Source organism: Myxine glutinosa, chromosome 1 (genome assembly GCF_964187855.1).
Source record: "Myxine glutinosa chromosome 1, kmMyxGlut1.1, whole genome shotgun sequence".
Taxonomy (NCBI): Eukaryota; Metazoa; Chordata; class Myxini; order Myxiniformes; family Myxinidae; genus Myxine; species Myxine glutinosa.
This window is the reverse complement of record NC_136261.1, coordinates 142245942-142390120: the sequence shown is the minus strand read 5'-3', so window position 1 is coordinate 142390120 and position 144179 is coordinate 142245942. Positions and strand designations below refer to the sequence as shown.

The 144179-nt window shown below is 42.5% G+C and overlaps 1 protein-coding gene across 5 annotated transcripts; it reads left to right on the top strand.

Moving 5' to 3' along the window:
- The first annotated feature begins 27166 nt into the window (after window positions 1–27166).
- Window positions 27167–140353, top strand: CREB3L1 (cAMP responsive element binding protein 3 like 1). Of its 5 annotated transcripts, none has more exons than XM_068119117.2 (12): window positions 27167–27324; window positions 58645–58834; window positions 85295–85536; window positions 85641–85734; window positions 87709–87890; window positions 90535–90684; window positions 96790–96848; window positions 97102–97170; window positions 98565–98664; window positions 103356–103494; window positions 126467–126704; window positions 139324–140353. In XM_068119117.2, the coding sequence occupies exons 1-12, from the start codon at window positions 27232–27234 to the stop codon at window positions 139376–139378; spliced, it is 1611 nt and encodes a 536-aa protein (XP_067975218.1). In that variant the 5' UTR covers window positions 27167–27231; the 3' UTR covers window positions 139379–140353. The 5 variants fall into 5 exon arrangements, with proteins under 5 accessions (XP_067975218.1, XP_067975213.1, XP_067975207.1 ...); XM_068119112.2 differs by having other exon boundaries at window positions 90532–90684; XM_068119106.2 differs by having other exon boundaries at window positions 90487–90684.
- The last annotated feature ends 3826 nt before the right edge of the window (window positions 140354–144179 follow it).

Sequence of the window (144179 nt, the reverse complement as noted above, 5' to 3'; positions counted from 1 at the left end):
ATGACGACTTCTTTTGAATAAGTATTAAATCCAGATTTGGCAAACACTGTCTACATTTCCTGATGCTGTACCCCACCACACGACAGCCCGTCCCACCCTGACTCATAATATGATTGGAAGCTAGGGTGCTGATGTATTCATTTTGAATTTAATGATGGTGTTTTTTTATTGAATTATATATATTGTTGCGGATCCCGGGTTCGTCGACGTACTAAGGGGGGGTTTATGCCCCGTTCCCCCTCAAACTTCGGGTCCACTGAGGCCGCTGACCACGACCAAGCTCTTGATTGATGGATTGCTAAGCAATTCCGATCGCCAACCTCCCAGCCACGCGCCGAAGAGTTTGTTGGTCAATCAATCCCAAATACCTTCAAGACACGCGACCGAAGAAACCGGGGATCGAACCCTCGTTTTCACACACCTTATTGCCTGCCGAGCAGATTTGCACGGTGTGGCAAGCGGCGTTACCTCACGTGATTTACGGAACTGATTCAAGCCAAATTCGGTCTCGGATGATGCTAGGCCAATGGAGAAAAGACGTATCCGAACAGGTTTGAAGTAACACAAAATGTACAGCCTTTTATTTTGAAGGCACAGAGAAAAAGACGAAGATGCACCTTATCAATTCTTATGTAATAATAAACCCCACTGGCGCCTTCACACTCACACAGGGAATAACACGCTGGTTATTATCATACCGATGTACGTGCTGGGATTGACTCCGAAGGTGGCCACGTGGCCTGGTGTGCGCAGCTCGATCCTCAATCCGGACGTGCAGCCTGGACGAGGTCAGATCTGAAGGATGAACCGCCGCCTTGAAGTCAGCACGGATGAACGTCAGCACAGGTTGGACAAGCAAGAGGCGTCGGCGAAGCACAAATGCAAGCGGAGTGTCGAAGCAAAAATGCAAGAGTCCAGAGTCCAGAGTCCAGAGTCCAGAGTCCACAGCCAGAGTCCAGAGCAAGAGGAAGAGGAAGACGCCAGAGATCGGCGATGGGTGTCGGGCGTCGACGCAAAAAGCAAGAGAGATCTCGTGGCGCAGCAAAATCCCAAAAGCAAGAGCAGGAGTCCTCGGCGATGCAAAATCCACGAGCAAGAGCAAGAGAGGTCTCGTCGGCAAGGCGCAATGCAAGACTGGAAATGCGATCGGCGGGGGTTTATCAGATCTGCCAACGCCTCCAAAATGTTCAACAGCCTCCCATTGGCTGAGGTTTGTCGCATCCTGGCGACGTGTTCCCGACTCGTCATTGGTCACGTGGGCCTGTGCTTCTGGCCATGCCTTCCTGCTCATCAAAATGTCCTCCTTTAACCACACGAAGGTTTGAAATCCTGCCTAAATCTCAACGCATATTGGTCTTGATTACTACACAATGGGAAAGGGCTAATCTTTACATTCAATAAGAAATAACTAACTACTGCAGGCCACATGTTGTCGTACAATTAACTATAGGGGGTTTGCCTTTATGGCAAAACCGCAACAATTTTTTAGTGTTGCAAAATAAGTTTCAAATTTTTAAAATTCCAAAATACTATTTGAACATATTGTTGCGTTTTTAGGGGGTAGGCAGTGATTACCTTAGTCCAGGTAGAATTGCATAGGTAGTGTGCTCCATCTGTCATGAAGAAGAAACCCCATGTAATAAGTGGGAAATTTGTGTGGACCGTATGTCGTGGAAGAACGTGTCTTCGTCCCCATGAAAGGGGTGGGGTATGTCATTTAGCGAGGGATTATGGGTAAATTAATCCACTATGTAATGGCCTCTGCTATTTTTTTCCTCTGGTCCTTATGACACCAGCAGCACACACACGTAGTAAGAAATCGCCCATTAACTACACTAAATAAAAATCAACCAGAAACAGGACATTGAACACTACCGTGGATAACATCGACCTGGTGAGCACAGAGGCACAAAAGGTCTGTGAAGCCACGCCCAGAGGAGCAGTGATTGGTCCGGGATTGATTGGCAAAAATACTGCTAAGATGGGACTCGCTGATAGGAGCGGACACGGAGACATCGGGAGATGACGTCATTGCCTTGACTATAAAGGAACGCTCAGCTGACATTTTCTCCTCTTGCGCAAGGGAGATTCATCACGAACAGTCGTGTCCCAACATTTTGTCTCTTTCTTATTCCCTCACTCTCCTCGTGGCTTTCTCTCTCATGTTGGGGTGCTCCGGAGTGAGAGACATTATTTTAAAATGGGGACATATACGGTGCGCTCTTGAGCGAGGGACATTCATTGGGAGCAGCCACGATTTTGTATCTCTCGGTTGCTGGATCCGGTGGTGAATGGTCGTGTTCCAACATCTTCATCATGATCGTGAGGAGGAGGAGGAGGAACTGCCGATCGAGAACTGTGGTTTCCCGTGCAAGGACGACGAAGACGAGCACGGCTGGGCGAGCGAGGGTGCACGAGGCCTAGTTTTGACAATTGGTGGACTGCCCACGGCAGTGCAGCCTGCGGTTTTGCCGCCAAGGACGTGAGTGGGTTTTAACGATTCCTGACGAGATTCAAGAGCAGCTCGGAGATAAGTCCCCACAATAAACAGCACACCTTTATTTTCGTTCTTTTATATTTCCCTTTGTTTTTAATCGAGTCTGTGTGGGAAGGCTCCATTTATAGACAGTGGGCCCAGAAATCAATATCCTTTCAGATTTGTGATTCCATGACCTACATCTGGGGTGGGAGGGAAAATGGTGGCAAATCATAGCCTATAGGGCCTAGAACAACATACTCTTTTTCACACGCGCAAATCCTGCGCATGGGCGAAAACCGACCGCTCAAATTATTCGTAGATACATACATGTATTAATGCATACGATATGTACGTTATATCCATGTACATGTACATTATCTAACAAAATAACACTTAGAACTTAAAATAGAATGAGGTAACATAAAATCATGCAATAGACCAGTTTACAAACACATTCAAATTTCTCGCCAATGACTGCAAAGATTGCTAGAAGTTTGCCTGACATGGCGGCAACTAATGTCTTCAAACTGAGATGTGTGCAAAATTTTAGAATTTTCGTATTTTTTCTTTTGAAACTAAATTGCTTGTAGACTGGTCTATTGGGTTGAAAAGAGGATTGGGTTGGAAAGAGTAGTAACTAACCCACCTGTAAGTGGAAATGCGGGGCATGGGGTGGGGGAGGGGGGGAGGGTACACGCCACAGGTTACACCAGTGCTACTGCTAACTCCAGTTCATTGTCGCTATCAGTTATCATCATCATTGTCTCATCGATGCTACAACAGTTATTTCTGGCACACTTGCACAGTTCCGGGGGTGTACTCACACATGACAGGTTACTCCAAAGCTACTGGTAACTACTGGATGCGCAGTGGGGACTAGGTTTATGTGTCTCATCATCAAATTATCATGGAGCGATTCATTATCATGAATTATCATAGCTACTATGCTATGTCTGCACACATAGGTCCAAGGATGTTACGTCCAAAATTAAAAGTAAACCAGACTTCAATAAAAAAAAAAAATTTGGATTGCGTGATATAAATTATTCCAAAGAACATTGATGCAAAAAATCCGAACAAAAAACTCACATTGAGCTTCATTTCTTGGAGGGAACATTGCCATTTCATTTTAGATCTTCCATCATTTTTCTGTTGTGCACCTATTTCTGTGCACCCATATTCATTTACACGCATTTTGCAATATATTTGGGGAAACTGTGAGCTTTTCTGGTCACATCTTTTAAAAATGATAAATCCTCATTGCATTGCAATTTTCTCGCCAATTTTAAAATGAATCAGAATGACAAAATTGTTACAAAAATAATCATGTATGTTGTGCCTTCTCTTCTATCGTATTCGTGCATTTACGCAGAATCGCGGATGCACAGACATAGTTCTAGGTGCCTGCAGATAGATCTACATCAACCATGTAAGAAAATTGACAACCACTACTAGTATACTATTATTATATACTAGTATACTAGCATACTATAGTATATAGTATACTAGTATACTACTATAGTATATAGTATTCTAGTATACTACTAGTATACTAGTATACACCCAACTAGTATACTATTAGTAACACTAGGCAATCTAACTGGTTAGAACTACATCTAGATCTAGTCGACTGCATCATGATCTACAGCCTTAAATTTAACTTTGGAAACTGCTACATCAGCTTTCTTTTTCATGCTCTTCATAGCTCTTTCAATTCGCTGAGAATCCGTAAAGCGTGCGTAACAGGTCTGATGAAATCCACCATGATCAGGTAGCGGGGATACACTGTCACTGTAGTCTGCACCGCCGCTGCCACTGGCGGAACCGCTGCTGGAAGTAGTGTCGAGCAACGTAGTCTCTCAAGTTTTTTGCCTGCGGACCATCCAAAGTCTTCCATTTCGTCACATATTCTTAAAAGCGTGCCCATGTCTTGGCTGAAAATGCTGAAACTTTGCACGTTTTGGACGGAAATATGCACATAAAACACTTTTTCATGCGTATTTTCTTCGTTCGAAGACGTTCCGTCTTCCTCACTGGAGGCCGCCATGTTGTATCACGCGCTAAGCTACGGCGACTGTCATTGGCTAATTATCAATGATCGATCAAACGCGTCTTCTGATTGGATATTTTTTTGTTCCAGGCTACGTGAATATTTCCACACAAATATAGTGAATTAAAACCTCACTTACTAATTACAGCACCAAAATCTCACCTGTGAAAAGTTACTGAACATTTCTTGTAATATTATCTATATTATCATGCAAAAATCATGCCCACCCCATTTATAGGTCATTCAAGGAAGCTTTCTCTAGAAGAGCTATCTGTCTATTAGGAATCATTGTTTTATCGTGCATTATTTTGTGTCCGGCATTTTCTTTAATAAAGCCGATTGGTAATTTTTGTACATTTTAATCCTGCGTAATTTAGTTAATTTATCCAGGTGTGGAGAAGTCAGATGGAAGCTGACCAGGTAAGTTCGTCATCCTCCTTTCCCTCAGGTGTAACGAATACCGTCATTTTTGGATTGAACGCCTGGGAGTAAAGCTCGTTTGGTCATCCATGTCGCCCTGCGGTGTTCACCAGAGGGCAGGTCCACGACAATATGCTATTCCTCAAATATACGGGTGAGGCTGACTGGTACTGAGCTGCTGCTCTACTCTCCACAATACTCTTCCACCACCGTCTTTCACCAGCCATCTTTTCTCCACTTTCCATCCACCTCCACCTTCCTGACATCCCTCTTTACACAATTCTCCCATATTAGCTGTGGTGTACCGGGCTTTTTCACTTGCCTCTCTCTTTCAACAGAAGTCTATTCTGCTCTATCCACACTAGGTGCGCTGCCCATTTCAGCCAGCCCTTTACCAATCCCTCTGTCAAGCGCATCTGCACACAGATGTCCTCGATCAGTTTGTCGATCCTCGATCCTCTTCACTCCCCCAATCCTCAGACCCATTTGTTCTCATTGAACTGCAGCCTCTGTTTTTCTGCTATCTCAGTGCCACCATCTCCAGACCATATTGGTGTGCCAGCCTTACACAAGACCTCAGGAGTTTCCCTTTCAACTCCCTAGATGTCTTCCTGTCCACCAGCAAACCCTCCACTTTCCTCCATGCATTCACACCCATAACTATCCTCCTCCGTACCAATGCCTCCGCACTACCATCAGTGGACATCGTTCCACCTCGATACATAAATCTATTGCCATGCCTTATCTCCTTAAACTCTAATCTGTTGTTCATTTTCTCTTTCTGCTGTCCACCCCACATTAACTTCATCTTGTCCAAACTCATCTTCACTCTGTGCTTCTCATACGCCACCTTCTACTCCACTATTTGAATGTTACAACGTATTTTAATGAATGTATGCTGGCAGTTGGGAGCATTATTCCACAGCTGCAAGCTCTTCTCAATAGTTAATGCAACTCATGAATTAAGTGTTTTTGTGGAAATGGCTATTTTGGTTTAATGTAGGGAATGCTGGTGATTATAATGAAATTGTTTGGTTCCAGGTCATTTAAAGACTGTGCTTTATGTGGCTTCGTCCTTTTTCTTTTCTTCCTCCAGTTTCCTCTTTCTCCTTTGAATTTTTTGTAAACTATTGCTTTCTCATGTTTTGTTCTCGATGAGGCAGAATATTTCAAAATCTCTAACAACTATATGTTGCTGAAAAAATAAAATGGCGTGCCTATTTCGGTCCACTGCAGGACGAAAGCATCCCTATCGCGTGTTAAGTCAGGGGAATGTTGTTGAATGGAAGTCGACATGTAACACTGACCCTGATGACCTGTCAGATAGACCCTTGAAAGATCAACCCAGAGGGAAGAAAATCCCAAAAAGCATTGCTATATGGAACAGACATGATTATTTTGCCAAATCAAAGCTCCATGATTTAAGGAATTTATTTAGGTGGGTTGTCAGTGAAACTCCCGAAGAATCCGTTGAGCCATATATTCCATGGAAAACATGGAAGAGCATCTAGTATCGCCATGCATGTGTTAAACATCGTAGTCGATGCACAGCACCATGCAACAAAAAATGGTATCGGTGGCTTTATTTAAAGCTTTCTTAGATGAAGCTCTGAGATAGAAGTTCTTAGACAAAGCGCTCTTTGATAAAATAGAGAGTTTGAAGTGTGCCAGAATTTCTTAGGAATTACTCCGACAAAGCTCTCCTTTTCCTTCAAATATACATTGGGGAAGAAGTTAAGTACACGACTAAATAGTACTGCTTGTGAAAATAATATTGAATCAAAATCAAATTTTCTTTGAAACTTAAATGAAAGAACCCTCCAGACACAGGGTTTATTATCCATTCATCATGAACAAGGCAATTTTGCACGCACACAATATGTACAAAACTTGAAAACATTTTCACCTGGTCGAGGTTTGGAGAAGGTAACGATATTGTTATGTACTTCCTTTGGCAGACTTTGTTACTCGTGTCCGAATAAGACTTGGTGAATCCCAAAGTTGGTGGTTGAATTCTCAAAAATAATTGGTGGTTTAATTCAGTGACCTGATATGCAAATCTTCTTCAAGTTTTAAGTTTATCGGATGAAAATTGACAATGTTAGATATTTGGCCTATGTTGACCTTTTGGCCTATGTTGATCTCAAAAATAGTTGGTGCTTGAATTCAGTTTGCTGATATGAAAATCCTATTCAGATTTCAAGTCAATCGGATGAAAATTGAGGATTTTAGAAATTTGAAAAGATTGTTGACCTTTGACCTATATTGATCTTTTGCCCAAAGCTGATCTCAAAAATAGTTGGTGGGTTGATTTCAGTTAGCTGATATGCAAATCCTATTCAAATTTCAAGTCAATCAGATTAAACTTGAGTTTAGAAATTTGGAAAAAGTGGTTGACCTTTGGTCTATGTTGACATTGTGACCCATGTTGACCTCAAAAATAGTTGGTGGTTGAATTCAGTTCGCTGATATATAAATCCTATTCAAATTTCAAGTCAATCAGATGAAAGAAAGAAAACGTGATTGACCTTTGGCCTAAGTTGACCTTTTGATCTCAAAAATAAATTTTGTCAGACCACCAACCCTACCATTTGGTGAAGTTTCATGATGACCAGATTAAAATTGTGATCTGTAGGCAAGTATAAGTGAGTGGACAGACAAACACACAAACACAAATCGGAACGATCAACATATCAATTTTTTTTTTTTTTTGCCAAGTAACAAACAGACAGTGGTGAAAAACATAACCTCCACCCACCAAACAAGTTTTCGCCAAAAAGGAATTGCCATGTGCAGTATTTTATTCACCAACTTGAGTTAACAGTGGAAACAGACAGTGGAACAAGCATCAAGGGAATGCACGAACAGGACAAAAGGAAAATGAGTTGGGGAAGAAATAGGAAAATGAGAAAGAAAGATGATTGGGTTAAGAAAGGTTAATGGGGATAATAAATATTGTGGGACAGAATTGGGGATAGCAATAGTTGGTGGTGCACTTCTTCCTTGACAAGCCCTGGAGGGAATAGTGAGACAGAACATCCTCTGGAAGATGGTTCCATAGAAGGAAGAGCGCCTGCATCCTGGAGCAGATATTAAGGGTTGGAGAACAAAGAGAAAAGGTATCAATGTTGGAGAATAGATGGTGGAAAACAGAGACCACCGACATGCCTGCGATGTGAGAGCACCAGACTTTGTGCCTCATGATGAGAAATTCCACAATCGAGAAGTGACAGATGTGATGCTGGACAAACCCAACTCCATTGAGCTATGGACAAATGTCTTGTGCACTGTAACTCTGATTTTCCAAGGAAAGACTTGTATCGACAGAGGATGCCCAGTTTGTGACTGGCTTTGGAGGCCAGCTTTAACATGCAGTCGGCCTATGAAAGACCATGGCCGAGTGTTGGGCAGCTGGTATGATAGAGATGGAGATAGAGATAGAGATAGAGATAGAGATAGAGATAGAGATAGAGAGAGAGAGAGAGAGAGAGAGAGAAAGAGAAAGAGAAAGAGAAAGAGAAAGAGAAAGAGAAAGAGAAAGAGAAAGAGAAAGAGAAAGAGAAAGAGAAAGAGAAAGAAAGAGAAAGACGGAAGCCAAACAGTTCAATCTTGGTTTCCTCAGACCACAGAATCTTGTTTCTCACAGTCTGAGAATCCTTCAGGTGCTTTTTTGCAAACTCGAAGCAGGCTTTCATGTGTCTTTCACTGAGGAGAGGCTTCCGTCTGGCCACTCTGCCATAAAGCCCAGATCGGTGGAGTGTTGCAGTGATGGTTGTCCTTCTGGAAGTTTCTCCCATCTCCACACAAGATCTCTGGAGCTCAGCCAGAGTGACCATCGGGTTCTTGGTCACCTCTCTTACCAAGGCCCTTCTCCCCCGATTTCTCAGTTTGCCCGGGCGACCAGCTCTAGGAAGAGTCCTGGTTGTTCCAAACTTCCTCCGTTTAAGAATTATGGAGGCCACTGTGCTCTTGGGAACCTTCAATGCAACAGAAATTTATTTTTGTAGGCTTCCCCCGATCTGTGCCTCGACACAATCCTGTCTCTGAGCTCTGCAGGCAGTTCCTTCGCCCTCATGGCCTGGTGTTTTCTCTGATATGCATTGTCAGCTGTGAGACATGAAATAGACAGGTGTGTGCCTTTCCAAATCATGTCCAATCAATTGAATTTACCACAGGTGGACTCCAATCAAGGTGCAGAAACATCTCAAAGATGATCAAGAGAAATGGGAGGCACCTGACCTAAATATCAAGTGTCATAGCAAAGGGTATGAATACTTAGTCACGTGAAAAAGTAAGTACACCCCATGTAAAGTTTTGACTTTTTCAACATATTTCAACATACAGCTATTTGATCTTCATTTCAACAATATTGATAGATAAAGGTGATATAATATAACAAATATCATGAAACATTTACATTTTGTAGTCCATTGTATAATTTAAATAAACATACATGCAAATTTCGCATGTGGAAAAAGTAAGTACACGCTTGGCTCTAATTGGTGGTATTGCCCCCTTTGGCAGAAACAACCTCAAGTAGGCGTTTCTTAAAACTGTCTACCAGTCTCTGACATCGACTGGGAGAAAAGTTTGGTCACTCCTCCATGCAGAATTCTTTCAGCTGTGCGATGTTTGAAGGGTTTCTTGCATGCACAGCTCGTTTCAAATCCCCCCACAACATCTCGATGGGATTTAGATCCAGGCTTTGACTTGGCCATTCCAGAACCCTCCATTTCTTTCTTTTCAGCCATTCCTTGGTGGATTTACTGGTATGTTTAGGGTCATTGTCATGTTGCAAGGTCCAACTTCGGTTGAGATTGAACTTTCCAACAGATGGCCTCACATTATCCTCAAGCACCCTCTGGTACAATGAAGATTTCATAGTGGATTATATGATGGTGAGCTGCCCAGGCCCTGATTCAGCAAAGCTGCCCCAAACCGTAATATTTCCACCACCATGCTTTACAGTTGGTATCACGTTCTTGTGGTCAAATGCTGTCTTTGGTTTTTGCCAAACATGTCTTCTGGCACTGTGGCCAAATAGCTCTACCTTTGACTCATCTGTCCAGAGCACATTGATCCAGAAGTGCTGGTCTTTGCCTCGGTGTTCATTGGCAAACTTTAGTCTTGCCCTGATGTTCTTTCTGGACAGCAAAGGTTTCCTCCTGGCACACCTCCCATGTAGTTCAAATTTGTGCAGCCTCTTTCCAATGGTAGACTCTTGCACTTTGACATCAACAGTGGCAAGAGCTACCTGTAGGTCCCGTGATGACATTCTGGGGTTCTTAGAGACTTCTATCAGCATCTTGCGGTCTGCTTTCGGGCTGAACTTGCTGGGGCGGCCTGGCCTGAACAAGTTGGCAGTTGTTTGGAATCTTCTCCACTTGTAGATGATCTTCCGGACAGTCGAATGATTGATTTCAAATTGTTTGGAGATCTTTTTAAATCCCTTTCCAGACTCATAGGCATCGATAACCTTCTTTCTGAAGGCCTCAGAGAGCTCTTTTGATCCTGGCATGGTGATGCCGCACACTTCAACAACAAAGGGCAAACCAAACTAAATGTCTGAGGTTTAAATAAGACAGGTTCCTCCAAGATCCTCTCTTATGATGTTCTAATCATTTGCACCTGAGCTGGTGCACCTGATTCTAATTTTAGGTATTTGAAGTAGTGATAAATGTAGGGGTGTACTTACTTTTTCCACATGCCAAATTTGCATTTATGTTTATTTAAATTATACAATGGACTACAAAATGTAAATGTTTCATGATATTTGTTATGTTGTATCACCTTTATCTATCAATATTGTTGAAATATGTTGAAAAAGTCAAAACTTTACATGGGGTGTACCTACTTTTTCACGTGACTGTATGTCAATGTGATTTTTCAGTTTTTTCTTTTTAATAAATTTGCAAAACTTTCTAAAATCCTGTTTTCTCTTTGTCATTATGGGGTATTGAGTGAAGATTGATGAGTGCAAAAATGAATTTAAACGATTTCCGCATAAGGCTGCAACATAACAAAATGTGAAAAAAGTGAATGGGGTCTGAATACTTTCTGAATGCACTGAATGTCACTTTATCTCTCCGACTCTCTGGAAAATCCTCTCTATCTCTTTGCTGATGACTCCACTCTCTGCTGCTCCATACCTGCACCCTCAGATCGGCAGTCTGCAGCCTCCTCACTCTCTGCAGACCTGGATAAAATCATAGACTCGTCAAACATGTGGAACATGTCTTTCAATCCTGACAAATCTCACACTCTTACGATGTCTCTCCGAAAAGACCGACTGGACAACCCTCCCATCTACTTTCTCAACAATGCTCTCGAAGAAGTTCTGTCACTCAGGCTTTGGGGTCTCACTATCTGCCATGATCTTTCCTGGGAAAACCACATTTTCAAGCTGGCCTCCAAAGCCAGTCGCCGGCTGGGAATCCCCTGTCGTGCGAAGTCCTTCCTTGGCACACCTGAGCTCCTCACCACATACAAAGCTTTCATCCGCAGCTCAATGGAATACTGCTCTCACCTCTGGGCTGGTGCTCCTGCCTCACAGCTAGCTCGGCATCACGCGGTTGAAACCAAAGCATTCAGAATCATTGGTATCTCCTGCCATTAGCTGATTCTGAGGGCCTTTCTCTCTCTCACTGCAGGCAGGTTGGTGGTCTTTCTGGCTTCTACCTCCTCTCCGGCCTAGCTCCCCCTGCTCTTCTGTGCTGTGTCCCCCAAATATTCCTTCAGGATGCACAAGATCTGCCAGCAACTCTCTTCTAGTGAAACTGCCAAAATCAAGACTCTCTGCTCACGTTCACTCTTTCATTCCTCTTTTCTCCCGCCTCTGGAACAAACTCCCTCACTCTCTTCAATCCCACTCCTCCCTCCAGGTCTTTAAAACAGCTGTTTACCACCATCTCTTATCTTCCCCCATCCAATATAATACCCATATGTTACCTTAATCTTTTCTACCCCCGTTAATACACCTCCTATCCACCTTTTTCAAACTTCGTTTTTCTGTGCTGAAACTCCTAGTAGTGTCCATTTGTTTTCATCCCATCCACCCACCCCACCTATCACCCACAAACTATCACCTCAATCCTCTACATTCCACAGATATACCACTGTCCCTGTTCTCTACTGTTGATGTGCTTCCCTCTCTCTCCCTCTCTTGTTTCCCGCTCCCTTTATCATATATTTTATGCGTTTTCTGTTTAAGTCTGTGTTTTATGTGCCAATCGGTCCCCATGGACAGGCCCATTCTTTCCCTCTTGTCTCTCTTTTTTTTCTCTCTCTGTCTATTGCTCCCTGTCTCTCTCTATCTCTCTCTCTCTTTCTCTTTCTCTTTCTCTTTCTCTTTCTCTTTCCCTTTCTCTTTCTCTTTCTCTCTCTCTCCCTGTCTGTCGACCCCTGCTGGCTGTTGCATTTTGGGTGCGGCGTCATGGCGGCTGTGTGTGAGGAGCTGTGAGTACTGTGCTGTGTTGTTCTCTTTCCTATCCCCATTTCACTCCCTTTGTGTCTTGTATGTGTTTTTGGGGTTTTCCCCATGTTTTCCTCTCTTTTTTGAGACAAGAGGGAGAGAGAGCAGCCATTTGGAGGCATTGGCGGTAGGCCTTGCTTCACGTTTGTGGTGCAATTGGCAAAAGAGCAAAGCTCTGTGGGTCTCCTCGGCTCACGGTTCCCATCAGTAGGCTTCCCGTCACCCCCCCCCCCCCCTCAGTCTCTTCCAAAAGACATAAGTTGGACAAGAGAAGGGGTTAAATACCTAGGTGTTTATCTTGGACCCAGTCAGTACTCCCATATTAACTGGGAAGGAGTGGTAGAACAGGCAACCAAGCAGCTCAACAAATGGAAAAGGTTCCTTCCACAAATGTCCTTTAGAGGCCGAATACTGATTATTAACACCTTGGTCGACTCTGTCCTGTGGCATAAATTTATTTGTTTGCAACCACCAGAGGGCTTGCTTAAAGCTATTCAACAGACACTAGTAAATTTATTTTGGGGAGGTTACCACTGGTTGCGGATGGACGTACTTTGCCGCCCCGTGTCTCTTGGTGGCCAAGGGCTCATTGACCTAAAGTGTCGGCTGATGGCGTTTCGGCTGAAGTCAATACAACCTCTGCTCAATGCTGAAAAACTGCCATGGCGCCCTGTGGCACAACGAATACTGAGGCAAGCTGGAATGCTCGGCTACGGCCTTAAGACTTTTTTGATCGAATCCCAAAAAGTTGATGTGTCCCACCTTCCTCTGTTCTACCAGAGCTTGTTGAATGCTTGGCAAGCCGTCGTGGTAAGCCGCCAAAAGGAGTCCTATGAGGTTAAAATGTTTGTGGGAGAACCTCTATACCTCAACCCACTCTTTCCCCAGGTTCCCAAGAGCCGGTGTTTTGCCAAAAACTTCATTTCAGGTGGCATCAGAAATGTCTGGCATCTTCGTGACTCAGCAAATTGTGGTTGCAGATCTGCCAAGGAAGTCGCTGAGATTACTGGTACCCGATCAATGAGAGCTGCAGGTCAGGTACTTGTAGAAGTCAATCGTACACCCTTCAGACCTGGGTTGCAGTGGAGTACTGGGGTTAAATGGGCATCCCATTATCCTTCGCTTCCAAACTTACTTGTTGCTTTCATGGGTTCTACTTCTTTCCCAGTCAGTACTGGCTCTTGTTTATTTAGTGGTCTTGAGAGTACATCTATTTACCAGTTCTGTCTTTGTTTGATTAATGTAAACACCTCTGCAGCAGGAGTTATGAGATGGAAAGCTCTTTTACCTAATGGCCCCCCTTCTGAACCTGAATGGAAATCAATGTATGGTACATCCGTATCAAAAAGGTCGGGTGATTTGCAATGGAGACTGGCTCACGGGGTATTGCCAACAAACACTTTTGTAAACCGTCTGGATGCTATGGTATCGGTGACCTGTCCCTTTTGTAATAATTTTGAAGATTTGTTTCATGGGTATGTTGATTGCATATGATTGTGTCCTCTTTTTCTTTCACTGAAAAATGTGTTTGGTCAAGTTAATGTTCCTTTTTCTCTCCGGTTGTTTATTCTTGGCCTTGGGGTCACTTCAGCAAAGGGAAAATTGTTAATGTTTTAAAATTATTTCTTGACAGAGGCTAAACTGGCCATATATTTGTCGCGAAAAGCGAAAATCAAGGGCAAGCCACCCGAGCAATGCAATGTGATTATGCACTTCCAATCCCTGGTCACAACTCGGTTAAAACTGGAATTTCAGTATTATAGCAAAAATGCAAACATTAAGGATTTTGTTGAAACATGGTGTGTGGGAAAAATATGCGGGGTAAATGAAAATGTATTAGAGATTTACATGTAGGGGTTTTCCTAGTCCTTGCAATCTCTTGTTTTGGAATTAAGTACATTTCATTGATTGTTTCTCCTTTTATTTGTTTTTCTATGAATTTGGTTGTATTTTCTTGAAAACTGTTTTTTGGTTTATTCTTGTTGATGCTTGTTTTTGTAGTTTTATAATAAAAGGACTTAAAAGTCAAAAGTCTCTCTAACTCTCTCTCTCTAACTCTCTCTCTCTCTCTCCCTCTAACTCTCTCTCTAACTCTCTCTCTGTAACTCTGTCTATCTCTAACTCTCCCTCTTTCTCTCTCTCTCTCTCTCTCTCTCTCTCTCTCTCTCTCTCTCTCGCCCCCTGCTGGCCGTTGGTGAGTTGGGTGTGATGTCATGGCTGCCGTGTGCAGCTGCTCTGTGTTGTGGTGAGTCGTCCGAGTATTCCTGTCTCCCATCTGCCCCTCTCCCTCTTTCCTTTTCCACCCTACGTGGTTTGTGCGCTGGCTTTTTCCATTTTTCCTCTCCTTTATCCACAAGAGAGAGACTGAGAGCAGGCCCATTTTGGGTGCAGCCTACCCGCTTTGACGACGCGTTGTGGGCGTTTCTTTTTTCTTATTGCTCATAATGCGTGTTTTGTTTTTCATTTTTGTGTGATTTTTTCGGTTTGATACCTTCTTGGCCGGTTCGGGCAAGAAGGAGAAGGTAATATCGCCGGTATGGCGAATGCACGCTCTCGTTGCGATGGCTTTGAAGGCTTAAACAGGAAGCATGCGTTTGTGTGCGTGCCTCCGGATGGAGTCCCTGTCGAGGACATCATTCTCGCTGTAAGGAGCATTGTTGGGGATGAAAAAATACGTGCAGCTTCGCGTATGAACCAGAAAGTGGTGGTGTTCGTTTCGGACGAGGAACTCGTCCATGACGTGGTAAGTGCGGGAATAACCACGGAAAGTGGTCACTTTATGATGGCGTCGCCGCTATTAACTCCCGCGACGAGAGTGGTTATTTCCAACGTACCACCATTTATCCCAAATGACAAGTTAATGACCGTGTTATCACGGTATGGTAAAATAGTATCAAGGATTTCAACAATCCCTCTTGGTTGTCGGAATGTGCGTGTTAAGCACGTAATGAGCTTCCGCAGACAGGTGTATATGGTCCTTCCAGACCGCGGGGACGACACAGGCCTCAACATCACTTTCAAAATTAATTTTGAAGAGGCAAATTTCCAGCTATACGCATCGTTCACCACCTTAACATGTTTTCAGTGTGGAGCGTATGGACATTTAAAACGATTTTGTCCCAAAGCCTTGGGTGTCAGGTGTGGCAAGACGGGTCACACCGTCATAGTTTGTAAGGAGGAGGTTGCTCCGCTAATTAATACTCCCAGTGGGAGGGAGGTTAACGTTGCTCCACGAATTAATATTCCCAGTGGGGGGGAGGTTAACGCTATTCCACCGCTTAAAATTCCTAATGAGGCTGAATCCAGTGTTTCAACCACGAATGTATTTATTCCTCCTCAGCAAAATGTTGAAATTGACACTGATATTACATTGGGGACGAGTAAACGAAGGGCTCCGGATGATAATGACTCATCTGGAGCAGGTAAAAAGGTCGTGCTCGATTTGCAGACTGTTGGTGGAAAAACTCTTCAGGATGCACCTGGAATCTTCAGGATGCACCTCTGAAAAGCATGGACCAAATAAATAAAGAGGAAAACCCAGAAAAGAGTGTCAGGATTCAGCCTCTAAAACAACGCGCTTCCATTACTCACACAGACGTCAATGATGTAAATAAATCAGGCCATGAGTCTGTGAATGGTGCATCATTGATCCAAACGAATGTCGTCGAACAGGCTGACATCCATAATAAATTTGCCAATATATCAGATAAGGGTGGAAACATAAATCCACAGGAATGTGGGAATAATGATTTCATGCCATTTGAGGAAATCAGCAATCAATGTGCTGATGTGTCCCAAACCCAACACTGTGCGGACCCCCCAGACAAGGGAAGACTAGTTTGCATAGCAGGAGAAGAAAACGGTATTGACCCAGACCCCATTGGACCATTTTCTGATTTATCAGAATCGGAAGAGGAGGTGGAGGTAACGGCGTTATCACAATTAATGGCAGATCAACCCCCAATCCCTCCCGATCTTGTTCTCTCATTTCTCAATGAAACGTATAGACAGCGAAATGTCATCATTGGAGATCATTTCCCTGATTTGGCTCCCTTTATTCAGGCTGCAAAACTAGTCATAAAAAAATCTGAGGAACTAAACCTTACAAAATCACAGTTTCATCGACTAAAGAAAATCATAACAAAGGAAAAGAATGAGTACTCACAGCGACAGACAAAATTTTCTCATGAGTGACGAAGACGCTTAATCTTGCAACACTCAATATAAATGGTGGTGGGGCTGGTCACGTCCGCCAGATCCAAGTGAATAGTTTATTCAAACGGAAACAAGTTGATGTAATATTACTGCAAGAAACTCATATTATTGAGAAGGTTGAACATGACTGGTGCAGCATGTTCAAAAGTAAATGTTTATTCAGTAATATGTCATCTGTATCTGCTGGAGTTGGGTTTTTGTTAAAACCAGGGCTTGTACCTGAATCTTGCCTCTTTCAGGAGGTGATTCGGGGACGTTTTGCCTCCCTAGAATTGGTGATCAATAGCCTGAAGCTTATTATTTTTAATCTATATACACCAAGTGAGAATACTGACTGTAAAGTCTTCTTTACTGAAGTGATAAACCATTTAAATTTGTTTGACCTCAATCAGTGCATATGCATGGGGGGAGATTTCAATTGAACGCTAGAGCCCAAAATGGACAGAAATTCACCGGAACCACATCCCGAGGCCCATGGTGACCTCTCCCAGTTTCTTTCAGGTGGGGCTTTTCTTGATGTATGGCGATTGATGCACCCTAATGACCGGCAGTTCACATGGTGTCGATGCTCAAATGGCCAAGTATCCTTAGCGAGGCTTGACCGATGGTACATCACCCCACGATTACGGAATACTGTAACCTCCTCAATTATTACCCCCTCCATCTTCTCTGACCACCACATGGTCACGATGGGCCTATCTTTCCCTCAATTCAAACGGAGGAGCGCCTATTGGAAATTCAATACAAGTCTTTTGGATGATACCCTGTTTAAGGAAGCCTTTCGCATTCTATGGACAGCTATAGTTAGCAAAAAGCCCCTTTTTGCTTCCACAAACCTTTGGTGGGATAATATGAAAACTCATATACGACTGTTTTGTCAACAGTTTAATTCGCATATCACTCATTAAAGTCAAATCACATTGGCTCGGTTGGAAACCGAAATTCTAAAACTGCTAAACAAAATGGCAGAACAAGAAAATGAGACAAATTATAAATTGCTCCTTGAAAAAAGGACCCAACTCTGGGAACTATTACAGGAGAAGGCTGCAGGACTATTAGTTAGACTGAGAGTAAAAATCATTAAAGTATCAGATAGTCCTAGCAAATCCTTCTTTCACTTAGAATCTTAAACGAAGCCTCCTCGGCTTATTTTATCAGTTAAGGACCCCAGTGGGAATGAAATTACAAATTCTGATGGGGTAAAAATCACTATTAGAAAGTATTATTCTGAACTATTTGCAAAAAAAGATATATATGAGGATAAAATAAAATGTTTTACCTCCCATCTCCCATCCCTAACTGAGACTCAGCGCCTGCAGCTGGATGTGCCTTTAAGCCTTGATGAGTTACAGCATGCCCTGGTTGAAATGGAATCTGGAAAGGCTCCGGGAATTGATGGCCTACCAGCTGAGTTTTATTTGGAATTTTGGGACATTTTGAGCCCGGAACTTTTGAATGTATTCCAAGAATCCTTGCGAAAAGGTGTAATGCCACTAAGTCTAAGGAGAGCAGTGGTGAGTCTTCTCCCAAAGTCAGATCTCCGGCGGATGGAGAATTGGAGACCGGTTTCAATAATGTGCACTGACTATAAATTGTTTTCGAAAGCAATGGCAAATCGTTTGAAGAAAGTCATTGGCGATCTGGTTTTACCTGATCAGACTTTCTGCATCCCCAGTCGTTCGATTTACGACAACATTTTTTTCGTGTGGGATTTAATGTATGCTTACCATGACCAAAACGATTTTGGAATATTTTTTCTAGACTTTGAAAAAGCCTTTGACAGCATTGACCATGTTTTCTTGTGGCATGTTCTTGAAGCATGTGGTTTTGGGGTAAATTTCAGGGCCTTTATAACTCTATTGTACACTGACATCTCCAGTATAATTAAGGTGAACAATGAACTGGTTCCCCCCATAATGGTTCAGAGGGGGGTACGGTAGGGTTGCCCAGTCTCAGGTTTGCTTTTTGCGTTAGCAATGGAACCATTACTTTGTACACCGAGAAAGAATATCTCTGGCCTGACCTGTTTTCCTGGAAGCCCACCATTGACTATATCGGCCTATCCAGATGATGTTTGCATCATTATAAAAAACCACCAAGATATTGTTGCTCTTGTAAAGTCCTTAAGAACCTTTTTCAAGGCTTTGTCTCTGAAGGTTAATTGGATGAAAAGCAAAGCTCTTTGGGTGCCATACCTTAATAGTTGCCTACCTGTCTCAACACATCTACCTGCTCTTCCAGAAAACTTAGAGTGGAAAGCAGATGGTGTTGATTACCTTGGTGTGTCCCTGGGCTCTACACAATTTGAGAAAAGGAATTGGGAAGGTATGACTGGAGAAATAGAGAGGAGGCTGAAGCTGTGGAAAAGAACCCTACCGCACCTCTCATTTAAGGGCCGTGTCTTAGTGGCCAATAACTTGGTTGCTACAACGTTGTGGTATCGCTTCATTTGCCTGCAACCACCAGAAGTGCTGCTGGACAGGATACAGGCCAAACTTGTGGACTTTTTTTGGGGAGGCCATCATTGGCTGCGGCCAAACGTAATATGCCATACTTCATCTGAAGGTGGTCAGAGCCTTGTTCACGTGAAATCCCATCTCATGGCCTTTCGCCTGTGCTCCATTCAACGCCTCCTATTTGTTGAAAACCTGCCAAACCATGCCTTGGCTTGTCATATTTTACAGCAGGCGGGTAGACTCGGCTATGGTCTCGAAGTATTCCTGACTCACCTTAAGTATGTGAATACATCAACGCTCCCCATATTTTACCAGAGCCTTCTCAGTGCCTGGGAAAGACTTTCCGTGAGCCGTAAAGCAGGCACTTACTCCCCAGGGATGTTCGAGGTTGAACCTCTGTTCTTCAATCCTCTCTTCCCTGATGTACTCAAGAGTCGTCATCTGTGCCAACGCTTCATTGACGCAGGCATAAACAAAGTATGGCACATTAGGCCAAACTCCGGTGTCGGGTAGAGCAATGTGGAGGAAATTTCAACCATGACGGCGATTCGGTCCAAGAGGACAATTGGAATGATTTTGAGGAAAGTTGTTTAAAAACGTCATGAGTTACAGAAACTTTGGACTCGGAATACTTTTGGACACCCCAGCGAGTCCCCTTTCCCGAAACTGACTTTTGACTGCTTTCCCAAGGAACTTCCACCTGTTAGCACAGGGACAAGTGAATTGCATGCTGAGAGCAGCAAGAGCCTGTATAAGTGGTGTTTATCTCAAGTTCTTGGTATTTCTCCATTAAATGGAGTAGCACGTTGGAAGAGGCTACTCCCTGCCGGGCCCCCCAATGAACCTGTATGGGAATCAATGTATTGTAAGCTGATTAACAAAAGAACAGGAGATCTTCAGTGGCGCCTTGCCCACTGGATCATCCCATGCAATACATGTATGGAATTTTGCCCCGATATCTGCATGTTGCCCCTTTTGTTCTGTAAATGAGGATGTTTTTCATTTTTTTATTGGTTGTGAAAGACTTTTTCCATTATTTAAATGGTTAGACTTTGTGTCGATCAAAATGATTTTCAGATTTACTTTTCGATCCTTTATTTTTGGGATAAAAAAGAGACAGCAACACAACAAAGAATACGAACTGTTGTGCTTTTTTGTAGCTACAGCAAAGCTTGCTACTTACTTGTCCAGAAAGGAGAAGCGTAATGGTAAGCCCCTGCATCAATGCAATGTCATGACGTTTTCAATGCACTTTGTGCTGCAAGGTTAAAACATGAGTTTGAGTTTTCCAAGATCATGGGTGAAATTGATGGATTTGTAGAAAAATGGTGTTTGGAAAGTGTCTGTGAAGTCTGCCAAAATGAGTTGGTATTTTTTTCTTTTCTTAATTGATCATAATTTCTACACTTAGTAGTATTGCTGCAGAAGATTTCTTTTGATTTTTTGTAAAATTTGAACTGATTAACGCTTGTATCTGTATTGTTTCCTCGCTTTCATCGGTTTCTCTTGATTTTGGCTTTTTTGATTTTTATACACTGTACATCCATGCACTTTATATTTTTGGAATAAAAGGACGTCAAAAGTCTCTCTCTCTCTCTCTCTCTCTCTCTCTCTCTCTCTCTCTCTCTCTCTCTCTCTCTCTCTCTCTCTCTCTCTCTCTCTCTCTCTCTCTCTCTCTCTCTTCTCTTTCTCTTTCTCTTTCTCTTTCTCTTTCTCTTTCTCTTTCTCTCTGTCATGGCCCTGACTTTGTGCAGGTGGGGGTACATCATCCTGGATGTGGGGGATCTCTGGGTCGCTTCTGGGAGACCGATCGGCAGTCTCCATGCTTGTTCAATAAAACTGGGGCCGTACTACTACAACAACAACAACGACAACAGCACACCTGCCTACCAAACTCGTACTCCCAATTCCCTCTATCTGTAAATATTGTTGCGGATATGGGATTTGCATCCATCCATATCCGCTTGTAAATATTCCCCTATTTCCTCAATACTTCCCAACTATCCCCAATCCCCCATTCCCTAGTCCCATTTTCTGTAAACAACACTCTGTAGACCCGACCTCCCCCTATTTCCCCCATTAAATGTCGCATCCAGGTCCACCGCATCTCACGTAGACAACTATAGGACATCTTGCTAGTTATTCTTAGTCTATGTCAGTTAAGGATTCGTTTCCATTAATTCTGACTCTTCGTTGCACCAGAATGTGATTGTATGGCACCGTTAGGAATTTTAGGACCTCCCAATACCTCCCCGCAGCTCTTCCTCACGGTTCAACAACAACAACAACAACGGCGGCGGCGCGGGGAGTGCGCGTCCTCACTCCGGCTTGGTTGGTAGGGGGTGTTGGGAGGGCACCAGGCCTTTCCAACGAGCCGCCATCGAACATGTGCTCGACGGGGTTACCACGTAGGGGCTCGCTGTCAGCTCCTCATCAAGGGCGGAGCCCGGTAACCCCCGCACCCAATAGAAGCGGCGGACCGGTCCCATCTGGGGCGGAGCCAACCAGCCGAGGGCGTGTGACTCCCCGCTGAGCATGCGCAGGAAGAGGGAGGTGACGTCAGATGCGCGCTGAGCTTGGAGCAAGAAGGACGCCACCTCCGAGCGCTGTGAGGCCTCCCTGCATCTTTTGGACCGTGCTTGATCCTGTCCCCGAGCCAAGGTGCACCTTGTGCTATCGACTGCCTGTCCTTCCCTGCCATCAATCCCTGTGTAAGTCAGCCTTGTTCCGTTTGTCTGTGGTCTGTCTGGGATAGATAAGATTGTATCTAAGTGCCTATCTCTTCTGTGTCTTTTACCTCACTCTACCTTGTAATCTACCCCTTTTCTCCACCACTAATTATATCCTCCTCCGGAGGTCTTGAGAACTGTACCCCTTGCGTCGTTTCATTTATCCCAGTCGTTGTGTCCTTTCCATCATTGATTTAGCGTAGCGCGATTTGGCCAACGTTCGAGTGGAATCGGGTGAGTTGGGGGTAATCGGGTAAACTGTACGAACACGGCGGCCATTCCGCTCGGTCAAGCAACATCTTTAGCCGTGTCCGTAACAATATATTTTTCACAATATTGCAAAAGTTTTAGTTACAAATGGGGAAGCTGCTCTTTCTAAGTTTATAACTATATTTGTATCAAAAGTACAATTTTTTTTTTTTTTAATCAAAAGTGTGTATCCGTTTCTAGGTGGACTTTTGTGTATACAATGTCACTTTAAGCACAAAAAAAGTATACCTGAAGTGCCATCTATTTGTTCCATTTGGAAATACGTTCGGAACCCACTGGTAGTCATTGGTGCGAACCCATTACCTTACCCCATCCGTTCCACCCCTTTGTTTCCATGTAAGTATTGGCCAGGGTATGTTCAATTACCAAGCAGCTTGCTACCGCTTGCCAAGGCAGCCGTTCCTTCTCAACAGCTTCGAATGGACTCCTTGTTTGAGAGCTTAAGCCACTTGGCGAGCACTCCACAAGAAACCTGGTAACCGAACACACCCTGGGTCTGCACCTTACCGCCGTGTACGTAATAAATAGAATATCCCTCATGGAAGGGTACGGTAGTTAAGGGGAGAAGCGAAAATAGCAGAGTTTAAAAAACAAAACAATCTGATGTGACGCACATTACAAAAGGGTTGCAGATGGCTTCAATCACATTGTAAATAAGGCAAAGGGAAACGAAGGGGGAAGGGGACACTCCCTGGTGATGATGCTGTTAAACACGTCAGTTGGAGCTGGATCACAACCTCAGGGCAAAGAGTCATTTGCATTACAGGCGGCCGTTTGTTGGGAGTTCTTTCAAACATTGATCTAAACTAAGGCTCAGAGTGGAGCTTGTATTTATCCGGCATATGATTTTATACATGTATGAGTTCATAAACACCTTTCGACTTTGAAATGAATCCCAAGGACATAAGTACACACTGGGGACAAATACATATGGTATGTGGGATTTGAGCCCAGGTTGCTATAAGTATGACATGCCAACCCTAAATTGAAAGGAAAACCCGTTTATTCGGTTTTACAAGATTGCTGTCACACAATGAGCACAAAAGGAAGCGTCTGACGTATCGTTTAATTTCAGATGAAATAAAATATATCGATGAAATACAATTGATTGATGCTGCCTGGATTTGAATCCCAACACAGCTGACATATTGGGATGTGCACGACTGTTCATTGATGATGTGATGAAGATGCTGCTTTCGGAAATTCCAACTTCTGTGGCCATATCAGGGATCTGAATGTCGCCATGAAGTCGCAACTTCTGGCCATATCAGGGATCTGAATGTCGCCATGAAGTCGCAACTTCTGGCCATATCAGGGATCTGAATGTCGCCATGAAGTCGCAACTTCTGGCAATATCAGGGATCTGAATGTCGCCATGAAGTCGCAACTTCTGGCCATATCAGGGATCTGAATGTCGCCATGAAGTCGCAACTTCTGGCCATATCAGGGATCTGAATGTCGCCATGAAGTCGCAACTTCTGGCCATATCAGGGATCTGAATGTCGCCATGAAGTCGCAACTTCTGGCCATATCAGGGATCTGAATGTCGCCATGAAGTCGCAACTTCTGGCCATATCAGGGATCTGAATGTCGCTATGAAGTCGCAACTTCTGGCCATATCAGGGATCTGAATGTCGCCATGAAGTCGCAACTTCTGGCCATATCAGGGATCTGAATGTCGCCATGAAGTCGCAACTTCTGGCCATATCAGGGATCTGAATGTCGCCATGAAGTCGCAACTTCTGGCCATCCTGACCCGAGGTCATTTTCATTTATTCCATTTCATATTTCCTTTATCACCTCCGCGATATTAACATTTTCACCGCTGTCTGTCTGTCTGTCTGTCTGTCTGTCTGTCTGTGAGCTGGATATGTCAAGAAGCTGTGGGCTGATTCAGACGAAACATGGTGGATGAGTTGGGTAGGTGACAGGAACGAGCTGATTCGATTTTGGTTCAGGTGCACATCCAAATGTGGCCCATCAGTGGGTTACAAAATGTAAACTATTGAGCCTGGCGGAGGTATGCTCTTTACCAAGTACCGTTCGAGTTGTCCATGTCAAAAGCAGGAAAACGTTCCATCCAACCATCCAAAATGTTACATCCGCATGTTACATCCGAATTTAAAATCAAACTTTGGGAATGATGATGGTGGAAAGGGAGTGTTTGCATCGCATCAAACCCTTTTTGCATTAACATTGAACATTATGAATTGAATATGGCATCACTGATTTGTGTACGGACAGTATAGAGTGAGTGTAACCCAAAGGCCAATGAATGCCTGGAGGATTACAACGAAAACGATGATGAAGTGGGTGTGATGGGTCCTGAATTACCTTGTCAACTTTTAATACAATGCGTTTCTCATACAAGATACAAATTGAAGGAAGGTCATGTCTACCTTACAACCTACGAGGCCTTCAATCACAGCTTGATGGAGTATTGCTTTCCCCTTTGGGCTGGCACTCCTGCCTTGCACTTTGCCCTTCTTGATGTTGTGGAAACGAGGGCCCTCAAAATCATTTGGAGTATCGAGAACTGTTACTTTCATGTCTCAGTCAGGTCAGTGGCATCTCTGCATTCACCACCTCCATTTTGTTCTTGCACCCTCTACCCTCTCTCTTTGCTCTGTCCCTCTCAGGTTTCTGCATGGAGCACGTGGTCTGCCAATAACCATCTTCTTATTGAACTCCCAAAATCCAGGCTCATTGCTCATCTCCACTCATTTGTTCCTCTTCTCTGTTCCCTGTGGAACCAACTCCCCCAGTTTGTTCAGTCCCCTCCAGGGCTTCGAGACAGCTGTTCACCACTACCTCAAGCTTGGTGTTGGCTTCACAGTTAAGATGGCTGCCTTAAGATTTTAAGGACTTCAGTTTGAGCCCCTGTCGTGCTGTTAAATAACACCAGGTGGGTTGAGTTGGCCTGTCATCCTTCCGAGGTCGGCAAAACTAGTACCAGCTTGCTGGTATCAAGGGCACTGCATCTGCAGCACAGCCGTGTTTCCAGCAATGATGTGATCAGCAGCAACACAGAATACCAAACACGATCTCAGGTCATCCACCATCCATACTCGTGATATCTCCCACCCCAAATGTAACATTATACCTTTGAAGATGCTTCAAGTCCCCCAAGACCCTGAAGACTACCAAGAGCCCTAACAACCAAAAAGGCCATTAAAGACCCCAAAGACCCTTAAAGACCCAGAGGACCCAAAATAACCCGATGACCCAAAAGACCCATTAAAGAGCCAAAATAACCAAAAGACCACGAAGACCCAAAATACCTTGAAGACCCAAATACCCCGAAGATCCAAAATCCCTAAAAGACTTCAAAGACCCAAACGGCTCAAAATACCCCAAATACCCTGAATAGCCAAAAGACCCAAAATACCCAAAGACCCTGAAGATCTAAAAGACCCCAAGGACCCGAGATACCAAAAAGACCCATTAAAGAGCCAAAATAACCAAAAGATCATGAAGACCAGCTTGGACCCTTGACCATTTAGAGCTTTACACCACTTGGACCTTTTTTGATGACAAAAAAAATTACAAATAAATAATATCACCGATATTACAAATAAATTTGTACAAAAGAAATGTTTGTATTATGATTGATATACATCATGACAACACAGAAACTGAAATTCAGTCAGGTCATTACCCTCAGTTAAAACAAGTCTGTGCCTCTGTAGCGACGTGTGGCGAGCGGATCCTAGTGAGCAGATCCACACTAGTGTATCCCCAAAAAATTACATTCATCTGCTCTTTTGGCTGCCTTATAATATGAGGGTGCACCTTCACCACACACAATAATCTTGGATTGGATTTCTTTGGAACTATCACCTTCCTAATTTGCATTTCCAAGAATGCACCCCAACACATGTTGCTCAACTAAGGTGGACTTGAGGCTACACCTGCCCTCCCTCTGGCCTCCGGACATGAGCGCCCTCTAATAAAACTCATGGCATGAACAACAGTCATCTCTTGAGGTTGTAGTTCAGACATCTGCTGATTTGGGGGAACCGCCCTGGGATTCCTCTGATCCGAAATCTAAACATTGAAGCCTGAGCGATTGTGTGAGATACTGCCTTGTTTTCATTTGTCAAGTTTCATAACAACCAGCCAGGTGATAAGGAAGCAGTAGCAAATACAGAAAAAAGTTAATGGACGGACGGTGAGAAATCCGGACATCACGACCCATTTTGTAAGGTCATCTCTTCGAGAATCCAACTGCCAAGGAATATCTCATTCCAAGAACCTTTTGAACAATTTTCAAGGAACTTAATTTGGCAAAGGTGACCAATCGTTGCAAACACTTGGGTGGGGTGAGGACAGTAGGGCAAGTTGTGACCACAAAACGAGCAACATTGCATTTGATGCATCCTGGGAATCACAGACTTGCAACACCTGCACAAATCATGGAAATGTTTGAGTACAATGCTGGATTGAACATCAAAAGGTATCCACAGTAACACATCATTGCAGAGGCCAGCCCATGATTATCTTCAGGTACACGTACGTGTACACACACACACACACACACACACACACACACACACACACACACACACACACACACACACACACACACACCTTCTAATCTGATGCCCTCTTCTGAAGTTACATGAGATCGGTCAGAAGAGACATGATGTAGTAGTTAGTATGATGTGCAATTGCTTTTGAAAGATAAAAATTCTGAGGAAACTTTTTCCTTGCAGCTGCAGGAGACTCGCCATTGGTTATTTAAGTCGACGTGGCTTTACGAGCGCCATTGTGGGGAGGAACCGACCTGGTCATGAGAAAACCGAAATAAACACCGAGCATCTCTGCACTTGTGTATCGTGTAGCGGAATGAGCTCTCCATCCCGAACATGCGATGACGATCATTCGAAACTTCACGAGCTCGGGCCATTACGAAGCGGCCATTCCCTTTTAAGCTGCATTCGCCGAGCCATCGCCCCGCCCACCTGGGAACGAGCCAGGCAGCTTCGGCCCAATCACCGGAATCCTCTTCTTCTAATTAGCATATCCTAGGCTCCACCCCCTTCTGCTTCCATTCCTGATTTTTAAATCCCGTCTTTCCCCCTCCCACTTTGTCGGATCGTGTCTCGCGGACGGGCTCGTGTCTCTCCTGGCCGCACGCGATGGAGCTGTTGGAACCCTGCGGGATCGACAAGATGCTCTGGGATCCAACAGTGGTGGATTTCACAGACGAGGGTGACTTAATGGGACAAATGGTGCGTACGCCGTATATTAATATAGATCGATCCTGGTACTCACCTTTACCTTGAGGTTTTGATATTATTTGTAGGTGTTGCTGGGTTGTCGTGACGTACTCGGTCCCTAAATGAACTGTGCGATGATGGGACCTTTAAACCAGATCTGCCAGCTTATGGTCCTGCTTTTGGTCTTTGGGTGTGCGTGTTGAGGGATTTCTATAATGACGACCTTTGGTCTTCACATTGTAGATCTATTACCACATGATGAGCATGTGCTTCTGGGGATTTGAATTTGCGACTTGCCAGCTGTTAAACAACGTGCGTTTGGAAGTCTCACCTTGTGTACACAGCCAGGTGACAGCTTTGTGTTTTGTTAAAACAAAATCAGGTATTTAAAGTATCGTCTACCACGAACATTTTGCTCTTGTCTTGGAATTTGTTTCACTTTGTACTTTTCCACGGAACACAGCGAGACATGATGGTAAGAGGTTTGGGGGCAACAATTTGTCCTGAACCAAATGATGAGTCACCTGACCCTGTCGTGTCCATCATGTCGAGCCTCTTCACCTGTAGAACCAAAATTAGTTCACTATTAATTCCAATCACACTTAAGTGAATCATCTTCCAGATTGACTCATCCGCTCAACTTTCTCCTTTTCCTTCCTGGCGAGACCTAAGTTTCACCCTCCAGAGGTGAAACCTAAGTTCAACCTAAGTTCCACATTACCTTCCTTGTGGGGTCAGCCGTGGGGGCAAGAAGGTTGTCCATCTATCACCAACCGGTTGGCAAGACCTCACGATCGATTGCAGCTGATTTGGGCAGGAATTCGGAATCCAGGGTGCTTGCGATGTCGAAGGACACCATTGGATATTTGACGTCCCCCAACTAATGCCAGCAGACGGGATGTCCGGTCTAACATCCATCCGAGGGACGTCACGCACGTTCATGATTCAACCTGTCTGCGAAACACCTGGATCATAGTTTATAGCTGGAAAGGGATTCAAATCCAGGCTACACAGCTTAGAGGTGAGTGTGCGTACCTCTTGGCCATCCTGCCCTGCCGAACTACCTGCAATGACAATTTAAAACTAATTTTCTTTTTCAAAAAAATTTACTTTTGCAACATTAGGTGAAACTTTAAAGTGTCGTCAGTAAACAAAGTTGTTCTTCACTCACACACTCTCATTGTTGGTAGGAGGAGAGGGAGTTGACCATAATGACCATTGACCACTCAAAATGGGAGTAAACGTTCGCCAACAGTTAACAAATTCAGGTTATTTCAATGCATGGACCACCACCCAAACGGGCTTCCTTACAGGGTTCCTTGAAGTAGAGTTGACAGCAACTTTCCCAGTCATAGATTGACTCGGGTGTCGAATCGTCTCCTTAGCGCAGACTATTCTCATTGCAGTGACGAGTTCCCTTTCCATCCCATCATCCATTTGGGTATCCTGTGACATCATTAGCATGAGAACAGATGGAAGGAGTAAACATCCTGATATATAAAATTCCATTTCTACACTGCAACCATCCGAATTCTGAGTGTAAAGTATGTGAATGCTTGTGTGGTGGAAAATGTTGTAGCGATAATTGTTTTTCTTTTGATACTTCCTAAGTGAAGGTTCACTGCTCCTAGCCACCAGCTCTACCCTGCACACCGAGCTCAAAATGTAAACTTTCCAAGCTTTGGCCTCCAGATGGCTAGAAACTTTCTAGCCAATCGATGGCAAAGGCTGTGACGAGTTTCCGTCTACGCATTCCTGAAAGCTTTCCAGATGTCTCCAGAACCGATTCCATAGACCTCGGTCCTCTTATACCCCCTTCTTTTGTTATATTTCATGACATTACTGATGGGGGAGAGGAACGGGGGCGGTCGGCTACAGGTTTGGGTGAAGTTGTAGCGGGATCTCTTCGTTATTCAGGATCAGGATATCTCAATAGAGTCCAGTGAGGTTTTAATTGTACTTTAGGTTTGAGTGTACTTGTTCACATGTTGAAACTGTTTTGCCTCTCACAATCCAATTTTTTTTTCTTCCACACTAGAAAGCAGTTTCATTCAACAGCCCCTACCTCCTTCCTCCCCATCCTCCTCACTTTTGCGTGACACTTAGCTGCAATGTCTGGGAGGAAAAAAATGGTTTCACTGTGCGAGATCGATGGGAAGGAATGTGGCTGAGTGAGAGCCAAAGCCTGTGCGTTAACACACCAGCCCACAGTTTAGTTAGTGAACTTTGAACACACACTCGCTCTCTTCATTTGGAGTTTGTTATTGAACTAACAGAACACGAGGTACCGTAAATGTAAGCATGTGAATGCTGTCATTCATACATTCACTCTTCTGTTATGTGAAACAAAGTTCGACGTCTAGGATAGTTTTGTCCAAAGTCTAGCTTTCGTTAGCCTCGCCCGCCATTCCCGAAGGGTTGGGAGAGGCTATTGCAATTGACTGTCGTAACCCACATGCAGATCTACTTGAATGTAGACAATTCATTCCCAGATCTACTGTAATCTGTTTACCATGGCGAGGCTCTGTATTTTATAATTATCCATCTTGTTAGCCTCACCAGGGGTGTGTTCCATTACCAATAAGCTTGCTATCGCTCGCCAAGACAGCCGTTCCTTATCAACCATTTCAAATGGAGTGCATGCTTGAGTGCTTGGGCCACTCGGCAAGTGCTCTACAAGCTGATTGGTAATGGAACACACCCTTGTTCTCAAAGTGACGGGAGAGGCTATTGTATAAATTTCTCTGCGTATCAATGAATAAGTGAGTATGTGTCTGCATGCAGATATATTTTCATGTCAATTGTTCATTCTCAGATCTACCCTAATCTATATACTGTGGTTAAATGTTCTGTTAAATGCTGTCTTGTTTTTATATTTGATCACTTTAGAAGGTGGGTCGATTGGCTTGTTGGACATTTCCATTTGAACACATGGCTTGTGATGTTTGAATTCCAGATTCAAATCCCCTTTACTGTATTTATTTATCAATTGTCTCCTGGTGCCCTTTGAATCACTTTAAAGTGTGCTGATGTTTTATGACCTCCTTGTCATGCAAGCAATATGTTCCAAAGATCCTTTATGGGATAAAGATGAACTAAAAAGATAGGTTTCTGATGGTTTCCTTGAAATAATTATTGTTAATTTGTGTTTTGAATTGTTTTCTGGTATGTAAAAATAATGGTTCCTGGTAGATATTTTGAAAATTGGTTACTTTCTTTTACGTCAAGGAGATATGCTAAACCTGGCACTTTACCCTCATCATCACAATTATCTTCAGCTGCACTGCACGTTTGACAGGCAAAACCAGTTTATCTAATCTGGGGGTGTGCGTCACCACCTGTGCAGTGGATATCGGCAAATGATTACGTTTGGCAATTTCAGTGGAGCTCTTGGGTTGTGGTTGAAGTAATTTTGCAAGTAAATTGTTGTGGTTTCATACTTGACATTGTGATGAACGTCGCAATGTGCAGTTGTGGTGAAGTGGTGCAGAATTTTGAGCAACTTGATTGGGGAAGGATCGGCAAGCAAGCTTGAAAACCCTAACTGCTGCTACAATGTTTCTTTATTTCTTTTTTTGAATGAAGGATAATTGCTCTTGGGTGATGTTATTTCATTATTTTGGCAAACCTCTCTTGTACTTTGATCTGTTGTGAACAACTGCAACAGCAGCACAACTTAATGCTGATCTTAAAACTAAAGCTTGATGTCATTCGATTAATGCAAACATGAGCTTGAAACAATTTGCTATTATAACGCTGATTTTATGATACTTTGTTCCTTTGTGCATCTGCCTTTCACTGACACTGCACCTTTGCTCAGATGTCAGTTGCTGATGGAAGTCTGAATGCTTGAAGATGCCAAATACTGCTGGGTTTGTTTAATGTGGCCTATGGTGCTTGTTTTCTAAAGCAGAAGTTACTCTTTATGAGCTGGCTGACAAAGCATACCGTGATCCTCACCTACAACCAGTTATACGATAGGTCATAGTGTAGAGTTGTCGGCACAAAAACATTAGATTATTGACCTTTTGGCCCAGTTCCTTCCAGGAAAGCGAGCCCGAAATGTTAAGAATGTCTTGTTCTTGGACCTACAACACTCAGTTTCAACCTTTTTTTGGCATCAATGGTGCAGTGGTAGAATTTGGGAATAGAATAATGTCACCAACATCAAAAATGTAATTATTGACGATAAAAATGAAAAAATTGTATGAATAAGTATGAGGCAGCCCATATACTTTGCACCAGGAAAGGTCCACTAAAGCAACAAAAAGAATTCAAAGGTTTTGCTTTCATAAATTTCAAAGGGAATAAATACACATATACAGTGCATTTTTTGTTTATTGTGAGGCTTTACATATACAGCGCTTTTTATTGTGAGGCAGTTGCAGGAGAAGTACATGGAGAAGAGGAAGAAGTTGTTTCTTGGGTTTGTTGATCTGGAGAAAGCATTCGATAGGGTTCCACGTGAAGTAGTGACATGGGCATTGAGGAAGTTAGGAGTGGATGAATGGTTGATCAGAGTAGTGATGGCAATGTACAAAAGAGCGTGCACAGCTGTAAGGACGAAGGACGGGAACAGTGGTGAGTTTGAGGTGAAGGTGGGAGTGCATCAGGGGTCGGTACTAAGTCCACTACTATTTGTAGCTGTGATGGAGGTGCTGGCTCGGAACATAAAGGAGGGTTTACCGTGGGAGTTGTTGTATGCAGATGATCTGGTGTTGATTGCAGAAAGTATGGATGGACTTAAGGAGAAGATGAACAAGTGGAAGAAATGTATGGAGACAAAAGGTCTGAAGGTGAATATCGGAAAAACGAAGGTGATGGCAAGTGGTAAAGCATGTGGTGAGGTGGAAAGAACTGGGAAGTGGCCGTGTGCTGTGTGCAGGAAGGGTGTTGGAGTGAATTCCATTCAATGTACAATGTGTGCTGAGTGGGTTCATCAAAAATGTAGTGGTCTGAGAGGGTCATTAACCAGTGTGGCAGCTACATTCAAATGTAAGGTGTGCACAGAGGGAGCTACAGATGGAGGAAATGTTGAGTTGGATATTGAAGACGGCATGAAGCTGGAAGGTGTGAAAACGTTTTGTTACCTAGGAGACGTGCTGAATGGAGAAGGTGGATCAGACTCGGCAACGGTTGCTGGAGTGAGATGTGCATGGAAGAAGTTTCGGGAACTGAGTGGCGTGCTGATGAGGAGGGGAGTCGTTGATGCTGAAGGGAAAGGTGTATGCTGCATGTGTGAGAAGTGTTATGATTTATGGGAGCGAGACATGGGTAATGAACGTCGAGCAGCAACGAAGGCTGGAAAGGGTGGAAATGCGAATGGTTCGGTGGATGTGCGGAGCATCATTGAGAGAGAGGAAGACAAATGATGAATTGCGAAAGATGATGGGAATAGAGCCGGTGATTTATGCTGTGAAGAGGAACAGGTTGAGATGGTTTGGTCATGTGTTGAGGAAGGATGAAAGTGACTGGTTGAGAAGAGTGATGGAAATGAATGTAGAAGGAAGTAGAGGACGGCGAAGACTGAGAAAGACCTGGCTAAAGATGGTCGAAGAAGAAATGCGGGCAAGGGGGTTAACAAGGGGAGATGCAGAAAATAGGGCAAAATGGAGAAGATTGCCATGGGGACCGCAAGGCTAACCCCCGCTCTTGCAGGGAAAATGGCCTTAAAATGCCTGTTGTTGTTTACACATATACCTATACAGTGCCTATATAAAGTCTACACCCCCTTTCACCAATTTTTTTACCTTTTGTTACCTTATAGCCTGGAATTAAATAACATTAAATCAGGTTTTTTTTTTCCCTACATTTATTTGCACATCGTAACCCACAACTTCCAAGTGAAAAACAAATTTGACAAATTTCAGAAAATCAATTAAAAATACAAAACTAGGATATATTTGTTGGATAAGTGTCAACCCCCCTTAGTTTTTATTTGGTGGAAGCATCTTTGACAGCAATTCCAGCTGTGAATTTGTTGAGAAAGGTCTCTATCAACTTTGCACACCTTGATTGGGCAATATTTGCCCATTCTTCTGGATAAAACTGTTCAAGCTCAGTCAAGTTGCGTGGGGAGCATTGATGGACAGCAATCTGCATGTCATGCCACAGATTTTCAATTGGATTTAGGTCGGGGCTCTGACTGGGCCACTCAAGGACATTTATCTTTTTGATCCTTAGCCACTCCAGTGTAGCTTTGGCTGTGTGCTTCGGATAATTGTCATGCTGAATGGTGAACTTCTGTCCCAATTGCAGCTTTCTTGCAGAGGGCAGCAGGTTTTTCTAGGATTTTAATGTATTTTGCTCCATCCATTTTCCCTTCTGTCCTGACAAGTGCCCGAGTCCCTGCTGATGAGAAACATCCCCATAACATGATGCTGCCACCACCATGCTTTACAGTAGGGATGGTGCTCTTTTGGGTGAAGTGCTATGTTGGGTTTGTGCCAAATGTAACATTTTGTACTTGGGCCAAAAAGTTTCATCTTGGTTTTGTCAGACCACAAAACATTTTGCTTGGCAAAAAACATTTTGCCATATGGATTCAGAATCTCCGGAGTGTTTTTTTGCATACTTCAAATGGGACTCCGGTAGGTTTTTTTTTGTTGAGTAATTGCTTCCTTTTTGCCGTCCCACTGTACAGGCCAGACTTGTGGAGTGCTTGGGATATTGTCCACATGCCCACAGTGACCAGTCTTTGCCATAAAGGCCTATAGCTCTTTCAAAGTTGTCATTGGCCTCTTGGTGGCCTCTCTGATCAGTCTCCACATTGCTTGGTCATCCAATTTGGAGGGACGGCCTGATCTAGGCAGGGTCTTGGTGGAAGTATACACCCTCCATTTCTTAATGATTGTCTTGACTTTGCTCCAAAGGATATTTAAGTCCTTTGAAATATTTTTATACCCATCCCTTTGTCTGTGCCTTACCACAACTTTATCTCGGAGGTCTTTTGAAAGATTGTTTGAGTCATTGCTGTGAAATACACTACCCAGCAGAGGAAACCTACAGGAACAGCTGATTTTATTCTGAAATGATCAGAATCACTACAATTTAATACAGGTGGAGGCCGATTAACTTGGTGTGATTTTGAAGATGATTGATTACACCTGAGCTAATTTCCAATTACATCGATGAAAATGTTTATAAATAATTACATAGACAAGTCGGGAGATGACGATTGTGCACGAGCGAGCGGTATTCAATGACAAAGGTCAAAACCGACATTGAAAATATATAAATAGGAATGTAGTATCTGTTATGAGACTAGTTAGCTACACAATACTGAAAATTCGGTTCGATTCTGACAACTTTGAAAATTTGACCTTTGTGACCTTGAAATGTCAAAACGAAGGTGACTGACCTTGAAATGAGCGTGGCTACGCCATTTTTCGGGCGTGGTTCCACCCACAATGGGCGAAATGCTTTTTCGCATTATACTTTGCACCAGGAAACTCTATTAAACTCTATCAGAATAAAATCAGCTGTTCCTGTAGGTTTCCTCTGCTGGGTAGTGTATTTCACAGCAATGACTCAAAATGCTTTTTCGCTCTTTCACGAGCCTCGATCTTGTATACAAAAAAAAAAAAATACGCCCACTTCGCAGGACACAACTAGATCATGATATCAACCTCCCACGAAGTTTCATCAAGATCGGATGATATCATTGGGTAGTTGTGCTGCGGACAGACAGACAGACACACACACACACAGACAGATGCACACACATGACGAATATAGTGGTCACTTGATAACTCGTGAACCAATATATGTGGGAAAATGACACTCCCAGACCAGGAATTGAACCCAGGTCCTCTGGTTAATCGTACCAGTGCTCTGCCATCTGAGCTATTTGGGCAACCCTGACCAAGCATGCAATTTTCCCACACATATAATTGCCACTCTTTCCATCAATGCTTCTGGGGCATTCGCTATTGTAAAGAGGGTGGACACTTATCCAACCAAGATATTCAATTTTTGTATTTTTTATTAATAAATTCTGAAATTTGTAAAAGTCGTTTTTCACTTGGAAGTTTTGGGTTACGATGTGTAAATAAAGAGGTAGAAAAAGTCTGATTTAATGCATTTTAATTCCAGACTACAAGGCAACAAAAAGTGAAAATTTTGAAAGGGGTGTAGACTTTCTATGGGCCTTTATTTACAGAAAGACTATGCAGAGAAAAGTGATATAACAACCCTGTGAAGTTGCATCACTCCCTCCAAGGTCAGCAGCTGTTTCACTGAGGCCGTCTAGTGTTGTCGTGTGTGAGAGACTTGTGTTGCAGCTCATCCACCAGACATTAAACTCTATTAGTAAAAGTTTTAAAAATCGAATGCTAATTCTTAGCTTCTATTTGAATCACTAATTAAGAGAAATCAGGTTCAAATGACTGACAAAGCTAAATTCTCAGGTGATGCTTCCAGTTCCATATCAGCCATTATATTCCGTAGTTTTGTATTCACCCGATGATTAAATGCAGAAAATATCTCATTCAAGCAAGATTAAGTAAACACTGAAAATAAGGGGTGTCAAGCCTGTGCCTGGATATTCAAATGTGAAACTAGAACGGCATTCGGTAGAGAGCATACCTCCGCCAGGCTGTACAGTTTTATATACCACGGATCTGGATTTGGACCTGACCCAAAAATTGAACAAAATTGGCCTAATGGTTAGGGCGGCGGGCTTGGGATCCTAAGGTCCTGAGTTCGAATCCCGTTGAATTAACGCCAGATAGGGTTGACTTAGCCTGTCATCCTTCCGAGGTCGGCAAAATGAGTACCAGATAACTGGTTATAGACATTGCATCAGCGGCAGACGTGCCCACAGAAAAATGATGCAACCAGCAGCCAGGTGGCTGCACACAAACCCACCCACTCAATGGTGAAGATTCACTTGAAAAATTAATAAATGATTGTATCCGGATCCGGATTCGGATCTTCACCAAAATCTAATTGATTCGTTCTCGTCACACACCCAACCTCTCCTCCAAGTTTCATCCAAATCCGTCCATAACTTTTTGAGATGTCCCGCTATATATCGGTTTTAGGCCATACTCTCAATGGTGAAGAATCACTTAAAAATTCTCGATCCGAATCTTCACCAAAATGTAATCACTTCTTCCTTGTCACATAACAAAACTGTCCACCATATTTAATCTGAATCCATCCGCAACTTTTTGAGATATCTGGTTCACAAACAGACAGGGTTGAAAGCATAACATCCGTGTACACCTTAGTGGTCAGGCAGCTTAGCAGCATATTTATCGAAAATGGGGAACGGCTTGACAAAAGCGCCATTTTTATTTTGGTGGTCCATTAGACCATATACAATAGATTTAGGACCGGAGGCAAGAAATATACAGTGTTCTTCACCTTTTTATTGGACAAAAACCAAGGACAAAAACCAATTATGTATATATTTTCAACAAGGAGGCTAACTTTTATTTCATCACATGCAGTGTTATTTGTAAAAGTTATGCATGCCTGCATAATAAATCTTACGCTTCCATGTAATAACAAGTGAATCCTCTTGGATTGCGCTGAGGTTTGGGCATGGAATTTCTAGGAGGAAGTATAATTTGTATGCAATGAAAGTACATGTAATATGGGATCGAGTAAGATTGGGCCGAATCTCGCGCTTCACCAGTGCGCGTGCGCGAATTTACGTCACGTCGGCAGCGAGAAGGGGTTCCCCAACACGAACCAATCAGGAACTGCCACGTCACACTTATATGATCTCAGAATTCCTGTGACAGGAATTCGCGTTACACTGGCTGGAAGTCATTCGCTAGAGGCGCTTCCTCAGCGCTAATAATTAGTAATATAATACCGAGTGTTTATACAATACAAATGTATTATACTTGTGACTCGCGCACCTCTCATATATCTAACATGTACGCAACTACAAGGATGTAATTGTAATGACAATATACCTTTAGAACAGACAACATGTTGTTCAAGGTAATTTGTCCAGCAATTTATGTATTTACGATTTTGATGATTTATTTGCATAAATGTATTGCTCGATATTATGCTGTGCGAGTCGTATTTGCGCAAAAGTCAAACACTCTATATGTCTTGCCTCCGGTCCTAATTCTATTGCATATGGTCCAATGAACCACTAAAATAAAAATGGTACTTTTGTAAAGTCGTTCCCCCAAAAATTGCGAAGCTGCCGAACTATCGGTGGCAAAGGCAAAGATGTTCTACCGCAATTATTTTGGCTATTCACTCCTACCATCGCACGAATAGCTTTTCTTGAACATGTGGAACTATACTCGCTACAACTACACATATTGGTAGGGTGTTGTGAAATTATGACCACATAAAAATGGTGGGTGTTATGTTTTTCAATAAAAAAACTATAAAGAAAGATTAAAATTCAGTAAAAAAAAAACAAAAAAACATTTAGTTAATTAAAGATGATTTTTCCAGACCAGATCCAACATGACTTTCTATTATTATCGTTTCATCCCTGTGTTTTGTTCTTTCATCCAAATTTTCATGGTTATCCATACCATGCTGTTTGTGTTGCCAAATTTGTGTTCCTCTGTGTGTCTGGCCTTCTCCACAAGGCCTCAGCTCAAGGACGCACCATTTCTCTCTCTGCTTTGACGCGTGTGCTTCATTCGACTTTCTTTATCCTATATGTTCTCCTTTCATGCAGCATTTCCTTTTCTCTTGTGATTGAGAGTTTGCGGCTGTATCCAGGCATGAGCATACATACATACATACATACATACATACATTATCTCAAAATAAATTTTATACATACATACATACATACACACAGACATAGTCATGCATATAGTATAATATGGATACACATATAGACATGCGATGTACTACACTCTTTACAATGTATCATTTCTCCCAAAGCAGTTACAATCCTGGATGGGTCCCTATTCCGATATCGACCTCACAACAGTGAATGAGTTTATTGTTTGAAATGTTCTTTGGTGTCAAAATGTCCTTTGTTGCTCATGTATGAATGAAATGAATGAATGATCGTTTTAAGGCCATTTTCCCCGCTAGAGCGGGGGTTAGCCTTGCGGGCCCCATGACAATCATGGTTCCCTGTTTGAGGCAATGTTTTTATGGCCGGATGCCCTTCCTGACGCCAACCCTCGGTCGCCTCTTACGATGCGCAGGGATACGGTGTACCTATTCTAAATCGGGGTACACACCGTGGTCATTCATCCCAGCAAGCTGGTACTCAATTTGCCGACCTCGGAAGGATGACAGGCTGAGTCAACCCCCCTGGCGTTAATTCAGCGATCGACCGGGATTCGAACCCAGGATCCTAGGATCCCAAGCCGGCACCCTAACCGCTAAGCCAACGCCAGGCTACATGTATGTTTGTACATATAAAGGTGTGCATGTATGCAGCATAATGCTCATGGATTACATTGATAAATTTATACAGCAAAAATCCAAGTGACATTACTCTACATTTTACATTAATTTTAGACATAGCTGATGGAAAACAAATTCAATATGAAACTTTAACCCAAGGTCCCAGAATTATCATTTTCAAAACGATCTCATGAGGAATGTAAAACAAACCAAATCAACAGAGGCAAAAAGTTAATTTCGCTATTTTAATTGTAATTCTTATTTTTGCTTCAACAATGTTTTATCCATAGAATAGGCTTTTATCAAATGACTTGGCCAAAATGTGGAATGCTCCGAAATCAGAGCTGTGGTTTTTGAGATAATGTTTTTCTCAGACTGCAAGGTTAGACAAATGCTCTTGTGGATGCCTTTTTTGGTGTTTATGAAAAAATATCACACGAATACCAAGTTAAACTATGATGATTAGGCTTAAAAGGATTTTTGAACTGCTAATTTTGCTCAGCCTGTGATTATTGGCAAGGTAATCGGCACAAATTGTACAGTTAGCACCGACTCCCCCCCCCCCCCCCCCTCTGTTGCAATCTTGTGTGCAACGAGTATCATTTTATCTGACACACACACACACACCTACTCTATTTCCTGCCTGCCCCTTTCTTTCACATGCTCTACTGCTATGAACTGGCAGGATAACCAAGATGTACCTATGTGCACTCACCTATGTGATGTTTAGCCTGGGTTTGAATCTCAACCCAGCTATAAACTCTCGCCCTCCTGTTTTGCAGGCAGGATGAGGTATCGGTGTGTGTCATCCATCAGCAGGATGTTACACTAGTTGGCACTAATCAGTGGACTTTAAAGATCCAACGTTGTCTTTCCTGAATGAGATGGTGTGTTATCTCTGGCATCCTGAGCAAATGCAAAACTATTGCCTGAATTGCCAGGGGTGCTGCATCAGCGACACAGCTGCAGTAATGATGCAGCTAGCATACTTCAGAATTGAATCTCAGTCCAATATGCATTTGGTAGTGTCAACTACATCTGTTCTGCTCTGTCCTTCTGCAAATCTGGTGAACCACCGCATTGTCCACCCAACAGGTGACCCACTAATATCAAAAAATGGATCTATAATTATCTTTGAGAAGCCTATTCTGTTATTTATTTATTTATTTTTTTGGAAACAAAATCAGGTCTCGAGGAAGGGCAATTTGTTTGAGATTTAAAACCGATTCCCAGAAAATCAGAAATTAAGTTGAGTCCTAATATCCACAGCAAGCTTGGGGAAAAACAGTTGAATATTAACATCGTATACACAAAGATGTGCTGAGGCTACTGAACTTTTTTATCAGTTACCCTATTGTTAATTTGTTGCCAATTCAAGAAATTAATGCTACCCAATGACTTGCTGAGAGTTAAACTGACAATAGAAATGTTTTAATTCGCTTTACCGGATCATATTGTATGAGTCACGTATTTATCTCATATTTACAATTGGTAGCCTTTTTGTTTTTTATTTTGCTTGATTGGTTGTGTTGTTTGCATTTTGTTTGGGGTGGTAGTTCATGGACGCATCAGCTGATTTGTTCGTGGATATTTTTGTTTGCAGACATTTTCCGACTGCTTTGTGACATTTCCTGGGATTTTGGCTTCAATTTGCAGCACAATGTGTATTTTCAGCTACCTAGCGTACCAAGAATGTACTAAACATTTATGTGAGTCAGTCGTTAGAAAGAGCTTTATCATACTAAAATATGCAATTTGTTATCTGTCTGTGTGTCTGACGATTTTTGACCGATACATTCGGTCATTACTTATCAAATCTCATCCAAACTTGACGGAGACCAAAGGTCACACAATGAAGGGGGAAAAATTAATTTGCCCCCTGCCCAAGGGGGTTTTCCCTGCCAATGGGGTTGCATGTTGAGGTGTATATCCGTGATAAGATAGCTTTAGCATGGCGTTTTGTCAAGGACACCAAATAACAAAACTAATGATAATTAATAGCATAATATTGATGTTATTACAAAACAATATTAACACTAATAATATCCTGTCTACCCAAGGGGTTTTTCCTCCTTGAACAAATATCTTGTTAAACGTGTGTAAACATGTTATCGTGCTGTTTTTGTGGGGCACACCTACAAGAAGTAAAAACATTTTATAAACCACAAACGCATTTGACTACCTTTTGAAACAGTCGCTATTGCTGTTTAACACTAAACTGAAAGGGAGGAAACTCGGGGTATGTTTAGTTACCAAGCAGCTAGCTAGTGCCAATGCTCACGTGGCTCATGGCCCCATGATGCTGCCCCACAACATGTTTTCAGATCCCCTGACCTTTCACATCCAGGTTTTTATATTGGGGACCAATGGAAGGCATTGTTGATGAAGATACACCCAAAGTTGTCAATAAAATTCCAAGCATCCATCAACAATTTCATCAACAATATTTCCTCAGGCTGAGTTGCTGCGTGTCTTTGCTGTTGGCATGCAATATGCAAGGATGTGTGGATGCTTGTCTATGTGCACTCGGATTCGATTTTCAGCACTTATTGTAAAAGTAAAATTTCTTAACTCTTCATGATTTAGTTAGTATGTTCTACGACTGCATAGTGACATTTTGGACACATTGTACAATCACCCATCGATACCTAAGTTACAATCCCTGCAAATGTCCATGTAGTCCTCTATCCACAATGCTTCTAGATTATATTATCTAATTCTAGTTGAAGTCAAACAGGAGACCAAATAATGCATTGGAGTCATCATAATGAACCTGAAGAAGTAAAGAGCAAATATGGAGTCATCAGGAGGAATCTGGATAGGATTTGGGTTTCACCCGCTACTCCACAACCCTCAAAATCATCCAGGTGCAGCCACGTGAGTCTTACAGAAACATTTCTGCAAGAATTCACTTCGTAGACAGATAGATAAAGAAAGAGTGAAATAAAGAGTAAAAGAGATAAAAGAAAAAGCAAGAATTCGAATGAATAAAGAGAAATGTGAAAAAGTAGAAATAAGTGTGGAAGGAACAAAAAACGAAGATGTCGGGAAGAACCCGGATAGATCGATAGATTTCAGCAGTTGCTCCCCAAGTTCAAATGCAGCAACAGGTACAAGCTACCAGAGGTTTAAACCTATCTCTTGTTTTTGCTACCATTCCAAGTCTTCTTTATTCTAAGGCCGTGGCCCCTGTTCCTGTCACTGTCCATTCTGTTTGAAGAAAAAAAAAGAAAAAAAACTTTTCTGTAATTATTTTGTCTATACACATCACTAGCAGAAGTACCTGGCGTTGCCTGGTGGTGGGGAAGGGGAGAAGGGGATGGAGGGGGTGGGGGGGCAGGGGGAATGGGAGGAGGGGAGGGGGGAGGAAGGGGGTTCATCACTTTTACGTTAACTATATGCTGGTGAATGTGGCGTTCATCCCGTTTCTGAGTTAACTGTGATGCCGAACAGGAAGAAGAAGAAGCCGTACAAACAACTTCATACACTTCCGGAATTGTTTGATTTATTTGTGTTCAAATGTCTGGTGATTGTTTTGTATTTATTTATGCGAATGTGTACTTGTATATAACTGTCATTAATTTTAAAAAGCTTAGGCACGATCGAGCGTTTTTTTTTGTTTGTTTTTTTTTTAACTCCAAAAAACCGATCTTTTTTTTTTCATAATGCCCCCCCCCCCCCCCCCCCCGAAAACACTCCCAGGCACTCACTGATGAACCTCTGAAAGTTTGACGAAGATCCATTCTGCCATTTCTGAGAAAAATGGCGACACAGACAGACATCTCTCCTATATCTATATAATAATACCGTAAGGACTCGACTTTATTATCCCTTTTACGCCACACCCAGTGACCCGATGCCCACGGCACTAATGGATTTACGATCTACGAACCGCGCTCTTTATCACGTACAGACATACTCGAAAAATCTGAATTAGCCGACGTTGGAGCCCAAAAGCATCCGATTAACTGCCGATATGACGCCATCTTACGACGCCATCGTATTGGCGTCTGCTGGGCGAAGGCGAAGCGAGCCGTCCGCTGATTGGACAGTCGAGTGGTGTGAACATGGGTGGTGTGAACCAAATGGTCTTTTTATTCCCTTGAACATTTTAAATTAGGATATATAAGGAAACGTCTTTATCGTCATTTTAATAAAGTTAAATGGAGTGACGTTGCGATACTCGGGGTGCGTTGCATAAATCCTCGTAACTCAGAGAGGTGTAGCAGGTGGCGAGACGTAAGGAAGCTTAAAGATAACGAGCTGAAAACAGACGAACGATATATCAATCTCTTTCTACACCGAACGGAAATAAAAGTATGAGAGCGGGAAGGCATGGCCTGAGCACTTCGAGCAGAGAGGACTGATTGGACTTAACTTAAAGAGAAAAAATTGGAGCTTAACGGAAGAAGAAGATCCCATGAGCGCTCCCCTATGCCATCCATAATGGTACACTCTATCCATACACCACATCCTCCCTTCCGTGGATGTTCCACGGGTTTCGGCTAGTAGTAGATTAATCTTCAACATCAATATATCAAATCTCCTTATGGCCACCTTCTTTCTAATATACGGGCCCGCTTCCTTCACCCGCTTCTCAACCCTTAGTCTAGCAAGCCCTATAATTGATGTAGCTGATCTACGCTGCTTTTGGATGTTTTATTCATTTAGTTTCTTTTTACTGGTTGAAAAGTCGTTTTAACTGCAGATAAATAGCCTTGTCGTGCCACATCATTTGGTCACAGGATATTTTGGTTTGTAAATTGATGAGGAAGAGGGAATGGGGTAGGGGGTGGGGCGTGGACAAAGGGAGCCTTGACGATGATACCAAACTGCAAGCTTTTTGTTTTCATTTGAAGGTTAAATTTCCAGTTTCCTTTTTCTTTTTTCCCTGCATCATTATTTTTCCATGTGCATTAATGGGGCAGATATTGTTACAGTATTATTATTTATTATTGCATAACATGCATTCACTCACCTTTTGTTTTCTGTTTTAATAGGAGGATTATAGTGTGGTACATCCTTTTCAGAGGTAGTATTTGAATATCCCAAGTTGTCCTGAGGGTATGAAGAGTCGACCACAATCTATGATCCAGCATCATATAGAGATTGGAGTAGGTGTGGCAGGTGGATTATCCCCTACCGAAGGTCATTGATGCATCATCTGGGTTTTTATTGACAGTCCGATAGTTGCATACTGATGTCCCTGGAACTTCTGATGAAAATCCTTGACGTTCTTGCCTTCCGCCAGATTTGAATCCATAGTATCTCGGATTCCAGATCAATGTCCTCACCTCGATAATAGGCCACCATCGTACTTGATGCGTAAACTATTTTCAATTATTGAGAGGTTATTAAACAAGGTGATATGCATCCTGGAATAGCACTTTTACCACCCGGTTTATTCAAATGGATCTCTCAAAGCTATATTCTTGAAATTTTCTTTGTAGCTCCTCTTTTGTTCGGTGAACAGGTTTGGTTCGGTGAACATCTGGTTCCATTCCAGGAATCGGTGACTCTTTGTCGGGTTTTTTTCTTTGTTAAGCATGACGTGTTGTGTGACCAGCTCGAACGTAATGTAACATTATCTCCTGCTTGTTGTTTTTGTGATGCTTTATTTACCCCATTGTAAAACATCATTTATCTGACCGTGTAACATGGAGCAGAGCAAAATAATTTGTCGGGATAGATTTGGGATACTTAGCCACAAAGTTGGTCGTTTGCTCTTTAGGCATGGCTCAGATTGTCCACAATGGGTGCTGTATTGGTATAAACTTGTATTGGATGCTGTTAGCTATGCTTTCACAAAGTGCAACGGCTGCCAGGGTAAATGTTTCGGCAGGCATTTGTTATTGGTTCACTGTCTGGACATGGAACTGGGAAAATGAGTGTTCAGCTTTCTGTGGTTAACATGGAGCAACTGCAGAGTAGACGTCCAGTGTTGTCCAGTTTGAATTCTATCCCTTTGGTTTTTACGAAGTGAGACTTGTTGGTTTTCTGGCCCGTTTTTCTTTCTCCTTTTGATGTTTTATTTTAACTCGTTGCTTAAGCCCCTCTCCCTACCCTCCACGCCTTCCCCACTCGCTGCCAGTTTCAACCAGCTGTTTTGGTTTGTCAGATTTTCCAAGGATTCTTTTTCGCAGCTTTCACCGTCTCGTTTTCCAGCCGCTCTTTTATAACTGTGCAAGGCCCAAAAGGAAAATAAACCCCTGTTTACTTTCAGAGGTGCGACCGTGGTTCTCGCCATAGTGTTGCCGCTTTCTCGAAGGAATGCATTGCCGTGAGCCAATGGTCTGAGCAGCCACAGTCACCCTGCACATGCAACAGGCACACTGAACAAGTGACGCTTCAACTGAGGAATACATAGTTGTACTATTTGAAGTGGCAAAAGATAGTTTTTTAAACATTGGTTTTCATTCAGTATTTTTTATTTCACAATGCAAGGCCTTGTGCAAGGTTTGTGTCGTTGGTTGTTATCACCATTTGTGGGTTTCAGGAGGTGAAAAGCCTTCCATGACCCAAAGTATCCATGTCCTCTTCGATAAGGGATCATGGTTCACGGTCCTAAGTTGTTCAGCTTTTTCAGAGTTTTGTTCCAAGGCTCTTTTGAGGATCGTCACCGAACCCCTGATTGCCTCCAGTTGTAGTTCATTTGTGGTAATATTCCCAGGGATGGTTTTTAAAATCTCAGTGGGGTTCTTCTTCATCATTCCTGTTGCTCCAATTAATCATTGGTACAATTTTGATGCTCTTCAGCTTCCAAGATCTCTGGACCTCATTTTTGAGATACTGGTATTTGGTCATTATTTTTTTTTTTCTGCATCCTGGCGGACCGTGTGTGTGTGTGTGTGGTTGTGCGCACGCAGATGTTTTACTAAATAGTACTCTGAATGATTCATTTACTTCATTGAGGAGGGTGTGTGGCTAAATGTTTTGTTCACAATCTGAAGGTTTTGGGTTTTTTTGGTACCTGTAAAACAGAATTTTATTATTTTTATAACTTTTCTTTTTGCTGCATTGACTTTTTTTTTTTTTTTTGAGGCACATCACATTTAGCAAAAGTAAAAATAAGCGAAACGGAAATGGGGAGTTGAAATTATAATTTTGGAAATATTTTGAATTTTTGACCTTGTGAAAATTTTACATTGAAAAATATTGATTCTTCTTTTAAATATAATCTGATATTGATAACCAGTCATTTGATAGACATGCCCTTCTATGTATGGGTTCAACACAGAGTTGGTCACTCGAGTTGCAACATTTTACGACTTGCGACTTGACCGATTTGACAAAATCGACTTGAGACTCGGACTTTGGACTTTGCGTCTGGGAACTTGCGACTCGCTCGCGTCTTGAGTTTATGACTTGTTCATAATGTTGGGAAAATGACAATTGAATAAACATAAAATTAAAATGGGGTTTAAAAGAAATGGTGAATTATTTTCAGTTGTGGTCGTGCATGGGCCATTGGGCCAATGTTGTTGCATTGTTGCATTTCGGCCAATGACAACATACACCTTGTACGTGAACATGTGCAATGCACGTGTGCTCACGACCACCGGATCGCAGGTTAAAGGGGTTGTTCACTCTCCAGACAGCACACCACATCCAAGCAGCAAGCACCGGTCTTACCAACGTGGGAAACGACTTTATTCAAACCATCAACATTCGTGCTTGAGTCAGGGAAACTTGGCTCCTGATCGGTAACCCGTGCACGTCCCGATCCGATGAAAAATATTTTGTGATAATTGAAATATGTCAGTTGACCTGGATTGTTTTGACATTGTCAATAATTGTAAGTTATATCACAACCTATCTTTATAAAAGGAAAATGTAATAAAAAGTACGGTATCATAAAAGACAACAATTGAAGTGAAAACATGTAGGTTTTACTTTTCATTTTTACGTACGTAATAAATATACAAGTACATTTATTAAAATATCCTTGCATGTTCCATGCATATGCTGACGGCCGATCACGAGGCTTCCTTATAGGCTGCACGTGTCTGGATTAAATGTATTCATGATGATGGCAAACGTTCCCAAAGTGGCCTCATTTGGATATTACAATTTCAAGGATTCAGCCATAAAAGGCTCGGTTGGGTGGCATAAAAATTTGAGGTTACTCGTGTACACATGTTCAAGTAGGTACACTAGATATGTGAGGTAAATTTAACACAAATTTAGTTTTGATGGGAACAAAGCAAAAAAATGTCCACTGCGTGAAGTTGAGAAATAAAAACTTGAGTCAAACAGCTTTTCAAAACATACATTGCAATAAATGAAGGCCTGTGTTGATTATTTGATAACTTGTCCTCCAATTTTATTAGTAAATGTGGGACTTGACACAAGTTGAAGTTGTACTTCAGTGACTTGAGACTTGACTTGAGACTTACTCTCAAAGGCTTGAGACTTGACATGAGACTTGCTCTCAAAGGCTTGCGACTTGACATGAGACTTGCTCTCAAAGGCTTGAGACTTTACATGAGACTTGCTCTCAAAGGCTTGAGACTTGACATGAGACTTGCTCTCAAAGGCTTGAGACTTGACATGAGACTTGCTCTCAAAGGCTTGAGACTTGACATGAGACTTGCTCTCAAAGGCTTGAGACTTGACATGAGACTTGCTCTCAAAGGCTTGAGACTTGACATGAGACTTGCTCTCAAAGGCTTGCGAATTGACATGAGACTTGCTCTCAAATGCTTGCGACTCGACATGAGACTTGCTCTCAAAGGCTTGCGACTCGACATGAGACTTGCTCTCAAATGCTTGAGACTTGCTTCAAGTGATTTATGGACAACTTTGGTCCAATATATTTGATAAATACAACAAACATGGTTTGCTTAATTGTGACAAAAGCTCCCAATTTGCTCTGTATTGTATTGATAATAATCTTTTGCATGACTCAAATTTGTCATCTTGCATTTATTGTACAGGTAATCTCTCTCTACTCTCTCTCAATCTCTACTCTCTCTCTACTCTCTCTCAATCTCTACTCTCTCAATCTCTACTCTCTCAATCTCTAATCTCTCAATCTCTGCTCTCTCAATCTCTAATCTCTCAATCTCTACTCTCTCAATCTCTGCTCTCTCAATCTCTAATCTCTCAATCTCTACTCTCTCAATCTCTACTCTCAATTTCTAATCTCTCAATCTCTGCTCTCTTAATCTCTAATCTCTCAATCTCTACTCTCTCAATCTCTACTCTCTCAATCTCTAATCTCTCAATCTCTACTCTCTCAATCTCTACTCTCTCAATCTCTAATCTCTCAATCTCTACTCTCTCAATCTCTAATCTCTCAATCTCTAATCTCTCAATCTCTAATCTCTCAATCTCTACTCTCTCAATCTCTACTCTCTCAATCTCTACTCTCTCAATCTCTACTCTCTCAATCTCTAATCTCTCATTCTCTACTCTCTCAATCTCTACTCTCTCAATCGCTACTCTCTCAATCTCTACTCTCTCAATCTCTACTCTCTCAATCTCTACTCTCTCAATCTCTACTCTCTCAATCTCTAATCTCTCAATCTCTGCTCTCTCAATCTCTAATCTCTCAATCTCTAATCTCTCAATCTCTAATCTCTCAATCTCTACTCTCTCAATCTCTACTCTCTCAATCTCTACTCTCTCAATCTCTACTCTCTCAATCTCTACTCTCTCAATCTCTAATCTCTCAATCTCTGCTCTCTCAATCTCTAATCTCTCAATCTCTACTCTCTCAATCTCTACTCTCTCAATCTCTACTCTCTCAATCTCTACTCTCTCAATCTCTACTCTCTCAATCTCTACTCTCTCAATCTCTGCTCTCTCTCAATCTCTGCTCTCTCAATCTCTGCTCTCTCAATCTCTGCTCTCTCAATCTCTGCTCTCTCAATCTCTAATCTCTCAATCTCTAATCTCTCAGTTGCTCGCTACTCTCTCAATCTCTGCTCTCTCAATCTCTACTCTCTCAATCTCTGCTCTCTCAATCTCTGCTCTCTCAATCTCTAATCTCTCAATCTCTAATCTCTCAATCTCTGCTCTCTCAATCTCTACTCTCTCAATCTCTGCTCTCTCAATCTCTAATCTCTCAATCTCTGCTCTCTCAATCTCTAATCTCTCAATCTCTACTCTCTCAATCTCTACTCTCTCAATCTCTACTCTCTCAATCTCTAATCTCTCAATCTCTGCTCTCTCAATCTCTAATCTCTCAATCTCTACTCTCTCAATCTCTACTCAATCAATCTCTACTCGCTCAATCTCTGCTCGCTCAATCTCTAATCTCTCAAACTCTACTCTCTCAATCTCTACTCTCTCAATCTCTACTCTCTCAATCGCTACTCTCTCAATCTCTGCTCGCTCAATCTCTAATCTCTCAATCTCTGCTCTCTCAATCGCTACTCTCTCAATCGCTACTCTCTCAATCTCTCCTCTCTCAATCTCTACTCTCTCAATCTCTAATCTCTCAATCTCTAATCTCTCAATCTCTGCTCTCTCAATCTCTACTATCTCAATCTCTACTCTCTCAATCTCTGCTCTCTCAATCTCTACTCTCTCAATCTCTACTCTCTCAATCTCTACTCTCTCAATCTCTAATCTCTCAATCTCTAATCTCTCAATCTCTCAAACTCTACTCTCTCAATCTCTACTCTCTCAATCTCTACTCTCTCAATCTCTGCTCTCTCAATCTCTAATCTCTCAATCTCTACTCTCTCAATCTCTGCTCGCTCAATCTCTAATCTCTCAAACTCTACTCTCTCAATCTCTACTCTCTCAATCTCTACTCTCTCAATCGCTACTCTCTCAATCTCTACTCTCTCAATCTCTGCTCGCTCAATCTCTACTCTCTCAATCTCTACTCTCTCAATCTCTACTCTCTCAATCTCTAATCTCTCAATCTCTAATCTCTCAATCTCTGCTCTCTCAATCTCTGCTCTCTCAATCTCTAATCTCTCAATCTCTACTCTCTCAATCTCTACTCTCTCAATCTCTACTCTCTCAATCGCTACTCTCTCAATCTCTACTCTCTCAATCTCTACTCTCTCAATCTCTACTCTCTCAATCTCTACTCTCTCAATCTCTACTCTCTCAATCTCTACTCTCTCAATCGCTACTCTCTCAATCTCTACTCTCTCAATCTCTCCTCTCTCAATCTCTACTCTCTCAATCTCTAATCTCTCAATCTCTAATCTCTCAATCTCTGCTCTCTCAATCTCTACTATCTCAATCTCTACTCTCTCAATCTCTGCTCTCTCAATCTCTACTCTCTCAATCTCTACTCTCTCAATCTCTACTCTCTCAATCTCTAATCTCTCAATCTCTAATCTCTCAATCTCTCAAACTCTACTCTCTCAATCTCTACTCTCTCAATCTCTACTCTCTCAATCTCTGCTCTCTCAATCTCTAATCTCTCAATCTCTACTCTCTCAATCTCTACTCTCTCGATCTCTAATCTCTCAATCTCTGCTCTCTCAAACTCTGCTCTCTCAATCTCTACTCTCTCAATCTCTAATCTCTCAATCTCTAATCTCTCAATCTCTAATCTCTCAATCTCTGCTCTCTCAATCTCTGCTCTCTCAATCTCTAATCTCTCAATCTCTACTCTCTCAATCTCTACTCTCTCAAACTCTGCTCTCTCGATCTCTAATCTCTCAGTTGCTCTCTACTCAATCTCTACTCTCTCAATTGCTCGCTACTCAATCTCTACTCTCTCAATCTCTGCTCTCTCTCTCTCACTCTCTCTCACACACTCTAAGGAGAGAGTGTCAGTGTTTTCAAAGCAGTCGCATGGCGAGGATTATATGCTGGGTGGTTTTCTGTTGCCTTCCCAGTGGCCAAGGCAGCAATTTCAAATTTGTTCAGAGTGCCGGCAATAACTTGCCTCCTTCATTGAAAGACACTTTTACTTGCGTCTTTAACACCCACCAACAAAATAAATGCAGACTGGTCCCCTGCTTAACGTTCATCTGAGGGATGGCACACTTGTTGATTCAACACCCAGCCTGTGAAAACTTTATGGTCTGGGTCGCGAATGGAAGCCAGATCAAAGCGCTCATCGGCCTCTGTGCTCCCCCGTCAGACTGTTAAGCTTGTGCATCACTCAAAGTTGTTATCTAAATTTATACAATGTATTACATAGTTTTGTAGTTACCCCAAAATATGCCAGCAAGTTTAGGTTCCTCCAAAATGGCTTTTTGACCCACCAGTGAGGGCTGCAGTACAGATGTCTACCCCAGTGGTGCCTGGGTATCCTAATAACACCTTGTCGCAGCCCAGCTGTGTAAATGGATGGATGACCGTCCACAATGTGACCAGCTTTTCGAGTTTTGCCGATGTTTTCTTTTTTGGTGGCGTTTTGCAGTTTTTTTTTGTTTTTTTTTAACCTACCAGACTTGGTGGTGTAAATGGTTATATTGTTAGTTCTGCGTCTGGAATGTTGGTGGTTGGAACCCTGGCTGAGTCGTACCAAAAACTCGAACAGTGTTGCTTGCTGCTTCCTTGCTTGATGCTAAGCATTTGCCAGTGATAGAACAAACAACCATAAGTTGGCAACTATTGCGCAGGCTTGATTGGCCTAATGGCCTCCTCCTGCACTTTATTTAGTTCCTTCTAAGGGAACTCGTGATACATTATTGTGCAGTTTGTTGGAACCAAAATTATTTCGGAATACGTTTCTGCCGGGACATTATAGATTTGTATTTACTTTTTGTCAGGAAGAGATACATTGACGACAATTAATTGATCTAGAATGCACCGTAATCTGTTTATATTGATCCAGAATATTGTGAACAGTTGTGGTCTTAGGATATAGCTGCCATGGAGATGGTACAACATCGAGCTACTAGATTGATTCCGGGGATAGCTGGACTCAGCTATGGAGAACGTCTGAAGGAGACGAGACTTTATTTATTGGAAAGGAGGCGATTACGAGGATATCTGATTGAGATGTGCAAGATAATGAAGGGTGTGGTACGGACAAGATCGGTGCAGTGCATTTCTTTTCAGCAGATTGGACAAAGGTAGGACCAGTGGTCATAGCTTGAGGGTAAAGATGAGAGTTTAGAGAGGTTTATGGCAGGGGCCTTTCAGTCACAGAATGGTTAATGCATGGAATGGTCTCCCCAGAAAGGGTAGTGGCATTGGAGAGGGTGGATAAGTTTAAATGAGATTTAGATATGTATCTGGATGCATTGGAGATAGGTGGATATTGGCTTGTATGGCTGGTAGGTAGCTTGTGTGTGGATGGATGACAATACTCTGGTAGGTGTAGAGCAGACATTAAGGGCTGCATGGCCTCCTCCTGCACCTAAGTTCCTTGATTTTGTGGAAATATTGGTGTCTGCATACGTATTTTGTGAACAGCAAATGTGTATGAAATGTAACGAAGTGGTTAGTTAAGCCCAGTTAGCAGGATATATATCGTAGTGGTTAAGCATAGTTAGCAGGATAGAAAAAGTACTTAGACAGATATAAAACATAAGTTCCTATCTGGTGTCAAATACAATTGAAATCTGTGTGCCGACCAGTTTATGTGTGACAATGGTATAATTTGCATGTCAGATTAATTTTCAGCATTGAGAAGATGTCACATCTGCTTTTAATTGATGCAGCCGAGCCCTTGAAGGGGAATGTGTCTTCCACATGTTTCATATGTTGTACGTTTTAAGTTTTGGAATTTCTTTTTTCATGGCATTTCAAGCATGATTTTCCCAGTTTTCAAAATCGCCTTTTAAATTGGTTCAATTAGCCATTCGTTTTTTTTTTTACGCCACCAAAGGTGGGCTAAGGTTATGTTTTTATCCATGTTTATTTGTTTGTTTGTTTGTGAGCAGGATATCTCGAAGTTGAGGACGGATTCGGCCAAAACTTGAAGAGTTTGGAAGGAGAAATTGATTCGATTTTGGTGAAAATGCGCATGAGGATCCGATACGAGAACATTTTAATATAACAAGTGATTCTTTTCACCATTGACAGATGGGGCCAAAAACGATATACAGTATAGTGTAGCGGTTACCGCTGGGTGTACACAATCGCCTTGCACCTACCAAGGACGCGGCCAGGGAGCAATCACCATGCCGGGCTCGTCCAGGCCGCCCGGACAGGCCCAGACGCGCCTCTCCCGGGCATGCCCGGACTCGCTGTTCCCGGGCTCGCCCGAGCCTCCCGGGCACGCCCGGTCTCGTCTTTCCCGGGCATGCCCAGACTCGTCTTTCCAGGGCTCGACCAGGACACCCGGGCATGCCCACTCTCGCCTTTCCAGGGCTCGCCCAGGATGCCCGGGCAGGTCCAGACTCGCCTTTCCAGGACTCGCCCTTGACGCCCGGGCATGCCCGGTCTCGCTTTTCCCGGGCAAACGCTCCGGCATAATGTGTATATATATTGCTGCCCGATAAACGGGCTTTTCAGAGTACCCGAGTTTGATACGTGCAATAAAGCAGCTCGGACGAATTTCCGTCTTTGGTCGCGTCAATCCTTCCGACTCGCGTTGGAACATAGCTCCTTCAATAGCACAATATCTCAAAAAACTGTGGGCAGGTTATGACAAAACTTGGTGGATGAGTTGGTTAGGTCCGGCCTATTGGTGGGATACAAAACAAACTGTTCAGCTTGGTGGAGGTGCATGCTCTACCGAGTGCCGTTCTAGTTACCCTCTCCTCTGGAGAGGGTATTGCATTTGAGTCAGTTTGTTTGTCTGTTTGTCTGTCTGTTTGTTTGTCCGCACAGAATAAATATGATTTTCTCTGCATCCGATTGATTGGTCCGATTGACATGAAATTTTCACCATAGGTGCAACTCCACCCGTATAATTTTTTTAAATGATAATTATGACGTCATAGGTTACGTGGTTCGGCCGCCATCTTGGAAAAACCGAAAAACTTTGCACCTCTATATCTCGGAAAGCGCTGAATAGAAAAAATTGAGACATGGCTCATTGTAAAGAACTCTCCATGGGGAATAAAATATGTTAATGATGATGTCATAGGTGCCTCCATTATGACGTCTTAATTCGACAAGTACAAAACTTCATCCGATCAAGATGAAATTTATTGAGTGTCAGGTAGGCATAAATTGGTGGAGAAGGAAAAAATAATGATGTCATCGGTCACATGGTTCGGCCGCCATATGGGAAAACCTGAAAAAATTTGCACCTCTATATCTCCGAAAATGCTGCATCGAAAAAATTGAGACATGGCTCATTGTAAAGAACTCTCCATGTGGAATAACATCTTAATGATGATGTCATAGGTGCCTCCATTATGACGTCTTAATTCGACAAGTACAAAACTTCACCCGATCAAGATGAAATTTCTTGAGCATAATCTCGGGATAAATTGGCGGAGAAAAAAAAATGATGATGGCGTCATCTGTCACGTGGTTCGGCCGCCATATTTGTTTAAACACAAAAGCCTTAATAACCACTGAAAACGCATCCTGGCGAGGGTCTGCAATCCCTGATTGCTCTTTCTTGTTTTTTTGTGCAATGTAGTCGTGTGTGTTTTTCAAATTGTGTTGCAATCATCTGCACAATGCAGCTTAAAAAAGTATCTGGTTGCATTTAGGTTTGGATAGAAATATATATTTGGTCACAGCATACAGGTCTTTTATATCGCTGTTATTTTGCATTGTCTCTGCTACCCTTTCCTTTTTCTTAAGATTACAGGTGAGGTCCTCTCCCATTCTTAGCCATTATGACTGTTCTTTCAGATGTTTTTTGTAGTCATTGTCATTTATATAACTCACATTCCATTCTAACATATATCACAGGCCCTACTGCCAGACCTGAACATTCTGTACATGTGTTCATTCCTCCAAAAATATATGCTGACTCGTTTACAAAATGCTGACGCACTGAATAAATTATATTAGTGCTTGACTTGCATCTCAACGACTCTTAAAACTTTGTCACATCAAAGAGGTTAAATGCAAACAAGTGTCAGACCTGTCCCATCAAACAATCTGTTGCGGGGGTTCTCTATACTCTTGATGTGATGACTGATTGTCCTTTGAGATTGGCCAGGTTTTGTAAAATCTGAGAACCAATCTAGGAGAGGCCCCTGGATTCCTTTGGCGCACAGTTTGCAAAGTAAAGCTGAGCACCAGGCAGTATTGAAAGCTTGAGAGATGGCCAGAGAGATATCCCTGATTTGTCGTGTGACAGAACATCCATTTCAGTTGTTAAGTTAAAGGCAACATTTCAAGGTAAAATATGGTCATAGATTAGAGCTTATGAATAGATAACATATGAGGTTTCCAGCAATTTTCGATTCTTTCACTTTACTTGTGATGGAGGCAATGCTGACCACCCTGGAGTTGTGGGTCAGATGTGGAACCCTTTTCTGCATAGGCATGACATTTACAACTTTCCAAGACCTGGAGAATGATTGAAAAAAAGAGGAGAGGGTTGGGTCAATGCTCTTGAGGATTTCAGTGCCAATGCCGTCAGGTGCAGTTGCACCTGGGACGTGTTAATATTGACTAGGAAATATTAACTCTCAGTTAGTGGATGATAAGTCCCCGTTCTTTAGACATAAATCTGTTGTGGTGAGAATTGTGGGGAGGGGAGGGATAGGGGGCATCGGCCTTTTAAGTAAAGACACTATACAGTAGATCAAGATATGCAGCTTTTTTTTTGAGAGCAGTGTCCAACCTTACTCAATCATATTTGAGTTGAGCTACAGAGGCAGAATGTGTACTGGAGTCAGACTGGCTGGCACCAGGATTTGAGAGGTTTTGTTGACCACAGATGAGCTTGCTGTTGGGCTCTGGGTCGCCAAAGGACTGATACACACTCGTTACGGGTTATGTGAAGGGGCTTTAGGTTCCCATCAGTTGGGTCTGCCTCCCTGGTGGAAAATGCAAGCTGTTTTATTTGTTATTGCCTCACCACTTGCCTCAGCGTGCTCGTGTCAGGATGATGAATAGGGCAGTTGGAGGTGTAAATGATTGGACAAACTGCTGAGGGAAAGAAAGCATGTTGAGGAAGGAATTTCAGGAAATGTTGATGCCAGGAGCGGATGTATTATTGGGCCGGCTTGTAAGGGAGATAGATGGTTGATTTCAGACCCGAACGATCCTCCATGGTGAAGTGTGCACGTCAGTGGTTTGGTGGCTCTTTGAAGGCACCAAGGAGACCAATGCTTTCACAACAACCATTGCATGAGCCTACACCTTGTCTGTCGTGTTTGTTAAAAATTGAGGTGTGTGTGTGTGTGTGTGTGTGTGTGTGTGTGTGTGTGTGTGTGTGTGTGTGTGTGTGTGTGTGTGTGTGTGTGTGTGTGTGTGTGTGTGTGTGTGTGTCCGTCCTGACAATTACTGAGAAGGTAAAGGCAACCCACCCAGTTTAGTCCGTATACTGGGGATGCTTTTGCACTTTTGGTGCTGCTCTCAGGCAGAACAACACAGAGATACAAATGTATGCATAGTCTATAATAAATAGTGATCGTGTGGCTGTAGCTATGTCAATGATATTCACTGTTCAATTGGACGCATCACTCGCCAATCAGGTGTGCCCATTTTTCCTTTCACTCATCAATTGGTTGCACCACTGAGGTAATTACAATATTGATGATCACGGCGTCTTTATTCCTCTTTCCATTCCTCGTGTTACCTCACCTCATGTTACCTCGCCTCTCACAGCAGTGATTACAGTATTGGTGATTACGGTGCATCATTATCACATGCTTTCCTAACCTCATGACAATCCTTGTGATTATTATGATCATGGTGCTATTCTTGACAACATACATTTCTTTGACTCCCGTACACTAAGTGGTCATCTGTGTTCAGGCGGGGGTGCCCAATAGTGTATGTAATTATGTATGGATATATATATATATATATATATATATATATATATATATATATATATATATATATATATATATACACACACACACACACACACACACACACACACACACACACACACACACACACACACACACACACACACACACACACACACACACACAGTCACGTGAAAAAGTAAGTACACCCCATGTAAAGTTTTGAATTTTTCAACATATTTCAACATCCAGCTATTTGATCTTCATTTCAACAATATTGATAAAGGTGATATAATATAACAAATATCATGAAACATTTACATTTTGTAGTCCATTGTATAATTTAAATAAACATAAAAGCAAATTTCGCATGTGGAAAAAGTAAGTACACCCCTACATTTATCACTACTTCAAATACCTCAAATTAGAATCGGGTGCACCAGCTCAGGTGCAAATGATTAGAACATCGTTAGAGAGGATCTTGGAGGAACCTGTCTTATTTAAACCTCGAAACCACAGACATTTAGTTTGGTTTTCTCTTTGTTGTTGAAGTGTGCGGCGTCACCATGCCTAGATCAAAATAGCTCTCTGGGGCCTTCAGAAAGAAGGTTATAGATGCCTACGAGTCTGGGAAGGGATTTAAAAAGATCTCCAAACAAATTGAAATCAATCATTCGACTGTCCGGAAGATCATCTACAAGTGGATAAGATTCCAAACAACTGCCAACTTGTTCAGGCCAGGCCGCCCCAGCAAGTTCAGCCCGAGAGCAGACCGCAAGATGCTGAAAGAAGTCTCTAAGAACCCCAGAATGTCATCACGGGACCTACAGGTAGCTCTTGCCACTGTTGATGTCAAAGTGCACGAGTCTACCATTAGAAAGAGGCTGCACAAATTTGATCCACATGGGAGGTGTGCCAGGAGGAAACCTTTGCTGTCCAGAAAGAACATCAGGGCAAGACTAAAGTTTGCCAATGAACACCTTGGCAAAGACCAGCACTTCTGGAACAATGTGCTCTGGACAGATGAGTCAAAGGTAGAGCTATTTGGCCACAGTACCAGAAGACATGTTTGGCGAAAACCAAAGACAACATTTGACCACAAGAACCTGATACCAACTGTAAAGCATGGTGGTGGAAATATTATGGTTTGGGGCAGCTTTGCTGCATCAGGGCCTGGGCAGCTCACCATCATAGAATCCACTATGAATTCTTCATTGTACGAGAGGGTGCTTGAGGATAATGTGAGGCCATCTGTCGGAAAGTTGAAGCTCAACCGAAGGTGGACCTTGCAACATGACAATGACCCTAAACATACCAGTAAATCCACCAAGGAATGGCTGAAAAGAAAGAAATGGAGGGTTCTGGAATGGCCAAGTCAAAGCCCAGATCTAAATCCCATCGAGATGTTGTGGGGGGATTTGAAACGAGCTGTGCATGCAAGAAACCCCTCAAACATCGCACAGCTGAAATAATTCTGCATGGAGGAGTGGGCAAAAATTTCTCCCAGTCGATGTCAGAGACTGGTAGACAGTTATAAGAAACGCCTACTTGAGGTTGTTTCTGCCAAAGGGGGCAATACCACCTATTAGAGCCATGGGTGTACTTACTTTTTCCACATGCGAAATTTGCATTAAGTTTATTTATATTATACAATTGACTACAAAATGTAAATGTTTCATGGCATTTGTTATATTATATCACCTTTATCTATCAATATTGTTGAAATGAAGATCAAATAGCTGGATGTTGAAATATGTTGAAAAAGTCAAAACTTTACTTGGGGTGTACTTACTTTTTCATGTGACTGTATATATAAATTATTATTGCTGGACATGGTGCAAACATGGAAAAAGTCCATGTGCAGTCTTGTGCATGTTTTGCAATTGCCTGTGTACACAAAATGTTTAGTCATTAAACACCTGTTTCAGAAAAATATTTAATAAATGTTATCTGTAAAATCTTTTTCTCGATTGCAGAAATTGTTCTGTAGCCAAACTACAGACCTGCATTCACGATAAAACTGGAAAGATTTAAAATTACCACTCCCTCTAAAGCTGTAATTTAAAATTGTGCAAGTGAACATTTTGAAGAACATATGGTGAGAACAAACTGAACATAACATATGTTGATCTTCTGTAAACACCGCTGATGCTGAGCACTGATTTTATTTTCCTGACATTGCCTGATTTGAGTTTTTCTTCTTTACCCCAAACAGCACCTGTCCGATTGTCTGGATGAGCTCTCTCATGATCTTTTCAAGTCTCTTTTTGAAGATCCCCTGCTTGTCGACAAGAGCATTCTTATGGAAGTGGACCTCTGTCCAGGTCCAGACATCCAAGCAGAGCACAGTTATTCGACACCGCAGTCCCCTCTCGCTCCTCTTAAACTGGACGATTTTGGAAACGGTAAGGTTGTAGCAAGGTGAAAGTGATAGTTGTTTGAAACGTGATGCAGGAATGGGAAAAGTACATCAACATGTTATGTGCAAATTGTGGAAGAAGAATAAGGACAGGGAAAATCATTTCTTGTTTTTAAGAGGACAAAGGCGCATTTGCTAGGCCATAGTGATACACGGCGTTCACCTCTGGCCTATCTAACTTGGGTTTGAATCTTGACCCAGCTATAAATTTCCACCCTGGTGTTTCACATGCAGGGCAGTGCATACATATGTGTGCTGATGGATATGTGGATGTTAAACCAGGTGTCCCATTTGCCAGATGGCGTTAAAGATCCCAAGATGACTTTCATGGAGAGGACCGTGAATTATCACCGGCACGCTGAACAAATTACAAATTCCTGCCCTGGATTGTTGGTACCAAGGTCTTCTTGGAGATTCCTTGTCACTCGATTACACTGCTTGCTAACCTAGATTGGGGTGGTTGTCTGGTCAGCAGCCTCTGCACTGTAAATAAGTTGACTAGGTAGTTAATGTTTTATGTGAACAGCCTTTTCAGATACAAAGGGTAACGATACACCATGTAATCCAGAATATTTAATTAGTTTTTGGATGTATCCTTTATGGATATTTTGGGATGCTTGATAATTGCATGCTCAAATGAGGCCACAAAGGATTATTACAAACCCGTTAATTAATTTGAATATCAAATTTACTCCTCGTCTTTCCACATGTACATAATTGCATCAAAAACCACAATTGTTACATGTTTAGACAAATTACGTGGTGCTTATGGTGGGATCACACATGCTGTTTCCTTCAATTTGGCTGAAATGTTCCATCACTTGAGTTAAAACACAATTATCCTCCAGGACCTGTACGGATGACTGGTATTTCACAAAATGTCGACGACACTTTCACTGTAGTTTTCCTGATAGTCCCCATTCAGTCACTCTGCCGCGAGGTTCACTTGTCCCACAATGCAGCTGGCTCGCCTCTGGAATTTGATGTTTGCCTCATAATGGGTGATTTTAACAAACCAAAACGGCAAAATTACATTCAATCTGATGTATCTCCACGATCATTTTCAAGGATCAGGTCACGATCCTTTCCACACAGTTATGTGGATATGCTAGTGGCGATCCTGGAAAAACCTTATCTTCTTCTGGTGTAGTTCTATGGTAATTCATATCTGAAGAAGAAGAACCAACTTTAGAGGCCATTTCCCCCCGCAGAGCAGGGGTTGGCCTTTTTTGGGCACCGTGGTCCCCTTTTTGAAGCAATGTTTTACGGCCGGATGCCCTTCCTGCCGCCAACCCTATTAGTCGCCTTTTGCGACACGCAGGGAATTACCATTGAGCTGGGACTCAATTTGCCGACATCGGAAGGATGACAGGCTGAGTCAACCCCCCTGGCGTTAATTCAGCGTTAGACCGGGATTTGAACCCAGGATCCTAGGATCCCAAGCCGGCACCCTAACCGCTAACCCAACACCAAGCCGAATTCAGATATCTGGGTTTTCAATAAACTGCAGTTCTATGGGATTACATTATGAAGAGTGGAAGTTTGGGCTGAGCTTCTGGCGCAACATGACTGTGGCCTGCAACCTTTTTGTAGCTATTAATAGAACATTTATGAATGCAAAGTAAGAAAAATATTCTGGAGCATACTTTTTCAAAGAATATGAATGACCTGTTTTGCAATGCTGTGTAAATATTTTAAAAGCATAAAATGATTAGGTTAATGTCAGACCACCGGCTTTAGGAATTTAAATTGTACAGAGTTTATGTTCCAGGGATCTATATCGGTATGTCTGTGATTGTACCAGCCTTAAGCACATGAGTTACGGAAGGTAACGTTGTAACAAGCTTCACCATACCCCTTTTAGTCACATGAATACTTTTCGTACTGGTTTGAAGATGGTCAATAATTCACATTAGCATGAGTTGGACTGGTTCAACGATATTTAACCTAAACCACTTCTGATGTGTACAATTTTGTACCAGATCAAATGCACCTAAGTGTAAACACAGTCGGATCGAAACTGGTTTAAATTGTAGCTCGTGTGTCATTTCACTACTGGTGATGCGATTTACATTTCATGTTGTTAGCATGTTCCCATTTAGAGGCAGCCTGGGTGTTTGCACACTCTTATTGAGCAATGGATATCAATATTATTTTTCCATTACAATTTGAAGTGTGACACTTGAAACTTAAGTTGCAAGATTCATTGATAGATTTATAGCCAGGGTCTGCTTCTGATCCTGCTTTTTTTCCCTTGCAAGATCGAGGCTCATGGAAGAGCGACGTGATGGAGAGTATGAACTTACAGTGGGACAACAGTTGGACATTGAGCAAGGGAACAAAGGGAGGAAACACGGTAATCTCAAAGTAATAGGGTTGGGCTGGATAGGGTAAGTGGTCGTAAAAATGGTTGTGGGTTGGGGTGAGGGATGACACGAGATGGTCGTGCACTCTCTGCTTGAAGCCCTGGTGGGAAGAGTAAGATTAAACACCCTCTGGAATGCTGTTCTGTAAACAGAAGTGAAGAAAAAAAGTAAGAAAGAGTTGAGGTATGCAGTAAACCAGGATTTTGGAAGTAGTTAAAACAATTGGGAGGGAGTTACTGGAATAAGAACACCTACATCCTGGATGGCATCTTGATGGAGCAGAGGAGAGGTGGTATAAATCAAAGGCTATCGACCTGCCTGTGATGTGAGAGCAACAGGCCTTGTGATTTGGCCTTGTTCCAGGAGATGTAAATAATGTTGAGAGCTTTAGATCCAACATCTTCCAAAAGAGATAGATGTGATGCTTTATTAAAATTGATAAAATAATACTTTTTGTAAAACCCTCCATTTAAATATTGTTAGGTGGAAAGGGGATGGGTAGTTAGCTAAAATGATCCTCGTACCTCTGCCAGGCTGAACAGTTTCCATTTTGTATCCCACTGAGAGGCCGGATCTACATCCGGACCTGAACCAAAATCGAATTGGCTTGTTCTTGTCACCTAACCAACTCGTCCACCTAGTTTCATCATAACTCATCCACAACTTTTAAAAATATGTTCCTATGTATTAGTTTTCACTTCATCACTCAATGGTAAAGAATCACTGAGAAAATTCAAAAAGTTATCGGATTCGGATCTTCACCAAATCGACTCAATTCGGCGTTCTCGCATGCTCAACCTGTCCCCAGGTTTTTTCCGGATTCGTCCATAACCTTTTGAGATATCCTGCTCGCACTCGCTTTTCGCTTCTTGTGCGTTGGGTAAAAATGTCCTTTTCACGCATTTCACTTCATTTTACATCCTGAGAATCAGGTAGACTTGCAAAATGATTATGAAGTTCAATGTGCCACCGTTTGACTAAACCCGTCAGCAAAGCGACAGGTAGACACAGCTGGTATCGCAGAAACTTGGGAGGCTTCACAGAAATCACATTAATTAATTCACATCTATCTATAATTCCAGTAATCTCTGTTTGTACGTTTGTTTGTCTGTGACCGCTGTTTCTCGACAACCACGGGTCCGATATACTTTTAACTTGCCAGGTATATTGCTGGGGACCCGAGGATGTGCCTTTTCAAGGTTTCATATTAATCGGACAATTACTTACCGAGCTATGTCCAAAAAACGATTCAACCAATCAGAGAGCAGCGAACTATCGCGTGTGCCGAACGTGGCGGACACACTCTGCCTCGGATGGCACATTTGAGAGCGTATTCATTTATTTCACGTTTGCAAACTATGTTGGCGCTATGTTGGCGTTAAACGATGTTTTAAAACTAATTAAAACCCCGGGGGGATTGTCACTGTACTCGCAAGCCGTTCGCCGTTCGCTTTGGCGTTGCGAATGGACCAAAACATTTCATGCGCCAAACCATTTCATGTAAATAGAGGGGGGGATATAATTTTAGATATAGATATAGTACGGGCATGCCCTAGTTAATCTTAATTCACATTAATCACATTAATAACTTCACATTAATCACAGAAAATGTGGAATTGTATAGGATTTGTGCTGTTCTCAGTCACCTTGCTGATTGATGGCACAGCATTATATAACTTTATGCCGGTGTAGCATGACAGGTGCCAGGCCTTGCTCATTCGCTTCTCCTTGCAGCTGGCTTAATGGCAGCAGGATTGCTTCATTTTGTCTTGAATTGAGTGAAGCAGGAATTAATTTTCCCTGCAATGGTTTGACTGTCCATCTTAATTATTTCTTTGCTGTGTTGTTTTTTTTGGTTTAAGTGCAATTTGCTTGCTATGATGAGAATGGCTGCAACAATTGTTCATTTGGCCAAATTCATTATACTGGGTTTCGTCTCTGTTTTACTAAAATTTGGCTCAGAGTTTTAATGAGGGTAGCCTCGTATTAAATCTTATAAATAACGTCAAGAGTTTGTGCATTTATACGTTATTCTTTCACGGCTGAACCGCAGCACCGACCAAATTTTGGGTGTAGAAACTTCAGAATCTGGGCAAGGTCTTAAGCTATCCCAGGTTGGCCTTGAAGGCTGGTCTGAGGCCAAAAGGGCTGTGATAAACTGTATATAGGGATGTTGGGGTCGGGCTGTGCTTCCCGCAGGCAAAATGAGGCCAATAACTCCATAGCTTTTCAATGTCCAATACGTCCCGGAACCATCGCCAGGAAACGCTCATCCGGCCGGGCAGCACCTGGTTAACAGCCCTCTATATTACCTTCATCACAAAACTTTGGGTAATATAGAATATACCAAAATTTCTCCATTTTCAGCAGTAAATTAACTCAAAAGACTGATGGAATGGATTAATGAAGCGCAGGCATGATGGGGGCAAATGGCTTCCTGTTACATTCAATTTCCTTGTATATCCTTGTTTATGCACTGCAACTCCTTCAGTATTTCAATCTTGATCTTCTCTCTTCCCCAAAACAACCCTAAAAACTTGTACCAAGTATCCTTTAACCATGTGTGCTATTTCTATGTAATGATTCCTCTTTATTTTTGTTCTGCCATTGTCTTTGTATTGGAAATTTGTTGAAAGACCATCTCTATAAATAGCTTTGTCTTTCTTAGCTTCGTCTTTGTAACTCTGCTTTTTTAAAAATCCTGCTGTTTCTTTCTCTCGGTGGTTTATGGTGCTTTGTGAATGGCTCATAAAAAGTGCCTTACAAATAGGTTTGTTTGCCTGTCCACCGTACAGTGGGAGACAGGGTTGTGTGTGTGCACGCACGCATGTGTGTGTTCATGTGTCGGTGTGTTTGTCCAAGCCATAACTTTTGTACGAGATGAGCATTTGTCATCAAATTTTCAACAAACATTCATTATGAGAATATAGAGAACACTACTTTCGTTTTAGTTGTTTTCTTCAAGTTTAGTTTGAGTACAAAGTGGGCATTGGGCGAGCTTTGCATTTTGAGATGCTTTCTAGTTGTTTTTTGTTTGTTTGTTGTTATTGATGATATAACCTAGTGAGACTCATTGAAGGTGAAACCAGGGCTGTAAGTGTAATATAACACGATTGCTGTCTCTTCCATTTTAATCATAGATTATTGTGCATTACTGTACATTCCCTTCCTTTTTCCTTTGGGGCTCCATGTTTACATACCACACGATCATTCGTCAGTGTCTCTTGGTCAGCCTTAACATTTCCATACTGTGTTCTAGTTAAAGAACTATACTCTATGTGTTGAGGCATCTTTGATTATGCTCTTATCTGCATATTCTCCATCGAATATGTAGGCCCAAAATTCACAACACTAATTCCCTGCAGCTATCTTAGTACGGCAGATAGGTGAAATATTTGGGAGAAATTGTGCCTTTGATGATGCAAGCACGAGAGTTGGCACACAGTTAGAGTATGCCCTAAGGAAGATATTTGGCTATAGGACCATCACATGTTTGTCCTGTGACAACAATGGCGGCTATTTTTCAAAAAAAGGACAAATCTGCGATGGCCCTAGAGCCAAATATCTTTCTTAGGACATGCTCTGACTGTGTGCCAAATGCCATGCTTGTATAATCAAAGGGACAATTCCAGCACCTATCTGCCATACTATCTTGTCAGTGTTTTATTTTTCAATTTGAGTAAATATCAACCTCATTTTTCGCCTGACTTCTGGGCCACTCCACCTGCCCTTTTTTCCCTTCATCCACTGACAGCCCACCTCAGGGTCTCACATACATTCTTCCAGAAACCCACACCTGAGGACTGTCCCCAATTTTAAGCTGAACTTTCACCTCCATTTATATTCATCCCTGTCTTCTCTCATTTGTGGAACTGATTCCCTGTGTCTATTCTCTTGTGATCTCTGCTTTCAAATGTGCTGTCTATTCCCATTCCAACTTCCTATATATTCTACCCTCAGGAACCCCATTTCCCCCCTTTTCTTCTTTCACCCTCTTCCTTTTTTCACCCTCTTCCATTCTTGCTACTCAACTACTCGTTTATGATGTGTCTATGTGTTTTTGTCTGCCTCTTCTCATTTTTCCCTCTTGGCAGCCTGTAAAGCTGTTGTCCTCTGCAATTCTATTCCTCCATGAGACTAAGCCTGTATTAAAGAGGCATCACCTCATTGGATTATGTTCCGATTCTCAAATTTTGGGCAAATATTTGTAGGTACATATTAATGTTGCACATTTTAATATACGAAGGGAGCCTGGTGTTGGGCTAGCGGCTAGGGTGCCAGCTTAGGATCCTAGGATCCTGGGTTCGAATCCCGGTCGATCGCTGAATTAACACCAGGGGGGTTGACTCAGCCTGTCATCCTTCCGAGGTCGGCAAATTGAGTACCAGTTCACTGGTAATTCCCTGCTTGTCGTAAAAAGGTGACAAAAAGGGTTGGCGGCAGGAAGGGCAACCGGCCGTAAAACATTGCTTCAAAAAGTGGACCAAAAAAAACAACAACAACCACGGTCCCCGAAAAAGGCCAACCCCTGCTTGCGGGGAAAAATGGCCTCTAAAGGTGGTTGTTATTTTAATATACGAAGGAGTTTTTATAAACACTGCCTGTTTTTATCTAGTATCCCCATGCTAAAAAAGAAAGAAAACTGGATCAGTTTGTAAAAATAAAAATTGTAATCGGCTCTGTCTGTCTCTGTCTGTTCACTGCCCTTTAGGCCCTTAAGACCTGATCCAGTTTTTTTAAAGCCGATTACAATTGACGATGTTTAGATAATGGCAGAAAAGGAAAAAAAAAAGTTAAAATAAATAAACCATGTCTGTCCGTCCATCCATCACGCTATCTCCACCTAATCGGTTGTGTAGAAATTCACCAAACTTGGTAGTTATGATCACCACATAGCAAGAAAGTGCGAGAGCAGTATCATTTTGGCCCCGTCCCCTGGAATACCAAAAAGGTCAAATACCAAAAAAATGAAATTACGGGCACATTTTAAAATGTAACTTTGCATATATTAATCAGCATTAGGGGACGCATGAAATTTGTAATCATTTATTTGGATTTGACCCCCGGTTCATGCCCCAGAATTTGACCCCAGGTTCATCCAATGATATTGGATCGTTCTTGGTGGAACTGTTTGCCATCTTTCAACTTTGCTTTCAGTGGGAAGCATGGGGATTCTGCAATGGGGCATCGACTTCAATCTAGTTTTTTTTTGTTGTTTTTTCGGTTTGGGATATTATAAATTTTGAACTTTTTGAAAATATCAACTCTTTTCTTCAGTTTTGCCTTTTTATTGATGGAGCTGCAAATTATTGTTGACATAATTGCCAAGGTTACGCATTTTGTTTGATAATCTTTTGGCCTTTTGGTGCAAATTTAACATTTTTTGGGAGAGGCCACAAGACGTAAATGACATCAGAAAAGGGTTTAGCTCTGAGAATGTGCATATATTTATTGGATATATAGGGCATGCTCAAAGATTAAAAGCATCGAGTGTGACGTCAAACTCACACTTTCACCAGATAGGCTAAATGCAGAATGGTAAACCACCCAAACGAGTCGTATTGCTTTATGGCTAAGCCTCAAGTAAAGGGCACAAATATTTGCTTGTGTATTGTAAACTGTATATCAGATTCAATGTTTCCTTAGTTTTTCCCTTTTCTTTCAAAAGGTGCAATATAATATAGAATTGGAATTAACCTTAATTTTTACTTTCTCTTCTTAGACAAGAGTTTCCTTGGCTACTTTTTCCACCATATTAGACGATGCATCCATACCACTAAAATGTATACAAAATATGTCATGAGGAACACATTAGCCAATCACAGACATTTTGTTACAAAGGATTATCAATCGGATGAAACTTGGTGGACAGGTTGGTGTGTATCAAGGAAGAATTGATTCAGTTTTGGTGAATATCCCAATCCAGATCTGAATAGGATAATTACCTCTGCCATAAAAGGTGGGCAGAGGTTATGTTTTCACCCCTGTCTTTGCCTGTTTGTCTGTTTGTGAACGAACAGGTTATCTCAAAAAGTTGTGGACAGATTTAGATGAAATTTGGTGGAGAGGTTGGGTATGTGAAAAGGACAAAATGGTTAGATTTTGGTGAAGATCTGGATCTGGATCCCAATCAGGATACTAGAATTGTTTGTGATTCTTCACCATTGAGAGATGGGGCCAAAATCAATAAATAGTGGGATATCTCAAAAAGCTGTGGACGGATTTGGATGAAACTTGGTTGAGAGGTTGGTTGTTTGACAAGGAAGAATTGGTTCGAGTTTGGTGAAGATCCGAACACGGATCCGGATATGAGAATTATTTAATATTTTTATGTGATTCTTCACAATTGAGTGATAGGGCTAAAACGAGAAATAGCACGCTATCTCAAATACTTGTGGACGAGTTATGATAAAACTAGGTGGATGAATTAGTTACGTGACAAGAACAAGCTGATTAGATTTTGGTTCAGGTCTGAATCCATATCTGGTCTATTAGTGGGATACAAAGTGTAAACTGTTGAGCCTGGTGGAGGTTTGCACTCTACCGAGTGCAATTCTAGTTTAATATATAACTGCTTCCATTATTGAAGTTTTATTTGCTTTTCTTACGAGTTCTTAGGTTTTAAATTGAAAGAAAAAACGATCTATCAGCTTTGCACACAGCCTGTATATTCGCTGAGAAAGGACCAATTTGTTTGTGGAACATTGGACTTTGTGACCCGTGGTTATATTTTTGGAGGGAGTTGACTCAGGCAAAATGTCAAGTTTGTTGTGCTTATGTGTTTTATGCACTGCAGTTCTCATATTCATTGTGAATATGAATTCTCCTAGGTACAATATGTTTTTCAATTCAATGAAAAAAAAAAAAGAGAGACCCTAGTGCTTCAGGTGTAAAAGATGTTGAGAACAGTGATTAATGGCAGTTTGTGGTTAAAATACTGACAGTGGCGTATCACAGTGTTTCTTTCAAATGATTAATTAATCCATTTTGCTTAAACTACATGATACGCCTCACACAGGAACAGATAATTCTGCAATAACCATATATGTTCCTGTTTTATGATCTATCATTTACCTAAACTGCCAACATTGAAGTATGTTGCTTCTATGAAGGAGAAAGACGATTGGTAAATACTGATGATCATTACACTCCATTCCAGTTCACTTATCTTACTTTGAGGAGATTTCATCCAATATATACACAAAGAATTAAGTTAAGCACCCCTACACAACGAATTAAGGTAAGCACCCCCTAATATATATTCTTTGTGTATATGTATACATTGGCATATATTCTAAGGTATGTGAGATCAAATAATGATTGGTATGACATTAGCAATTATCCATTGATGAAATTGAGTGATCAAAGTGAAAAAAAGTGATTGGTTGAGTCAGTGATCCGATCACGTGGGTCCTACACACGTTATTGACGCAAAGATCGCTAGAGGTCTTCTCAGAACAATGACTGTACGTTAGAAAACATAAACGTCATCCACACTGTCCGTGATGGACCTATAGCTCCATACTTAAATTGAGGTGAAAATATGCCTAAAATTCCCAAAAAATTTCACCTTAAATTATTCAGAATAAAATATTGAAAACGGCATGATTGTTATGTTTTTATGTGACCATAATATCACTTCTCCAGAAAATATAGCAATATCATGGGTATATTACACTGTTTCGACGACAACAAACTTGTAATGTGCGAGGTTGTAAAAAAACGGGGGGGGTGCTTAACTTAATTCTTTGTGTATAGCTCGAGCAAGTTGCATATATAAACTGGCAATTACCTTTTCTGGTTTAGAATATATCTATAAATATTTGTGCTAAATGTTACATCAACAGTGTGGTTAAAACTACAAGGATGGTGCCGAGGGGAGGAGGGTAGCGAAGATGTTAACGGTTAGGTGAATTTGAGAAGTGCCTCCAGAAGTTTCTACATTGCATTGAACATTGGTATTCAAATGGTAACAACTGAGCTGAGCCCACAAAGAAACAGCCAGGATTATAAATGTCACGAGGGAAGAGAGAATGGGAAAGAATGAGAGAGAGTCATAAGTGGAGTGAGAGGGCCAACCTGAAAAATTGACCGCTGATTACAAATATCATCAAGGAAGAGATATTGGGAAACTATCAGAGGATGTCATTATTGGTGAGGGCCTAGTGGGAGGTAAGGAATTGTGTTTGAGTAGCATTTGCAAGAGCTGGCAGAAATGCATAGATGAGGTATGCGCACTCACCTACGTATAAGCTGTCTAGCCTGGGTTCATATCCCGACCCAGCTATGAAATGTCATCCCGGTGTTTCACAGGCAAGGTGATTCATCAATGTGTGTACCATCCCTCCCATGGACGTTAAACTGGGCGTACCCTCTGCCGCATTAGTTGGTGGATGTTAAAGATCCCATGGTGTCATTCACGAAGAGTAGGCAAGCTATTGCTGGCACAATGGCCAAATTACAAATCCCTGCCGTGACTGCTGCTGGGAAGGCAACGGCAAACCACCAGGCATAAACCTTGCTCAAGCAGGTGCTTCAGTAGCACTGACACTCTATAACAGAGTATGGTACATCAGAATCAGAGTAGTGATGGCAATGTACAAAAGAGCGTGCACAGCTGTAAGGACGAAGGACGGGAACAGTGGTGAGTTTGAGGTGAAGGTGGGAGTGCATCAGGGGTCTGTACTAACTCCACTACTATTTGTAGCTGTGATGGAGGTGCTGGCTCAGAACGTAAAGGAGGGTTTACCATTGGAGTTGTTGTATGCAGATGACCTGGTGTTGATTGCGGAAAATATGGATAGACTGAAGGAAAAGATGAACAAGTGGAAGGAATGTATGGAGACAAAAGGTCTGAAGGTGAATATGGGAAAGACGAAGGTGATGGCAAGTGGTAAAGCATGTGGTGAGGTGGAAAGAACTGGGAAGTGGCCATGTGCTGTGTGCAGGAAGGGTGTCGGAGTGAACTCCATTCAATGTACAATGTGTGCTGAGTGGGTTCATAAAAAATGTAGTGGTCTGAGAGGGTCATTAACCAGTGTGGCAGCTACATTCAAATGTAAGGTGTGCACAGAGGGAGCTGCAGATGGAGGAAATGTTGAGTTGGATCTTGGAGATGGCGTGAAGCTGGAAGGTGTGAAAACATTTTGCTACCTCGGAGACACGCTGAATGGAGAAGGTGGATCAGACTCGGCAATGGTTGCGAGAGTGAGATGCGCATGGAAGAAGTTTCGGGAACTGAGTGGCGGGCTGATGAGGAGGGGAGTGTCGTTGAAGCTGAAGGGAAATGTGTATGCTGCATGTGTGAGAAGTGTTATGATTTATGGGAGCGAGACACGGGTAATGAACGTAGAGCAGCAACGAAGGCTGGAAAGGGTGGAAATGCGAATGGTTCGGTGGATGTGCGGAGTGTGGTTGAGAGAGAGAGGAAGACAAATGATGAATTGCGAAAGATGATGGGAATAGAGCCTGTGATTGCTGTGAAGAGGAACAGGTTGAGATGGTTTGGTCATGTGTTGAGGAAGGATGAAAGTGACTGGTTGAGAAGAGTGATGGAAATGAATGTAGAAGGAAGTAGAGGACGGGGAAGACCGAGAAAGACTTGGCTAAAGATGGTGGAAGAAGAAATGCGGGCAAGGGGGTTATCAAGGAGAGATGCAGAAAATAGGGCAAAATGGAGAAGATTGTCATGGGGACTGCAAGACTAACCCCTGCTCTAGCAGGGAAAATGGCCTTAAAATGCATGTTGTTGTTGTTGTTGTTGGTACATCAGAATCAGTATTTACAAAAGTGCTCGTTTTGCTACAAAAAAAATCTCTGCCTACTTTGAATACACATTCATATCTAAGGTTGCCAAATACAAGTTTATACATAGTTCAGTAAGCTGTGTCTGTCAATTTCATATATCTGATGAATCTCGGATTGGTTGTTATCACAATCTCGGATATAGACCTCCAATCTCGGATTGGTTGTTATCACAATCAAACGAAGAAAATCTCGGATCTATGAATTTTCCCTTCCTTCCAATACTTCAAGGTATAGCCTGGTGTTGGCTTAGTGGTTAGGGTGCCGGCTCGGGATCCGAGGATCCTGGGTTTGAATCCCGGTCGATCGCTGAATTAACACCAGGGGGGTTGACTCAGCCTGTCATCCTTCCGAGGTCGGCAAATTGAGCACCAGTTCACTGGTAATTCCCTGTGTGTCGCAAGAGTCGACTAACAGGGTTGGTGGCAGGAGGGCATCCGGCCGTAAAACATTGCTTCAAAAAGGGGACCATGGTGCCCGAAAAAGGCCAACCCCTTCTCTGCAGGGAAAAATGGCCTCTAAAGGTGGTTCTTCCAATACTTCAAGGTGACAGCTTAAAACCATGAACCACCATGACCCCTATCAACTTAACCAATGGTCTTGAAAGCTCTTGCTGTGTTTATCTGCACATCGCAGGTCTGCTGGTTTTCTTCTATCCAATTCTAGGTATGCTTACCTTTGAAATAGTCTCAAAAAACATCAGATATCCACAGATTTCAGACCAATCAATTACCTTTGAATTAACTTCAATAAACCATTTTGACAGCATAATAATAACAATTTCCACTACGTTTGCATGAACACTTGATCACCGAGTTGAGTAACATCCCCCAAGATGCCTTTAATTTATAAACTGCCCCATTTTCCGAGTTCCCTGTGTGATACGGATTACCGGTAAACGGTCTTGCTGTCTTCGTGTACTGTACAGTGTCAAAACTGCATGGGAATATGCCATGTGATAATCATGCTATCTCTTCATATCTTTATTGAAACCAATACTAACATTGCTTTCTGCTGTTTCTTTTGATCTCTTGTACTTTATCCAATTTTTCACTCGTCACTTGTTAGACTTGACCACTTTCCTCTTATGTATTACTCGCATGGGTACCCAGCGTTGCCCAGTGTTGTTCTAACCGTGTCATTTTAAAGAAATCTTTTTTTTTTTTTTTTTTTTTTCCTATTTTTGTGGGGGACTAAAACACTTCCCTACACCCACTAAGGAATGGGGTTGGGGGATCATTTAATATTGCCTTGCACACAAACATCTCATAGTATCATACTAAAATACACAATTTGGTGTCTGTCTGACTGCGATACTTTGTCGTTACATATCCAATCTCAACCAAACTTGACAGGAGGACAAAGGATCACACGATGGGGGTTGTGACAACTTCATTTGCCCTGCTCCCCAAGGGGGATTTCCATGTTGAGATAACTTGCCTTGGCATTTTGCCAAGGCCGCTACTAACTACAAAAGTAATAACACGAATGTAATCACATAATACTGCATTAACGTTATTACAAAACAATATTAATACTAACAATATCCCTTCTCTCCCAGGGCTTTTTGGACAAATGCCGTGTTAACGTTTATGAACGTGTGGCACCCCAAAAAATATTATAAATCACAAACGTGTGTGATTACCTTTTGAAGCAGTCACTACTGCTGTTTAACACTAACCTAAAAAGGAGGAAAACCAGGGTTCGGGTGTGTTCAGTTGCTAAGCAGCTATCTAGCGCTTGCCAAGCCAGCAAAACCAGCCAGCAAGCCAGCAAAATATTTGGTTTGTTGTATTTGGTGTATTTGGTTGGTGGTGTATTTTGGTGGTTTTGGTGGTGTAATTTGGTGGTGTATTTTGTTGGTGGTGTATTTGGTTTGTTGTATTTGGTGTATTTGGTTGGTGGTGTATTTTGGTGGTTTTGGTGGTGTTTTGGTTTGTTTTGGTGGTTCCTTATCAACGGTTTTGAATGGAGTGCTTGTTTGAATGCATAAACCACTTGGTGAGCGCTTTACAAGAAACTTGGTAACTGAACACACTCCCAACGTTTTTGAGTCCCGAGCCCAAATCTACTGTAATCTATATACCCAGAGAGGATAATAACGTGCCCTAATTTAGGGAATTTCCCAGATAGTTTTCACGGTTATTGTTGAAAAAATGTTTAAACTTTCCCCTGAAGTGCTGTATTCTGTTGTATATTATAACACACTTTTCTTCTTCTTCTTCTTCTTTAAAATGTAGGCTTCGAATCGCTCATCAAATATCCATTTCATATAAAAATTCAATCACTTACAGTTCTTCCTTTCTACATTCCTGAAACTCACCTGCATTCCATACCTCCTCCAACGTTTTTAAATTTTTATTATTTATTTATTTATATTATACAGACTCGAGGCTCGTGAAACTAACATTTATCAAACAAACAAATCAATCAAACAAACAAGCAAACAAAGTATATAAAAAGGGGAGCGGTCGACAAGATGGGGAGAGAAGGGGAGGAAGCACACAAACACAACATTTGAGAGCAGGGACATCGGGAGATGTGTGGGAGGGAGAGGGCCTGGGGGGAGGCAGGATAGGTATAAAACGTAAGGACACCAAGGACTTCCAGGAAAGAAGTCAAAAGTCACCTCAAAAAAGTGGATTTGGGGTGAAATTAGCGGGGGTAGAAAAGATCAAGGTTTTGGATTGGGGAAGATAAGAGATGGTGGTGAACAGCCGTTTTAAAGACCTGGAGGGAGGAGTGGGATTGAAGAGAGTGAGGGAGTTTGTTCCAGAGGCAGGAGAAAAGAGGAATGAAGGAGTGAAGGATCAAACGGATCTCTGACTTGAAAATCACAAGAAACTCATTTTGCAATAAATGTTCGTTTTTCATGAATCGTCCAACACTTTTGAAAATCCAAACTCACCCCTCCACTCCGAAACTCCCCCCTCACCCCTCCCCTCCTAAACTCTCCCCTCACCCCTCCCATTCAAATCTTCCCCCTTGCCCCTCCCCTCCTAAACTCACCCCTCCCCTTCTAAACTCCCCCCTCACCCCTCCCCTCCTAAGCTCTCCCCTTTCCCCTCCCCTCCTAAACTTCCCCCTCACCCCTCCCATTCAAATTTCCCCCCTTGCCCCTCCCCTCCTAAACTCGCCCCTCCCCTCCTAAACTCACCCCCCCCCCACTTAAATTCCCCCCTCGCCCCTCCCCTTCAAACATCCCCCTCCCCATCAAATCTCCCCATCCTCCATTTTTCTCCAATTCTCTCCTCTCACCCCTCCTCCTGAAAGCGGCTTCCTCCTCGCTTCCTCTCCATTCCAACTCATACCTCCTCCAATCTTCTTCCTCGCTCTTCCCCCCCCCCCCCTTCAAACAACACCTCAATGTGCCTCATCCAATCACCATCAGTGGACATCTCTCTGGCCATTCTCAGAGAGCCTCTTCAGTGGCGACGTGTCTGGCATTTCACTCAGGCCGACTGGCACGGCCTTCAGGATGCCATCAATCATCTGGACTGGTCTCCCATCTCTACTGCCTCTGACATCAACTCATCCTGGTAATTCTTCCAAAGTAAATTGCCCTCTCTCCCATGCACAGATTTATCCCATCTCTATCCCATCTCGTTTTCAGTTGTCATACCCTTCCCCCCGTCCATGGTACACTGAATCTTGTGGTGAGGCAGTTGCCCTGAAACAACTTGCCTTCTCCTCCTGAAAGGCAAATCCAACGGAAGGCAATCTCAGTTCCTTTCACAAAGCTCGGAACCAGTGTGTGTCTACCCTCAGGAGAGTCAGGAAACAATATCTCTCTACTCTCAAGACTGAACTCTCAAACCTGTCTTTCTCCTCCAAATCTTGGTGGCGTCTGATCAAATCTGTTTCAGGTGTTTGTTCCCCTTACATCCCCTCCCTTACCTCAAACGGCTACAAAGCTGACACAGCTCGTGATAAAGCTGAATACCTCTGTGTTTGCCTCAAAATCTTGTGTCCCGAACCCATCTCACGGCATGAGCCCATGGGTCCTAAAATCCTGTTCTGCCGCTCTATCTCACCCTCTCTCTGTTCTCTTCACCCTCTCTTTACTCAAGGTCCTATACCATCTGCTTGAAAATCAGCCAACATTACCACTTTACATAAAAAAGGTGCAAAAGCAGAGCCTTGCAACGACAGACCAATCAGCCTGCTGATTGGAACAACAACTTGCACCAGGAGTTCTGCTCCCAATTATCAGCAAAGTCGTGGAATCCATCATTGCTTCGGATGTGAAATCCTTCTTCTTCTCCAATGGCTTGATCTCTGATCATCAATTTGGATTCAGACCAGGTCATTTAGTCTCTGGACATGCTGCTTCTGCTGTCTCAACAATGGATGGAGGTCCTCAATGCCAAACAGAAAATCAGAGCTGTCTCCCTTGACATATCATGTGCCTTCAATACGGTCTGGCTCCCAGCTCTGCTCACCAAACTCTCCTCTTATGGTATCTATGGAAACCTATACGCATGGCTTGCGGACCTCCTGTCTGGTCGCAGTTAATGTGTGTCCCTTAATGGATTTCTCTCATCTCCCCTTCCTGTTCAGGCTGGAGTTTCTTAAGGCAATGTTCTGGGCCCTGATTTTTTTCTGGTCTTCATCAATGATCTCTTTGACTCCCTGGAAAATCCTTTATCTTTTTGCTGATGACTCCACTCTCTGCTGCTCCATACCTCATCCCTCAGATCGGTAGACAGCAGCCTCCTCACTCTCTGCAGACCTGGACAAAATCACAGACTGGTCAAAAAAGTGGAACATGTCTTTCAATCCTGACAAATCTTACACTCTCACTATTTCTCTCTGAAAAGACCATCTGGAAAACCCTTCCATCTACTTTCTCAACAAGCCTCTCCAAGAAGTTCTGTCTCACAAGCTTTTGAGTCTCACTATCTGCCATGATCTTTCCTCGGAAAACTACATTTCCAAGCTGGCCGACTCGGCATCCTCTGTCGTGCAAAGTCCTTCCTTGGCACACCTGAGCTCCTTACCACATACAATGCTTTCATCCGCAGCTCAATGGAATACTGCTCTCCCCTCTGGGTTGGTGCTCCTGCCTCACACTTAGCTCAGCTTCACGCTGTTGAAACGAAAGCTTTCAGAATTATTGGAATCTCCCATGATGAAGCTGACTGAGGGCCTTTCACTCGCTCACTGCAGGCAGGTTGGTGGTCTTTCTGTCTTCTACCAACTCCTCTGTGGCCTAGCTCCCCCAGCTCTGTCCTGTCTGTCTGTGCTCTGTCCCCCAAATATTCATTCAGGTCGCACAAGATCTTCCAGAAACCCTCTTCTGGTGAAAATGCCAAATCAAGGCTCTGCTCACCTTCACTCTTTCATTCCTCTTTTCTCCTGCTTCTGGAACAAACTCCCTCACTCTCTCCAATCCCACTCCTCCCTCCAGGTCTTTAAAACAGCTGTTCACCACCATTTCTTATCTTCCTTCATCCAAAACCTTGATCTTTGCTACCCCCGTTAATTCACCCCACATCCACTTTTTTGAAATACCAACTTCTTTCCTGGAAGTCCTAGCAGTGTCCATGTGTTTTATACATCTCCCACCGCCCCCCCCCCCTTCCCATGCCTCCTCCCCCCAAGCCCTTACCCTCCCACAGATCTCCCGATGTCCCTGCTCTCAAATGTTGTACTTGTGGGCTTCCTTCTCTCTCCCCATCTTGTCACCCGCTCGCTTTATTATGTTTTTTTGTGTCAGTTTGTTTTTTTGTGATTAATGTTAGCTCTTACACGAGCCTCCATCTTGTATACAAAAAACAACAACAAAAAAAACCGTTACCATTCCTGCTGCTTCTGTACGGAGTGGGTGTACTAGTAGTTTAAATGTTGATAAAAGAGGAGAAACTTATTCCAACATCTTTGTTTGTTTTATTCACCACTTTTCTGTTGTGTAACCCAGCCAATCATTGCACAGAATAATGAACAACTGGTCTTGCGCGGGAAGGCTATAGTCTCGATCTGCATCGGCAGACAATCGCAGCACACTTACATTCTATCTGTTGGAGTATTGTACAAGGCCTAATCAACTGAAACTCTCATAAACAATGATGATCAATCTTCTTTTCCTGTCCTGTGTAGACTTCCTTTTTGCCACCATGCCTTGTTTGTGGGATTATTACAGTACCTACTAAAGCCTGGTGTTGGCTTAACGGTTAGGGTGCCGGCTTGGGATCCTAGGATCCTGGGTTTGAATCCCGGTCGATCGCTGAATTAACGCCAGGGGGGTTGACTCAGCCTGTCATCCTTCTGAGGTGGCAAGGTGGCCAGGGAGGTCGGCAAATTGAGTACCAGCTTGCTGGGATGAATGATCCCGGTGTGTACCCCGGTTTAGAATAGGTACACCGTATCCCTGCGCATCGTAAGAGACGACCAAGGGTTGGCGTCAGGAAGGGCATCCGGCCATAAAAACATTGCCTCAAACAGGGAACCGTGATTGTCATGGGGCCCGCAAGGCTAACCCCCGCTCTAGCGGGGAAAAATGGCCTCAAAACGATCATTCATATTCATATTCTACTAAAGATGTACTGCCAAGTTAAGGCCTCTTTTTCTGGCCTAACTCCCCCGCTACCCCACCCCCTGAAAAATTCCAAATTGATCCAATGACAAATAGCATACTTTACCTGCATGTGAGACAAAGTCTTAAATGGAAGTAGATTTGGATCCTTTTTCAAAGCTCAAATGAATTTCCTATCACTACAGGCATAGAATGATCTTATCAAGCTTTATAATTCAGGATTATGCCTGCGCTTCCTGTTCCCAGAACCTTGTGGCACTTGTACATGGAAAGACGATCGGTAAATACTGACAATCTCTGTGGATTCTCTTGATTTTTAACCTAATGACATATTCTGTATTTTCTGTCTCGCTCTCCTCCTTTACTTAGAAGCAAAGCAACAACAATGGAACACATCACTATTTAAATTATTTGCACTCGCAATCCTCCAAGATAACTGGGCAGAAGATTGCTCTTTGATTCCAATTGGCATTATAAAGATAAATTGGTTAATATAATCATTACACAGACATGTGATCTAACAAATGGCACCACCACAACCTTTGTGGTTTCTGATATTATTTGACAGAGCCATTCACTCCCTCTCGGCCCCAGTTCATGCCAAAGGACAATTAATATATATCCGATGCACTTTGAAATTGCCAATTAGATGTGCACATAAGGTATGTGGCGATTATAACTTCCTATCTCTCAAACGAAGTGATTTTTATGCAAAACTTTGCTAGTTACATGATCTCAATCTGGGAAAAATGTATGTCAATAAACTTAATCCAAATCGATATTTATTTTTGAGTCCTTTTTATTAAAACCTTTTATTCACACCTATTAACTGTGTGTTTTACATGAACCTAACTTGCTTCCTGTCTGTCAAAAGCATTTGTTTTGTTATTCCCTTGGAGGAAGTACGTACAGACAACGAATGAGGTGCGGAGAGATTTGTGGCCTGTTTATTGGCAGCAACTCAATAATGGCCGTTTTCACCTCGTGCTGCACATACGTGCATTCTACTCGACATGGGCAATATGCTGGACATCAGTAATCCATTCTGCTAGTGTGTTGGCCACAAACATATAGTGGTAGCCTAGCACCAAACTGGTAGGTAGTAGATATTTTTTCTGAAACGATGTCAAAGTGAAAGCATCGACACTCGTGATCAACAATGTCCAAAGCCACCATAACTCTCCAGTACAATTTAATGTGATTGGAAAGATAAGGTTGTACCGCAAAATGGGGGGAATAGGGACAGTAAGGTGAATAGGGACACAAACTGAAAAAAGTTCGGAAACTTTTTTCGCTCAAAATTGATAACCATACAGATTTGTTGATATTTGGGTTGAAAGTGTTCTCTTGTTTTTTTTAAAAAGCAACTTATAGTCCCTATTAACCCCATATATGGGTTAAATAGGAATAAATAGGATTTTTATGGCTGTCCCTATTCACCCCGTTTTACGGGTGAATAGGGACAGCCACTAATACAAAAAAAAAAAGAAAAAAAAGAAATAGGGACAGTTTGGAGAAACGTTTTATCCCATTTTTTTTCATTGGCACCATGGATTATATTATGGGTGCATATTATGTGCATCCATCTGAGCTATCAATTTAGCAATAAGTTGGAAACTCAGGATTGTTTCTTGATTGTTATTATTTTGTCTTAGTGACTGTCCCTATTCACCCGTAAAACGGGGTGAATAGGGACAGCCATAAAAATCCTATTTATTCCTATTTAACCCATATATGGGGTTAATAGGGACTATAAGTTGCTTTTAAAAAAAAACAAGAGAACACTTTCAACCCAAATATCAACAAATCAGTATGGTTATCAATTTTGAGTGAAAAAAGTTTCCGAACTTTTTTTCAGTTTGTGTCCCTATTCACCTTGCTGTCCCTATTCACCCCAGTTCACGGTATGTACGATCCAGGCATTATGGCCTCAATTCTTGCTACTTTGTAAACGCACTGTAGTGATTGTTGCTTTAATTTTTCAATTGCGCACTTTGGAATTTTTGAGTAAGAAAATAAAGAAGCAACTGTTGGATTACCCACCTTAGATGAAAGATGCTATGAAGTTATGACAGCTGGACAGTCACTTTGAATGCAGGGCACCTCCACTCATTTGTTCCTTTGTCCCCACCTGTGGAATAAACTTCCACATCCTCGTCGATCTCATTCTTTCTTGTAGATCTTCAAGACCGCTGTTCACAACCATCTCAGATCATCCCCAATCCAAAACCATGATGTTTTCTACCCTTGTTAACTCTCCACCCTGCTCCAAGCCCACCTCCTTCCAGATTTCCAGTTTTTTCTGAGAGTTTGTTTCTGTATCTATTTTGTCCATCCCATGCAAACTCTCCTGCCCCCCATTCCTCCCCAAACCCATTGTTTGTCCAAGTCTCCCTCTATCTTGGCCTTCAACTCTGCTGTTGGTGTCCCTCCCTCCCCCCCCCCAACCCCCTTCTGCTGTTCCATTTTGTTCTGTTACATCCTGATCTGTTCAGTGTATTAGTACTAGCTCTTCCATAAGCTTTGACTATGTACAGTACCCAAAAACAAAAGCTTGGCCAAATTATTTGGACTTCAGCATCAGTATTTTGAGGCCGAATGGTAGCCGTAGTTTGATTGAGACAGAAAGTAAGACCAGCAATCCTGACACGCGGAGTGTAAGATGGTTCCGGGCACCACTTTAACTCTCCTAAGTCGGTGATGGAAATGCCCCATTCTCCCATGACACTAATGCCAATTGCTTGATATTTTTTGTGAGAACTTCCCTTTCACATCACTCCATAAATATCCCCTCAACTTAAACACTTTGATGTAGTTATTTAGTAAATAATTAAGTAGTTAATTCTCAGTCCGTAGTTCAATTGAGTAATGTCCCCCCCACTTAGGCTGGTGCTCCCATTTCACATCTCTCTGTCCTGGATGCTGTGGATTCCAAATCTCTCAACATCATTGCCATCTCTCACTAAAAGCAGAAGTATAGGGTTTACTGCTCTCACATTACATACAGGTTGCTAATCTCTGTGTTCTACCTCCTCTCCTCAGGTATTGAATCGTATGCTTTTTCATCCCTCAGTCCTTTGTCCCTCAAAGTCATTTTTTGTTCTTCCAGCAACCTCGTCTTTGTGAAACTCCCAAAGTTCTAGGTTATTGCTAACTCCAGACTCATTTCTTCCTCTTTTCTCCATCTTCTGGAACCTCTTTCCTTAATCTGCTCAATCTCACTTGTCACTCCATGGCTTGTACATGCCAGGATACCCCCACCTTTTGGTCATCCCTCACCCTACCTGTGATGTTTTCTGTCCTCATAACCCCCCTCCCTCTTCCCTAGCTCTTCTTAGATATTTATGTGTTGCTGTTTCCTTTCCTCTTCTCTTTCTTCCTCCCATTCTTCCATCCTCTTGTTTTGTGCACATGTTGTTGTCCCACTACTCCTCTGTCAGTGTGTTGCTTTATTGCCACGGTCAGACTTTATATACCAAAAACCTCATTTTGGGCCTTGTTTACCTGGGTCACCGCTGGTCCTCAATGTCTTAACAACTCCCTTAACCCATGCAGATCAGAGACATTTGCTGTTTTGTTTTGTTTCCAGTGAGTTTGGGAATGGGTGAACTCATTCGCTCTCTGTGTTTGCTCTGGCTGATCCACATCAGTATTTTTATCCAAATTAATGAATTAAATTAAGCAATCCTATGATCCAAAGGTAGACTTGCCTGATCTATGCTGTACCAAATTTTGACTCCAAAGCATATCAAAGTCCCTGCAAATTTCCATCCATTGGAATAAGGTCAAAGTTGAACCTATTTTTCACGAGCGTAATTCCACACACGAAAAGGTGATTCCAGCATATGCCAAATTTTTACATTTTGTTTTTGAAAGATATTGCGTTTTCGAATAAAGATCATTTATTCACTGTATCTTATATTTTACATTTATAAATGCTGTGTCAGAGGGCTGATGTAAATACTTCCAAGTTTAACATGGGTTATTTACAAAAACAACGACTTGTAAACAAGCTCCACTGAAGCACAAGCATATTTCCATTTGACAAACAGTAACCCTCAAGGGGCATTGGTAACAAAATCGAGAGAACACATTTTCATCATGACTCCTTGTTTTTGTTTTCCGGCATACCATGTGCAGTTATTTCCTTTTTGTTGTGTTAAACATTTCCAGGCAATACAATGGATAAATGGAATGCTTATATCGGAAAGTAAATATGGCTAGCATATTTACAATTGAGGGAAGTAAGGAAGGTTCAAAAAAAGAATGAATATTTATAAGGTATTTGCCTTTATGTTCCTCTTCTCTCTCTCTCAGGTTCTTCCTAAACTACATCCTATCTGACGTTTTTATTTTGTTTTTAGAATAACTTTGGGTTTTGTCTTCCAAGGCAATGGACCAATTAACGCCAATTACGAAAAACTTTGGCTTTGATTGTGTCGAGTGTTATTCACGATGAGGGAACCCCAAAAAGTCTAATCATTTGTCGAATAATAGTAACGTTTAATGAAGACGTCAGAACACATGGTACTTCAGAACGCACGGTAATCAAACGTAATCAAGCATTACATTACGCAAATTACTAAATTGTGAGGGCCTTTCACTCGCTCACCGCAGGCAGGTTGGTGGTCTTTCTGTCTTCTACCGACTCCTCTCCGGCCTTGCTCCCCCAGCTTTGTCTGTGCTCTGCCCCACAAATATTCCTGCAGGTCGCACAAGATCTGCCAGCAACCCTCTTATGGTGAAACTGCCAAAATCAAGACTCTCTGCTCACCTTCACTCTTTCAATCCTCTTTTCTCCCGCCTCTGGAACAAACTCCCTCACTCTCTTCAATCCCACTCCTCCCTCCAGGTCTTTAAAACAGCTGTTCACCACCATCTCTTATCTTCCCCCATCCAAAATCTTGATCTTTTCTATGCCCGTTAAAACACCCCAAATCCGCCTCTTTCAATCTCCGACTTCATTCCTGAAATTCCTAGTAGTGTTCATTTGCTTTATACTCTGTACCCCTTCCCCACTCCCCCCAGCCCTCTCCCTTCCACAGATCTACCGACGTCCTTGTTCTCTACTGTTGTTGTGCTTGTGTGCTTCCCTCTCTCTCTCTCCCCCTCTTGTCTCCCGCTCCCTTCATTGTATGTTTTATGTGTCTGTGCATATTTCCATGTTTAATGTGTTAGCTCTTACACGAGCCTCAAAACTCTGTGTATATATAAAAAAGTGTTACGTAATTTTTGAATGCCCCTGTATTGGGGTGAAGCAAACTGTGACCGTGTGAGGAATCAGCTTGTTCTGATATAACTGTGGGGGGGAGGGGGGGGGGGTGATGTGATGTGGATAAGAGGTGTGCAGTTAATTTTTAATAGCGCATTCAATGTTTGTTACACAATTGTGCTGTTCAGCTTTTAAGAGTGCTTTAAATGCATGTTTCCCAATCGGCCTGTTTACTAGATTTTGTCGCTGCTTGTGACCACAGTGTGCTTGTTCTTGTTGTAACCTCACATGTCCTACGGTCCACATATTAAACCACAAGGATATCAAGTCCTCAACTTTTTGTGTCTGCGTTTCCCTTACTCAATCTTGATGAAGGTTGGCTTGATCTTTCACACATGACTCCCAAAGGGAAAATATTTATCTTTGTTCTTTGAGGAGAGAAAAAATAAATAAACATCACTTTTGTGACGCATTTTCTTTGTTCATGGATTTTCTGTTATAATTAGCCTATCTTGTGATGCCCATGTTATCTAATCCCTCAGCAACTTTTGTCCTGCTTTTAAACTCCTGCTGGAGTTTTTAGGTGTTTTTGAATTGTTTTTTTTGCCCAACAATGACAAAGTGTGCATGCAATAAATAGACTGGTTATTTTGTCATAATAAATGGTCACTTGAGTTGATGCCCTCCTCATAGCTGAAAATAATAAAGTCTCACACAGAATGCTTTTTATTTTTGGTTTCATGAAGAATATCTCTGAAAATTCATATACAGTACTTATATTATTGCAAAGTCACAGTTGTGTTTAGGAACAAATTCACAGTTGTGAACTTTTGAAGTTAACTGTGGGATTTGACCTGTGCGTTATATGGAGTCCAAATGGAAATTAACTCGTCGAGAAATCGTCCACATTATGTTGGTGCAAAATATCTTTTTCATTTTACTTTTTCAACAAGCAACAGGTTTATGTCTGGCCTTTGTGTGTTGTGTGTGTATGTCTTTGTGTGTTGTGTACGTGTGCACGCACGTGTGCGTTCACATGCATTAATTTTGATAACTTCTGCATTTCCACCTTCCTTTCCCCTCTGCCCAACCATGTATTTCTCCATCCTTCCCCAGCTCCACACACATTTCCCCATGCCTCCTTCCCCTGATCCTAATTCCTTTATCAGTTCCCCCACCTTCCCTCATTCCCGTTTGCCCTTCTTCCATACAGAATTAATAGGTGAACTTTGAGGAAGCTGGACACTTAATCTGATACTTGCTGTGTGTGTGTGTGTGTGTGTGTGTGTGTGTGTGTGTGTGTGTGTGTGTGTGTGTGTGTGTGTGTGTGTGTGTGTGTGTGTGTGTGTGTGTGTGTGTGTGTGTCGCAATTGTTGATTAAATGGAGTAACAAGTTAGCTAGCTTGTTTTGGTAATCTGCTCATCCTTGAGGTGCTTGCATCAGGCTTCATACCTGATATAGCCAAATTTAGTACTTGAATATAGCAGGAGTTTTGTTTATCAAATGCTCCAGGTGTGCTGCATGTCATAGTTGTAAAGAATGGTGATGTAAAATTGGCTGCCCTGTATGCATTTAGGTTGTGAATGTTAGTTCCCATTGAGAAAATGGCTTTTTGTTTCAACTGTGCATTCAGCACCAGTTGCAGGAAGTGAAAGTGCTTGGATGTGGATGTGGCACAGGCATCGTGGGACAAATTACCTTACCGGTAATCTGTTACTCAAACTCAAAACATTTTGAGCATTGGTTCATTTCACTTTTCTATTTAATACAGCAACCAAAGTCATGTCCTGATGGAATGCTGCAGAAGTGGTGTAGTTCCTCTTCAACTGTCTAGTCCTGGTTCTTCAGTCTTGCAGCAAACTTGCACTTACGGACTATAAACTGTCGCACTGGTGCTTTACGGTCAGGGTGTTGTATCACAAAGTGTGGCATCGCTCGGGTGCACTTTAAGCTGGGGACCCGCTAGCATTGGTTTGTAAGCATTAAATATCCCCACGGTCTTTGCCTACAGTAAAATATCCTACAGGCCACAATTTTGAGAGAGTAGGTGAGTTATTGCTGGCACACTGGCCGATACTAACTTGCAAGGGGGCACTGCATCAGCCCAATAGTCACACCTTGCATAAACGATGTTAACTGTGCACCGGACACATGAATGATTCTCAGCCCATTAATATCACACGATATGACATAATACAAAAGACACGTTTTCATGTTGTTTTTATAACCCGTGAGCTATAACTATTTTTTGTATCCATAAAAAACTTAAGAGTGATTAATATCCACTTGAGAATGAAAGCAGATAGGCGATTTTGCTTCATCTCCTCTAATCATCATTAATATTTGGCCACAACCAGTATTTCACTATCTGGTTGGATATTTTTGAGCATTTATTTGAACCATTGAGATTAATTATTGGTTTATCGACGTTCCAAACTCTGACATTTAGCTTTTCCATGTCCCTCACTCAGTCTTTGTATAAAAAAGTACCCAATGTTGATACCTTTTTGTTATCTTTTCCCATGTAGACTTTCAAGAAAGTATTTGGAACCTTGAAGAAAAAACATATGTGATCAAGCCAGAGCCACTCATGCCATCAGATAGCATTGAATTTGATGTTCCAGCCACAGCTTCAGCACTGCCTCTGAATCTCCCAGTTCTTCCACTGCCTGCAGTCTTAGCCCAGCCACCTCCTCTTGATACTGGGAGGTTAGCCACTTGTGGATCAAGCGGACACTCCCAGCTTCAGACCATGGTCTACCCAGCTCAGGTAGGCCATGCCGGCTTGTAAGGCTGTCCAAGATCACTGCACACATAGTATTGCTTTTTGTTATGGAATAGCGAACATTAAAATTGTGCTGAATGTGCTGGCAGGCTCCCATTGTTCCAGAAAAGAAAGAAACCCCACCAAAGGTGAAGATTGAGCCATTTGAAGAGTTCCTTAACACTGTTGCTCCACTTGGTCCAAGTAAGGCCTTTTCTGTTCATCACAAAGCCTGAGTCACCTTTTCCTGTTAATGTCAACATTCTGCTAAGTAAAGTTTACATATTTTTTATTTTTTGGTACCATAGTTTGATGCTGTACTTAGCCAATTGAGCATTATTTACGCTTCAATCTCTCTTATTACTGAGATATACAATTGTGCTAGATAAGCCTTTTTTCCAAATCCAAATTATTTCTTATTTAATTGATTGACATGTGTGGGAATATTACATTCCCAGACCAGGGATTGCACCCAGGTCCTCTGGTGAACCGTACCATCTGAGCTATCTGGACATCTGACCAAACATGAAATTTTCCCACACATATAATTGCCACTTTCTTTCTGTCAATGCTTCTGGGGCACTCGCTGCCAACCATAGGAGCACCAAAGGCATGCTCACAAGAGAGTCTGACTTTTAAGTGATTCTTCACCACTGACCAAAAATGATATGATGATATGGGAATTAACACCATTTTGTGTGATCCTGCAATTGTTGCCTGCAGTAGTCATTTGTTGATGGTGACGGGTGACCCTTCTGTATCTTCACACTATTCAGCCATAACAACTCTGGCTAAAATCGAAATTATGTTACAACTAGATTACTGGAGCAATGCGGCTGTCGCCAATATGCTTCCGCATAGTACTAAAACGGGTAGATGCCCTCGTTCACTGTCCTAAAAATAATCAAGTTTGATTTAAATCCCTTCAGCTGTTTTCAAGTATCACATTTTCACCAGCCATGACAGGTTTCACACCAATCTGTGAAGCGGTTTCAGAGAAGGGACTTTTTATAATATTGGCTTTCAAGCTAATATGGCTGCCATTCCACATAACATATGACGTTAAAAATGTACACTCTGCATATGTATGAGTAGGGGATCATGTTTGTGAAGTTTCGTGTTGATTGGATAAGGTTCGTTTTTTATCCAAGATGGCTGCCAAACCACATGACCTACGATGTCATCATTTTCAAACTATATGCAACAATGGTGTTGGATGACATTTGTAAAATTTCGCATTAATAGGGTAAGCGGTTTCAGAGATATAATTATTTAATATTTTCCTTCAATCCAATATGGCTGCCACACCATGTGACCAATTATGTTTTCGTGATCATCTTTTAATCGCCATGCCAAGTAAATGACACAGGAAAGTTTCGAGTCAATCGATTTGGTGGTTTGGAAGAAGATTTTTTAAAAAGGTTTTAGGTTAAATCCAACATAGCTGCCAAACAATGTGACCTATGATGTCATAAATGTAATATTTCAATACAAATGGGTTATAGATCATGTGCATGCAATTTCAGATTTTTAGGATAAGAAATTTGTAAAATATTTTTGGCTGGTATACCACTTCACCTATGATGTCATCATTATCACGCCTTTGTTCCCCATTGGGAATAATTGACAATGTGCCAAGTTTCAAATTTTTCCATTCAGTGGTTTCCGAGAAATACATTTTTAATTATTTGCGTTCAATCGTTTCGATTGAAGTTTCGTCTCAATTGGACATGTGGTTGCTGAGAAAAACGAAGTTTAGCCCGTACAGACAGGCAGGCAGACAGACAGATGGACGGACAACTCAAAAACATAATGCCTCTGGCCACCTTCGGGGGCGGAGGCATAAAAATATTAATTTGTCATAGCTGCCCATGTTGGAAATTATATACATTCATTTCTCATCCCTTTATTCGAGTGGCTTATTGGCAGCTTCATTATGTTTTTAATATATAATATATATTTAGTAGCTAATTATTTTTTATTAAAATAGGAATGCGAATAAGCAAGTGTCATGCTATGGTATAGCAGAATACAGCTGTCATTGAATTAAAAAAAAAAAAGAAAAGCTTGTCACATGACCATTGAGGAAATTAGTTGAATATATAATCTGTATTAATTGGTTCATTTTGTTCATATCTGCACACTGCTTCCTACTTTCTTTTGATTTTCATTCTCCAGCTCCAGACCCAGTGCAGCTGCCACCTACACCGCCAAGCAGTCATAGCAGTGACAGCGAAGGGTCTCTGAGCCCTCGCTCACTGCCCCCACCAAGCCCAGTGCACACACCGCCCACAAAAATGGTCACTTCCCGAGGCTTGCCATCGGTACTCTCATCCACACCACTTCTCACAGCATCCCATGTGAGTAGCAGGGATTTATTTGTTCCTTTTGGAGTTATGGTGGATAACATAAAACTCCTAATGCATCTACACAAGCACACTTTCAGGATAATAATTGCATTGTCCAAGACTTGATTTTGTGCTGAGAAAATATTTTAATCATGTTATTCATATTTATGCTGAGATGTCATCATGATCGGTCAGTAGGTAGATTGCTTGCCACATAATGATCTGTTCTTGGTACTATTCCTGATGGAATAGGATATTGCAATAAAGTCACACTCGTACTAGCTTACCAGTAAGTGTGTTACCTTGGAGTATGACAGTTTAGAGGTGACGTAAGTTATCTGCTCAAACTCTGTTATTTTAAAGACTGATATATTTAAAAACTAGAACGGCACTCGGTAGAGCGCACACCTCCACCAGACTGCACAGTTTATGGTTTGTATCTCACTGATAGGCCGGATCTGGATTCGGACCTGAATCAAAATCTAATCGGCTTGTTCTTGTCACCTAATCAACTCGTCCACCAAGTTTAGTCATAACTCGTCCATTACTTATTAAAATATCATGTTATATATTGCTTTGGCCCTATCTTTCAATGGTGAAGAATCACGTAAAAATTAAATAATTCTCGTATCCGAATCCATATTCAGATATTCATCAGAATCGAATCGATTCGTCCGTGTCACACACCCAACCGGTCCACCACGTTTCGTCCAAATCCGTCCACAACTCTTTGAGATATCCTGCGATATATCATTTTGGCCCTATCTCCCAATGGTGAAGAATCACTTAAAAAATTATCCCAGCCAGATCTGGATCCGGATATTCACGAATATCGAATCATTTCGTCTTTGCCGCAGACACTACATCTCTGCCAAATTTTGTCCGAATCCATCCACAACTATTTGAGATATCTTGTTCACAGACAAACAGAAAAACAAACAAACAAACAGACAGACAGGGGTGAAAACATAACCTCTATCCACTTTCAGTGGCGGAGGTAAAAAAAAAAAAATTAAAAAAAACTCTGGTCCATTGTGTACTTGTGCCATGGTCATACATCAGTGTTTATTTTCATAATAGTCACACCCAAAACGCTAGGCACAATTTGGATCAGTTAAAGCAAACAAAAGAAACGTCTGATTCAAAACAGACAATCAAATTTCACAGTGAGACTTGTTTTTGACGAGGCATCATGAACAAGGGCTGTGGACAGCACCAATCTCCAGACTATGAATAATGACAATTAAAAAAACATTGATGCCATTCAATTAAAGATCGAGGTAGCTACTTGTGAAAAAAACCACAAACAAGCTTTTTATTTTGCAAAACCTTATTGGTAATCTTTTAAAATGTGATTTCATGTCATGTTGTGATATAGTTTGGTCTTGATATCCAACTAATTTCTCATTGCAAGTCATTATTCCTGTCATCATAATAAATATCTCAACCATGCAGTAAAATTGAAGAGTGGTTGGAATAGGAGACTCTCGATAGATGTATGTGTCGTTTTATGTTATACAAAAGGCTTTTTTGGCCTTTTTTAAGCCTCCCCCACATTAATCACCAGGGTCATGAATGTTTACTATGAGCACAGTTGCTCTTTGACTCACACTTTGCAAGGTAGTGTTGATTAAACAACAGCTGTTTTTTAACCTTGGAATGAGTTTTCTGATAACAAGATGGCTTTTTAAAATGTGAATCCGTAGCTGTTTATACAGATGTTGTGAAAATTATGTGTCTTTGTGTGTTGCTCGAGTTAAGCGAAATGATAGAGACTAACTTTCACATCTTCTATTACTAATTGAGCTTTTTAACTATTGGTTTCTAAACTATGGTGTTGTCATTAATTCTGAAGTCTTAGTAATTACAGAAATTCCTTAAGTAGGAATTGCAGGAGGTATGTTAAGACCTGTTTGTGTTCACCTTAAATTGTTCGGACATTTTAAAGAGTTTTGGAGTAAGAGTGGGCCTTTGGGTTAAGTACTTTGCTTAAATACATATTACCCTGATTAAACAGCAACACAGTCGTGGATTATTCCTGAAGATCAAGATTATGTCCGAAATCCACAACCATATTTAAATCCACATTAGCGACAAGATGGCAGGTAAGTTCTCTGCTGGAGCTATGAGCAGACAGGCCGCCTTTGTTTTCGTCTTGCCTTCTGTAAATCGATTTATCGATGGCTTTGTATGCTTTTGACTTCAGAAATTATTAACCAGATAATTAAGCAGCTCTTTGGGATTTACAAAATTAGTTGAATAATTCTCTTGATTATTTTTTTATTTTTTATTAATCTTCCCCTTGGCGGCCACAGAACATACACATAATGAACCGATTCAGAAAAATACGACCTTGATGCCATGGAACCAACATGTCTGCGATGCAGAAAATATGTATTTTATTAGTCAAACAAAGGTTGACCACTATTACCGTAGTTAAAAATTTTTGTAAAGTCTTCCGATTAATTATTTTAGCACAAGCCGTCAAATAATGAAAAAGGCTGGCTCCATGACAATCACTATTGTTTCTTACACGTGATAGGCTGTTCATGATTGAATGATGTTCTCGAGGATCATTCCTGTCCTTGTCCTTATGCCTGTATCTCAGTTGGACACACTTTGCTCACATTCTGTCCAATGTCCATATTGGCAGCAGAAACTACAGGGCTCCTCAGGCCCTCTGATGCTGACTGAGGAGGAGAAGAGAACCCTCATCACCGAGGGCTATCCTGTTCCCAACAAGCTGCCCCTCACTAAGGCTGAAGAAAAAGCACTGAAAAAGGTCCGGAGGAAAATCAAGAACAAGGTCAGAATCTTTACCAAAAGTCTTGCTGAGATTCCAATTTTTTTTCCTTTAGTTTGTGTTAGAGTTCCTATTTATATTTCTCTCTATCTGCTGAAATATTAGCTTTGTGTTTTTTATTTCAGCACAAACTGGTGACCTGCACCATATCTACTCAAATTTGGCAACTATTTATGCATTTTTGCTTTAAAATTAGTTGAATGTGTCAAGATTTAAATATTTATTTATATTAATATTAATATTTATTTTGATTTTCTGCTGATACAGCTGCAACTATTCATTTATTTATTTGAATATTCAATAAAAAAAATCTTTCATATAGCGTGATTAGTCCAGTAGAAATTGACATTGACCAGGACATTTTAGATAACAACCATATTTTTGTTTTAAACACCTTATTAGGAGTCAAAATGGCCACACAAGAAATTCACACAAATTCACAAATGGGGAAATACGTTTTTGGGGGGAAATTCAAAATGGCCGCCAATGGGGCGTCATAATGTATACTTTCTGGTAAGTATACAATTTATATCCACTAATTTATGAATGAAATTAGAGGCAAATACAAACAGACCCTATATTGTGTTGTTGTACCAAGTTTATATCTAATATATGCTTGATTCAGAAAGTTGTACTGAATTTAGCAACAAGTACGTGCTGTCAAATCTTCACATATACATGTATGAATTTCTCATAATGGTGTAAACTTAAGTCATATATATGGATCATTAAAGTTGCATCTTCTAGATATACACATCCCGAGTTATTCTGTATAGCACACCCTGAATTATAGATAGTTATTAGCTGACAGCGTTGATAACATATTTCATAATAAAAACGAACTGATGCATAACCCCTCTAAATAATGTATTATGGCCAGAAGCATGAGTTTACACAATCTTGTGCATGTGCCCCGTGATTTCAATACTTTCACATTGTTCATATTATTGACATATTAAAATGTTATGCTTCACCTATTTATATGCTGTCAACTGTGCGTGAACTGTTTTCACATTGTGCACCACACTTGCAATGGATACTACAAGCAATGCCTTTCTTGGCACAGCTAAATGATGTACATAAGCGTTGTTTGCTCCTACAAAAGCATCTTATATCAATTAGCAGTTCTGAAGGCGCTGGTGCCTTGTCGGTGATAATGGGTAGAACTAAGCCAGCCTCTACGTTGTATCCATATTCCTCCATAGTTAGCACAGTTTTTAGTTGACGCCATGTACTGACTTGGTGATGTACTCGAAGGCTATGAAAATAAATAGCTCTTCCTGTAGGTGGCATACGCTCAAGAGGCACGTACTTTGGAGATATCACATTTAGATAATGCAGTTCATCCAACCTACGTCTTCCTGCTCCACCACTGTACAAGGACAGTACAAATTTTTCTCCAACATCTTGTATTGCATTCTTTGATGCTGTAATATCTCCAAAGATCAGTGCATCTGCTCTCCATTTCTGTGATGACTCTAGCAGTTTCAGTGGTTTTATTTTCCCTACGCCATACAATGCTGATGTGGTATCACATCCTGACATAGCATGGGCAAATGGTAGACACATACACAACTCCCTCCCTAACACTTCTTTGCAACTTTGATATAAATGGTTTGATTTCTTGTCTGTAGGAATATATCAGCAGTACTGCTCGAATGGTGGAGTAACAAAATCAAAATATCCGTGTCATCAGCAATGACAATTACAACTCTTGGAGTTTGTGACAATTGCAGTTCCTTGCTCGGGATCACTACATCTGCTTCACCTTCTTCACCAGCATGTTCTACTTCAATCCCAATTTCTGTTAGATGATTTGCTAGCAATTTGATCAAATTCTGTTTATTCCGATTGTTTGAGAGAAAGGCCGTCTGGTTTCCTGGAACAGGTGTCTTGTCTTCGACAACAATGTCAGGACATGTTTGTTGAAGGCGACGGCGCTTCTGCTCGGGATCCTTGGTTGTTACCGTACCATAACTATCAAAAATCACCCACAATGGAACTCCAGGCAGTCTGTGATGTACAACAGCAGCCACAAAAGAGTCACATACTGATTTCATTGTCCCAACCTTTGGCCAAGGAATCCGATGTAGCAGTGTGCAGCCATCAAACACTCTAATTGCAGAGTCTTCAGCTTTTGGTTGAACAATATCACTGCTCATTTGAACTATATATTTTGCCAGTTGTGATTTTTGACACTTTCGCATGCTGCCATCATCTTGGAAAAGTGCTGGAGATACGGTTGCAAGTTCATATGCAAATATACTTTGGTCTGGAGGTCCACTCGTGTAAGCAGTGGAAAGCAGTGGTAGAGCTCTTCAGAAGGCATGTGAATTTCTTAATCGCAAACTGTGAGAGCCTTTCACATTGCAGCAAATGTAGTCGCTTGTTCTGACCTCTTCATAACAACAGCGCAAAACTTTTTATCATCTAACTTTCCCGTTATTTTCTGGCCAATGCTTATAGCAGCATCAACATTAACACGGTGATCTGCTATCAGTCCTGTGGCAATGTTTCTTAGTTCTTGATCTTCTTGCGCAATGAAGGGGTTATGGCCCTTGAGAAAGGTTGTGAACTTGTTCAAGTCTTCCAAGTCCCGCCTGATGTTTCCTGCACGAACCTCTTTGTGTTGTTCTGACCATGTTCCAGTGTAAGTGTCAGTCATGGATCGTAGTGCATCAGTGTATGGTGCTACTATATGTGCAGTAAGAAGCCATTTTGTTCTGGCCGAGTCCTTGTGCGTGATGTTAATGAGACCACCTTGCGTCTTTCCTGCTCTCATTAAGCATTGCTCAATGGTCATATCAGACCATGTTCCACTCCACCATAGTTTCTTATTACTTCGCACAGTGAACAGTCCTCTGTGCATTGGTTCCTCAAGACAGGGACACAGTTCCTGAGAATCTTGGAGATAAAGCCAGCAACATTTTGTATAGTTATTGTGTCCATCAGCTGCAAAGAATGGCAACATCTGCTGAGTCGCCTTCAGATGAAGTTCCCAGTTACCAGTTCTTTCAGCCCTGATGAAATGTCGCACAATTGACACAAAGTCCATATACATAACCCACAGTTTTCCTGTCTTGGATTCTTTCTGATTGTTTTTAAAGTCACAAATATGTTTGTGTAATTTGTCCAAGTGGTCATTAGTAGGCACCTCATCTAATAAAATGCCTTGTGCAATGGTATTCGTGTACATAGTCTTTAACCCTGACCACATATCATCAGTGTCCATGTGTTTTGGGATTGCACTAATATTTGACAAAGAGTCCCTGTTAAATGTAACGGATGGTTCACTGGCATCTTCAGTATTGTTTTCATCAGCATCAATATCGATATCGATAGGCTCGTCTTGCAGTTCCACAGGAAACTGATTGTCAAGCGTTCCTCTGCAAATGTCATCCTGGTCATCCAGATAAGCTGTGTCATCCAGTGACTGGATTAACAAGAGATGCAGTGCACCATCTGTTAATAGACATGCCCTCAATGTTTTTGTGTAAGCTTTACCTTCCATCACATTTGGCAGAGAGTTTCTTGCATAAACAGTGGCCCATAAATCTTCCAGTCCACTTCCTTCCATCAGTTTGCAGCCAGCACCAAGGAATGACATAAGTTGATGGAATCCACCTAGACGCAGATACATCTTCTCAAACTCTATACGATTGTCCTGCTTTATTTTGTAGCTTTTTAGGTAGAGTGGCTGATCAAATGTTAGTATTGCACAACATAGTCCTGCTTTCTCTGCCTGGGACTGCACAAAAACCATGGTGCTGTAAACTGCTTCGTTTGTTTGTGGATTGAGAGGGATCATGGGGTTGTATAATACTGTTGTGCAGTGGCAGCTGCCTTTCGTAATATTAGACATAAAGCCTTGCCAGTTTGGTGAATGTATTGTAAGAAGACTGGAATACGCCCATAATGTGTCCAACTGTTCATATTGAAAGACTGATATATTTACTGGTTTGACAGGCTTGATTCTCACCTCTTCCATAAGCGACTTGACAGGTGCCTTATATGGATGTATTATTGCCCCAAAGTCCCCAGCTTGTATAATTTCTTGAGCAGACACATTTTCTCTGTGTATAACCTCTTCCAGACCTGCTGTATCTGCTGTCATTGTTTGGCAGGCAATAACACCCATGACATGAGTTGTATTATGTCTAGTAATGGTATCTTCGTTGTAGTCAAAATTGTCTGCTACCCACTGGCAAAACCCTCCACCTTTGTCTTTCTCTATAAGACAAGCAGGAAGCTTATGGACAGATTGTTTTACAGCTGCTGATCTTTCAAATGCCATGACTTGTTCATAGGAAACACTGAGTCCCAATGAAGAAAGCACATCAAGAAGTACCCTTGATCTGGTAGACTGATGGATAAACAGTCCAATGGATAACAGTAGAGGAGATATGAAAGATTGCTTTCCAGCTGCTTGCATTATTAGATGGCAAATAGAGACCTGCAAAAGTTTCTTTTTCAGCTTTGCTGATTCAGTGTGGGACTCTGTGAACATAGATGCAATGAGATGTTTCAGTGTCTCTGGGATACTAGCTTCTAGTTTTGCACTAGTTTTGCACTGCTTCTAGTTTTGCGTGCGTACGCAAGTTAAAATGCAATAATTTGGCCGTTGTTTTACCTAAACAGCAGATATGTTGGTGTATGATTACATAATGGCTGAGTCATCTACTGTGATTTCCTGTCACATTTATGTACACTTGAGCTATGATGGCCTCTAAGTGGTAGTGATAAAAAAACTATTTAAAATTAATAAAATGATTATTAAATTAAACATTGTTGGGTTAAATAATAATACTGGTATATTTTGGAATAAAACATTGTACAATGTGTTCATATGATCATTTCATTCAAGTGTTTACACTTATTTATACAAACATACACGAGAATATTTAGATAAAATTTTGCATATTTTGGACAAAATAATTATATTTTTCAAAGAAATCTGTTTTTATAATGAGTAAAATTTATTTATTTTATTATTTTATATTTATCAGAAAGTATTCACAACATTTTATGTCATATAAAAGCGTATTTGCAAATCATTATCATCTAAACCTGGGAAATTTATTATTTACAGTTTTCTGATAGGTCATATACTTTGACCTAATAAAAAACAGGTTTCCCCATTTGTGAATTTATGTGAATTTTGTCTGCAGATACATGACAGTCATATAAAGCATTTAGCACCAAAAAACGGTTGTTATCTAAAATGTCTGGGTTCGGCTATTTTCATGTCAATTTCTACTGGACTATGATGGCTTGTTGAAAAGTAATGCTTCTTTTTCTCCAAAACAGGTCAAGATATTTGAATTAAACAAAGACAGATACCAACATCAATCTTTATTCTGCTAGTCTGTATTTATTTCTCAAAAGGAATCAGCACTGCTGTGCAACACATTTCTGCCATGGTTGAATTCATTTTGTGATGCTGTCGCAATAGAACGGTGTGTCATGTTGATTTAACCAGCACTTCACAGTCAGCAGCCTTGACATCATCGTCAGAGGAAAAATGTTCTCCACGAAGGTGTTCCTTAGGTTCGTGGAAGAGATGAAAATCTGACGGAGCAAAGTCAGGCCACTGATCCTTTGAGGCGGTACTCCATTGACCGTCCTTTACTCTCAGGATGTTAATAGTGCACCAAACTCATCTCCAGTCAGTCATCCCAACTCTCATCTCCAGGGCTTTACAGCACTGACAGTCATGCTGCGCTCTGCCATTTTGACTGATGCACCACTGAGACATTTTGTGTTAGAATCACGATTTTTTATTTCACCCAGTGGTGGAAAGAACTATTGTGCAGACTGCACTTTGTTTCATTCGAATATCTTTACCTGTTTTGGAGAAAAAAATAGGAGGCATTACTTTTCAACACGTGCTGTATATTATATATTATATATTTTTGCTTGTGCGTATGTGCAGGATTACTAAATAACAAAAAAAAAAAAAAAAAAAAAACAAAAAAAAAAAAAAAAAAAAAAAAAAAAAAAAAAAAAAAAACTTTCCTCTTTTTGATTAACGCTCTTTGGCAGGCCTGCGGTCCAGTATACTAATCATTTGATTGATTCTGTGTTCAAACCTTTCCTATGATGTTTCAGATATCTGCACAAGAGAGCCGAAGAAAAAAGAAAGAATATGTTGATGGGCTGGAGAAAAAGTATAACAGTTTGTACCCTTCTTTCAGATGTGTATTTTTTTTGTTTACTCTAAATTAATGTTTGTGATATGTAATTCTGTGTTGTTAAATATCAACAAATTACTTGGCTGCGCTACTTGAACAGCCTGATTGTAAGGAAGAGTTTGATCGTTATTGGAGCAGTTTGAATTGTTTAAAGTGCTTTTTTTGTCTCCAAAAATGTCTTGAAATCACCCTGATATCAGCTGATGGGAAAGTGGGATTTCTTTTCCAGGGTCGATAACTGTGCATCAGAAAATGTTGATCTTAAGAAAAAGGTGGACACACTAGAATCTTCAAACAGGTGAAACATTTTTAAAATTTATACAAAAAAGCAATATGGGCTAATTTATTTGGATATTTTTTATTTTCCATGGAATAAATTACTCATTTAAAAAAAAATTATGCAATGGTGGTACAGAATTCATTGGAAAACGTGTTTCCATCAGTGGTACAAAGTTTTGTTCACATATCTTATTACGTGGCCATTGAGAACACAATGAGTGTATAGTAAGGTAATTATTGCAAGCTTTTACTGGCTCTCTAAACTAGAGTAGCTGTCCATACATAATCTATGTTAAAATTGAATTTTCAACCCTTCCTCTTTTTTCCCCAACATTCCCAACCATACATCCTACTCCCCTATCTCCCCCTCAAATTCGATCAATTTTAGTTGTTTTTCGTTTTTGACACATGTCCCTCTGCCCAACCAGAAAGTTGTTCGAATCAGATATTATTCTTTTGCGAACACAAAGCCACCCTGTATAATATCTAATCGAATTTGGCTACTCTGCCTGAAAGCAGACTTGGTGCTGCCAAAGCAGCCTCACAGCGTGGATTACACTTGGTGGTTTGCCGTTGCCATCCCAATGGTAGTCAGGGCAGCAATTAGGAATTTGGCCAGGGTGCCTGCGATGGCTCGCCTACTCTTTTGCAAAGGACACCGCACTTCTTCAACATCCACAATTATCCCCACCTTGTGTGGTTGACCGGCATACATTTTTGGCTGACGTCTTTCATCAACTGGCTGGCCTTGCCTGACATTCGACTGAAGATGACAGGAAATTGGAATTTATCCAGGGTGTTAGAGATAATTTCTCCACACTTTGCAAAGAAGAAGAAGAAGAGGAACCACTCCTTTCACATCTACAGACACATAGCGCTACTGAGTTCGTTTTTCTTTAGGCAGGGGGTACATTCCTGGAAGGGACTCCATTCCGACATAGGATACTCAAATGGATCATTATTCTCAGTAAGCTGGTACTCATTTTGCCGATCTCGGAAGGATAACAGGCTGAGTCCACCTACCTGGTATTATTTTAATGGCACGAAGAGGGCTCAAACTGAGGACCCTAAGATCTTAAAGCCTGCCACCTTAACTGTTAAGCCAACACCAGGCTTCTTGTAAAGGATGCTGTGGGATCTTTATCATCAACCAACTAATATAGCAGATGGAACATCTAGTTTCACATCCTTTCCATGATAAGGTACACACAACGCAGAAGAAGAGAATGCGTGTTTGATCATCCATCGTCATCATCGGTTGTTCTAATTTCTCACTGGTACTTTCCAAGGAGAATAGTTGACTAATTATGTTGAATGCAGTCTTTATTAAATAAATAATTATATCTATCTATGTATGTATGTATGTATGTATGTATATTTGAGTTAACACAGCATTCTGGTACATGCATGCAGATCCCTGATACAGCAGCTTCAGCGGTTACAAGCCATGGTGGCATCCAAGATCCCCGTTCCATGCAAGGCTGCGGCAACGCAGACGAGCACCTGCCTGCTGGTAAGAATTGGAGATCCTTGTGGTGGACAGGTTCCAGTCATGCTTGTTAGCTAGTTTGTATTATTTTATCTTTTATCTGTTCAAATGGGGAAAGGAAATGTTCATGTAGGAAGTAAATCAATTCTCATGTTATTTTACTTGCAATTCAGAAAATAAAGCCATGTGAATGTTCAATCGACTGTGATCCATATCTGCACCAAGCCAAACACCCGTTGAATACCCACTCTCCCCTCACCTCCATGCATACATAATATGTTGATGACCTCAAACACATTTCACTGTTGGATAAGAAACTTTTCCAGGCCCCAATTGCTTGAATGACAGTAATCATAATACATTTAATCTATGTAGGGAACAACATTTTGGTAAATTTGCTATTAAAAATGCACATCGTTTTTCTTTCATATCGGCTTAATTACAAATGTATTCCTCACTTATTATTGCATAGACTTACCAGATATACTGTACACTAGCCGTGCGCACCCGTCGTTTCACTGACTGATTCAATGAAAAGACAGCATGTTGACACAAACATATTGTACATCTATCTTTGAGTCTCGTTGAGGATGTAAAATGATTTGAAACACATGAAAACAGGATCTTTTATAGCACGTACTGTAGTTGTGGTTGTTGTTGCTTCTATCATTCTGGCTGTGGTTGTTTGTGGGCTCCTTCCTTGTACTATTGTATATTTTTATTGCTTCAAGAAGTATTATATATAATTTTGTGTGCCTCTTTTGAGTCCATCAGCCTTTATCATAAAGGGCTCCTGATGTTGTACCATTGGAATCCCTACAATTGCTCCAGATCCTGCTTCTTCTCTGAACCTGGAAAGATGCGCTTTTGAAACGGGCATTTTTTATGATTAAACAAACACTAATTTTTTTCCAAGTAAATCCAGTACAGTATTAGCTTTCCGACAGGAGCGTTTTTAAAATTATTCTATGATAGCAGGAACCCTTTAAAATATAGTGTGATGGATACACGGATGGACGCTGCTCCTTTCAGTAATAGATTATTAATTCAGTAGTACCTTACAGCCATTGTCCTTGCTTATCTGTCTGTGAGATATTCCTCATGTCCTTGCTGAACTGTCACAAACACAATCACAGGCAGGGTGATTCATCCACGTGCTGCCATCCTTTAGAAGCTTAGATGGACGTTAAACTGGGTGCCCTGTCTGCCTGCATTATTTGGTAGATGTTAAAGATCACATGGTGTTCTTTTGCAAAAAGTGGCCAAGCTATACCCAGCACCCTACCCAATATCCAAATTCCTGCTATAGCCTACAGGGGGCGCTGCATCAGTGGCACTGCCATTTCCATACAAGAACTGATGCTAACCCACAGCCACGTCCCACATTCGAACGACGATGAGTTGAGAGCAATGAGATGGAAGGTTATCTCATTAAGAAATAACCTGTAAATTAATGATTCTTTAAAAAGTTATTGATGAAGAAATATCCAACTAATTTGCTTTCTACCAGTGTTGGAACATGCACTCCTCTTCTGTAAGAGTGAATGTTTTATCACACAGGTAAAAACTAAAATACCGGTGGCTCTTTATTGGTTGCCATTGCATTGTTGTGAAATAAAAACAGACATTTACTCATGGCTGAAATTGCAATTTCTTCCCAATTTGTTGAACTGTGTTTAATCACCTGTAGGCATAACTCCAGTCGCAGGCCACGTGACTTTCTGAAGGTCCACTCGGTTCTCTCCTTGTCATTGCCGCTTTCTCAAACTCCTTCAAGAAGGCGGCATTGTAAAGGATTTACAGTTGTGGCCAAACATATTGGCACCCTTGCACCTTTTTCAAATAACTCACAATTTTCTCGAAAAATAAGTTGAAATTGACAAAAGTATTTGGTCTCCCAAATTCTTTATTTCAGTGTTAATATTACAGAACCTTTGTTTTTGATTCAGAGCTTAATATATCCTTTTAAATCAGAAAATAAAAAGAAATCGCACTGACAAAATTATTGATACCCCAGACTTAATATTTGGTATCACAGCCTATGGACAAAATAACTGCAGTCAAGCACTTCCTATAGCCATGAATGAGCTTCCTACACCTCTCTACTGGCAGTTTGGCAACACTCTTCTTGTGAAAACTGCTCCAGTTCTCCCATATTTGAAGGGTGCCTTCTCCTAACTGCTGTTTTCAGATCTCCCCACAAGTGTTCAATGGGATTTAGATCTGGACTCATTGCTGGCCACTTCAGAACAGTCCAGCATTTTGCCTTGAACCGTTCCTGGGTGCTTTTTTGTAGTGTGTTTGGGGATCTGGACTCATTGCTAGCCACTTCAGAACAGTCCAGCATTTTGCCTTGAACCGTTCCTGGGTGCTTTTTGAAGTGTGTTTGGGGTCATTGTCCTGCTGCAAGACCCATGACCTTCGACGGAGACCCAGCTTTCTGATACTGGGTTGAATATTGCGCTCCCAAATGCCTTGGTAATCTCCTGATTTATTGAAGCCATGCACACATTCAAGGCACCCAGTGCCAGAGGCAGCACAGCAACCCCAAAACACCACTGAACCTCCTCCATGTTTGACTGTAGGGTGTAGGGAAGGTGTTCTTTTATTTGAAGGTTTCATTTTGTTTTCTGTAAACATGTAGATGATGTGCTTTACCATAAATCTCTAATTTGGTCTCATCTGTCCACAGGACATTCTCCCAGAAGGATTTGGGCTTGTTCAGGTGTGTTTTGGCAAACTCCAGTCGGGTTTTCTTATGTCTCTCTCTCAGCAGTGGGGTCCTCTTGGGTCTCCCACCATAGAACCCCCTTTCATAGAGTTGGTGACGGATGGTGCGAGTTGAAACTGTCGTACCTTGTGTCTGAAGGTCAGCTTGAATCTGTTTGGCAGTTGATCGAGGTGCTTTCTCCACCATTCAAACAATCCTTCGCTGCAATCTTCGATCAAGTTTTCTCTTGCGGCCACGTCCAGGGATGTCAGCTCCAGTGCCATGGGCCTTAAACTTCCTGATAACATTGCGTACAGTGGATATAGGAACATCAAGGTCTCTGGAGATGGACTTGTAGCCTTGAGATTGTCCATGCTTGGCTACAATCTTCTGTCTCACCTCAGACAATTCTCTGATTTTCTTTCTTTTCGCCATGCTCATTGTATGCCCATCATGCCCATGCACACAAAGTGACAAAAAAACAGCAGAATGACTCCTTTTCTCTCTTCAAACTGGTTGAATGAGTGATTTTTATATTGCAGGCACCTGCAACTCGCCATAGGTGATTTCAATTCCAAAGTAAAGGAGAATCACCTGCTTGAAATCTAATTATGACCTCTGTGTGGAATAAGCCAAGATTTAGTAATTCTTTCAGCTTTTTTGTTTTGTTCCACTGCAAACCAAAGAAATACAGATGTGGATACCAAAATATTTTTTAATTTCAACAATTTTCTGGAGGAAATGGTGCATTATTTGAAAAAAGTGCAAGGGTGCCAATATTTTTGGCCACGACAGTTCTTGGAGAATAAGAGTCAAGGAGTTTGGCAAAGAATGGGGACGAGGGGAAATAATTGTGCTTAGAGGGCCTTAGATCAACGATTCTGTAATTTTTGTGTTTACATTATGCATTGATGGTCTCAAATGATGGAGCTTCGGCCCAGTTGAATGCTCAATGAATATCTTGTTCAATATTTCTTGTGCTCCGACTCGACTCCTCATGGTCCTTTATCTACATTTGCCACCATAATGGTGAATTTGAAATTATTCTTTGAAGAAACGTAATGTAGACTTCACTAATTTACCACTATTAGCTGTGCGAAGCATGCCACATTGCATTACCAAATTGTGAATTCACAAATGCAAAGCATGGCAGCCTTCATCGAAATCACTAGGAAATTAATTGTTGCATTTTCCTTTTGTCAGTGAGAAGAAAATTGAAGGTTAGCGGGTATTAGTCTCCACTCTACAGTATACTATTGATGAGAGCAGCAGCACCTGCTGATTATGTGTGGAAATTGATGGAAATACAATTTGATGTACTGTTTTGCTCCAGAATAAAAATGCTTTCAAATGAAGAGCTAAATTACAATGGGTGACAGGTTATCAAACCGATAGATGTGACTGGAACAGGCAGACAAAAACTCATGCATGCAAGACAGTATGTGATGGTGAGTGGTAGGGAGGGAAAGGGCTCGGGGTTCAGTAAGTGCGGAGAAGTTCTGAAGTGGGTACGGGAGAAACCACAAGGTGACAAATGGGCAGCAATCTTGAATAGGATGGGACGACAAACGCAAGGGTGAGAGAGCCTAGGTAACAATGTCTGCAAATTGACAGATAGACAGTTTGGAATAAAGGACATTTGGACCATCTTATTCATGCTCACCCCATACCAGAGTTCAAAAATGTTAATTTTTTGGGGAGGACTCTTTTGAAGTCTTTTCCAAAAAAATCCCCCTGAATTTGTCTGTGGGGGAAGACTACTTTTTCTTCACCTTTCTATTGTTTTCTACACTGTTCAACACACAATGCCACACTCTAGCTCGTTTGCACACATCTAATCACAATATATGATGATCAATGGTTCAGTAACAGCTTTACCACACTATGGGATTAAATAGTGATGTGGTCTATTAATCAATGCCAATGTTTTACCCTCACACTCATCCTCCATCCCTCCCTACCCCATCCCCCTTTTCCCCCGCCATCCTTTATTTTCTCTATATAGGCAGTGGTGCTGTGTTTCGCCCTCTGTTTTGGGACTCTTGTTCCCTATGGCCTTGGAACTCTCAGTTCAAGAGCTGTGGTGGCACAGACTGGGCAGCCCGTGGCACTCTCAGCACGGGATGCGTACGCAGTGCCAAGGAGTAAGTTGTGTACTTGTTAAAGCCTTTCCTTTTTATTACACACTTCTATTTAACTTCATCTGAACTTTGTTTGTTTGTCCCGTTTCAAATATTGGAGCCGTTCGTTTTCTAGGTTACATACGTCCTAGAGTACTGAAATTTGGCACACGGTCCTCTTTTCTGGTACATTTTCATCTATCAAAATTTAATAATAATTAAAAAAATTGGTTTAAAACTTTTTTTTTAAAGTGTGCAGCCCTAAAACATGTTTTTTTCGTTTACTTGTTCAAATTAGAGAGTTACAACTGTTACAAAACAATTGTTCGGATAGTTGAGAAGATGCAGCTCAGTCTTGAATTTGGTTATACTATGGCTTGGGCAATTGGCAAGCAAAACCAACATATCGATCATTTTGTACGATACTGTATGTAGTCACAGAAAACACTGACTAAATGTGTGTGGGTTGACTGAAGGAGAGGTCCATTTGCATTCTAGACCTGGGGTAGGGGACATTTCTCAGTAAGGAAGAACCAAATAATACCTCAGAGACCCATTGTGATTAGGCTTACCGGAAGTTGTTTTATCCTTCCATTCTTAAAAACTAGTTTAAAAGAGGAAAAGGTTTGTGGCCGGGGAGAGAGGATGGAGGTATAGGGAAGAGGAAGGAAGAATCTGAGTTTTGGGCTTAATGCATTGCTGTTTAAACTTGCAATCCAATCCATACTTATACTCTTTCCAGAGCATGAAGTGAAGAAGTGCTGCTGAAGCAGTCTCATTGAAAGAGTACACTGGGTTGTTTACCATTGCTTTTTTTTTCAATGGTGGTCAGTGCATGAATTTGGACTATGCCTTATGCCAGCACACAATGGCCTACTCTTGTCAAAGACACCATGGCATATTTGTTTTAGCATCGACCACCATTTTGTACCATGATTGCAAATGCTGGCAGACTTGATACCAAGCTTATATGTCCCTCCGAAGAATGATACACCAATTGCCAAGCAATGACCAACAATATAACAAGCTATCTAGTCTGAGGTATTTTTTTTTTGTATTTTTTTTCTGCATACAAAGTCGAGGCTCATGTAAGAGCTAACACTTTAAACGCAAAAATCATAAATGGACACATAAAACGTATAATAAAGGGAGTGGGAGACGAGAGAGGGAGAGGGAGGAAAGCACACAAGCACAACAACGGTAGAGAACAGGGACATCAGGAGATCTGTGGAAGGGGGAGGGCTGGGAGGAGAGAGGGGTACACTGTATAAATTACTTTATGGCCACTACTAGGGCTTTCAGGAATGAAGTCGGAGATTGAAAGAGGTGGATTTGGGGTGATTTAACGGGGGTAGAAAAGATCAAGATTTTGGATGGGGGAAGATAAGAGATGGTGGTGAACAGCTGATTTAAAGACCTGGAAGGAGGAGTGGGATTGAAGAGAGTTGAGGGAGTTTGTTCCAGAGGTGGGAGAAAAGAGGAATGAAAGAGTGAAGGTGAGCAGAGAGTCTTGATTTTGGCAGTTTCACCAGAAGAGGGTTTCTGGCAGATCTTGTGCGACCTGGAGGAATATTAGGGGGCCAGAGCACAGAGAGAGCTGGGGGAGCAAGCCTGGAGAGGAGTCGGTGGAAGACAGAAAGACCTCCAACCTGCCTGTGGTGAGAGAGTGAAAAGACTTGCCAAGTTTATTTGTGTATCCAGGAGCACAAGTGCCAAAACAACAATAGAAAAACGAAGAAGGCTTTCCGAAGCTCATTCATCAATTGTCGCTCATTGGACCTTCATAATGTGGCGTGTCTTGGTCTTCACTGTTGGCATGATGCTAAGTCATACACATTTTCAATTTACTGCTTCTCTACACTCCCTCTACCTCCTCCATGCCTACATTTACAACGTGACTTGAAGGTGAATGGAAACCCATTATACAAAGAGCAATCAATACGTGTGCAAAATGGGAAATTATTTGATCAAAGGCTGGCCATTAGTGGGATTACCTTCGTGTCATTTTGCAAATGTCGAGACAATTTCTTCTTCTTTTATTTTGTAATTGGAACTATTTAATTTGCTCGAGCAATTCAACATTGAATCGCGGACAGTGGTCCAGAGGGTACAGGCTCTTTTTACAACAACACAACAACATGCATTTTAAGGCCATTTTCCCTGCTAGAGCGGGGGTTAGCCTCGCGGTCCCCATGACAATCTTCTCCATTTTGCCCTATTTTCTGCATCTCTCCTTGTTAACCCCCTTGCCCGCATTTCTTCTTCCACCATCTTTAGCCAAGCCTTTCTCGGTCTTCCCCGTCCTCTACTTCCTTCTGCATTCATTTCCATCACTCTTCTCACCCAGTCACTTTCATCCTTCCTCAACACATGACCAAACCATCTCAACCTGTTCCTCTTCACAGCATCAATCACAGGCTCTATTCCCATCATCTTTCGCAATTCATCATTTGCCTTTTTGGTTATTATCTCCATATGCGGGTTTCCAAATGCGGGATTGCATTAGCGTAGTTTTTCAAATGTCGAGACAATTTCTTCTTCTTTTATTTTGTAATTAGAACGATTTAAATTGCTCGAGCAATTCAACATTGGATCGCAGACAGTGGTCCAGAGGGTACAGGCTCTTTTTAGTAGCACAATAAAATGGAGAGGAAGATAGGACCGCAGTTTCTAAAAATGAATCCCCCAATTCTGCAACTGAGGGAAAGTAATGCAGCACATTCCACTCTAATTCCCCCATTGGATTATTCTAAAATTTCAACACCCTCTCATGCACTCCTTACCAACCCGTGCCTCTCTATAATGTCTTTTCATAAAGTTAAAAAACTACTTCTCTCCTTGGACACAAACAAGCCAAATAGACTTGATGGCATTCCTCCTCATATATTGAAGGTCTGTGCTTCAGAACCTGCACCTGAGCTTACTCGTTTATTTCACTTCTGTTTAAAAACCAAAAACTTTTCCTCTTTCCTGGAAACATGCATTAATGCAACTTATTCCAAAGAAGGGTGATCGTTCAAAACCTTCCAACTACTGTCCTTGTGCTCTGACTTCTACCATTTCCAAAGTCTTTTAATGTCTTCTCAATTCTCGTATCCTCAAGTATCTTGAATGTCGGTCTTCTCTCTGACCATCAATATGTTTTTCTAAGGCAACATCTATCGGTGATATCCTTTCTTGTATTACGAATGTCTGTGCTTCTTCTCTGAGAGATTGACTGTTGTTCACTGACGTTCCTCTTCCAAGTTGACAGAGCTTGAGTAAATCTGCAAGGAAGGAGAGAAACTCCCCAAATCCAGATGTGCAAAGCTGATAGAGACATACCCAAGAATACTCAAAGTTACATTCACCACCAAAGGCGCTTTTATGAAGTACTATAGACAGGGCAAACCCAAGGAAAAACTAACATTTTTTTCCAGTCAAGGTTTTCTCAGTGGATTCATCATCCTGAACCCATACCATTTCATATTAGCTTGGGGGCCACCCAGAATTTTGCCTCAAATTCAAGATGGCAGCCAAAATCCAAAATGACCTCCAAAATTACCTTTAGGAGATTTATACTGCCTCGTAGTGTTTCCTGTCAAGGTTTTTTCAGTGGTTCTGTCATCCTGAACATATATCCTTTGAGATTAGCTTTGGAGCCACCCAGGATTTGGCCTAAAATCCAATATGGCCACCAAAAATCAAAATGGCTGCCAAAATTAAATTAATTAGGTTTATACTGCCTTATAGTTTTCCCTGCCAAAATTTTCTCAGCAGTTCCGGCATACTGGACCTATAGCCTTTAAAACTAGCTTGAGGGCCACCTAGGATTTGACCTCAAATCCAAGATGGCCACCAAAATGGCCGTCAAAATCATCTTAATTATATTCAAACTACCTCTTAGGTTTTCCTGTCAAAGTTTTCTCAGTGGTTCCACCATTCCAAACCTATGTCCTTTGTTATTAGCTTGGAGGGCACCCAGGATTTGGCCTCAAATGCAAGATGGCCATGAAAACCCAAAATGGCCACAAAAAATTACCTCAAAATTGAATTAATAAGGGTTCTCTTTCCTGTTAAACTCACATTTTGTACTTAATATGAGGTTTATAATGGTACCGGAAATTGATTTTGGGGTCTAGAATACTCAACCAAGCTTTATTATCATGTAAATATCACATTCTCACTCAAAACAGGCCACAAAATGTAAATTGAGATAATATGAACCGCATTTTCTGGTCATCCTACAGTTCAATTCACCAACAAAATGGGCGACACAAACACATAATTAAGATAGAACTGCAAGTCCAGAGTTAATGTTCATTCGCTATTATCCAAGTCACTGTCCGTCTGTGAGTCAGATGAGTGGACTGCTCTAATACTGCCAGAAGAGGTAGCCGACTGCTCTTCAATGCTGTCGCTGTCACTTCCAGTACTCTCGTCCCCTCTTGTGCTGTCGTCTCCTTTGTCCTCACTATGGCTGGGTCTCGTTCTTCTCTTCTTCTTTGGGGGCTGGGCCGTGTCTCTTGTATCTTCTGTGTCTGCATCATAATTAATGTCACCTGTATGATCGGAAATGATTTTATTGCTTTGTCAAATTGATTTCGATAATATAAGGCTGTGAATTGTATTACTAAATGACAAACAACAAGTCTGAAACAGCAAACAGAAACCTTGTGTAGCTTTACTATAAATAAATGTATATTTACCTGGTATTAACCTTGTTCTGCTGCTCGTCACCGAAAGGCTTGGTGGGAATTGGGGGCAGGTGAACCATATTGGCCGAATACCATCTTATGTTTCTTCCCAACCTCTGTGTTTGATGGTAGGATACTCAATATCTTGTTTCAGACATTGATACCAGATGAAAACTTGTAAATCGCTCCTCTTGAGGTGTTCATTGGTGCTACTCTCATCTGGCAAGATACTTGAAATGGATTTCACTTTCTGCTTGTCATACATTCTGATCCTTGTTCTCACAAACTCTTCATGTTAACTTCCAGCATACATGCAGGTTCTAAAGAAGGTCTTGGCATCGGCGATGTCTTCAACTGAAGTGCGCGATGTGCCAAGTTGCGAGAGGAGTTGGAACTTTCCCAGTTTCTTTGTCTTCTTCAGTGGTTTTACTTTACCAACACCAAATGGAAAAGAGGTTGTATCACACCCTGTAATGCTGTGATAGGCAGGAAGTGCTTGACACATCTCGTCACCAAATCAGTCAGTTAGAGCTTTGACGCTAACATACCTCTCATGGTCAATCTTCATCATCCAGTCTTGTAATGGTTTAATGACAGAATAAGCATAGGTCAGGAGAACCAAGACATCTGTATCTGTCGCCCTGACAATTACGGGATCTGTTGACTTGGATGCATGGAGGATGAGTCTGGTGTCAGCTTCGTGGTGGTTGCAGGAGTCAAGCATCTCGATTTCGAGTTGCATTATTAACCAGGTATTATCTTCCTCTGTCACAGTTAGTGGAACTTTCAGCTTGGATCTCACAGCATCGGTCTTGTAGTAATCGACTAGAAATCTAATCAGTTCTGTCTTATTTTCTGAGTCTCGCAGAAACGAGTCCCAATCTTTCCCTTTAGGCATGTCCTGTTCAGAGCTTGTGATGTGAGTTCTTCTTCCAGGTGTGCCACGGCGACGTTGAGTGAGCTCCTTCGTTGTGGCTGTACTGTATGAATCAAATATGATTCCCAGTTGCTGCGGTTTGGAGTCACTTGCTGGCAAGCAAAATTTTAACAGGGCTGCTGCATATTTTCCCCAAGTTTGCTGAGCAGGAACAGATTTCACAGCAGCCATTCCATCTATAAGCCAATTTCCTTCATGTGGTGGGTTCTCACGGACTGATTCAGACTCTTCTATGAGGTAGTTCCTCAATGCTGCTTTTGAACCTTGTCTCAAATCTCTCTCTGGTGTGGCTAGAGCTGGTGGGACAGTCGTCAAGGGATATGAATGTGCCTCTGCTGGAGATCTTGCTTTGCCTACCAGTAAACCGAAGGCCTGTCTGTCTTCTTTCAGGATATTAACAACTTTTGGGTCTTCCTTGGCCTTCTCCATCCCGGTTTTGATCTTGAGCTTGGTAATCTTGTCGAAGAAATTGACTCGTTCTTCCCCACTGGCTTTGAGTCTAAAGTCAACAAATTCTTTATATTTCTGTTCTCCAGCTTCTGCAGATGACATCAATCCTCTTACAACATCACAATCGATTTCCACACCAGTCTTCATATGACGAGCGGGACAATTCAGGAATGGGTCAAAGTATTTGTCAAGCTGAAGTACTAGATTATGAACCATATTTTCATGGTGTATTCGGGCCGCTATTGTGGTCTCCTTGTGGGCTGAGGAGGTGATGATATTTAGCCTTTCCTTCAGTGTAGCTCTGATCTTAGCCATGATATGACTGGTCTTGACGAATGTGTCTGTTGTGCTCTCATTGGTACTGTATCCACCTTGCATTGGACCACCTCTGACCTTCACGTCTCGGTTGATTGTGGTCTCAGTTATCAAATCCCCATGGATTGTAGAGAAGGGCTCACCAGACAATGACCCGCCGAACCCATTTTGGGCCAGATCATCCCATGCTTCTTTGTTATTAGTCCCCTACCGGTGTACACCGGAGGGGACTATAGGTTTGCACGCCGTCCCTCCGTCCCTCTGTCAGTCTGTCATTCTGTCATTCTCAGTCAGTCTGTCAGTCTGTCAGTCACGCAAAGAACAGTTTTCCGGACGTTTTTTCTAAACGCTTAACGCTAATGATTTCAAACTTGGCACATGGCTTCCTCATGATAAGTTACAGATCAAGTTCAAACTTCACGACGTTTCGATCATTTTTGACAAAGTTATGGCACTTTGAACTTTGGGAATTCTGATAATTCTGATGATCCTTAACTCAGTGCCATTTTAAGTTTTAATTTCCTTTAAAAAAGATTTTCTCTGCAATAATTGGACTAAACAAACAAAAAAAACACCTTTAGAGGCCATTTTTCCCCGCAAGCGGGGGTTGGCCTTTTTCGGGAACTGTGGTTGTTGTTGTTTTTCGGTCCCCTTTTTGAAGCAATGTTTTACGGCCGGATGCCCTTCCTGACGCCAACCCTTTTTGCCGCCTTTAACGACAAGCAGGGAATTACCAGTGAACTGGTACTCAATTAGCCGACCTCGGAAGGATGACAGGCTGAGTCAACCCCCCTGGCGTTAATTCAGCAATTGACCGGGATTCGAACCCAGGATCCTAGGATCCTAAGCCGGCACCCTAGCCGCTAGCCCAACACCAGGGACTTAACGATAATTGGACTGATTGAGATAAAATTTTCACCGTAGGGGGGACTCGGTCGGTGGAATATTTTAATGGTAATTATGACGTCACAGGTCACGTGGTTCGGCCGCCATATTGTTTTCCGTGAAAACACGAAAACCCCTTTTTCTCTGTAACGGCTGAACAGATCGAGGCCAAACTTTGCAGGCCGAATCGCATACCCATGACGAACAAAAAGGTCAGCGAGCATGACGTCATGCATCACATGGTTTCAGAGTTATGATGTTTTTAAGCATGAACCTTTAAAACTGAGCTCCTCCGTCATTTTTGATCCAATCGAGGGGAAACTTCACAGATCTGTTCAGCATGTCGGTCTACTAAAATGTCCTTTTGGAATTTGCGATAGGGCACGTGGTTTGGCAGGTATCGTTAATTAAACGAACATGTTTTAAAAATGGATATCTCTTGTTTATTCCAGAGTTCTCCCCAAGCCGCAACGCGCGCCCTCAGCCTCGTCTCACGAACGTCAAAAGCGCGACACAGCACGCGCTTTCGTGAGGGGTGGAGCCAAGCCGAGCAACATATATATATATATATATATATATATATACACACACATCGATCATTGAAGGTTGACCCGGAAAATATAATAAATTACTGATATTTAGCGACTCGAAAGGTTCTTTATCAACAACTTATTTTCTCGTGCTTCTCCTGACCTGTCTGCAAGGTGTATAAATTGAAGTCCCGAGTGCGAATCACAGGTGAGCCCGTCCTGAGGTAATTAGCGATTGGGAACGATTCAGAACCTGTGGATAAATAACCCTTGGTAATTTCCCCAACAGTTTTCCGGACGACAGACTGCCGGTAGGGGACATGTATTGCAGTGCAAGACTCAGAATGCTTGTTCATCTTGACATCTTGGAGTTTGACATGCTTGAATGTAATAGTAAGGGCATTTTATGAGATATTTCACAAATCTGTTAACTAAATTGTTACCAAAAAATTTCTTCACCAATATGTTTGTAAAGGTGTGTAATAACATGTGTTAAAATGTTGAAGTTCAACTCCCGTGGGAAACCCAGAAAAGAAGCTGTTGAATTCGGGTACCGAAAAATTATTTTCGAGAATTTTTTTTTTTTTTATCGGCCCTTAAGTAACTTATGAGGGGTCAAATAAGGGTTTTTCATGATTCTGAGTTGATTGTTAACATTTATATTTCACCACAGACACTCCTTTGTGGAAAAATAATTTCTAATTATATATTAGTGTGCTCTGCTATTTATTACACTAAAAGTGTGCTCTGCTTTGCATCATTAGCATGGATTCTCTTCATCCAGCCATTCCAGTTGGAGTGTGGGAACTCAGGATCGTTGGCTTTGATCACCCACCCCGCTGCCCAGAATGTGTCACCTGGAGTGAGGAGTGGCTGATCATGAGCCAGGGAGGAGGAAAGCTCAGCGAGGGGGAGAAACATGATCGCGTTCATTCCTATCTGTTTCCTGTTCGTAAATGGAATAATCTTTACTTCAGTTCCTCTCAGGATCTTAGCTTTGTCGAGTGCCTTCAACTTCACCCGGGGGAAAGCTGCTGTTGTCTGTGGATCTGGCAAAGGTGGTGCCGGAGAGGTGACTTCGATCCAACCCATTGAGTGAAAGGGAGTGTTTCCGTGAATAGAGACAATGTTTAAATCTATATTGTCTCCAACAAACTGAGTGACTGCATTGTTTGTTTCCCCAACCTCCATAAAGACCACCTGATCATTACTTGACAATTCACTTTCACTGGCTGGCACTTTGGCTGTCATCACTGATTGAACCTCAAGCGCAGCATCAACCGCAACCTCATCATTGATCTGTTCATCGGTTTCCTCCACAATGGTGTCAAGAGTGCCAGAAGTATCTGGAACATCATCTCCACTCCTACTATTAAGGAAGCAGTATTTGTAGTTTTGTGTCTCCGTGTAAGACTCAGTGTATCCCAGCCGGTGGAACTTGTTGAGCATCCATTTTGACCCAAATCTATGATCAAGTTGTATGACAAGCCCCATTTGGTGTGGCAATACTCCAGACCGAGGTCGACAGGCCTTAATAAAATTCTGCCCCCAAACGGCAACTCTTTCGTCTGTCTTGACAATCGGTCTCAAGAACATCTGAAGGCTTGCAGGAACAAGTGTCAGCTGACTATCGATGTCAGTCATACTGTGTGTGGTGGGGTATGACTTTGGACCTAAATCAATCAAGGCAATATCATTGGATATGAACTTGAGTGCCGTCTTTATGATCTGAGTCTTCTCATCTCCATGGTCAAGATTAGCATGATGCGCTCGCAGAATATTGTCGGTGCCATCTTTGAGACAGAGTACATCTGCCCTTCTTTCCTGTTTTGTGAAATACATGGTGTCTTCGTATTTCTCTAGAAGTTTTATCTTCAGCCAATGCTTTGAATAAGAAAGGCTCTTCTCTGGTGACTGATCAAACTCCTGCAGCTTTTCATGCACTTGGTCCATGTTCATTACCCCATGCTCTAATTCTGAGTCTAACCATTCGCAGAATTCAATAAAAACTGCCTCTCGCTCCTCATCAATATTCCTCTGTCCTCTCTTCCTTTTTCCTTCCTCATCAGTCTTGGACAAACTGTCACCTCTTGCAAACATAAGTTTGCATCGCAAATGGTAGTGTTTCTTCTGCTACCAAGTCGTTGATCCCTTCCAGGCGTCCAGTGACTTCAGTGCCCCAGTCATCCCCGCGACTCCGTGCTGTCTTCAGCAAGCTTGCCTTCAGTGTATCTGCAGTCAAATTATCTGGCACTCTGTATTTCTTTCTAGCTTGTGCTGGATTATTTTTGTAGAGCTGGGCTGGTTGGTTGCAAAGAATGCATACATCCTTATACAGGAGGTCAACTGACTGTGATCTTCTAGAACTGCAGCCAGTTGATGAACTGAACTCACAAGTAGTGCGTCTTCTCTTCAACTTTGATGACTCTTTCTCTGCCTTTGATGCTTGAGCTGACTTCTTGGTGGTTGCAACAAAGTTGTTGTACAGATCATTTTTACACTTCTGGTGGTACCTCAGTTTTCCTTCCTTTTGAGCCTCCTTCATACGTTCCACAACAGTAACATTTTCGACAGTTTCTGCTTGTTTCAATAAAGTTGAGTATCCCTTTGGAGTTGCCTGTATGAGCCTTTCAGCTGGTGTATCCGAGCGTGCACAGATGAAGCAATTGAGCACAGGTGGAGTAACGTCTTCATCCATATTGCTAGACTCCATGTCCTGCAAAGTAGAAAATGAGATATATTTAGAAATTATTTTTCCACAAAGGAGTGTCTGTGGTGAAATATAAATGTTAACAATCAACTCAGAATCATGAAAAACCCTTATTTGACCCCTCATAAGTTACTTAAGGGCCGATTAAAAAAAAAAAAAATTCTCGAAAATAATTTTTTGGTACCTGAATTCAACAGCTTTTTTTCTGGGTTTCCCACGGGAGTTGAACTTCAACATTTTAAAACATGTTATTACACACCTTTACAAACATATTGGTGAAGAAATTTTTTGGTAACAATTTAGTTAACAGATTTTCATATGTTTCCCTTACTTACTATAAGGTATCTAGCGTAGTTGATATGCCCAAAGGCAAAGCATTTTCGAAGTAAGGCGCGTTCTGCTGCGAGATGTCTTTGGATGCATTTTTCTCTGACTGCACTTATTAGACTCACCATCGCTGAATAGTCTATGAGGTATTCCACAATCATCTTTGCCTGTGTCCCTTCTGCTGATGTCAATGAAGAACAGATGCCTTTGAACTCCGGCAGTCGCAATAGTGATTCAAGATTTCCTGGACAAGGGTGTAGTCTGAGGCTAGCAATTGCTTCTTTCATATGCAGGTCCAAATTGGTACTGATATGGCGTGCCCTCATACAGTGCCTAAATAGAGCCTCAAACGACTGTTTGTGCAGACGGACACTTCTGTAGTAATGGCGGCCCTCAATCGCTTGAGCCACCGAACCATCGGCTATTGCTCCAGCATCCACCCACCAATCATTGAAACCCAGACAGCCATACTTTTTGAACAGAATCTTGAGGTTCATTTGAGGCCAAATCCTGGGTGCCCTCCAAGCTAATAACAAAGGACATAGGTTTGGAATGGCGGAACCACTGAGAAAACTTTGACAGGAAAACCTAAGAGGTAGTTTGAATATAATCAAGATGATTTTGATGGCCATTTTGGCGGCCATATTGGATTTTAGGCCAAATCCTGGGTGGCTCCCAAACGAATCTCAAAGGATATATGTTCAGGATGACAGAACCACTGAAAAAACCTTGACAGGAAACACTACGAGGCAGTATAAATCTCCTAAAGGTAATTTTGGAGGCCATTTGGGATTTTGGCCGCCATCTTGAATTTGAGGCAAAATTCTGGGTGGCCCCCAAGCTAATATAAAATGGTATGGGTTCAGGATTATTAATCCACTGAGAAAACCTTGACTGGAAAAAATGTTAGTTTTTCCTTGGGATGCTCTGTCTACTAGTACACCCACTTACTACAGGAGTGGCAGGGGGAGTCATGTTATTATACTTTTTATTATTGCCAATTATTATTAGTTTTACAATATGTTAGATCAGGTCATTGAAAGTATCAGAACATGCATATTATAACATGTTAGATCAGGACATTGAAAGGATCAGAACGTGCATGATATTATAACATGTTAGATCAGGTTATTGAAAGGATAAAACCACGCATGACATTATAACATGTTGGATCAGGTCATTTAAAGGATCAGAACATGCATGACATTATAACACGTTCGATCAGGTTATTGAAAGGATAAAACCATGCATGACATCATAACATGTTAGATCAGGTTATTTAAAGGATCAGAAAATGCATGACATTATAACATGTTATATCAGGTCACTTAAAGCATCAGAGCATGCATGACATTATAACATGTTATATCAGGTCGTCATTTAAAGGATCAGAACATGCATGACATTATAACATGTTAGATTAGGTCATTGGAAGGATCAGAACATGCATGACATTATAGCCTGTTAGATCAGGTCATTGAAAGGATCAGACCATGCATGACATTATAACATGTTGGTTCAGGTCATTGAAAGGATCAGATCATGCATGACATTATAACATGTTAGATCAGGTCATTGAAAGGATCAGACCATGCATGACATTATAACATGTTAGGTCAGGTCATTGAAAGGATCAGATCATGCATTATATTATTATGCATACATACATGATGGTTAGCAGCTCAAGGACTGCACCGTTCAGAATTACATGAATATAGGCAGAAAAGACATTCTTAAAAATATCCCCAATAAAACTTCAATTGAAGTATGAAACCCAAGGATAAAACCATCTGCAAAACGCAAGATTAACAATGACCGATTGGCTTTAGTTTTGCAAAACTAAAAAAGTCAGCGAAAGCTTTAACTACTTAAAGTGAGCCCTTCAAAATCGAACTTTCAAAAACAAATGAACAAAAACTAAGTTAGGCTAAATAGACTCCGTTTTTCATGCCGACTCAACACAAATCGTACCTTTAAGTATATACCCGACTCAACACAAATCTAGTCAATGAGAGGGTCCCCCAGGAGTGCTCGATACATTTGAAGTAGTAACGAGAGAGTGCCCCAGGGGTGCTCGATACATTTTAAGTAGTAACGAGAGAGTGCCCCAGGCCCAGGGGTGCTTGATACATTTTAAGTAGTAACAGAGGGTGCCCCAGGGGTGCTCGATACATTTTAAGTAGTAACGAGAGAGTGCCCCAGGGGTGTTCGATACATTTTAAGTAGTAACGAGAGAGTGCCCCAGGGGTGCTCGATACATTTTAAGTAGTAACGAGAGAGTGCCCCAGGGGTGCTCGATACATTTTAAGTAGTAACGAGAGGGTGCCCCAGGGGTGCTCAATACACTTTAAGTAGTAACGAGAGGTTGCCCCAGGGGTGCTCGATACATTTTAAGTAGTAACGAGAGGGTGCCCCATGGGTGCTCGATACATTTGAAGTAGTAACGAGAGAGTGCCCCAGGGGTGCTCGATACATTTTAAGTTGTAACGAGAGAGTGCTCCAGGGGTGCTTGATACACCTTAAGTAGTAACGAGAGGGTGCCACAGGGGGGCTCAATACACTTTAAGTAGTAATGAGAGGGTGCCACAGGGGGGCTCAATACACTAAGTAGTAACAGAGGGTGCCCCAGGGGTGCTCAATACACTTTAAGTAGTAATGAGAGGGTGCCACAGGGGTGCTCAATACACTTTAAGTAGTAATGAGAGGGTGCCCCAGAGGTACTCGATGCACTTTAAGTAGTAACGAGAGGGTGCCCCAGGGGTGCTCAATACACTTTAAGTCGTTAACTCTCAACCGTGCCAGTGCTCGTTGGGCATCTTCCTTCGTTGAACTGTTTAATCAAGCACATTTCACATACAACCATTGTCATCACTCAGTCTCATAAATATTGACAGTAACACTTTGCAAATCAAGAATCTTTCTTTGAAGCATTTGCTGTAGCTTGTCTGTCAATGGAGAAGTTATGCTTGTATTGTTGGAAAAAGCACGAATTTGTGATTTTACATAGTCCCACCAGAAGCATTCATCTGTGAAGTCATTCTGTGATTCTAAAATTAAAGCCAGAATTATTTAAAAGATGTTTCAAAAAGTAAATAATTTAAAATTGAGACATTTGAAGACCTAACAGTAGCTCGTCTTGGGGAAGCAGAAAGAGAAAAGCGCAGTTTATTTAAAGAGTGACTCAACAATCCATCTGGGTTTTCTGGAGAGAGAGAGAGAGAGAGAGAGAGAGAGAGATTAATGTAAAATGTATTAAGCTGTGCAAGTGATAAATCATTTGACACACACAGCACTGTTTCGAAATCAGTGACTAAAAGGCTAATGCCTAAGTGATAAAATAAAATTCTGTTTTTAATGGCCACAATTATTCCCACCATCTCGTGGCTGACCCCGCTTGAGCTTTTTCACAAACTGGCTGACCGGGCCTGAGGTTCGACTAAGTAGATTAGAGCAGGAAGTCAGAATTTGGAATTTTGTACGGATTCCAAGAAGCTTGCCTACTCTTTGTGAAGGACACCATGGGACATTTAATGGCCACCGACTAATACCAGCAAATGAGACATCCGGTTTAATGTCCATCTGAGGGACGGTGCATATAAATTGATGTCTCTCCTGATATGTGAAACACCAGGATGATAGTTTGTAGTTGTCAATATTCAAACCCAGACTAAACAGCTCTGAGGTGAGTGTGCATAATTCTGGGCTCTTCTGCTTATGTTGTCAGATATTGTATCACATAAAATGATAAACCAGAAATATATGCTAAATGTTTGCAACTAAACAAAACAGCAGCTTCCTGTCTTAGTGATTAGACTTCTAGAAGCTTCTTGCATTTATGTCCAGTTTGTATTTATTTTGCAAAGATGATAATGGCAATTTCTGAAATTCTTATTTAGCCTTGCCTGTTTCCAAAGGGATTGGAGGTGTGTGTGTGTGTGTGTGTGTGTGTGTGTGTGTGTGTGTGTGTGTGTGTGTGTGTGTGTGTGTGTGTGTGTGTGTGTGTGTGTGTGTGTGTGTGTGTGTGTGTGTGTGTGTGTGTGTGCGTGTGTGTGTGTGTCCACACGCAGACCAACTTTAATAATGCACCCTGGGTAATTTTGCAATATTCTATTCCAAACAGCCTTAATCACTCTGTTTTTTTTCCTTTCTTTTTTTTATTATTATTATTTTTTGTATACAAGATTGAGGCTCGTGTAAGAGCAAACATTGATCACAAAAAGACAAAGTGACACATAAAACATATGATAAAGGGAGCGGGAGAACAAGATTGAGAGCAGGGACATCGGGAGATCTGTGGGAGGGAGAGGGCTTGGGGCGAGGAGGCATTGGAAGGGGGGGGGGGATTGATGTAAAAAAAAAAAAAAAACCACATGGACATTGATAGGACTTCCAGGAAAGGGGTCGGTATTTAAAAAAGTGGATCTGGGGTGAATTTACGGGGGTAGAAAAGATCAAGGTTTTGGATGGGGGGAGATGAGAGATGGTGGTGCACAGCTGTTTTAAAGACCTGGAGGGAGGAGTGGGATTGAAGATTTAGTAATACAATGCCAATTAAAGACGAGATAGTGCCATTTGAATTGAAATTTGCCAGGACGCATCTCTGTCTTCTCGGGACTGAGGCAGGTCTGGGGCAATTATAGTTTCCCGCCTTCCCCCCTGACTTTTCCGATTAAAAAAAAAAAAATTTTTTTTGCTAAAAACTGAAGTCTGTCTGACCTGTCTTTAGTAATCCATGCTTGTGTCTTTTGCAATCACTCCAGTGAAAAACAACTCACGTGTAGTTGAATGTCTGTCACACGTCTGTAACATTTGCATGTCTGGGTAGTGCAGACAAATCCATAGCAAAAGTGTTGCCTCATTTAGCTCGTATACAATAAGAACCACAGACATTTCTAATTCGGCCTGGCAAACGAAAAGCCGTTCATTCATCTCGCTCTTGTAGCCGTGAGTCCGTGCTGTCTATATCTTCCACCATGAATCACTGCACTCTGCGCATGGCACTAGAATGTTCCATTGCAAGAGGCGATCCATGTTAACAATTGGTCACTCATTCACTTCAAGCATTCAACCTGGAAATGACCCTCTCACACACACCTTTAAAGCCACAAATTAAAGTTATATACCAGGTGACTGAAATTAACGGTGAAGTTGTGCAATCCACAAGAAGGAAATGCCTAATTGACTCCAATCAGTTTTTAAACTCATTAAAATATAATTCGCCTGATGCATCCACTGGTGAGTTTTTTTTTAAAGGAAATCACAGAGAGAAGAAAAAGAAAACCAAGTTATTGGTGTAATGGAAAACATTTTTTTAGGATAGTTCGGTATTAAAATTGATTTAATGCAAAAATAAACAATGAACCAATATACTGTATATTCTGGCAACACTGCAGTTCTAAGTTGTTGTTTTTTCTAGTTTTTTGAACAATGAAATTTATTGTCGAATTTAACCACAAATGAAGAATGCACGGATTATGCACAGTATCTGCCCGCACAGCACATTGTGTTTTCTCAGGCCTTGCGGCACACCTCAGACCACAGGCTCAACGAGAGTACCCAAGCAGCTTTAGTATCATTTCGACCTGGGGAATCAAGGCCGTGGTCTGAGATGTGCTGCAAGGCTGTCGAGGATGTTTTTGTCCCCCGTCGCACCGCGGAGCGAAAGGGGGACTATGGTTTTCCCCTCCCTCCGTGCGTGCGTGCGTGCATGCGTAAACGAAGGACCGCATTCGAATTTGGTGTGTGGGTGCAACCCACGTCAAAATCCAAGATGGCCGCCGCCATGTATGTCTGATGCCATGTATGTCTGAACCTTGTGAGCTGAATATCTTGAAAAATAAGCGAAGTACCAACTTCTAATCTGGTGTGTGGTTGTATCTAGGCACAAGGAAGAACGCTATTGAAAATTGGGTCGCCACGTCAAAATCCAAGATGGCCGCCACCATATATATGTCTGAAACTTGTGAGCGAAATATCTTGAAAAATAAGCAAAGTACCAACTTCTAATCTGGTGTTTGGGTGTATCGAGGCATAAGGAAGAACGCTATTGAAAATTGGGTCGCCACGTCAAAATCCAAGATGGCCGCCTTGCGTCTTCCACTTTGTCAACTCGCATCACTTCACCGACGGGGGACCTAGGCGTAACGCTTGTTTTGTTTGTTTTGTCATTAATGTTAGCTCTTACACGAGCCTCAATCTTGTATGCAAAAAAAATTAAAAATATAAATAAATAAATATAAAAAGTCCATGGGCTTGGCTAGCATTCCGCACGGCCTTATCCACAGTTCAACAACTTTTCCTAATATCACCACAAATTTATCTTGTACCTTGAATGTGGATAATATCAAACTTCGCCATTTCCTGAGGGTGTTTGTAGGTATCCCATTATATCCTTCATTATCTCCATTTTTTATTTATTTTTATTTTTATTATTATACAGAGTCGAGGCTAAAACAGGTATCCACTATTCACCAAAAAATTGCAAAATACTCATGTGATGTGAACAGGTGTCGATGCATAAAAAATTGCAAAATACTTGTGAACAGGTATCGATGCACAAAAATTTGCAAAATACTTTCATGTGATATTGTGCAAGCCAGCATTATTACATAACTATACGGTCAAGATAAGGATTTTAATTCATTAGCATACATTGTTGTTGTTGTTCTTTATCGGCCACTATTATCCCACCTTGTGGGGTCGGCTGAGGGGAGGTTGTCCCAATTCTTTCACAAATCGGCCTTGCCAGGCCTGACATTCACCTAGTTAGGGCAGGAATTTGGAATTTGCCCATGGTGCCGGCGATACTTGCATACCCTTTGCGAAGGACACCGTGGGATCTTTAACGTCCACCAACCCCTGCTGGCAGACGGGACTCCCAGTTTAATGTCCATCTGAGGGACGGCACCCACATTGATGAATCACCTTGCCTGTGAAACACCAGCATAACAGTTTATAGCTGGGTCTGGATTCGAACTCAGGCTAGACAGCTTAGAGGCAAGTGTGGCCTACAGTTCTTTTGAAATCCAAAACTCTATTTGATGCATTCATGCTTGCCCTTTCGTTCAGTGCATGGTGGAGTTCATTATCAATTGACTTTGATCATGCTGCTTGCAGAATCATTTTTAAGTCATACCTTCACTTTCAGGATAAAATGTTATTTCACAAAGTTAGTTGTTCAAGTACATTGACGAGCAAATCACCTGCATTCATCAGCTGCTCCTGGACAATTGTTTCATGAATGGTGAACAGATTACGCATTTGTCACTTAAAATTGACATCATTTTCCCAAGTTTGATTTTCAAAACCCATGGCAATCGTTCATTCGCAATCTGCCATGGTGTTAACATCCTTCTAAAAAAAATAGGATAAACCTGAGCTAATTATGTTAAAATCGCAGTGAATTGAAAACGGCCAAGGACATTCTCAAAACTGCCGGTGAATAACAAAGATTTGAAATTTGTACAAAGCGAATGTTTTTGATTGGCCTTTTCATCCCCTCTTGTAATATTTATAACAGATTTTGTTCATTGGAAAGGGATAATATGGTAATGAAGTGCGGTGCTACGCACACAACTTGCTTGCCAAAGAGGTAGGCCACAACGCGTTGGATAACCAAAAGAGTCTTTATTAGGAAAGCTCAAACTGTAGCACTGGGCGGGCTCGAACTTGGAGCCCGCATATATGTGCCGGGGCCACGCCTAGTACCCGGGCATGGCCGATCGGTCGATAGGCGGGGAATGCCTTCCAGGTCCCCGCCTGGACGTTCGCGCCACCTGCTGGTGCGTTGAATTCGTGTCCTCTTGCTTGTGTCCGCCACACGCGCCCCCCCCCCCCAGAATTCCCACGCACCTGAAGGGTGAGTTTGCGGGGAAGCCGGATGACCCGGCCGAAACGCCCCCTGGCGATGGGTGCCGGTCTGGGGGGGTGGCGGGACGGCGGGGCCGAGGGTCCGACCGCCGGGGGGCGGCCTTGACGCGGAGGAAGAGCTGCTGGCGGGGGTGCCGGGGATCCGACCGCCGGGGGGCGGCCTCGATGCGGAGGCAGAGCCGCTGGCGGGGGGTGGTCCGGATCGAGGTGGGCCGGCTTGAGGCGGTTCACGGAAATGCGATCCGGGGCACCGCCGATGTCGACCGTGAAAAATTTGTCCCCGGTCTCCAACACGCGGAAGGGCCCGTCGTACGGGGGCCGTAGCGGTGCCCGGTGGGCGTCGTGCCGGATGAACACGTACTTGGCCGTGCGAAGCTCTGGGGCGACGTGGGAAGGCGGGCAACCGTGGTGTGCCGTTGGCACCGGGGCGAACCTCAGGGCGGTCTCCTGAAGGGCGGAGCGCTGTTGTGCCGCAGACCAAGGAGCCGTGGAGTAAGGGATAAATTCACCCGGTACCCGCAGTGGTTGCCCGAAGACCAGCTCCGCCGAGGACGCGCGCAGGTCGTCCTTGGGCACCGTCCTGAGGCCCAGCAGGACCCAGGGGAGTTTGTCGACCCAGCCGCCGTCGCAGAGGCTGGCCCGGAGCACGGCCTTCATGGAGCGATGAAAGCGCTCGCACAGGCCATTGGCCTGGGGGTGGTAGGCCGTGGTGCGGTGTAGTTTCACCCCGAGCCCTTGCGCCACCACGGCCCAGAGCTCCGAGGTGAACTCGGGGCCGCGGTCGGACGAGATGTCCGAGGGGTCACCGAACCGGGCAACCCAAGTGGCGATAAAGGCTTGCGCCACCTCAGCCGCAGACGTCGCCGCCAATGGGACTGCCTCCGGCCACCGTGTGGTGCGGTCGACCATGGTGAGGAGGTGGGTGAACCCTCGCGAGGGGGGCAGAGGTCCCACCAAGTCGACGTGCACGTGGTCGAACCGCCGCTCGGGCACCGCTAACGGGGCCAACGGTGCCTGAGTGTGGCGGCGGACCTTTGCGCGCTGGCACGCGAGGCACGTCCTGGCCCAGTCACGGACGTCCTTCCGGAGGCCATGCCAGACGAACTTTGCCCCGACGAGTTTCTGGGATGCCCTCGCGCCAGGGTGGGACAGGCCGTGGATGGCGTCGAACACCGGGCGCTGCCAGCCAGCGGGCACGATGGGGCGAGGCCGGCCGAGGGAGACGTCGCATAGGAGGGCCGTGCCCGCGACGTCGAACGGCACCTCGGTGACGCGGAGGCCCGTGATGGCGGTCCGCAAGGCCTGGATGCCGGGGTCGGCGGTCTGGGCCTCTGCCATCCGGGCATAGTCGACCCCGAGGTGGACCGCGTGCACGGCGGACCGGGAAAGGCAATCCGCCACCGGGTTGTCCTTACCCGCCACGCGACGGATGTCCGCCGTGTACTCGGACACAGCAGAGAGGTGGCGCTGCTGCCGTGCCGACCATGGCTCGGCAACCTTGGCCATCGCGAACACAAGGGGCTTGTGGTCAACGAAGGCCGTGAACGGGCGGCCCTCCAGCAAATGGCGGAAGTGTCCGACCGCCAGGCGGAGCCCGAGCAACTCACGGTCGAAGGTGCTGTACCGGCGTTCGTGCGGGCCAAGCTGCCGGCTGAAAAACGCCAGCGGTTGCCAAGCACCACGCACCCATTGCTCGTGCACCGCGCCCACCGCGTAATCCGACGCGTCGGTGGTGAGGGCGATCGGTGCATCGGGCGCCGGGTGCGCCAGCATGGTGGCGTCGGCCAGAGCCAGCTTTGCGCCTGCGAACGCCGCGGCCATCGGCTCCGACCATGCGATGTCACCTTTGCCCGGCTTGCCCCGGAGGGCCTCGTGCAAGGGGCGGAGGAGCTGGGCGACGTGGGGCACGAAGCGGTGGTAAAAGTTCACCATGCCCAGGAACTCCTGGAGCCCCTTGACCGTGCGGGACCGGGGGAAATCCCTGACCGCCTCCACCTTGGCCGGTAGCGGGACAGCCCCGTGCTTGGTGATGCGGTGCCCCAATAAGTCGATGGTGGTGACACCGAAACGGCACTTGGCAGGGTTGATGATTAAGCCATGCTGGCCCAGGCGTTCAAACAGCGTGCGGAGGTGGAGCAGGTGGTCTTCCCGGGACGCGCTCGCGACTAGGATGTCGTCCAGGTAGACGAACAGGAAAGGTAAGTCACGCAAGACACCATCCATAAGCCGCTGGAACGCCTGAGCCGCATTCTTCAACCCGAAGGGCATCCTCAGAAATTCGAAGAGGCCGAAAGGAGTGATGACGGCCGTCTTCGGGACGTCGACCGGTTGGACTGGGACCTGATGGTAGCCCCGGATGAGGTCCACCTTCGAAAACACGGTCGTGTTGGCCAACCGGGCGGAAAAGTCCTGAATGTGCGGGACCGGGTAGCGGTCGGGGGTGGTGGCATCGTTGAGCCGGCGGCAGTCCCCGCACGGCCGCCATCCCCCGCCGGGCTTCGGCACGATGTGCAGCGGAGAAGCCCAAGCGCTGTTGGAGCGCCGTACGATCCCCAGCCGCTCCAGCGTGGCGAACTCCGTTTTCGCCATGGCGAGCTTCGTGGACTCGAGTCGGCGTGCCCGGGCATAGACCGGCGGCCCGACCGTGGGGATGTGATGCTTCACCCCGTGTTTCACGGCCACCGCTGAAAAGGTGGGCCATGTGAGGGCCGGGAAACGAGCGAGGAGGCGGGTAAAGTCATCAGCTGCCGGAAGTGTGCAAACTAAACTCGCCGGGACGGAACCCTCCAGCAAGCCGCTCGGTGAGCCGCTCAGTGAGCCGCTCAACGAGCTGCTCAGCGAACAAGCGAGCGAGCTAAACGTTTCTGCCTGGACGAGCCGTTTGTGCTTTACGTCGACCAACAACCCATTCACACATAGGAAGTCCGCACCGAGCAATGCCATCGGCACGCTGGCGGTCACGAACGACCATTGAAAGCGTTGCCCACCGAACCGCAGGGAGAGGCAGCGCTTCCCGAACGTGCGGATGGGTGTACCGTTGGCGGCAAGCAACGCGGGGCCCCGGCCCGCGGTTCGCTTGTCGGACGTGTAGGTTGGGATGACGCTTACCTGCGCTCCTGTATCGCAGAGGAAACGGCGCCCGGACAAGATGTCCGTGATAAAGAGGAGGCTGCCGGAATGGCCGACGCTCAGGGCCGCTAATGAGCGCCGGCTTGGTAGTTTCCCGACTTGTCAAATGAGCACGGCTGGCAACACTTCCTAGCCTTGTGGCCGAACCTGGCGTGGTAAGAGCACCAGGCTTGCGGCGGCGGGGGCTTCGGCGGCCGCGGTTTTCTCGGCGGTGGTGGTGGTGGTGGGCGGGGCGTGGCAGCGGCCACGAGGGACGCAGCAGCATCAGCCTCGGGATCCACGACGGCCGCACCGTAACTCGACCGCGCGTCGCAAGCCGCGAAGAACTTGTCGGCCTCTGTAGCCAGGGCGCGGGGTTCTTTTATTTTGGAACCGGCCAGCGCGAGGCGTACCTGTGCGGGTAGCTGGCGTAGGAAGAGCGCCCGAAATAAGAAATCTGGGGCTTGGTCACCCAGCAACGACAGCATATGATCCATCCGCATGGATGGTCGTGTGTCGCCGAGTTCGGGAAGGTCCAGGAGGCGGTCGGCCCGTTCGATCTCCGTGGGGCCGAACGTGGCGATGAGGAGACGTTTGAGCGCCCCGTACTTGTGGTCGACCGGCGGGTGCCGCAGGATGGACATGACTTGGGCGGCAGTGCCGGGCCCGAGGGAGGCGACCACGTGGTAGTAACGGGTCTCATCCGCCGTTATGCCTCGAAGCTGAAATTGTGCTTCGGCCTGCACGAACCACACATCGGCCTGTGCTTCCCAAAACTCCGGGAGTTTTACCGTGACGGCGTTGTTGGCCATGGCATGTTCGGTGGACAGCAACGGCTGAACCAATCGGGGTCACCAGTGAAGTGCGGTGCTACGCACACAACTTGCTTGCCAAAAGGGTAGGCCACAACGCGTTGGATAATCAAAAGAGTCTTTATTAGGAAAGCTCAAACTGTAGCACTGGGTGGGCTCGAGCTTGGAGCCCGCATATATGTGCCGGGGCCACGCCTAGTACCCGGGCGTGGCCGATCGGTCGATAGGCGGGGCATGCCTTCCAGTTCCCCGCCTGGATGTTCGCGCCACCTGCTGGTGCGTTGAATTCGTGTCCTCTTGCTTGTGTCCGCCGCAGTAACATTTTTTTCCCTCTAATGTGCGTTGTGTTGCCTTTTGTCTCCCACTACCATCACCAGTACCCTCAAGAAACCTGCTTTTTCATGATGAAACAGCTTCCTTCGAAGAGGGACACAGTGCGATGTGGCCAGTAGAAAGCACTGAAGGGCTTGACCCAGCCACGTGGCACCTCATTGAGCATGAGGAGCAGAGTGCGCTCAGTTGGCCAGAAGAGCTCACCGAGCCGTATTCTAATGCCATATCAGGGCTGGTGGTGTCCAATGACACAGCAAGGAAGATTGCTGTTTCTCATTACAGGTGGGGATTTATTTACTTATCCAAATTTCACCTCCACCCTCTCCTATCTCACCCCTTGCTTCCTCTCGGGTCCCCTCACAGCTTCCCCAACCCTTCTCCGAGCCCCCTCTTACCATTTTCCAGATTCCTCCACCCTCTCAACAATGCCTCCTCCCCTGTTCCTTACTGTGTCGACCACTGCTGAAAAACTGAGCATCATCTGTTTAACAGAATGCTTCAGCCTGCATAACGTCCCTGACTCGATCATTAGTGTCTCTTTTGAGTAGGAAATTGTAATTTGGCCAGGGTGTTGTTGATAGCTCACCTACTCTTCATGAAGGACACCGTGGGATCCTTAACAACCGCCAACCTATGCTGGTAGATGGAAGCCCAGTTTAATGTCCATCCAAGGTACTGCACACGCAGTGATTAATCACGCTACCAGCGAAACACCAGGATGAGAGTTTATAGCTGGGTCTGGGTTCAAACCCAGCCTAACAGCTTAGAGGAGAGTGTGTATACTTCTAGGCCATCCTGTCAGCCATATAAAAGCATGTGAGCAATGGTAAGATAATTCAAATTCAAATAATTATTTTGTTTGCTGTCGCTTTAAAACGACTTATCAGATAGAACGGACGTGAAGGTAAAGAAAATATTAAAAAATAAATACCAATGTTTGAGTACATCACTTATTGCTCATGTTATCCCCATGAATGATCATAAAGTAACTATGCCATTCTTATGAGTGAAGCAGATCCAGCACTATGGGGAGCTAGTGCGTTGGGGTGCAGAGGCCCAACAGGGCCAGGTTGTTCCAATTTTAAACCAGCACCTTCCCTGCTTCAGATTCTAAATTTATATATAAAATCCATGACATATCATCAATCAAATCAACATTAAGTCCAATAATAATAATCATGTTTCATTACTACTTTGAAATTTACATTGTTTATAGCAATTCATATCGATAATAATTCCTGTTTGTAAACCCCCTTTGTACAGGCCCCTTATTCTTGATTTATTGACGTTTTCTGATCTGTGCATTGCGTCTAGGGGAGTCGGATCATTTACAAGAGATTTGAGATTTACAAAATAATTTGCAAGATTATCTAGTCAATTGAAAGTAAGCGTTATATGGATATTTGTTACTTTAGAGTAATATGGTGTGTCATGTGATTATTGCACTCTCTGTAGGAGGCTTGCATGCTGCATTATTGTGATATTTACCCTCGCCAGAGGAGAGGGTATTGCATTTGAGTCTGTTTGTTACTTGCCGGAAAAAGATTCTGGCAAGTATGTTGATCGGTTGGTTTGTCTGTTTGTCTGTTTGTTCGCAGTACTACGTCTACACCGTTGCACGTAGAATCGCCAAACTTCACACACATTAGTCTTGCCCTGGAATAGACTGTGCCCAATTTTTAACTCTCTCGGCCCAAGGCCTCCATTATGACGTCATAATTTGATAATTCGACAAGTACAAAACTTCATCCGATCAAGATGCAGTTTCTTGAGCGCCATGTCGGCATAAACTGGTGGAAAAAAAAAAAAATGATGAGGTCATCGGTCACGTGGTTCGGCCGCCATCTTGGAAAAACGGAAAAACTTTGCACCTCCATATCTCCGAAAGTGCTGAATAGAAAAAATTGAGACATGGCTCATTGAAAAGAACTCTCCATGGGGAATGAAATATGTTAATGATGATGTCATAGTTGCCTCCATTATGATGTCATAATTCGACAACTACAAAACTTCATCCCGATCAAGATGAAATTTCTTCAGCATCATCAAGGAATAAATTAGTTTAGAAAACAAATATTGATGACATCATCGGTCACGTGGTTCGGCCGCCATATTTGTCCAAAATGACCGATAAAAAAGTACATTCCGGCAAGTCCTCGGTCTCTGAACGATTTTTCATTTGTTTGTCTGTTTGTCCGCACAGAATAAATATGATTTTCTCTGCAACTGTTGGTCTGATTGACAGGAAATTTTCACCATAGGTGCAGCTCCACCTGTAGAATTTTTAAAATGATAATTATGACGTCATAGGTCACGTGGTTTGGCCGCAATCTTGGAAAAATCGAAAAGCTTTGCACCTCTATATCTCAAAGTGCTGAATAGAAAAAATTGAGACATGGCTCATTGTAAAGAACTCTCCATGGGGAATAAAATATGTTAATGATGATGTCATAGGTGCCTCCATTATGACCTCATAATTCGACAAGTACAAAACTTCAGCCAATCAAGATGCAATTTATTGAGCACCATAAACTGGTGGAGGGAAAAAAAAATGATGACGTCATCGGTCACGTGGTTCGGCCGCGATCTTGGAAAAACCGAAAAACTTTGCACCTCTATATCTCGGAAAGCGCTGAACAGAAAAAATTGAGACATGGCTCATTGTAAAGAACTCTCCATGGGGAATAAAATGTGTTAATGATGATGTCATAGGTGCCTCCATTATGATGTCATAATTCGACAAGTACAAAACTTCATCTGATCAAGATGAAATTTCTTGAGCATTATCTAGGGATAAATTGGTGCAGAAAAAAAATGATGATAACGTCATCGGTCACGTGGTTCGGCCGCCATATTTGTTTTAACACAAAAGCCTTAAAAACCACTGAAAATACATCCTGGTGAGGGTTTGCAATCTCTGATTGCTCTTTTTTGTGTTGTATTTGTTTCAAGTAGCTTAAACATTGATGTTGCTGTTGCAATAATCACACTACTATATAATATATATATATATATATATATATATATATATATATATATATATATATATATATATATATATATATATATATATATAATTTGGCTTGTGGATATGTAACGTTTGCTTGTTTGACAAGTATGTACTCATATACCATTGGACAGGAAGGCTTGATTTTGATATTTATAGCGCCACCTGGTGGTGGAGGGAGAAAGTTTTACAAATCATCTGTGGAGATGTCTTGAAATTGTGTACTGTGTACTGTGCACCTGGGCACATACATTACACGTGACACACTACACGTGGTGTAGTGTATGTGCTTTACGGAATCCTGCCAGTGGGAAGGAATATAAATAATAATAATAATAACAAGCATTCTGAGTATTGCGCTGCAATACATGTCCCCTACCGGCAGTCTGTCGTCCGGAAAACTGTTGGGGAAATTACCAAGGGTTATTTACCCACAGGTTCTGAATCGTTCCCAATCGCTAATTACCTCAGGATGGCCTCACCTGTGATTCGCACTCGGGACTTTGATTTATACACCTTGCAGACAGGCCAGCAGAAGCATGACAAAATAAGTTGTTGATAAAGAACCTTTCGAGTTGCTAAATATCAGTAATTTATAATATTTTCTGGTTCACGATCAATGATCGATGTGTGTATATATATATATATGTTGCTCCACTTGGCTCTGCCCCTCCCGAAAGCGCATGCTGTGTCGCGCTTTTGACGTTTTCGAGATGAGGCTGAGGGCGTGCGGTGCGGCTTGAGGAGAACTCTAGAATAAACAAGAGATATCCATTAAAAAAAAAAAATTTTTTCGTTTAATTAACGATATTTGCCAAATCACGTGCCCTATCACAAATTCCAAAAGGACATTTTAGTAGACTGACATGTTGAACAGATCTGTGAAGTTTCCCCTCGATTGGATCAAAAATGAGGGAGGATCTCAGTTTTAAAGGTTCATGCTTAAAAACATCATAACTCTGAAACCATGTGATGCATGACGTCATGCTCGTTGACTTTTTTGTTTGTCATGGGTATGCGATTCTGCCTGCAAAGTTTGGCCTTGATCTGTTCAGCCGTTACAGAGAAAAAGGGGTTTTCGTGTTTTCACGAAAAACAATATGGTGGCCGAACCACGTGACCTGTGACGTCATAATTACCATTAAAATATTCTACAGACCGAGTCCCCCCTACGGTGAAAATTTGATCTCAATCGGTCCTATTATTGCAGAGAAAATCTTTTTTAAAGGAAATCAAAACTTAAAATGGCACTGAGTTAAGGATCATCAGAATTATCAGAATTACCAAAGTTCAAAGTGCCATAACTTTGTCAAAAATTATCGAAACGTCGTGAGGTTCGAACTTGATCTGTAACTTATCATGAGGAAACCATGTGCCAAGTTTGAAATCATTAGCTTAAGCGTTTAGAAAAAAAATCCGGAAAATTGTTCTTTGCGTGACGGACTGACGGACGGCGTGCAAACCTGTAGTCCCCTCCGGTGTACACCGGTAGGGGACTAATAACAACTAGAGCGGCACTCGGTAGAGCATGCTTCCACCAGGCTGCACAGTTTACGTTTTATATTCCACTGATATGCTGGATCTGGATCTGGATCCGGATCTTCACCAAAAGCAAATCAACTCCTTGTCATACACCCAACCTGTTCACCACGTTTCATCCGAATCTGTCCATAATATTTTGAGATATAGTGCTATATATAGTTTTAGCCCTATCATTCAATGGTGAAGAATCATTAAAAAATATATTGGATCTGGATTTTGATCTTCACCAAAATATAATCATTTTTTCCTTGTTGCACACCTAACCTCTCCATCAAATTTTGTCTGAATCCGTCCGCAGCCTTTTGATATCCTGTTCACAGACAGACGGGTGAAAACATAACCTCCTTCCACTTTTGGTGGTGGTGGTGGTGGTGATGATGATGATGATGATGATGATGATAATAATAATAATAATAATAATAATAATAAGTAATAAACTAATCAGGGGGAATTATGTTAATTTGTGTTGTGTCGATATTTAATAATATTGTCCTGTCAAAGGATTTTTTTCCTTTTTATTGTGATCACAGTAGGCATGTTGCCAACAGGAAGTGCACAAGTTAGCGTGCAGCATTTTTTTTTTCACCTGCAGCTCTCAAGTCCAAGACCCAGTGTTTATTGCAGAAGGATGAGTTGTTCCTTGGTGTCCGTGTCAGAGAGCATTTTAAATTAAATTTGACATAACTAGTGATTAAAGCCAGAACCAGACAGCTTGGAAACAACAACATTAGCAACTGAGGTATGATCACAGAAGGACGAGACTGAGAAAGACTGGAAATAATTTCCTCCACAGCATAGGATGGCATACATGAGGCGGAGGAAATTCTTCCTTGGTTTCCCCATTGAGTGCATGTGGAAAAACGATGTCACGGTGCTGGATTTTCATTACGAGCTGTCTATCGCCAGAGACATTATTCGTTCCACTGTTGTACTTCTTGGAGACCACAACAACCACATGTGATTCAAAGGGAGAAAAACGTCCCTGCACTGTTATATTCTTCAAATGAAATATAATGAAACAATTCTGTGACATTGGCCTTATGAACCCCATTCCCCAGAAACAGATGAAGGAAGATGTTAGATTTTATACACAGGTATCTTCTACTGTTCTCATAACCAAATACACAGGTATTGCTGAATGGGCAGTAATGCTGGCCAAAGGTATTGTTTGTTGTGGAGCATGGACTGTCGAAAATGAAAGCAACTCAAAATTAGCTCTTAAAATTTGGTTTTGGGAATCGAACACTAAGTGCGGATATCTTCAACAACTTCCGCAGTGATTGAAGACGAGATCGATATGCCTTTGTCAAATGTCTCACCATTGATTGCAATGGGGTTCTCGTGGAGAATGTTCTCAACCTGTGTGTGTCACTTGTTTTGGCAGTACTATAGCGTATTGGCCTGCTAAAAACTCACTGAACAGAATGTGTCCGCTGTTCATGCTGTTACATGTTGTGGTGAGATTATAGTTTCCCAACAGGAAAAATTCAGTACAGTATTTGAAAATTATTAGAGGATATTCATTGGTGGTTCGTGTGCGGCCTACGGCTGCTTGGCTGCATCATTTCCTGCATTGCAGAGACCCAAACTCAGGACCCTAAGATCTCAAGCCCACCACCATAACCGTTGAGCCAACACCAGGCTAGATATTCATTGATCAGTGGTTATTGGGACAGTGTGTAATGAAAAATGTTTAGTACAGTACTGGTGAATACATCAACAGTAATAGAAAAAAAATCAACTGCTTTCGGAACAGTCTTCAAGTACTGACTGCTTTTAGGATTTTTTGATCCCACTGCTGTTCCACATTGATCCACACAATGGTTCCAAAAATATGGCCGAGCACATTATGATTCTTGGTAGCCACTTCTTTCTGATGTTTGATCAAAACCAGAAGAAAAACAAAATGGAAGAGTTGAAGTTTGATTGGAAAAAAAAGTTTAATATACAGTATGACCCTTTAAGAAAAAAAGGTTCAATATGAACTGAAGAAGGAAATTCCCAGAGACATCCTAAATCCCCCTTTAATGGGGGGAAAAAAAATCTTGTGAGTTAATACGAGTAGCTTTTGGGGTAGATCCTTTCCATGCGCAATACAGTACCTACTATAATTTCATTCCAATGCTTGTCCACATCATGGAAGTGTGTCTGTCCCTTGCCGTAACAACACATGGCCAGAGAGAGGTGCATCTGCTAAGAGTTACAACGAAACCGAAAAACAGAATCAAGCAAGACATGTTGGAGTCACCGCTCCACATCTCAATAAATGGAGAAACGTCAAGGAATCTGGTGAGCTCATCACAAAGGCAACAGAACAGTGGAAGCAGTTGAAGGACACGAAGTCGATACAATGTAGAAGAGGCGAGGTCGTCCGAAATGGTCCAGCAGCCATTGGTAGGCAGCAAGAGGCGATTTTATGGATATAGACTTCTTTGGAACCAGAATAACCTGAGAGTGACAAACACTGTAGAAGATTCCTGTTTGTGAGTGTGACTCGCAGTGACACGAATCGAGCTTTATTATCCAATCCAACTTCATTTCGAAGATGCCAAACCTTTTAAGTGAAACTAATCAAACCAGAAACTTTTCACATTTGCCTGTATTTGTTGCTATGGCAGCCATGCAAATCAACTATTCAAGGGAACTTTTAGAAATGAAACGTTTTAGCAATTATGTGAAAATGATCCTGGTGGAAAGTTATTTTTATTACAAAATCAGATTTCTTCGTTATGTTTCCCTCCATTTATTACCCTCGCCAGAGGAGAGAGTATTGCATTTGTGTGTGTTTGTTTGGCCACACAGAACATGAGTGAGTGTGTATTAATTACATTGAACCCTTTAGAACCCCAAGACCTTTTAGACATCTAACATCCTCAAGACCCCTAAACCCCCCCTCCCCCACCCCCCAAACTTTTAGAATTCTAACACCCTTTAAGACCCCCTAGACCCTTCAGACCCCTGATCCTTTAGACCCTATAGACACTGTTATATCCTTTAGAACCCTCAGACCTCTTAGACCCTTCAGAACCTCAAATACCCTTTAGACCTCCATGCCTTTCAGACCGTTTAATACCTTGTATACCCTTTTTAGACATTTTAAACCCCTTCAGCCAATTCTGACCCTTTAGACCTTAAATTACACCCATTCAACCTTTTAAGACCCTTTAAACATTTAAAAAAAAAAAAAATTTTTTTTTGTATACTGAATTGAGGCTCGTGAAAGAGCTAACATTTATTTCACAAACAAAATATATAAAAAGGGAGCGGAAGACAAGATGGGGAGAGAAGGGGAAGCACACAAACATAACCTTTGAGAGCAGGGAGATGTGTGGGAGGGAGAGGGCTTGGGGGGAGGGGGCGTGGGAAGGGGGGGGGGTGGGAGAAGAATAAAACACAAGGACACCAAGGACTTCCAGGACAGAAGTTGCCATTTCAAAAAAGTGGATTTGGGGTGAAATTAGCAGGGGTAGAAAAGATCAAGGTTTTGGATGGGGGAAGATGAAAGATGGTGGTGAACAGCTGTTTTAAAGACCTGGAGGGTGGAGTGGGATTGAAGAGAGTGAGGGAGTTTGTTCCAGAGGCGGGAGAAAAGAGGAATGAAGGAGTGAAGGTGAGCAGAGAGTCTTGATTTTGGCAGTTTAACCATAAGAGGGTTGCAGGCAGATCTTGTGCGACCTGTAGGAATATTTGGGGGACAGAGCCCAGAGAGAGCTGGGGGGGGCAAGGCCAGAGAGGAGTCGGTAGAAGATGGAAAGACCACCAACCTGCCTGCGGTGAGTGAATGAAAGGCCATTGGAGTTAGCTTCATCGCGGGAGATTCCAATGATTCTGAACGCTTTGGTTTCAACAGTGTGAAGACGAGCTAGGTGTGAGGCAGGAGCACCAGCCCAGAGGGGAGAGCAGTATTCAATTGAGCTGCAGATGAAAGCCTTGTATGTGGTGAGGAGCTCAGGTGTGCCAAGGAAGGACTTCGCATGACGGAGGATGCCCAGTCGGCGACTGGCTTTGGAGGCCAGATTTGAAATGTGGTTTTCCCAGGAAAGATCATGGCAGATAGTGAGACCCAAAAGCTTGAGTGACAGAACTTCTTGGAGAGGATTATTCAGAAAGTGGATGGGAGGGTTGTCCAGTTGGTCTTTTCGGAGAGACATCGTAAGAGTGTGAGATTTTTTATTTTTTATTTTATTTTATTTATTATTATACTGAATCGAGGCTCGTGAAAGAGCTGACAACCGCGAGGGAAAGACAGTACAGGGGGACCGCGAGGGAAAGACAGCACAGGGGGACCGCGAGGGAAAGACAGCACAGAGGGACCACGAGGGATTTGTCAGGATTGAAAGACATGTTCCACTTGTTTGCCCAGTCTGTGATTTTGTTAAGGTCTGCAGAGAGTGAGGAGGCTGCAGACTGCTGATCTGATGGATGAAGAATGGAGCGACAGAGAGTAGAGTCGTCAGCAAAGAGATAGAGAGGATTTTCAAGAGAGTCAGAGAGATCATTGATGAAGACCAGAAAAAGCACAGGGCCCAGAACACTGCCTTGGGGAACGCCAGCCTGAACAGGAAGAGGAGATGAGAGAAACCCATTCAGGGCCACACATTGACTACGACTAGAGAGGAAGTCCGCCAGCCATGCGTGGAGATTTCCATGGATACCAAAGGAGGAGAGTTTGGTGAGCAGAGCGGGGTGCCAGACCGTATCGAAGGCACGTGATATGTCAAGGGAGACAGCTCTAATTTCCTGTTTGGCATTGAGGACCTCCATCCAATATTGAGAAAGCAGAAGCAGCATGTCCAGAGTAGAGTGACCAGGTCTGAAACCAAATTGATGATCAGAGATCAAGCCATTGGAGAAGAGGAAAGATTTCATATCTGAAGCAATGATGGATTCCATGCCTTTGCTGATAATTGGGAGAAGGCTGATTGGTCTGTAGTTGCTAGGATGTGTTTTTGCACCTTTTTTGTGCAAAGCGGTGCCATTTTAGACCATTTCGACTCTTTAGACCCATTCAGACCTTTACAACTTTAGACCTTCAAACCATTTGACCTTTGCCCTTTACACATTTACAACTAGACCATTTAAGCGTTTCATTTGCAATAAACGACCTTTCATTTAGTACATCTTTCCATTTATTTGCCACGCAAAATACACCACACAAAACAAGTCCTCACGTGGGTCTGCAATCTCTGATTGATCTTTCTTGTTGTTACGGTATGGGCATTTATGTAGCTTCTTAAGCCAAATTACAGTTACTAGAAAATATATCAGTGTTGCCAAAACTGGGGACATGCATCGACTTTTATTTTGTTTTGTCCAGATGACTATTTTCTAACTGAATAATGCAAACGCTTGCGTGAGTGACAGTGTCTCTCTGTCCGAAAAGCATAATGAGACAGAAAGAAGGCAAAGAGAAGACGGTAGAAAAATGAACTTTATTAATTAGTTATATGTGATGAAAATACTGTGATTCAAACTGATTGAAGTTGCAATGACTGTCTCATTTTCTCGGTAATTGAAGGTCTCATGTAGGTAATTGATGACAGCCTCAAAAATGATGGTCTCATTTTCTAGGTAATTGTCAGTCTAGAGAAAGTGTGTGCCCACTAAGTAAAGTTAACGGGCTCCAATCTTGCCAACTTGTTGTTCTGTTCTCAAATCAATAACTGGTGTATAACACTATGGCAACAGTAGTATTATAATTGATGGCAATCTTGTAATAGGTAGTCAGGGTTTAAAACTGTTCACAAAACAATATTATGCAATATATAAGACAAAAAGTTGCCTTTTCAATAACCCAGGATAATTGAATTTAAGTGCGTAAATATGTGCGTATACAGTATACACCTTAACATGGCGTGCGTTTAGAAACATGGGAACAGTTCCGGCTTATTTGTAGTTAATTCGCCTAATAAACTAAGGAGATCATAACGATCATATTGTTGCATCACAATCCACATCAGAAAGCTCCAGTAGAACTCCAGAAAAACATGCCTCACACCCCCTCCTCTCCACCCCCCCCCCCTCCATTTATAGTAGATGTGTGTGAGTGATATGTGCTGTAGCTCCATGACCTTTATAGAAGAACAACCTTGAGAGGCCATTTTCCCTGCAATGGCCTTTTTCGGGCACCATGGTCCCCATTTTGAAGCAATGTTTTATGGCCGGAAGCCCTTCCTGCCGCCAACCCTGTTAGTCGCCTCTTGCGACACACAGGGTATTACCAGTGAACTGGTGCTCAATTTGCCGACCTCGGAAGGATGACAGGCTGAGTCAACCCCCCTGGGGTTAATTCAGCGATCGACCGGGATTCGAACCCAGGATGCCAGGATCCCAAGCCGGCACCCTAACCGCTAAGCCAACACCAGGCTACCTCCCTGACCTTTATACCCTATAATTTTTTTTTATTTGAGCAGCTAATTACATAAATGAGACGAGGGAAGGATGTAGGAGTGAGGTCGGTGTAAAGCTTAGACTTTATGAACTTAACATGGTTGGAGATAGTTGAAGAATCACCTCAACCTGTTGGAGGTGTTGAGGAATGGATTGCTGACAGGTGGGGTGCTCTGATGCCAAAAGTTGAAACAGTGGAATTACCATGAATTACCACCAAACAGTGGAACAAAGGCAATTGTGGGTCTTATAAATGAAGCAGTAATATTTGCAGTTGTAACGATTAAATACATCGAGTGAAGAGACTGTGAAAGTTTGGAAATGATGATTTACTGCGTCAAATGGAAAGTTGCTTAATGACATGGACGGACCTTCCAACATTTGGGTGGAATAGTGCACTAGAACCAAGATTTATCTGGAAAACTCCTGTAAATATAATTATGTCAGTTACATTGCAGCAGGACATATCACAAACCTGACAGCACGAGATAATTTGAGAAAATGCCTGTGGCAAATTCAGTATGAAGTGTGAGCACCTCAAAAATGATCATTACCTCCACCACTGAAGGTGGTGTCTGTCTGTCTGTTTGTTTGTCTGTCTGGCTGTGAGCAGGATATCTCAAAACGATATGGATGGACCCAGGAAAAAAATTGGTGGACAGGTTGGGTGTGTGACAAGGAAGACTTTATTAGATTTTGGTGAAGATTCTGATCTGGATCTGAGAAGTTTTACAGTGTTTCTTCACTATTGAGTAATAGGGCCACAAACGATATTTAGTATGATATCTCAAAACGTTATGGACGAATTCGGACAAAACTGGGTGGATGAGTTGGGTAGGTGACAAGAATAAGCCGATTCAATTTTGGTTCATGTCCGGATGAAGATCCGGCCTATCAGTGGGATACAAAATGTAAACTATTCAGCTTGGCGGAGGGATGTGCACTCCTGAGTGTCATTGTAGTTCGATGTACATTCCAGTTCACCATACTTCCTTCCACTTGTTGAAGCAGGATTAAAATGCAGATAAGTAAAGACACAATGGAGGTTGGTACTAGAGGCTGGGCTGTGGATATAATGAAGGTGGTTTTTGGTCAGCATGTGCTCAAGATCCTCTTGAACGATTTCAGAAAGATCTTTGAAAATAGTCTCAAGCCAACAAAACACCACACAGGCCATGGCACTTGGTTTTTTTGTGAATAAAAAGGTCCTGAGCAGCAATGTTGCCAGAGAGCGACCATCTCTCAAAACCAAATAGCTCATGCTGCCAATATTGGGAAGGAAAATAGGTTCGCATCATGATTATGACCCTTCATACAGCAAAGAGGTACTGTATGTTGACATTTTGGGTTACCTTGGCAATTTTGTTTCTTACAGGACCTAAAGCTCATAGTGGAGTTAGATCTAAAGCTACACACACACACACACACACACACACACACACACACACACACACACACACACACACACACAGACATACAAACGAATACATGAGCCACAGCATAGGGAGACGCAGCACAGGACACTTAGATGAGACAAAAACAGCCACTGAGCTTGAGGGAAGTGCCATCACTTCCCGGAGCACTCTGGGTACCAGCGACACCATGCCAATGGCGCCACTTTTCATACCGCACTCAGCAGGTATTTCCTCCTCCCCGTGGATGTCAACTTATGGGGATTGTCCGTGTTCTTAACCTTGTAAATGCTGAACATCATGAATGAAGTGGCTCATACCATTTTTAAAGTAGAGTATTTGGTACGACTCAGCCGGGGTTTGAACTTCTGAACTCCCTGACTCGGAGCAGATGCTCTAACCATTCATTACACCACTACTGAGTCTGGTCAGCACACCACCGAGTGTTGGACCAGATTGAGTGAGTAATGGTGCATTGCTGATGTTGTGTACAAGTCACTGTTCCATGTGCTGCTCTATAACTTCCTCTTGCCTTTTTGTCCTCACCCAGGGAGGACGTCACGACGGAAGTTTCTCTGGAGCAGACGGTGAACACGACGGCGTAGCTTGCAAGCCTCCTGCCCAAAATTGTATGGCAGGAAATAATATTACTGAAATCGATAACCTTATGAAGAGCCTCTATTTGTACAGAAACAACTTAGTAATGATTGTTGCTTTGTGTTTTGTTTTTTTAAAGAAGTGGACAAAATATAAAAATATTTCTGGCCCTTTATGTCTGTAAATGATATGTTGTGCTTGTGGCCTCTGGTGAGGAGTAAAAGCTATTTTTTATGGATTTCTAACAATAAAAAAAAATTTTGTGGGACAAAACTGTACAGGTAGCAATATTGCATTCCTTTTTGATATCTGCTATGTAGTGAAATTTTAATATGAATTCTATGTGCAGGCTTTCATTATAACTTGCAATTGCTTTGTGCATATTGTATCGGTAAACACCTGTCTCTCATAACTTTTAGTGTCTGCTAAAATTTCTTTAAATTTTAGGGGTTTTTTTGGAGGGTGAAGGGGGAAAGGGGTGTCTTGTACTTTGAGCATTACATTTGTGTTGTCCTATTGTCAGCCATGAAGGTTCATTTTATGACACCATCCTGACTGTGCTTCTTTTAACGGCCCCAATTACTCCCACTTTCTTGCCGAGTCATACGGGGAGAATGTTTCTGGCCCAAATCTTCCAAGAACTGGCTGGCCAGACCTCCAGTTCAACTGGCAGGAATTTGGATTTTGTTCAGGGTGACAGCAATCACTCACCTAATCTTCACAAAACACTCTGTGGGATCGTTAACTTTTACCAATGCCCCCAGTGCTGTCAGACGGGTCCTCCGGGCTGACGCTCTTCTGATGGACAGCACACACATTGATGCATGGTCCTGCATACAACACATTTGGATGACAGTTTGTATCTGGGTTGAGATTCAAACCCACGCTAGACAGCTCAAAGGCACCTGTGTATACCTCTAATCGACCTGGCAGTTCCCACGCTGACTGCACATTGTCTAATAAAGATATTTTAGAACAGTCAACGTTGTGTACAGTAAATTGATTATGTTGCTCATGAGCAAAGATATTTAGCTTTTATGACCACGTAATAAGAAAAAAAGCTAGTTAAATGGGTATCACAAAGGTAATGGGGATCTTCGGTGGATGAAAGGAAAGCATTGTAGGAAGAGAAAGAAATGACACTGAGTGGGATAAACACCAGCTTGTGTAATGTGGGAGAATGTAAATGTGGGAGAGGCTGGTACTGCTCGTCGATGTGAGATTTTGACTAATAGCTACAACTCGACCTCCTCTGGGAGCAATAATCTGGTGTGCAGAAGCATGTGCATTCAATATACCTGTGCTTAAAAGATGTTTTTGCTGTATGGGCGTCAGGAGCCGTGGAGAGGAAAAGGTTCTATTAGCTTTGTATCCATATAGTTGGTTGAAGATATTTCAGGGAAACTGTCAATCATGTTCCCGATTATAAATGAAACTAGAAGGGCACGAGGTGGAGCACATACCTCTGCCAGGCTGAACGGTGTACGTTTTGTATCCCACCGATAGGCCGGATCTACATCCGGACACCTTGTCACACACCAAAATCTAATTGCCTTGTTATTCTCACCGACCCAACTCATCCACCAAGTTTTGTAATAATCTGTCCACAACTTTTTTGAGATATCGTGCTGTATATCGTCTTTGGCCCCATCTTAATGGTGAAGAATCACTTGAATGAATGAATGAATGATCGTTTTAAGGCCATTTTCCGTGCTAGAGCGGGGGTTAGCCTTGCGGGCCCCATGACAATCATGGTTCCCTGTTTGAGGCAATGTTTTTATGGCCGGATGCCCTTCCTGACGCCAACCCTTAGTCGCCTCCGACGATGCGCAGGGATACGGTGTACCTATTCTAAATCGGGGTACACACCGTGATCATTCATCCCAGCAAGCTGGTACTCAATTTGCCGACCTCAGAAGGATGACAGGCTGTCAACCCCCCTTGGCGTTAATTCAGCGATCGATCGGGATTCGAACCCAGGATCCCAAGCCGGCACCCTAACCGCTAAGCCAACACCAGGTGAAGAATCACTTGAGAAATTTAAAAAAATTGTCGTGTCTGGATCCTGATCTGGATGTTGATCAAAATCGATGAAAATCCTCGTCACATACCTGACCTGTCCACCAAGTTTCGTCCGAATACATTTTTGAGATAACCTGCTCACAGGCAAACAGACAGGTGGGAAACATAACCTCCGTCCACCTTTAGTGGCGGAGGTAATCAAAGGCAAGATAAATTCTGAGAAAATCAGGAGATGTTTATCCCTTCTCTGTTTCTGTGATATCAAAATGAAATGCTAATTCTGCCGACTGAAGCTAAATACAGTTCAAATATCATCATTGCAGTACCTTCAAATGAGGCTGAGTCTTTGAGGCACAGCACTGATGTTATGGAATGTCAAATGGCATCTGTGCGTTTGAATTGGGCAAACGAAACGTTACTAACTCTAAGCTGCTGCATTCACTTGTGCATTCAATTTCCTTGCACAGCATTGGGTAGCAATTGGCATCAATTTCTTGCTTGCAGCTCATGTACAATGGATCATTACATTGTTAAATGGGAGCCCACAGCATATTGCATTGGTGGTTGCATTCAAAGAAGGTCGAAGCAGTGAGTGAAGGGTTAAAGTGATTCGTTTAGACCCGAATTACCTATCAAAGACCAGAAATGCAGTGTGCAAGGGATGGAGACGATCACTTACCCCAAACATTTATTTCGAATTTGAATCCGGTGGATTGTAGATGGAACTTCGAATCTCTGGACCATGGATTATAACTTCAAATCTCTGGACCATGGATTCTAACTTCAAATCTCTGGACCATGGATTCTAACTTCAAATCTCTGGACCATGGATTCTAACTTCAAATCTCTGGACCATGGATTCTAACTTCAAATCTCTGGACCATGGCTTCTAACTTCGAAACTCTGGACCATGGCTTCTAACTTCAAATCTCTGGACCATGGATTCCGACTTCGAATCTCTGGACTATGGATTCTGATTTCAAATCTCTGGACCATGGATTCCAACTTCAAATCTCTGGACCATGGATTCTAACTTCGAATCTCTGGACCATGGATTCTAACTTCAAATCTCTGGACCATGGATTCTGACTTCAAATCTCTGGACCATGGATTTTGACTTCAAATCTCTGGCCCATGGATTCTGACTCAAATCTCTGGACCATGGATTCTGACTTAATCTCTGGACCATGGATTTTGATTTCACATCTCTGGACCATGGATTCTGACTTCAAATTTCTGGACCATGGATTCTGACTCAAATCTCTGGACCATGGATTCTGACTTCAAATTTCTGGACCTTGGATTCTGATTTCAAATCTCTGGACCATGGATTCTAACTTCAAATCTCTGGACCATGGATTCTGACTTCAAATCTCTGGACCATGGATTCTGATTTTAAATCTCTGGACCATGGATTCTGACTTCAAATCTCTGGACCATGGATTCTGACTTCAAATCTCTGGACCATAGATTCTGACTTCAAATCTCTGGACCATGGATTCTGACTTCAAATCTCTGGACCATGGATTCTGACTTCAAATCTCTGGACCATAGATTCTGACTTCAAATCTCTGGACCATGGATTCTGACTTCAAATCTCTGGACCATGGATTCCGACTTCAAATCTCTGGACCATGGATTCCGACTTCAAATCCTTGGACCATGGATTCTGACTTCAAATCTCTGGACCATAGATTCTGACTTCAAATCTCTGGACCATGGATTCTGACTTCAAATCTCTGGACCATGGATTCTGATTTTAAATCTCTGGACCATGGATTCTGACTTCAAATCCTTGGACCATGGATTCTGACTTCAAATCTCTGGACCATAGATTCTGACTTCAAATCTCTGGACCATGGATTCTGACTTCAAATCTCTGGACCATGGATTCTGACTTCAAATCTCTGGACCATAGATTCTGACTTCAAATCTCTGGACCATGGATTCTGACTTCAAATCTCTGGACCATGGATTCTAACTTCAAATCTCTGGACCATGGATTCCGACTTCAAATCCTTGGACCATGGATTCTGACTTCAAATCCCTGGACCATGGATTCTAACTTCAAATCTCTGGACCATGGATTCTAACTTCAAATCTCTGGACCATGCATTATAACTTCAAATCTGTGGACCATGGATTCTTACTTCGAATCTCTGGATCATGGATTTTGACTTCAAATCTCTGCACCATGGATTCTGACTTCAAATCTCTGGACCATGGATTCTGACTTCAAATCTCTGGACCATGGATTCTAACTTCAAATCTCTGGACCATGGATTCCGACTTCAAATCCTTGGACCATGGATTCTGACTTCAAATCCCTGGACCATGGATTCTAACTTCAAATCTCTGGACCATGGATTCTAACTTCAAATCTCTGGATCATGGATTTTGACTTCAAATCTCTGGACCATGGATTCCGACTTCAAATCTCTGCACCATGGATTCTGACTTCAAATCTCTGGACCATGGATTCTGACTTCAAATCTCTGGACCATGGATTCTAACTTCAAATCTCTGGACCATGGATTCCGACTTCAAATCCTTGGACCATGGATTCTGACTTCAAATCCCTGGACCATGGATTCTAACTTCAAATCTCTGGACCATGGATTCTAACTTCAAATCTCTGGACCATGCATTATAACTTCAAATCTGTGGACCATGGATTCTTACTTCGAATCTCTGGATCATGGATTTTGACTTCAAATCTCTGCACCATGGATTCTGACTTCAAATCTCTGGACCATGGATTCTGACTTCAAATCCCTGGACCATGGA

Coding starts and splice junctions, on each gene's coding strand:
- CREB3L1 (XM_068119106.2), top strand. CDS start 27,232: ATGGAGCTGTTGGAACCCTGCGGGATCGACAAGATGCTCTGGGATCCA. Junction 90,685..96,789: donor GGAGGAAAATCAAGAACAAG/GTCAGAATCTTT, acceptor ATGATGTTTCAG/ATATCTGCACAAGAGAGCCG. Junction 97,171..98,564: donor ACACTAGAATCTTCAAACAG/GTGAAACATTTT, acceptor ACATGCATGCAG/ATCCCTGATACAGCAGCTTC.